We start from the raw sequence: 123,836 nt of genomic DNA on the forward strand, positions 1-123,836 counted from the left end.
AGCGCAATATTCAATCCATAAAGGCAATATTCAATCCATGAACCCAATATTCAATCCATAAACGCAATATTCAATCCATAAACGCATTATTCAATCCATAAACGCAATATTCAATCCATAATCGCAATATTCAATCCATAAACGCAATATTCAATCCATAAACGCAATATTCAATCCATAAACGCAATATTCAATCCATAATCGCAATATTCAATCCATAAACGCAATATTCAAACCATAAATGCAATATTCAATCCATAAACGCAATATTCAATCCATAAACGCAATATTCAATCCATAAATGCAATATTCAATCCATAAACGCAATATTCAATCCATAAACGCAATATTCAATCCATAAACGCAATATTCAATCCATAAACGCAATATTCAATCCATAAAGGCATTATTCAATCCATAAACGCAATATTCAATCCATAATCGCAATATTCAATCCATAAACGCAATATTCAATCCATAAACGCAATATTCAATCCATAATCGCAATATTCAATCCATAAACGCAATATTCAAACCATAAATGCAATATTCAATCCATAAACGCAATATTCAATCCATAAACGCAATATTCAATCCATAAATGCAATATTCAATCCATAAACGCAATATTCAATCCATAAACGCAATATTCAATCCATCAACGCAATATTCAATCCATCAACGCAATATTCAATCCACCAACGCAATATTCAATCCATCAACGCAATATTCAATCCATAAACGCAATATTCAATCCGTCAACGCAATATTCAATCTACAAACGCAATATTCAATCCATCAACGCAATATTCAATCCTTCAACGCAATATTCAATCCATAAACGCAATATTCAATCCATAAACGCAATATTCAATCCATAAACGCAATATTCAATCCGTCAACGCAATATTCAATCCGTCAACCAATATTCAATCCATAAACGCAATATTCAATCCGTCAACGCAATATTCAATCCATAAACGCAATATTCAATCCATAAACGCAATATTCAATCCGTCAACGCAATATTCAATCCGTCAACGCAATATTCAATCCATAAACGCAATATACAATCCGTCAACGCAATATTCAATACGTCAACGCAATATTTAATCCATAAACGCAATATTCAATCCATAAACGCAATATTCAATCCATAAACGCAATATTCAATCCATAAACGCAATATTCAATCCATATACGCAATATTCAATCCATAAACGCAATATTCAATCCATAAACGCAATATTCAATCCATAAACGCAATATTCAATCCATAAGCGCAATATTCAATCCATAAAGGCAATATTCAATCCATAAAGGCAATATTCAATCCATAAGCGCAATATTCAATCCATAAAGGCAATATTCAATCCATAAAGGCAATATTCAATCCATAAACGCAATATTCAATCCATAATCGCAATATTCAATGCATAAACGCAATATTCAATGCATAAACGCATTATTCAATCCATAATCGCAATATTCAATCCATAAACGCAATATCCAAACCATAAACGCAATATTCAATCCATAAACGCAATATTCAATCCATAAACGCAATATTCAATCCATAAACGCAATATTCAATCCATAAACGCAATATTCAATCCATAAACGCAATATTCAATCCGTCAACGCAATATTGAATCCGTCAACGCAATATTCAATCCATAAACGCAATATTCAATCCGTCAACGCAATATTCAATCCGTCAACGCAATATTCAATCCGTCAAGGCAATATTCAATCCGTCAAGGCAATATTCAATCCGTCAACGCAATATTCAATCCATCAACGCATTATTCAATCCGTCAACGCAATATTCAATCCATACACGCAATATTCAATCCGTCAACGCAATATGCAATCCATAATCGCAATATTCAATCCATAAACGCAATATTCAATCCATAAACGCAATATTCAATCCATAAACGCAATATTCAATCCATAAACGCAATATTCAATCCATAAGCGCAATATTCAATCCATAAAGGCAATATTCATCCATAAAGGCAATATTCAATCCATGAACGCAATATTCAATCCATAAACGCAATATTCAATACGTCAACGCAATATTCAATCCTTCAAGGCAATATTCAATCCGTCAACGCAATATTCAATCCATAAACGCAATATTCAATCCATAAACGCAATATTCAATCCATAAACGCAATATTCAATCCATAATCGCAATATTCAATCCATAAACGCAATATTCAATCCATAAACGCAATATTCAATCCGTTAACGCAATATTCAATCCGTCAACGCAATATTCAATCCGTCAACGCAATATTCAATCCGTCAACGCAATATTCAATCCATCAACGCAATATTCAATCCATAAACGCAATATTCAATCCATAAACGCATTATTTAATCCATAAAGGCAATATTCAATCCAGAATCGCATTATTCAATCCATCAACGCAATATTCAATCCATAAAGGCAATATTCAATCCATAAAGGCAATATTCAATCCATGAACGCAATATTCAATCCATAAACGCAATATTCAATCCATAAACGCATTATTCAATCCATCAATGCAATATTCAATCCATAATCGCAATATTCAATCCATAAACGCAATATTCAATCCATAAATGCAATATTCAATCCATCCATAAACGCAATATTCAATCCATAAACGCAATATTCAATCCATAAACGCAATATTCAATCCATAAACGCAATATTCAATCCATAAAGGCATTATTCAATCCATAAACGCAATATTCAATCCATAATCGCAATATTCAATCCATAAACGCAATATTCAATCCATAAACGCAATATTCAATCCATAATCGCAATATTCAATCCATAAACGCAATATTCAAACCATAAATGCAATATTCAATCCATAAACGCAATATTCAATCCATAAACGCAATATTCAATCCATAAATGCAATATTCAATCCATAAACGCAATATTCAATCCATAAACGCAATATTCAATCCATCAACGCAATATTCAATCCATCAACGCAATATTCAATCCACCAACGCAATATTCAATCCATCAACGCAATATTCAATCCATAAACGCAATATTCAATCCGTCAACGCAATATTCAATCTACAAACGCAATATTCAATCCATCAACGCAATATTCAATCCTTCAACGCAATATTCAATCCATAAACGCAATATTCAATCCATAAACGCAATATTCAATCCATAAACGCAATATTCAATCCGTCAACGCAATATTCAATCCGTCAAACCAATATTCAATCCATAAACGCAATATTCAATCCGTCAACGCAATATTCAATCCATAAACGCAATATTCAATCCATAAACGCAATATTCAATCCGTCAACGCAATATTCAATCCGTCAACGCAATATTCAATCCATAAACGCAATATACAATCCGTCAACGCAATATTCAATACGTCAACGCAATATTCAATCCATAAACGCAATATTCAATCCATAAACGCAATATTCAATCCATAAACGCAATATTCAATCCATAAACGCAATATTCAATCCATATACGCAATATTCAATCCATAAACGCAATATTCAATCCATAAACGCAATATTCAATCCATAAGCGCAATATTCAATCCATAAAGGCAATATTCAATCCATAAAGGCAATATTCAATCCATAAGCGCAATATTCAATCCATAAAGGCAATATTCAATCCATAAAGGCAATATTCAATCCATAAACGCAATATTCAATCCATAATCGCAATATTCAATGCATAAACGCAATATTCAATGCATAAACGCATTATTCAATCCATAATCGCAATATTCAATCCATAAACGCAATATCCAAACCATAAACGCAATATTCAATCCATAAACGCAATATTCAATCCATAAACGCAATATTCAATCTATAAACGCAATATTCAATCCATAAACGCAATATTCAATCCATAAACGCAATATTCAATCCGTCAACGCAATATTGAATCCATAACGCAATATTCAATCCATAAACGCAATATTCAATCCGTCAACGCAATATTCAATCCGTCAACGCAATATTCAATCCGTCAAGGCAATATTCAATCCGTCAAGGCAATATTCAATCCGTCAACGCAATATTCAATCCATCAACGCATTATTCAATCCGTCAACGCAATATTCAATCCATACACGCAATATTCAATCCGTCAACGCAATATTCAATCCATAATCGCAATATTCAATCCATAAACGCAATATTCAATCCATAAACGCAATATTCAATCCATAAACGCAATATTCAATCCATAAACGCAATATTCAATCCATAAGCGCAATATTCAATCCATAAAGGCAATATTCATCCATAAAGGCAATATTCAATCCATGAACGCAATATTCAATCCATAAACGCAATATTCAATACGTCAACGCAATATTCAATCCTTCAAGGCAATATTCAATCCGTCAACGCAATATTCAATCCATAAACGCAATATTCAATCCATAAACGCAATATTCAATCCATAAACGCAATATTCAATCCATAATCGCAATATTCAATCCATAAACGCAATATTCAATCCATAAACGCAATATTCAATCCGTTAACGCAATATTCAATCCGTCAACGCAATATTCAATCCGTCAACGCAATATTCAATCCGTCAACGCAATATTCAATCCATCAACGCAATATTCAATCCATAAACGCAATATTCAATCCATAAACGCATTATTTAATCCATAAAGGCAATATTCAATCCAGAATCGCATTATTCAATCCATCAACGCAATATTCAATCCATAAAGCAATATTCAATCCATAAAGGCAATATTCAATCCATGAACGCAATATTCAATCCATAAACGCAATATTCAATCCATAAACGCATTATTCAATCCATCAATGCAATATTCAATCCATAATCGCAATATTCAATCCATAAACGCAATATTCAATCCATCAACGCAATATTCAATCCATCAACGCAATATTCAATCCATAAACGCAATATTCAATCCATAAAGGCATTATTCAATCCATAAAGGCAATATTCAATCCATAATCGCAATATTCAATCCATAAACGCAATATTCAATCCATAAACGCAATATTCAATCCATAATCGCAATATTCAATCCATAAACGCAATATTCAAACCATAAACGCAATATTCAATCAATAAACGCAATATTCAATCCATAAACGCAATATTCAATCCATAAACGCAATATTCAATCCGTAAACGCAATATTCAATCCGTCAACGCAATATTCAATCCGTCAACGCAATATTCAATCCGTCAACGCAATATTCAATCCGTCAACGCAATATTCAATCTATAAACGCAATATTCAATCCATCAACGCAATATTCAATCCGTCAACGCAATATTGAATCCGTCAACGCAATAAACAATCCGTCAACGCAATATTCAATCCGTCAACGCAATATTCAATCCGTCAACGCAATATTCAATTCATAATCGCAATATTCAATCCATAAACGCAATATTCAATCCATAAACGCAATATTCAATCCGTTAACGCAATATTCAATCCGTCAACGCAATATTCAATCCGTCAACGCAATATTCAATCCGTCAACGCAATATTCAATCCATCAACGCAATATTCAATCCATCAACGCAATATTCAATCCATAAAGGCAATATTCAATCCATAAACGCAATATTCAATCCATAAACGCAATATTCAATCCATAAAGGCAATATTCAATCCATAATCGCAATATTCAATCCATAAACGCAATATTCAATCCATAAAGGCAATATTCAATCCATAATCGCAATATTCAATCCATAAACGCAATATTCAATCCATAAAGGCAATATTCAATCCATAAACGCAATATTCAATCTATAAACGCAATATTCAATCCATAAACGCAATATTCAATCCATAATCGCAATATTCAATCCATAAACGCAATATTCAAACCATAAACGCAATATTCAATCCATAAACGCAATATTCAATCCATAAACGCAATATTCAATCCATAAACGCAATATTCAATCCATAAACGCAATATTCAATCCATAAACGCAATATTCAATCCATAATCGCAATATTCAATCCATAAACGCAATATTCAAACCATAAACGCAATATTCAATCCATTAACGCAATATTCAATCCATAAACGCAATATTCAATCCATAAATGCAATATTCAATCCATAAACGCAATATTCAATCATAAACGCAATATTCAATCCATAAACGCAATATTCAATCCATAATCGCAATATTCAATCCATAAACGCAATATTCAAACCATGAACGCAATATTCAATCCATAAACGCAATATTCAATCCATAAACGCAATATTCAATCCATAAACGCAATATTCAATCCATAATCGCAATATTCAATCCATAAACGCAATATTCAAACCATAAATGCAATATTCAATCCATAAACGCAATATTCAATCCATAAACGCAATATTCAATCCATAAATGCAATATTCAATCCATAAACGCAATATTCAATCCATAAACGCAATATTCAATCCATCAACGCAATATTCAATCCATCAACGCAATATTCAATCCACCAACGCAATATTCAATCCATCAACGCAATATTCAATCCATAAACGCAATATTCAATCCATAAACGCAATATTCAATCCATAAACGCAATATTCAATCCATATCAACGCAATATTCAATCCTTCAACGCAATATTCAATCCATAAACGCAATATTCAATCCATAAACGCAATATTCAATCCATAAACGCAATATTCAATCCGTCAACGCAATATTCAATCCGTCAACGCAATATTCAATCCATAAACGCAATATTCAATCCGTCAACGCAATATTCAATCCATAAACGCAATATTCAATCCATAAACGCAATATTCAATCCGTCAACGCAATATTCAATCCGTCAACGCAATATTCAATCCATAAACGCAATATTCAATCCGTAAACGCAATATTCAATCCATATTCAATCCATAAACGCAATATTCAATCCATAAACGCAATATTCAATCCATAAACGCAATATTCAATCCATATACGCAATATTCAATCCATAAACGCAATATTCAATCCATAAACGCAATATTCAATCCATAAGCGCAATATTCAATCCATAAAGGCAATATTCAATCCATAAAGGCAATATTCAATCCATATAAGCGCAATATTCAATCCATAAAGGCAATATTCAATCCATAAAGGCAATATTCAATCCATAAACGCAATATTCAATCCATAATCGCAATATTCAATGCATAAACGCAATATTCAATGCATAAACGCATTCTTCAATCCATAATCGCAATATTCAGTCCATAAACGCAATATCCAAACCATAAACGCAATATTCAATCCATAAACGCAATATTCAATCCATAAACGCAATATTCAATCTATAAACGCAATATTCAATCCATAAACGCAATATTCAATCCATAAACGCAATATTCAATCCGTCAACGCAATATTGAATCCGTCAACGCAATATTCAATCCATAAACGCAATATTCAATCCGTCAACGCAATATTCAATCCGTCAACGCAATATTCAATCCGTCAAGGAAATATTCAATCCGTCAAGGCAATTTTCAATCCGTCAACGCAATATTCAATCCATCAACGCATTATTCAATCCGTCAACGCAATATTCAATCCATAATACACGCAATATTCAATCCGTCAACGCAATATTCAATCCATAATCGCAATATTCAATCAATAAACGCAATATTCAATCCATAAACGCAATATTCAATCCATAAACGCAATATTCAATCCATAAACGCAATATTCAATCCATAAGCGCAATATTCAATCCATAAAGGCAATATTCATCCATAAAGGCAATATTCAATCCATGAACGCAATATTCAATCCATAAACGCAATATTCAATACGTCAACGCAATATTCAATCCTTCAAGGCAATATTCAATCCGTCAACGCAATATTCAATCCATAAACGCAATATTCAATCCATAAACGCAATATTCAATCCATAAACGCAATATTCAATCCATAATCGCAATATTCAATCCATAAACGCAATATTCAAACCATAAACGCAATATTCAATCCATTAACGCAATATTCAATCCATAAACGCAATATTCAATCCATAAAGGCAATATTCAATCCATAATCGCAATATTCAATCCATAAACGCAATATTCAATCCATAAAGGCAATATTCAATCCATAAACGCAATATTCAATCCATAAAGGCAATATTCAATCCATAATCGCAATATTCAATCCATAAACGCAATATTCAATCCATAAAGGCAATATTCAATCCATAAACGCAATATTCAATCTATAAACGCAATATTCAATCCATAAACGCAATATTCAATCCATAATCGCAATATTCAATCCATAAACGCAATATTCAAACCATAAACGCAATATTCAATCCATAAACGCAATATTCAATCCATAAACGCAATATTCAATCCATAAACGCAATATTCAATCCATAAACGCAATATTCAATCCATAAACTCAATATTCAATCCATAATCGCAATATTCAATCCATAAACGCAATATTCAAACCATAAACGCAATATTCAATCCATTAACGCAATATTCAATCCATAAACGCAATATTCAATCCGTCAACGCAATATTCAATCCGTCAACGCAATATTCAATCCATCAACGCAATATTCAATAAACGCAATATACAATCCGTAAATATTCAATCCGTCAACGCAATATTCAATCCATAAACGCAATATTCAATCCATAAACGCAATATTCAATCCATAAACGCAATATTCAATCCATATACGCAATATTCAATCCATAAACGCAATATTCAATCCATAAACGCAATATTCAATCCATAAGCGCAATATTCAATCCATAAAGGCAATATTCAATCCATAAAGGCAATATTCAATCCATAAGCGCAATATTCAATCCATAAAGGCAATATTCAATCCATAAAGGCAATATTCAATCCATAAACGCAATATTCAATCCATAATCGCAATATTCAATGCATAAACGCAATATTCAATGCATAAACGCATTATTCAATCCATAATCGCAATATTCAATCCATAAACGCAATATCCAAACCATAAACGCAATATTCAATCCATAAACGCAATATTCAATCCATAAACGCAATATTCAATCTATAAACGCAATATTCAATCCATAAACGCAATATTCAATCCATAAACGCAATATTCAATCCGTCAACGCAATATTCCGTCAACGCAATATTCAATCCATCAACGCAATATTCAATCCGTCAACGCAATATTCAATCCGTCAACGCAATATTCAATCCATCAACGCAATATTCAATCCATCAACGCAATATTCAATCCGTCAACGCAATATTCAATCCATCAACGCATTATTCAATCCGTCAACGCAATATTCAATCCATACACGCAATATTCAATCCGTCAACGCAATATTCAATCCATAATCGCAATATTCAATCAATAAACGCAATATTCAATCCATAAACGCAATATTCAATCCATAAACGCAATATTCAATCCATAAACGCAATATTCAATCCATAAGCGCAATATTCAATCCATAAAGGCAATATTCATCCATAAAGGCAATATTCAATCCATGAACGCAATATTCAATCCATAAACGCAATATTCAATACGTCAACGCAATATTCAATCCTTCAAGGCAATATTCAATCCGTCAACGCAATATTCAATCCATAAACGCAATATTCAATCCATAAACGCAATATTCAATCCATAAACGCAATATTCAATCCATAATCGCAATATTCAATCCATAAACGCAATATTCAATCCATAAACGCAATATTCAATCCGTTAACGCAATATTCAATCCGTCAACGCAATATTCAATCCGTCAACGCAATATTCAATCCGTCAACGCAATATTCAATCCATCAACGCAATATTCAATCCATAAACGCAATATTCAATCCATAAACGCATTATTTAATCCATAAAGGCAATATTCAATCCATAATCGCAATATTCAATCCATCAACGCAATATTCAATCCATAAAGGCAATATTCAATCCATAAAGGCAATATTCAATCCATGAACGCAATATTCAATCCATAAACGCAATATTCAATCCATAAACGCATTATTCAATCCATCAATGCAATATTCAATCCATAATCGCAATATTCAATCCATAAACGCAATATTCAATCCATCAACGCAATATTCAATCCATCAACGCAATATTCAATCCATAAACGCAATATTCAATCCATAAAGGCATTATTCAATCCATAAAGGCAATATTCAATCCATCAACGCAATATTCAATCCATAAACGCAATATTCAATCCATAAACGCAATATTCAATCCATAATCGCAATATTCAATCCATAAACGCAATATTCAAACCATAAACGCAATATTCAATCCATAAACGCAATATTCAATCCATAAACGCAATATTCAATCCATAAACGCAATATTCAATCAGTAAACGCAATATTCAATCCGTCAACGCAATATTCAATCCGTCAACGCAATATTCAATCCGTCAACGCAATATTCAATCCGTCAACGCAATATTCAATCTATAAACGCAATATTCAATCCATCAACGCAATATTCAATCCGTCAACGCAATATTGAATCCGTCAACGCAATATTCAATCCGTCAACGCAATATTCAATCCGTCAACGCAATATTCAATCCGTCAACGCAATATTCAATTCATAATCGCAATATTCAATCCATAAACGCAATATTCAATCCATAAACGCAATATTCAATCCGTTAACGCAATATTCAATCCGTCAACGCAATATTCAATCCGTCAACGCAATATTCAATCCGTCAACGCAATATTCAATCCATCAACGCAATATTCAATCCATCAACGCAATATTCAATCCATAAAGGCAATATTCAATCCATAAACGCAATATTCAATCCATAAACGCAATATTCAATCCATAAAGGCAATATTCAATCCATAATCGCAATATTCAATCCATAAACGCAATATTCAATCCATAAACGCAATATTCAATCCATAAAGGCAATATTCAATCCATAATCGCAATATTCAATCCATAAACGCAATATTCAATCCATAAAGGCAATATTCAATCCATAAACGCAATATTCAATCTATAAACGCAATATTCAATCCATAAACGCAATATTCAATCCATAATCGCAATATTCAATCCATAAACGCAATATTCAAACCATAAACGCAATATTCAATCCATAAACGCAATATTCAATCCATAAACGCAATATTCAATCCATAAACGCAATATTCAATCCATAAACGCAATATTCAATCCATAAACGCAATATTCAATCCATAATCGCAATATTCAATCCATAAACGCAATATTCAAACCATAAACGCAATATTCAATCCATAAACGCAATATTCAATCCATAAACGCAATATTCAATCCATAAATGCAATATTCAATCCATAAACGCAATATTCAATCTATAAACGCAATATTCAATCCATAAACGCAATATTCAATCCATAATCGCAATATTCAATCCATAAACGCAATATTCAAACCATGAACGCAATATTCAATCCATAAACGCAATATTCAATCCATAAACGCAATATTCAATCCATAAACGCAATATTCAATCCATAATCGCAATATTCAATCCATAAACGCAATATTCAAACCATAAACCATAAACGCAATATTCAATCCATAAACGCAATATTCAATCCATAAACGCAATATTCAATCCATCAACGCAATATTCAATCCAACGCAATATTCAACGCAATATTCAATCCGTCAACGCAATATTCAATCCGTCAACGCAATATTCAATCCGTCAACGCAATATTCAATCCGTCAACGCAATATTCAATCCGTCAACGCAATATTCAATCCATCAACGCATTATTCAATCCGTCAACGCAATATTCAATCCATAAACGCAATATTCAATCCGTCAACGCAATATTCAATCCATAATCGCAATATTCAATCCATAAACGCAATATTCAATCCATAAACGCAATATTCAATCCATAAACGCAATATTCAATCCATAAACGCAATATTCAATCCATAAGCGCAATATTCAATCCATAAAGGCAATATTCATCCATAAAGGCAATATTCAATCCATGAACGCAATATTCAATCCATAAACGCAATATTCAATCCGTCAACGCAATATTCAATCCTTCAAGGCAATATTCAATCCGTCAACGCAATATTCAATCCATAAACGCAATATTCAATCCATAAACGCAATATTCAATCCATAAACGCAATATTCAATCCATAATCGCAATATTCAATCCATAAGCGCAATATTCAATCCATAAAGGCAATATTCAATCCATAAAGGCAATATTCAATCCATGAACGCAATATTCAATCCATAAACGCAATATTCAATCCATAAACGAATTATTCAATCCATCAACGCAATATTCAATCCATAATCGCAATATTCAATCCATAAACGCAATATTCAATCCATCAACGCAATAAACAATCCATCAAGGCAATATTCAATCCATAAACGCAATATTCAATCCATAAAGGCATTATTCAATCCATAAAGGCAATATTCAATCCATAATCGCAATATTCAATCCATAAACGCAATATTCAATCCATAAACGCAATATTCAATCCATAATCGCAATATTCAATCCATAAACGCAATATTCAAACCATAAACGCAATATTCAATCCATAAACGCAATATTCAATCCATAAACGCAATATTCAATCCATAAACGCAATATTCAATCCATATACGCAATATTCAATCCATAAACGCAATATTCAATCCATAAACGCAATATTCAATCCATAAGCGCAATATTCAATCCATAAAGGCAATATTCAATCCATAAAGGCAATATTCAATCCATGAACGCAATATTCAATACATAAACGCAATATTCAATCCGTAAACGCAATATTCAATCCGTCAACGCAATATTCAATCCGTCAACGCAATATTCAATCCGTCAACGCAATATTCAATCTATAAACGCAATATTCAATCCATCAACGCAATATTCAATCCGTCAACGCAATATTCAATCCGTCAACGCAATATTCAATCCGTCAACGCAATATTCAATCCGTCAACGCAATATTCAATCCGTCAACGCAATATTCAATTCATAATCGCAATATTCAATCCATCCATAAACGCAATATCCAATCCATAAACGCAATATTCAATCCGTTAACGCAATATTCAATCCGTCAACGCAATATTCAATCCGTCAACGCAATATTCAATCCGTCAACGCAATATTCAATCCATCAACGCAATATTCAATCCATCAACGCAATATTCAATCCATAAAGGCAATATTCATCCATAAAGGCAATATTCAATCCATAAACGCAATATTCAATCCATAAACGCAATATTCAATCCGTCAACGCAATATTCAATCCTTCAAGGCAATATTCAATCCGTCAACGCAATATTCAATCCATAAACGCAATATTCAATCCATAAACGCAATATTCAATCCATAAACGCAATATTCAATCCATAATCGCAATATTCAATCCATAAACGCAATATTCAATCCGTCAACGCAATATTCAATCCGTCAACGCAATATTCAATCCGTCAACGCAATATTCAATCCGTCAACGCAATATTCAATCCGTCAACGCAATATTCAATCCGTCAACGCAATATTCAATCCATCAACGCATATTCAATCCGTCAACGCAATATTCAATCCATAAACGCAATATTCAATCCGTCAACGCAATATTCAATCCATAATCGCAATATTCAATCCATAAACGCAATATTCAATCCATAAACGCAATATTCAATCCATAAACGCAATATTCAATCCATAAACGCAATATTCAATCCATAAGCGCAATATTCAATCCATAAAGGCAATATTCATCCATAAAGGCAATATTCAATCCATGAACGCAATATTCAATCCATAAACGCAATATTCAATCCGTCAACGCAATATTCAATCCTTCAAGGCAATATTCAATCCGTCAACGCAATATTCAATCCATAAACGCAATATTCAATCCATAAACGCAATATTCAATCCATAAACGCAATATTCAATCCATAATCGCAATATTCAATCCATAAGCGCAATATTCAATCCATAAAGGCAATATTCAATCCATAAAGGCAATATTCAATCCATGAACACAATATTCAATCCATAAACGCAATATTCAATCCATAAACGAATTATTCAATCCATCAACGCAATATTCAATCCATAATCGCAATATTCAATCCATAAACGCAATATTCAATCCATCAACGCAATAAACAATCCATCAAGGCAATATTCAATCCATAAACGCAATATTCAATCCATAAAGGCATTATTCAATCCATAAAGGCAATATTCAATCCATAATCGCAATATTCAATCCATAAACGCAATATTCAATCCATAATCGCAATATTCAATCCATAAACGCAATATTCAAACCATAAACGCAATATTCAATCCATAAACGCAATATTCAATCCATAAACGCAATATTCAATCCATAAACGCAATATTCAATCCATAAACGCAATATTCAATCCATAAGCGCAATATTCAATCCATAAAGGCAATATTCAATCCATAAAGGCAATATTCAATCCATGAACGCAATATTCAATACATAAACGCAATATTCAATCCGTAAACGCAATATTCAATCCGTCAACGCAATATTCAATCCGTCAACGCAATATTCAATCCGTCAACGCAATATTCAATCTATAAACGCAATATTCAATCCATCAACGCATTATTCAATCCGTCAACGCAATATTCAATCCATCAACGCAATATTCAATCCGTCAACGCAATATTCAATCCATAATCGCAATATTCAATCCATAAACGCAATATTCAATCCATAAACGCAATATTCAATCCATAAACGCAATATTCAATCCATAAACGCAATATTCAATCCATAAGCGCAATATTCAATCCATAAAGGCAATATTCATCCATAAAGGCAATATTCAATCCATGAACGCAATATTCAATCCATAAACGCAATATTCAATCCGTCAACGCAATATTCAATCCTTCAAGGCAATATTCAATCCGTCAACGCAATATTCAATCCATAAACGCAATATTCAATCCATAAACGCAATATTCAATCCATAAACGCAATATTCAATCCATAATCGCAATATTCAATCCATAAACGCAATATTCAATCCATAAACGCAATATTCAATCCGTTAACGCAATATTCAATCCGTCAACGCAATATTCAATCCGTCAACGCAATATTCAATCCGTCAACGCAATATTCAATCCATCAACGCAATATTCAATCCATCAACGCAATATTCAATCCATAAAGGCAATATTCATCCATAAAGGCAATATTCAATCCATAAACGCAATATTCAATCCATAAACGCAATATTCAATCCGTCAACGCAATATTCAATCCTTCAAGGCAATATTCAATCCGTCAACGCAATATTCAATCCATAAACGCAATATTCAATCCATAAACGCAATATTCAATCCATAAACGCAATATTCAATCCATAATCGCAATATTCAATCCATAAACGCAATATTCAATCCGTCAACGCAATATTCAATCCGTCAACGCAATATTCAATCCGTCAACGCAATATTCAATCCGTCAACGCAATATTCAATCCGTCAACGCAATATTCAATCCGTCAACGCAATATTCAATCCATCAACGCATTATTCAATCCGTCAACGCAATATTCAATCCATAAACGCAATATTCAATCCGTCAACGCAATATTCAATCCATAATCGCAATATTCAATCCATAAACGCAATATTCAATCCATAAACGCAATATTCAATCCATAAACGCAATATTCAATCCATAAACGCAATATTCAATCCATAAGCGCAATATTCAATCCATAAAGGCAATATTCATCCATAAAGGCAATATTCAATCCATGAACGCAATATTCAATCCATAAACGCAATATTCAATCCGTCAACGCAATATTCAATCCTTCAAGGCAATATTCAATCCGTCAACGCAATATTCAATCCATAAACGCAATATTCAATCCATAAACGCAATATTCAATCCATAAACGCAATATTCAATCCATAATCGCAATATTCAATCCATAAACGCAATATTCAATCCATAAAGGCAATATTCAATCCATATTAAAGGCAATATTCAATCCATGAACACAATATTCAATCCATAAACGCAATATTCAATCCATAAACGAATTATTCAATCCATCAACGCAATATTCAATCCATAATCGCAATATTCAATCCATAAACGCAATATTCAATCCATCAACGCAATAAACAATCCATCAAGGCAATATTCAATCCATAAACGCAATATTCAATCCATAAAGGCATTATTCAATCCATAAAGGCAATATTCAATCCATAATCGCAATATTCAATCCATAAACGCAATATTCAATCCATAATCGCAATATTCAATCCATAAACGCAATATTCAAACCATAAACGCAATATTCAATCCATAAACGCAATATTCAATCCATAAACGCAATATTCAATCCATAAACGCAATATTCAATCCATAAACGCAATATTCAATCCATAAGCGCAATATTCAATCCATAAAGGCAATATTCAATCCATAAAGGCAATATTCAATCCATGAACGCAATATTCAATACATAAACGCAATATTCAATCCGTAAACGCAATATTCAATCCGTCAACGCAATATTCAATCCGTCAACGCAATATTCAATCCGTCAACGCAATATTCAATCTATAAACGCAATATTCAATCCATCAACGCAATATTCAATCCGTCAACGCAATATTCAATCCATAAACGCAATATTCAATCCGTCAACGCAATATTCAATCCATAATCGCAATATTCAATCCATAAACGCAATATTCAATCCATAAACGCAATATTCAATCCATAAACGCAATATTCAATCCATAAACGCAATATTCAATCCATAAGCGCAATATTCAATCCATAAAGGCAATATTCATCCATAAAGGCAATATTCAATCCATGAACGCAATATTCAATCCATAAACGCAATATTCAATCCGTCAACGCAATATTCAATCCTTCAAGGCAATATTCAATCCGTCAACGCAATATTCAATCCATAAACGCAATATTCAATCCATAAACGCAATATTCAATCCATAAACGCAATATTCAATCCATAATCGCAATATTCAATCCATAAACGCAATATTCAATCCATAAACGCAATATTCAATCCGTTAACGCAATATTCAATCCGTCAACGCAATATTCAATCCGTCAACGCAATATTCAATCCGTCAACGCAATATTCAATCCATAAACGCAATATTCAATCCATAAACGCAATATTCAATCTATAAACGCATTATTTAATCCATAAAGGCAATATTCAATCCATAATCGCAATATTCAAACCATAAACGCAATATTCAATCCATAAACGCAATATTCAATCCATAATCGCAATATTCAATCCATAAACGCAATATTCAAACCATAAACGCAATATTCAATCCATAAACGCAATATTCAATCCATAAACGCAATATTCAATCCATAAATGCAATATTCAATCCATAAACGCAATATTCAATCCATAAACGCAATATTCAATCCATCAACGCAATATTCAATCCATCAACGCAATATTCAATCCATCAACGCAATATTCAATCCATCAACGCAATATTCAATCCATCAACGCAATATTCAATCCGTCAACGCAATATTCAATCTATAAACGCAATATTCAATCCGTCAACGCAATATTCAATCCGTAAACGCAATATTCAATCCATAATCGCAATATTCAATCCATAAACGCAATATTCAATCCATAAACGCAATATTCAATCCGCGCAATATTCAATCCGTCAACGCAATATTCAATCCGTCAACGCAATATTCAATCCGTCAACGCAATATTCAATCCATAAACGCAATATTCAATCCATAAACGCAATATTCAATCTATAAACGCATTATTTAATCCATAAAGGCAATATTCAATCCATAATCGCAATATTCAATCCATAAACGCAATATTCAATCCATAAACGCAATATTCAATCCATAATCGCAATATTCAATCCATAAACGCAATATTCAAACCATAAACGCAATATTCAATCCATAAACGCAATATTCAATCCATAAACGCAATATTCAATCCATAAATGCAATATTCAATCCATAAACGCAATATTCAATCCATAAACGCAATATTCAATCCATCAACGCAATATTCAATCCATCAACGCAATATTCAATCCATCAACGCAATATTCAATCCGTCAACGCAATATTCAATCTATAAATGCAATATTCAATCCGTCAACGCAATATTCAATCCGTAAACGCAATATTCAATCCATCAACGCAATATTCAATCCATCAACGCAATATTCAATCCATCAACACAATATTCAATCCATAACGCAATATTCAATCCATAAACGCAATATTCAATCCGTCAACGCAATATTCAATCCATAAGCGCAATATTCAATCCATAAAGGCAATATTCAATCCATAAAGGCAATATTCAATCCCTGAACGCAATATTCAATCCATAAACGCAATATTCAATCCATAAACGCATTATTCAATCCATAAACGCAATATTCAATCCATAATCGCAATATTCAATCCATAAACGCAATATTCAATCCATCAACGCAATATTCAATCCATCAACGCAATATATAATCCATAAACGCAATATTCAATCCATAAAGGCATTATTCAATCCATAAAGGCAATATTCAATCCATAATCGCAATATTCAATCCATAAACGCAATATTCAATCCATAAACGCAATATTCAATCCATAATCGCAATATTCAATCCATAAACGCAATATTCAAACCATAAACGCAATATTCAATCCATAAACGCAATATTCAATCCATAAACGCAATATTCAATCCATAAATGCAATATTCAATCCATAAACGCAATATTCAATCCATAAACGCAATATTCAATCCATCAACGCAATATTCAATACATCAACGCAATATTCAATCCATCAACGCAATATTCAATCCATCAACGCAATATTCAATCCATCAACGCAATATTCAATCCGTCAACGCAATATTCAATCTATAAATGCAATATTCAATCCGTCAACGCAATATTCAATCCGTAAACGCAATCCGCAACTATAGGCCTATATCAATCCTTCCATCTATCTCCAAACTCCTTGAAAAAATTGTCTATGCACGGATCTTTAACTTCATTGAGCATCATAACATTCTAACTCCCCATCAGTTTGGCATTTTAGGCCTAAGAGATCCACATACATGGCTATTAACGAACTTTATTGTAAAATAACGGACAACCTGGACAACAAACTTCACACAATTGGCATATTCCTAGATCTTAGCAAGGCCTTTGACACCATAAACCATGACATTCTTCTTGACAAACTCAATAAATATGGTATCAGAGGTCTTGCTAATGATTGGGTTAAGAGCTACCTATCTGGAAGACAACAACAGGTTTCCTTTAATAATGCCCTTTCTACTCCTGCAGATATCAATTGCGGAGTTCCTCAAGGATCGATTCTAGGACCGTTATTATTTCTTTTATATATTAATGATCTCCCACTTTGTTCTATAGAACCCCACTTTATTTTGTTTGCCGATGACACGAATATCCTTTTCTCACATCAAAACCCTAAGACACTAGAAATAATAGTTAATAATGAACTTAATCATATTTCAAATTGGTTTAAACTAAATAAATTATCATTAAACATTAAAAAACTAATTATATTATTTTCAAAAATAAACATAATAACAAACCTGATATTGAAATTGATATTAAAATTAATAATACACCCATCCAAAAAGTTCAGACCACCAAATTCCTTGGAATACTCATTGATCATAATTTGTCATGGACCTCTCACACTAAACATGTTTCTAAAATTATTTCTAAATACAATGGAGTTATTAGAAAGGTCAGACCCTTCTTGCCTCAAGAGTCTCTTCTAACTCTGTACAATTCCCTTGTATTGCCATATTTGTCATATGGTGCAATGATTTGGGCTGATCCCAATAATTCCAATATTGAACCACTCTTTCGATTGCAGAAAAGGGTAATTCGCACCTGTACTAATTCTATTTGGCTAGCCCACACAGACCCACTCTTCGCATCCTTAAAAACCCTTAAAATTCATGATATTTATAAAATCCAACTTTCTTCATTTATGTTTCAATTTCACCATGACCTTTTACCTACTGACCTCATTGAAAACAATTTTTTAAAGTTCAAACACTGTCCCACCATTATGACACTAGACACGCTCACGACCCATTTATTGAACCGTCCAATACTGTTCTGGCAAGCAATACATCCTGTTCACAAGGTCCGTTGGTTTGGAACAGTCTTACTTCAAACATAAAAAATCCCGTTCTTTAGCCTCATTTAAATATTGTTTAAAAAAACCCTCATCGGTTGTTATAGCCATGCTACTACCCCGTAACGTGTGCTCCTAATCATTCAGCTGTCCCTATTCTGATCCTATTATAGTTACGCTCAATTATCCCTATTCCTTCTTCTTTCTTCTTTCTTCTTCTTCCCTTCTTTGCTTTCTATAATCTAGTCGGATAACTTGTATTGTATTGTTCTGTTTTGTCCCCTATACCGTCACCAGTTTATACACATGATAAATTATATTTGATTAATTATTGAGGTCCCTGCAGCTCCACGCTATGCGTTTAGCAGGGTCCTCGTCAGTCAATATTATTTTAGCCACACTAATTATTATAATTATAAGATAAATTATCTGATTTGTAAATTGCCTATATCCACATATAAACATATTATTATATATTGTATATTAACGTCATGAACAGTAATATTATATATTACATAGATTATGTATTCAAGTTATATTAACCATCACTAATTATTATCAATATATCTTTTTGTTAATATTATTGCAATTTACTCTTATTATTAATTGTTATTATATTTATTAAACTATATCTATTGTACTCAATGTTATTATTATATATGCTATGCTATGTATGATATTGATTGATAAAATAAATTTGAACTTTGAACTTTGAACTATATTCAATCCATCAACGCAATATTCAATCCATCAACGCAATATTCAATCCATCAACACAATATTCAATCCATAACCCCAATATTCAATCCATAACGCAATATTCAATCCATAAACGCAATATTCAATCCGTCAACGCAATATTCAATCCATAAGCGCAATATTCAATCCATAAAGGCAATATTCAATCCATAAAGGCAATATTCAATCCATAAAGGCAATATTCAATCCATGAACGCAATATTCAATCCATAAACGCAATATTCAATCCATAAACGCATTATTCAATCCATAAACGCAATATTCAATCCATAATCGCAATATTCAATCCATAAACGCAATATTCAATCCATCAACGCAATATTCAATCCATAAACGCAATATTCAATCCATAAACGCAATATTCAATCCATAAAGGCATTATTCAATCCATAAACGCAATATTCAATCCATAATCGCAATATTCAATCCATAAACGCAATATTCAAACCATAAATGCAATATTCAATCCATAAACGCAATATTCAATCCATAAACGCAATATTCAATCCATAAATGCAATATTCAATCCATAAACGCAATATTCAATCCATAAACGCAATATTCAATCCATCAACGCAATATTCAATCCATCAACGCAATATTCAATCCACCAACGCAATATTCAATCCATCAACGCAATATTCAATCCATAAACGCAATATTCAATCCGTCAACGCAATATTCAATCTACAAACGCAATATTCAATCCATCAACGCAATATTCAATCCATCAACGCAATATTCAATCCATAAACGCAATATTCAATCCATAAACGCAATATTCAATCCATAAACGCAATATTCAATCCGTCAACGCAATATTCAATCCGTCAACGCAATATTCAATCCATAAACGCAATATTCAATCCGTCAACGCAATATTCAATACGTCAACGCAATATTCAATCCATAAACGCAATATTCAATCCGTCAACGCAATATTCAATCCATAAACGCAATATTCAATCCATAAACGCAATATTCAATCCATAAACGCAATATTCAATCCATATACGCAATATTCAATCCATAAACGCAATATTCAATCCATAAACGCAATATTCAATCCATAAGCGCAATATTCAATCCATAAAGGCAATATTCAATCCATAAAGGCAATATTCAATCCATGAACGCAATATTCAATACATAAACGCAATATTCAATCCGTAAACGCAATATTGAATCCGTCAACGCAATATTCAATCCGTCAACGCAATATTCAATCCGTCAACGCAATATTCAATCCATAAACGCAATATTCAATCCATCAACGCAATATTCAATCCGTCAACGCAATATTGAATCCGTCAACGCAATATTCAATCCGTCAACGCAATATTCAATCCGTCAACACAATATTCAATCCATAAAGGCAATATTCAATTCATAATCGCAATATTCAATCCATAAACGCAATATTCAATCCATATTCAATCCGTTAACGCAATATTCAATCCGTCAACGCAATATTCAATCCGTCAACGCAATATTCAATCCGTCAACGCAATATTCAATCCATAAACGCAATATTCAATCCATAATACGCAATATTCAATCCATAAACGCAATATTCAATCCATAAACGCAATATTCAATCCATAAGCGCAATATTCAATCCATAAAGGCAATATTCAATCCATAAAGGCAATATTCAATCCATGAACGCAATATTCAATACATAAACGCAATATTCAATCCGTAAACGCAATATTGAATCCGTCAACGCAATATTCAATCCGTCAACGCAATATTCAATCCGTCAACGCAATATTCAATCTATAAACGCAATATTCAATCCATCAACGCAATATTCAATCCGTCAACGCAATATTGAATCCGTCAACGCAATATTCAATCCGTCAACGCAATATTCAATCCGTCAACACAATATTCAATCCGTCAACGCAATATTCAATTCATAATCGCAATATTCAATCCATAAACGCAATATTCAATCCATAAACGCAATATTCAATCCGTTAACGCAATATTCAATCCGTCAACGCAATATTCAATCCGTCAACGCAATATTCAATCCGTCAACGCAATATTCAATCCATCAACGCAATATTCAATCCATCAACGCAATATTCAATCCATAAACGCAATATTCAATCCATAATCGCAATATTCAATCCATAAACGCAATATTCAATCCATAAACGCAATATTCAATCCATAAACGCAATATTCAATCCATAAACGCAATATTCAATCCATAAGCGCAATATTCAATCCATAAAGGCAATATTCATCCATAAAGGCAATATTCAATCCATGAACGCAATATTCAATCCATAAACGCAATATTCAATCCGTCAACGCAATATTCAATCCTTCAAGGCAATATGCAATCCGTCAACGCAATATTCAATCCATAAACGCAATATTCAATCCATAAACGCAATATTCAATCCATAAACGCAATATTCAATCCATAATCGCAATATTCAATCCATAAACGCAATATTCAATCCATAAACGCAATATTCAATCCGTTAACGCAATATTCAATCCGTCAACGCAATATTCAATCCGTCAACGCAATATTCAATCCGTCAACGCAATATTCAATCCATCAACGCAATATTCAATCCATAAACGCAATATTCAATCCATAAACGCATTATTTAATCCATAAAGGCAATATTCAATCCATAATCGCAATATTCAATCCATAAACGCAATATTCAATCCATAAACGCAATATTCAATCCATAATCGCAATATTCAATCCATAAACGCAATATTCAAACCATACGCAATATTCAATCCATAAACGCAATATTCAATCCATAAACGCAATATTCAATCCATAAATGCAATATTCAATCCATAAACGCAATATTCAATCCATATCCGCAATATTCAATCCATCAACGCAATATTCAATCCATCAACGCAATATTCAATCCATCAACGCAATATTCAATCCATCAACGCAATATTCAATCCGTCAACGCAATATTCAATCTATAAATGCAATATTCAATCCGTCAACGCAATATTCAATCCGTAAACGCAATATTCAATCCATCAACGCAATATTCAATCCATCAACGCAATATTCAATCCATCAACGCAATATTCAATCCATCAACACAATATTCAATCCATAACGCAATATTCAATCCATAAACGCAATATTCAATCCGTCAACGCAATATTCAATCCATAAGCGCAATATTCAATCCATAAAGGCAATATTCAATCCATAAAGGCAATATTCAATCCATGAACGCAATATTCAATCTATAAACGCAATATTCAATCCATAAACGCAATATTCAATCCGTCAACGCAATATTCAATCCATAAACGCAATATTCAATCCATAAACGCAATATTCAATCCGTCAACGCAATATTCAATCCGTCAACGCAATATTCAATCCATAAACGCAATATACAATCCGTCAACGCAATATTCAATACGTCAACGCAATATTCAATCCATAAACGCAATATTCAATCCATAAACGCAATATTCAATCCATAAACGCAATATTCAATCCATAAACGCAATATTCAATCCATAATCGCAATATTCAATCCATAAACGCAATATTCAATCCATAAACGCAATATCCAAACCATAAACGCAATATTCAATCCATAAACGCAATATTCAATCCATAAACGCAATATTCAATCTATAAACGCAATATTCAATCCATAAACGCAATATTCAATCCATAAACGCAATATTCAATCCATAAACGCAATATTCAATCCATAAACGCAATATTCAATCCATAATCGCAATATTCAATCCATAAGCGCAATATTCAATCCATAAAGGCAATATTCAATCCATAAAGGCAATATTCAATCCATGAACGCAATATTCAATCCATAAACGCAATATTCAATCCATAAACGAATTATTCAATCCATCAACGCAATATTCAATCCATAATCGCAATATTCAATCCATAAACGCAATATTCAATCCATCAACGCAATATTCAATCCATAAACGCAATATTCAATCCATAAACGCAATATTCAATCCATAATCGCAATATTCAATCCATAAACGCAATATTCAAACCTTAAACGCAATATTCAATCCATAAACGCAATATTCAATCCATAAACGCAATATTCAATCCATAAACGCAATATTCAATCCATAAATGCAATATTCAATCCATAAACGCAATATTCAATCCATGCGACCACGCTTTGCAATTTAGTATTTTTATTTACCTCTTCGGAATTAAACTTGCACAAAGTTAAAATAAGTGCAATTTTCAAAGGCTTGTATTTTTTTTTGCCCAAAGTAGATTTTAGTAGATTTTTGTTATACAATACTACAATATATTCTACACCCACTGGTACAAAAATCGTCGACTGAGGAATTTAAATTCTACCTAAATTGCTTTCACTCCCTGACTATACGTACACGGCGTGCGGGACACACACACACACGCCAGAGGGTCGTACCATATTACAACCGCCGGCGTGACATGCATTGGCGCTAGTTGTAAATTCCGATTTTCTTTGCTTTACCTCACTTGTTCGGCTCAAAATTAAAAGTGGACATATCTGACAGTAAATGCTAATATTTTATTGAAAATTAATACTAATCTATTTTTAAAGAAATATTAGCATTTACTGTCAGATATGTCCCCTTTTAATTGTGGAACTGACCGTCCCCTTTGAGCATGGTATTGACAGGGCCCATCAGTTGAAGCTCAATAAGTATGCGCCTCTTATTTCTGATATTCAGGAAAATGATTTTGATGTTACTTACATTCCTGTTGAAGTTGGCTCGAGAGGTTTCATTTCGCAAGATAATGCTGACAGGCTCAAATCATTCACGTCTTTAGTTCACTCCCCGATTTGTTTCAAGGAATTCCGCGACAAGGTTTCCAAATTGTCCATCATTGCCTCTTTTGTCATTTACCATGCCAAAGACGAAAGGTCTTGGGACCAGTGCAATTTGCTCAGTGCATAATGTGATAAATAATGAAATCTTATATCTTTTTATGTCTTTTAATATTGCTATTTCTACAGCCTGTCTCAAAAATAATTGTGCAAGTGAAAAGCGCCCTCTCTGGCAATTAGAAAATACCGTTGTGAAATAATGCTTACATCAACGTCAAGGGTGTAGTCTTAGCTCTCAGGTGCCGTTGTTCTGTTCAATCTGCTTGTTTTAATCTCGAGATATGTTTAGTTAAAGACGAAAGGGTTAAATCACAATTGTGCCACTTTTACTATGGAAGAGGGCTATACATGTAACAGTGATAGCATCAAGTTTATCAAGAGTTCCTTCATGAAATCAAAAGAATACACAATACACAATACAAAGAGTTTTTTACTGTTTTTACTGTTTTATCATGATGCAGGAATGATGATTCTCTTTTTCCACTTGAAAGAGATTAAAAGATAAATAAATATTTCACATTCTGTTGTAAAAATGGATTTCACATTCTGCTGTTTTACATGTGCATGTCAATGATTTTATCATGGTAAATACTGTTCTCTTAGTCACCAGTGGCGGATTTAAGCTGTCAGCAAGTCAGCAAGTGCTGACAAGGCCCCCTTGTTATTTTGGCCAAAGGGCCCCCCTGCTTTTTTTTTGTTGCTTTTTTTAATTGTTTTCTACAAGGTTCAAAGGTGCGGTTGGTAGAATAGTACTGAAAAGGTTATATATATGCCCGTGCATGCAAGAGGACATTCTATTTATGCCAGTAGGCCTATTTATGATTCTTAAAAGTTTCATTTTGCCCGTTTTGGACCCAGCAAGAGGTCAAGATCAAGGGCCCCAGGGGCCAAATTTAATATTCGGGAATACAATTTCTCACAATACAAGTAGGTCATCTAGTATGGGCCCAGGGCCCCCAATGTTAGATGTTAGATATAAGGGTATCATCAAAGCTGGCTCTAAAACTACAAAGGACCCCGTATGTGGACGGCGGCCTAAAGGTCTTTCCTCTTAATTTGGCCAATTTTGGCCCAGCAGATATCCAAGATCAAGAGTTCCCGGGGGCCCAAATGTCAATACAAAGGACCATTCGTTTCTCAATTACTATTTATGGGTACATGAGAGCTCCAAATGTCAACTATTAATGGCCCACTTGGCCCTTTGTTTTAAGTTTAACATTTGCGGCCCTCTGCCCCAGGGCCTAAATGTTTAAAAAAAGTAATTTAAAGCAAAATATAACAGTTCATGGTTCTGAGTTGGTACACCCAGCACTTGGGCAGTGTATACCTTTCATGGGTACATGAGCCCCATAATGTCAAATATTATGGGCTACAGGACCCAGATGGGCCCAGGGCCCCCAAAATTGCCCTGTGCATCTTCCTTTTTAGACCTAAACACCATGTTTTGGGCCAAAATAGGGTAAAATTTTGCCCGCGCAAAGCGCACTGGCCCTGTATAGCAAAATTCACCTTCATTTTGGGCTAAAACAGACTAAGGTGCATAGGCGTAGATCCGGTGGGGTATATTGGGGATGGGGGATAAATCCGCTTGTGCACCATGTTTTAACAGTTTAGTACCATAAAATTGTTTTCTCGCCAAAATGTCCTGGATTTCAGAATTTTTCCAACCCCATCCCCCTAATGTCAAAATTCACGCGTACATGTACTAACGTATTAGCTTCCTATTCCCTGAGGTCAGATTTATTATGATATTAAAACTGATTCTGGACCTTAATCTGGGATTTTGCTTGCTTGACTATCAAGCAAAAACAGAAAAGGAAATATACCTTGTTCTTTAGTACCTACCGTTTAAACTCTCACAAATCTTATAAACCCCGATTTGGGTATAGAATATTGTGAATTTGGAAATTTTCGCGCGCTTCGCGAAAAATTTACCAAATGTACATCAACTTTTACTTCAAATAGTATGAAAATAAATGTATTATTTGCGCACTACGCGCACATATCTCATAACATTGCGCCGAACTAATGCTCACTGTCCATTTTTTCTTGCCCTCCTCCCGACGAAAAAAAAATCAGGAACGCTCCGAGTCAACTCTTTACTATTGGGCCCCCGGGATATTTTGCTGACACGGCCCTTTTCCTTAAATCCGCCTCTGTTAGTCACTTAAGACATGTTAAAGACAAGCAAATATTGCGCACTTATACATGTTATAGGTTAATGAACGCATATTACTTGTTGGGAGAGATATTAGATAAAATAGTGCTGATGTTGATGCGTATAATGCGTGCGCCCCGAAAGGGGGAGTACATTAGACGCATCAACATCAGCTATCATTGATTTACAGCTCTCTTCCCTAGTAAAAATGGCACAATTGTGATTTTACCCTTTCGTTGTTAAATAAACATATCTCGAAATTGGAACAAGCAAATTGAACAGAACAAACGGCATTTGAGAGCTAAGACTGCGCACGTGACATTGATGTAAACAACAGTAATTTTGTAATTGCCAAAGAGGGCGCTTTTCACTTGCACAATTTTTTTGAGACAGGTTGTAGTGCTTATATGTTGTTATACTGTATTTGTCCGCCCTGCATGATCTTTTATACGATCTGTCCTGGGCTTATTGTATTCCTTTATTGTTCAATGGTTTTATATGTATTTTGATAATAAAGTGATTTGATCTCTCTGGCTTTAAGGGAAATTGACAAGAATTAAGGGAAATTGAGGGGAATGGGGGAAATTAAGGGCAATTTTGGGAAAATGAGGGGAAATTGGGAACATTGAGGAAGTTAAGGGAAATTGAAGAGAATTAAGGGAAATTGAGGGAAATTGAGGTGAATTAAGGGAAATTGACAAGAATTAAGGGAAATGAGGGGGTTTAACACTTTTGATGTCAAGGCGCTTTTTTCCTGAAAATCGTGTGGCCATCAAAAGTGTCCGAAATCGGTTTCCGAACACTTGCGATGTCAAGACGCTTTTTTTCCGAAAATTGTTTGGACATCAAAAGTGTCCGAAATCGGTTTCGAACACTTTTGATGTCAAGACGCTCTTTTCCCGAAAATCGTGTGGACATCAAAAGTGTCCGAAATCGGTTTTCGAACACTTTTGATGTCAAGACGCTTTTTTCCCGAAAATCGTTTGGACATCAAAAGTGTCCAAAATCGGTTTCCGAACACTTTCGATGTCAAGACGCATTTTTCCGAAAATTGTTTGGACATCAAAGTGTCCAAAATCGATTTCGAACACTTTCGATGTCAAGACGCTTTTTCCCCGAATATTGTTTGGACATCAAAAGTGTCCGAAATCGGTTTCCGAACACTTTTGATGTCAAGATGCTTTTTTCCCGAAAATCGTTTGGACATCAAAAGTGTCCGAAATTGGTTTCCGAACACAATTTATCAAATTTTGATTTTTTTTTTTTTTTTTGTGGATGGTTTTCATACCTAGTTTTTGAAAATCAATAAGAAAAACTTTTTTACTGAAACAATAATTAGTTACGGTGTACGTAAATTTTTGGGTCAAAATCACGCCGTTTGATCATTTTCTCCAAAAGTAACCAGTTTTACATAAATCTGACGTCACCGTTGGATTTGTCAGGTCATTTCCATTCTAAATATGTATACTTTAATATACTTTAGTTCAACAATTTGGAAGTTACAAGACCAAAACGTTTTTCATAATTCCATGGTTCAGACCAACCTTAAACGCGGCAGTGTATTTAAAACTGCATGAAAATGCCACATTGAAAATGCACTTCAAAAATGTAAATCAAAATATTTTTTCATCATATTTGGCTATGAGCTCATTAATTATTCATGAGCTAATTTGCATAAAGTTTACATAATTAATTATTAATTGTTTTACTAAAAGCTTAAAGTCAAAGCTTGCCAATGGTCCCCGGGTAGGTAAAGTCTTATTCAGATTTCATTTGACAGCTTAACCATCGCGTATACGTGCGCGACGTCAAGCGTGTGCATTGGACCTTGTGCAAATAATACGCGCTGGACGGCTAGCAGTACGCTTAATTTGTAAAAGGGAATCTGAATAAGACTTTAGGCCTACATTACCCAACCGATATTCCCGGGCCGATATTGCAACGCGTGTATTTCAATGGGACGATTATTTAGGGCGCACACCTTCTAATTCACTCCGCGCGCGATGTAATGTAGATGAGTTCCGGTAAAAACGAAATCTTTTTTGAGGTATTTTGGGCCTTTCTGTGGACTTGTAAGGAAAAGGAGAAGCATGTTATAGCTTAAATAAAAGTTTCAGACCTATACACGAACTTCGATCCCAAAAAAGTTGCATAATCCAATTTTTGAAAAAAGTAGGCCCTCGGATTGAGAAAATGACCAGAAACGGGTTTTCAGGGTAAAAACGGGTCGAAAATGGTCATGGTGCTGTTTGAACGCCCATATCTTGAAATCTAATCGGAAGACTACCGGTACATTGAAACATATATTAAATTTTCATCGATTTGCAATCGATTGGTGGTATATTTATGTTCAATTTGTTGCCGAAAAGCGGTTCTTACATTAAGCAGACTGGCAGACTGGCTGATTGGCAGACTGGCAGACTGGATTGAAATTTGGCAAAAGTCATAGAACTTAAAGTGAAACAAAAGGATGTCAAAGTCATTTGGAGTTCATTATTGCAGATTAATGAAAATTGGCGGGAACAAAAATGTCAAGTGTAATAAAAAATTGTGCATGGCCATGGAAATAGGTATGACATACAGGGTGTATCAAAATGATTGGTACCGGGCTATGTGACATTTTCAAAAATATATCAAAAATATATAATTGCTAATTAATATTGTTTTTGTACTATAAATGGAATGGGGCATATGTTAACTTGTTGATCTATTAATCTGAAGTTGATAGGTTGATGCATCTGGGAGCTATTGTCATTTAAACGAAGATCGACGTAATCATGGTTTGACTTACACAACACAAGATGAATAGGTTTACTGCTTGAACCATTTATTGCATACATACTCTTCAATATCTCGCCTCAGTATACATAACATAAAATTGCTTTACACATGCTTTTAGAAAGATAATTCATGAAGTCCCTGCCTTACGACTCTGGCAGTGTGAGGTGAAGCCCTATCTTGAAAGAACTTTTAACACCTGGAATGGGTCCATTCTGTAACTGCCCATATCAAATTTTGAAGCATTGCAAGTTATAGCATGTTTGCATGGGATACGCCTTGCTCTTAGAAACTGTCTCCTAAATCTTCTCTGCACTTCTCCATAGCTTATGAATGCACACTGAAGTGTGGAATACTATGGAGCCATTCCAATAACTTTTACCATGCAGGTCTATACTAACCTACACTGTCTACAGTCTATAGCCATTCTAACACACCATCTACTTAGTAATCTCAATAATACAATTTAAATTACCGCCCTGGATGGTGTTGATACACAAACTTCTTTCACCCCACCTAAATTATTCAAGTCAATAATATTACTCTCAAGCAATAAATATTGATTATAACATTTAAAGTTGAGCACTCTCTGAAGAAACTTTAGTTCATTACTTTGGATTATAACATTTATATATATTATGAATGAAGAAATAGGCAAGGAAAATATTAAACATTTCTATGATTTTCAACATATCATCCTCACAAGGTATTTGCAGTAAAATAGAGCTTTGAAAATGGTGCGTTACTGATCCAGCGTTACGATGAAAAGTGATTAAACACCTACTTTCCTTTAGAATCATGTAACATCTGAATAGAATGTGCTATCTTTATTATCTAAAATTCTTAGAGAAGATAAAACTACTATAATTACAAATATTTAAACAATTTACCCCAAACTGGTACAAAAATAGTAAAATAATTCGGCAAAAAATGAGAAGTCTTCGGTACCAATCATTTTGATACACCCTGTACATTGTACCATTAGTTGTTTGTAGTTTCATTCTATAACCCATGCCTTGCTATAACACCCACAAAAATTAAACTGTTTGGACTGAAATTCCCTGTTTTATATAATAAATGTCCTGATTAAGATGCCTATAATTGGTCAGCATACCAAATGTTATAACCATCAATAACCAACAGAAACCCTTCATGAATGAATCCTCTAGAGCTCTGTAGGCCTACTACTTGAATGAATCCATTGTGGTATTATGAGATTGTTACCATTCTGCATAAATTTTATTTCTAGAGTTTCTAAGTGACGAGTTATAATTATGCAGAGTCCATATTGGAGTTCGAGTATGTGGTGTTGGTGGTGTTTTATGGCATGGGTGTTACATTTTGTTAGTCATGGTGGTGGTGGAAGTTGAGGTGGTTTAATATGTGGGGGTGTGTGCGTATAATGTGTTCAGTGTGTTTGATGCAGGTATGCGTACCTTCAAAATCGGCACAATGCATATATCCGCGTCGGTACTTTGTACTTCAGAGTAGACTGACTGTACATTCTGTGCTGGGAACTTCCATTTTATTTGTTGTTATATTTTCTATTAATACATTTTGTTGATTTATTAATAGTTGGTTTATAAATCACTAGAGCTATATAGGCCTACATCCGTATGCATATTAAAGCTCATATGCCCGTATGCACAACAGCAACATAGTCTGAACCTATATGACCTTTGACCTCTGTTTGATGACCTTTGACCTTGGATGACATTAATTAATTAATTTTACATACATGCATACATAACATTAGCCAAATTATAGTAAGATTCTGTACTTTTTCATTGCTATAAATTTACTAGTTTTCCACATGCTAATCATAATACATGTATCATGATTAGTAGGGACCTATGTGTATGCCATGTAATAGGAGCCTACCATAAACTGGTGTACAATTATGCTAATATAGGGAGTGCTTGCTTTGCCATGTAATCTCATGAATCCGAACATGTGTTCTATGATATGACCATCCATTTTCTTTGCTTGGTTACTACAACTAAGCATTACATCACCCCTTTTCTATAAGACTATAAAATAAAGTCAAGGACTCACATATCCACCTTTTTCCGGTGATATTGTGTTAGACCTCATTTGGCACTTATTTATATTTTATTTGACACTTATTTTGGCACTTTACACATTTTAGTGTGTTTGTTCTGAATGACCCCCTTTTGGCAATCTTGTATCCAATTTATTGCCCCCTTTTTTCCTCACTGGGGGTAACACTCCTCACAAGACCCAGGTAAATATTCATATTTCGGTGACAACAAACCTCGGGAAACATGAAGGTCAAAGGTCAGGTCAAAAGGTCATTAAAGGGTTACATGCCTTGCGATTGTCTGCGCTCTGTGAGCGCAAATTATCTCTAGTCAATTTAATTCTTGAACAAAATACCCCTCTTGTATTGAGCAATATAATTGGTTGACCCACAGGCCAATAGATCATCCTCTAGTGATCCTATTATGATACTTAGTAGCCATTATAATGTCGTTTGGGTAAGCTGTGTTTGAAAGATTTAGTGTGGTCAGACATGGTGGTGGCCTAGATTTATAATAGGATGAAGAGTGGTTGTCAAATCTGGAAATTGTGCCAATGCATATTAGCATTGGGATATTATGGTAGGCCTGCAAAATTTAAGTAGTAAACTTAAACTCACCATACTCAAACCATGGAGGTATATAAATAAATGGAGAATGATCGCCAGAATTCTAATCTCTTAAGCGGAGATTATCCGATTACCTCTATTCAATGAGTCACCAAACTTGAATGACTAGCCACTTCAGCCAAGCTATTGATCTCCACGATGGTTATGAAATTTCCTCATAGGAATTGACCCTACATTGACCCGTACCGGAAGGCTTGTAAAAGAGACTGTATAATGACGTCAGCTAGTCAATTAGCTGTTCAAAGTCGCCAGTTTTGATAGCTTATAGTTTCAATGTATGATTGTGCGAAAACCCGATGAAATTTGGATGTTCTGTTCTCAAGTTATGAAACTGTTTTCAACACTAGTTGTGCCGTAACTTGACAAATATACTTAGTTTTCATGTTCATATATTAAGCTTTTAAGGGGGTCTGAGGGAGTTCAAATATAGTGCAAATGAAAGCAAAACGTTTTTACCTTCCGATTGTGAAAAAATTATGTTGGGCCAATTTGGGCCAATTGAGTTAAGAGCGAGTAAAATTTACCGGAAGTACTTCGAATTCAGCTAAAATCTTTTCATCATCATTAAACTTCTCATTTTATAATAAATAATTATCAGTATTTAGGCCTAAATGATTATTAATATAATTAATTAGGGGCCATCATTTTCTTTGGAGGGGGGTTCCAAATAGGCCTATACCGGGGGGTCATAACTTTTTGGAAAGAAAAATAGGGGGTCATAGCCTAATTTAATTTTTCAAGAATCATGACCAAAATGTAGGGGGTCACAATATGACCACAGATATAGGCATACAGATAGGGTGTTTATTTTATTCAAAAAGACTGATTTCAATGCAATTTTTTGGCGAAAATGACATTTTGATATTAAATTTTCTGAAACATGAGCACTTTCCAATAAACATTATAAGTAACTGCATTTAGCACCCCAATGAAATAAATGACCAGTGAAACAGACTTAACAATGTAATCAGCTTAACATAATCAATATCCCCTGAAATTGCCTATTCAACAATATTAATTGGTCATAACCAACGTAGTACAAAAGATGCTTGGCTAGATCATTCTCCATTTATTTATATACCTCCATGCTCAAACTCATTGATTTTGGGTAGCATAGTAAATGGTAATTCTTTTCTCCCTTTTGGGAAAAGGTTTTATAATGAGGTGGGTGGGCCCATAGCCATCTAGTGAACCATAAAACTAAGTGGTCTCCACTATAAATCTCAAATTCAAATATTTTGTAAAACTAGGTGATTAGACTGGCTTTTGAGCATCATTTAATTTATGAAAAACAGAATGAATTCAAAAATTTTGTTTTTGCTTTGGCATCAAGTTTGGGGGTTGTTCCTATATGCATCACATCATTCACTTGCCCGATATTAAACTCTGCCAGTCTGCCAGTCAGCCAGTCTGCCAGTCTGCTTAATGTAAGAACCGGGCAAAGAAGAGACGTGTTTTCACGTGTATTTCAATGGGACGCGCTATTGGTGGTGTGCGCCCTTTTGGGAGCACACCACTAAATCAATGCACCATTTGTGCAACCCTACTGAGTTCCGGTAAAATACAGAAAGTTTTTGAGGTATAATGGGCTGCTCTTTGGACTAATAATCGGAAAAGAGTACCGAATTATAGCTTAAATAAAAGTGTAAAGCCTGTGCATGAATTTGAATCACTAAAAAAAGTTGCATTTTTATAATTATCGAGAAAATAGGTCCGCGTATTAAAAAAATGGCCAGAAACGGGTTTACAGTCATGAGAGCATGTCAAAAACAGTGAGGGCGCTGTTTAGCGGCTCCTACCGGGAAAACGAGACGGAAGACTACCCATACATTGAAACATATGTTAAACTTTCATCGATTTGCAATCGACTGGTTATCCTTAAATTTCTCAGAAAGCGCCGAAAAGGCCTCAAAACGAGCAAACAAAACTGGTGTTTTTACACGCATTTCAATGGGACGATTATTTAGTGGTGTGCGCCCTTTTGGAGAAGACAAGCTGTAAATAGTTTACCGGAAAATTTATAGGAAAATGGTGAGTACGCAACGTGAATTTTCTTTGTTTTTATCACATTAAAACCATGAATAAATGACATAATTGTACTGTATCATAATCGTAGTGTAGTAAAGATCACCCTGAAATGTTAGGGATGTTTGCCCCAAGTTATGGTGAGTAAAAGAAAGGATGGAGTTTCCATTAAGACAGACAGACAGACAGGTCAATAATAAACAGTTTTAATCTTACTTTTGGGTCAGTCCATGTCGAAACAGATTGAGTGTACACCCACCCTCTTGGATTTTGCTCTCCTTTGGCTCAGGGGTACCTTTCATGGATCCCTAGGTGAGGTCACAAGAAAAAATTCAAATTCCATTTCGTTTGCGAATGGCGGGCAATCAAAGTTTGGCGACCTCGACCAAAATTGTGAATTTAAGGGGTCCAAATGACAAAGTGCTCTCTTTGAGGGGCACTTTCTTCTTAATTGAATCAGTTGTGATCCTCTTTTTGAATGTGGTCACTCACTGGCTGTGTCTGAAATACCTAATGCCAAAAAGATAGATTTGAATTTCGTTGGGATTTCAGAGGGGGTCAAAATCAGCACTTCGTACTGTTCAATCAAATTATCTTGATTTTGAAGGACCCATGATAATGTCACAGTGCACTTATAGGTCCTAATTATGTTCAGAATGGATTAACCATATGCCAATGTCTATGAGCAATTCAAAAAGAGAAATTTCTAGACCCCTACAGAATTTTAGGCCACCCCTAAAGTGGTTCAGCCACAAATGGCACTTAAAGTCGGCAAATTTTGACCCCTAATAACTTTAGGTGTACACCAGATATGAATTTCTAGTCTTTTGCATCTGAAAGAATGTAGTTTAATGTTACTAGGAACATAAGATTTGTTTTGTATTTTTTGTGTTTTAGTATTAAGTTGGCGCTTTCAAAAATAGTCATTTTTGCCTAACATACCATGCATACAGGATACGGTACAAAATGCCAATTTTAGTATGATATTTTTTATATTTTTGATCACTTTATAGCCATTTGTATTATTTATCCTGATATTTCAAGTTGCTCTTGAGTCAAGTAATAAGAAAAACTACTTTCTAATCCTCTGTATGGATTTTTAAGGGGTCAAAATGTACTTCCTGGCAACGATGCACATGCAAAGTACAGGTTATGGGGGTCAAATTTTCAGAATGCTCCCAATTATGTCAAGTTATATATCAAATTACTCGTATGGTCATGAGGATTCCAAAAATGTATAGTTTGTTATGTGTCAGACCTTTCAGGAGGGCGCTATGACGAAAAAATGTTCATAGGTCAACGACCTTTTGAAAGTATCAAAACACAAAAATACAAAACAAATCTTATGTTCCTAGTAACATTAGACTACATTCTTTCAGATGCAAAAGACTAGAAATTCATATCTGGTGTACACCTAAAGTTATTAGGTGTCAAAATTTGCCAATTTTAAGCGCCATTTGTGGCTGAACCACTTTAGGGGGGCCTAAAATTCTGTAGGGGGTCTAGAAAGTTCTCTTTTTTTGAATTGCTCATAGACATTGGCACATGGTTAATCCATTCTGAACATAATTAGGACCTATAAGTGCACTGTGACATTATCATGGGTCCTTCAAAATCAAAGATAATTTGATTGAACAGTATGAAGTGCTGATTTTGACCCCTCTGAAATCCCAACGAAATTCAAATCAATCTTTTGGGCATTAGGCATTTCAGACACAGCCAGTGAGTGAACACATTCAAAAAGAGGGTCACAACTGATTTAATTAAGAAGAAAATGCCTCTCAAAGAGAGCGCTTTGTCATTTGGACACCTTAAATTCCCAATTTTGGTCAAGGTCGCCAAACTTAGATGGCCCGCCATTCGAAACGAAATTGAATTTGAATTTTTTTGTGACCTCACCTAGGGGTCCATGAAAGGTACCCCTGAGCCAAAGGAGAGCATAATCCAAGAGGGTGGGTGTACACTCAGTCTGTTTTGACATGGACTGACCCTTTTTACGAATGCCAGCTATAGCATGCTAGGTGAATTCAAATTTGCCGTCAAACTACATCATTTTATATATCAAATTAAAGCCCTTGAGTAAAGAAAGCCAAAACTGAAAACCTTTTTGTCATAGCACTTTCCGTAGCAAAGTTACATCTTGTCAAAGATTGACTTTCATCAAAAAGATTCTGCTAGCAAAATAAGCCCTTTCGCAATTTGAGAACAGAGTGCACAAGCTTTCTCCAACTGTTGCGATCTTGGGCAATAAGCGAAACAATTTTGTTTGGCTGCAGCATCCCTTCAGTATCTCCCAGGAGGTGCTGTACTGTCCACGGCCATCCCGGTTTCCTCTTCCCATGTGGAATATAAAGGGCATATTCTTTCACAGGCTCTTCATCTTCAAGACGCAGTATATAGCCGAGAAATTTGAGTTGATGAATCTTGACTCTGGCAACCAGTGGAGTGGTGCACAGTGACATCGCCCCGATATCTTCATAGTAGAAATCGCCATGGTAGGTTGAATCCACAGCCACACATGGCTATTTTATTCGGACCTGATGAGATGCATATATTATTATTAGCGAAGTGACCTGACTAAGGCTATGACAATAGGCGGGTAATTGATTTCTCGCTGTGTGAGCAAGCTTGTATACGACATTGCGGTCAATGGTTAATATACTGTCTCCACTTGAGTGAGTGCCGCTATAGCCTGCTGCGCGCTGTAGTCCATAGGCCTACAGGACCAACCCCGGGGACCAACGCAATATAAAATTGAGAGTTTTGGTCAAATTTTGAGTTCAAAGCGCACGGCCAATTTTCAAAGCGCCGCTAACGACTATAATATCTGTTCAACACGTATTTTCAAGTGTATGAGACCACATCTGGTTTCTTGAGAAAAATTCATTTACGGAAATATTCATCATTTTCTAACCCACTATCCGAAGATTTTCGTCTGATATCAAAATCGTGCATAGCAATTCACGTGTATCGATCCCGTGTATTCATTTTAATGTCTCTGCTACACCAAATAATTATTAGCCAGGCGATGTCGGTGTGTGGTGTTGGTCAGATACAATGTCAACTAGACTTAGCTGTGGCCTAACCCACGAACACAGCCGTGTTGTGACCCCTAATGACCTTTGACCCCAAAATATATGAAAACGCCCATAGACATTGGCTAATGTCAATGCATGGGTGCACTTTGCTATGTTACTTGTGGCAGAAGGGGCATTTTGAAGGTTTTTGTCTCAGACCGAAGTGACCCCTTAATGACATTAAACACAAAAAAAAAAAATACCACATATGAATTGGGTAACCACAATTCATGTGTGAACATACTCGATACTGTCCTATGTTTTTCTTATCAAATAACATTTTTGAAGGTATTTCGTTTTATACGGAAGTGACCCCTTAATGACCTTTGACCTCAAACAAAAAATACCACATATACATTATGTTAACATAATTCATATGTGCACATACCGTCACTCTCCTATGTTTTTCTTAGCTAACAACATTTTTTGAAGGAATTTGTTTTTTTTACCGGAAGTGACCCCTTAATGACCTTTGACTTCAAATCTGTGTATGATTTATAGACACTGGGTAATAACAATGCATGTGTGCAAGTAGCGTTTCTGTCCTGCGAAATTTGTGGGAGAAGTAGCATTTTGAGTTGAAATCACGTTTTTGACCTCTGTGACCCCTACGTGACCTTTGACCCCACGAGTTTCATGTGACATGTAGGGGCACGGTCAGTGATGGTTCTGACCAAGTCAGGTCAAAATCGTTGTAAGCATGTCAGTGCTAGAGCAAATGTAATGGTCGACAGAAGAAGAAGAAAGAAGAACTAGACTTAGCTGTGGTCTAAGACCACAAACACAGTCGTGTTGTGACCCCTTAATGACCTTTGACCCCAAAAATCTACGAAAACCCCACAGGCATTGCCTTATGTCAATGCATGTGTGCACATAGTATCACTATGCCATGTTAGTTGTGACAGAAGGGACATTTTGAATGTTTTTTGTCTTGGACCGGAAGTGATCCCTTAATGACCTTTGACCCCAAATAAAAAAATATCACATATACATTAGGTAAACATAATTCATGTGTGCATATACCGTCACTCTCCTATGTTTTTCTTAGCTAATAAAATTTTTTGAAGGAATTTGGTTTTATACCGAAGTGACCCCTAATGACCTTTGACCTCAAATCTGTGTATGATTCATAGACACTGTGTAATAGCAATACATGTGCGCAAGTTGCATCACCGTCCCCACGTAATTTGTGGGAGAAGTAGCATTTTGAAGGTATTTCGTTTTATACCGAAGTGACCCCTTAATGACCTTTGACCCCAAATAAAAAATACCACATATACATTATGTTAACGTTATTCATTTGTGCACATACTGTCACTCTCCTATGTTTTTCTTAGCTAATAAAATTTTTTGAAGGAATTTGGTTTTATATCGGAAGTGACCCCTTAATGACCTTTGACCTCAAATCTGTGTATGATTTATAGACACTGGGTGATAACAATGCATGTGTGCAAGTGGCGTTAGTGTCCTGTGAAATTTGTGGGAGAAGTAGCATTTTGAGTTGAAATCACGTTTTTGACCTCTGTGACCTCTACGTGACCTTTGACCCCACAAGTTTCATGTTACATGTAGGGGCACGGTCAATGATCATTGTGACCAAGTTAGGTCAAAATCGATGTAAGCATGTGAGTGCTAGAGCAAATATAATGGTCGACAGAAGAAGATGAAGAAGAAGAAAGAAAGAAAGAAAGAACCTGTAAAAAAAAAGACACAGCCGTGACTAACGTCACGGCTGTGTAATACCTGCATCAGCACAGCCCATGAATAGCTGATGGATTTTCCCTTGTTGATTAATAGTACGGACATTATAAGTAGATATTACAAGAGGTTTGAAGGTATAGGTATCCCAGGCAAACCTTAGTTAACACATTTACTAGTCAGCGAAATTCGCCGAGACCGGGGCCCAAACACAATGCATATTTACATAGAAATTTGAAATTTTTTTGAGAATAGGCTGCTGAAGGAAACCTACATAAATATGTTTTCTATACTTCACCTGACCCAAATATATGATTTTTTATGGTGATAATCAAGTCGCACATGGAATTTTAGAGGATTTTGATAGCAGTTCCATTAAAAAAGCTGCTATCGCCATGAGACGTAAGATCTAGAAACACCCCTAAATGCCGCTTTTGGGGAATTTTGCTAGCAGAATCTTTTTGATGAAAGTCAATCTTTGACAAGATGTAACTTTGTTACGGAAAGTGCTATGACAAAAATGTTTTCAGTTTTGGCTTTCTTTACTCAAGGGCTTTAATTTGATATGTAAAATGATGCAGTTTGATGGCAAATTTGAATTCACCTAGCATACCTAGAAGGTAGACAGGCGACAATAATCAGGGCCAACAGTTCGTGATGGTGTGCCACGTTCCCGCTGATCCGTCATGGAGTCAACAGTAGACTGCCGCTCATCTACCCTCAGAATTTTTGGAAATTTGCTTATAGTTTTCATTGAGTTGCAGGGAATTATTTTAGTCCAGTCCCAGCAGCTTTACGGGTGATCAGCCCTGTTTCAGCTTATTTCTGGACACACAGCAGCCGAGATCTACCAATATGCAGTAGTTCGCCTCTGATCTGGAACATGTTGGCCAGTGTTGGAAGGTTGACCAATGATGACATGTTCAACACCAGCCTATTGACCGTTGGGAAGTAAATCTTCCTCTTTCGCTCTTAGGCCCATGATGAAAATACAGAGCCATTGAGATAGGCTTGAAGGCTTCTCCAATATGAAGAGAATCACTATGTCCTTGTCCCCTTAGAATACTCAAGAAAACAAAGATGGAGCTTGATGTTCATGGCAAGAGACCTTAGAACTAAACTAGCCCTACCAGAAAAACAGCACCCGATCTCATACCTGCCAACATTGTAAAAATAAAAATCTGTACAGGGTGGGCGCGACCGAGCGCCTGCTGAAGCACACACACTCACCCGTAAAAGGCGCATACTTGCCAACCTTTGGAACTAAGGTCTGTGTCTAATTAGAGTAAAGCTAGAATCGAAACAAAACTTTGGAAAAAAGAAGTTATAGACCCTAAATTACTTGTTATTCAAGGGTTTTTTTAATCAATTTTTTTTTTCTAAAAAAAAAAAAAATTAAGTTTTTGGCAACTTTAGAGAACCACTGGACCTATTCTGAAGTGCTACAAATGTAAGATCATTCACAGGTAATTTGAAAAAAATTTGAAAAAAAGATTACGAAAAAATTACAGTTTGTTATCGTAAACCATTAATAACTAACTGTTTACCTCTTCATGTATCACATACATGTATTATAGATGCATTGGTTTCCATGCATTTATAATACATGTATGTGCTACATGAAGAGGTAAAAAATGGTTAATGGTTTGCATATATTAAAAATAACAAACTGTAATTTGTTCGTAATTTGTTCTAATTTTTGTTACAATTTGTCTCCTTTGACAAAATTATTGTTTATAACTTTGGCATGCCAGCAGGCTGGGTAGAAATTGGGGAGGTGAGAAATTACACTTGATTAATTGTATTTCAGATCTTGATGCAATTTCATAAATATGTGTGTTTACCATTTATGTATTTTAATACTTGTGTTCTCACAAGTTTTCCAATATAATAATTATCTACCTTAACCGTAAATGTGAACTGCAGATGTTAAATGTTACTACTGAACTTTTGTTAAAGAAAGTTTTTGATTTGTGAACTTTTGCAGATGGAATGCTGTATTATTTCTCAACGTATAGAGCATATTTATTTATTTCCTACCAGTGGACAATCCTATATGTGGACTTTTATCCATTTCTGGAGTGACTTTCACTGACGTTTTATCTATTTGTTACTGTTCTATGTTATTAGCATGTCGATCTTACATGCTACAACTGAATTTACAACTGATTACCTCCATATTTTTCTACACTTTCTTCATGTATGATGACTTTATCTCAATGGATAATTTTCCAGCATGGACAGTTTATAATATATCTCAAGAGACTTTATGAATTATATTAATTTCATAACCATCTGTCTTGAACATATTTACTATTTTTGTACCATTCATATAGATTAGAGGGTATTTGGTGAAAGATTTATCACTAAAAATATGTAATAGGAGGGGTCATGTGAGATAGTAAATATCATGCATAAAGTGAATAATTAGAATGTTTACAGGGGTACTACACCCATGTGGTAAATTTGTAACTATTTTTGCATTTTTCTCAAAAAATAATTACACACTGGTAACAAAAGTTATGTATATTATTGGGGCAAGGAATCCAATTACTACACTGAAATTTCAGTGACTCAAGACAACCGGTTCAGTATATATTATAGGAAACGAGGTACACTTGTTGATGATCCTGTTGCTTTTGGAACATCCTAGTGGTACCTTATTTCTGATCATAAATAACAAACCGCTTGTCTTGGGTCACTGAAATCCCAGTGTAGTAATTGGATTCCTTGCTATAATATACATAACTTTTGTTACCACTGTGTTATTTAATATTAGTTTTTGAGAAAAATGCAAAAATAGACACAAATTTATCGAGGGGTGTAGTACCCCCTTAAAGAGAAAGTTAAAGGTTTAACCCTTGTACAGAGTTAAAATCCTGGTGGGAGTAAGTGGAACTTCTAAAGCAGATGAAATTCCTAGATGACCACAGTTTGATAGATCTATAAGTAATGGTCACTTTCTTATCCTGTTTTCCTACTAAAATTATTATAAACCCATTTCAATGTGGTTTAACCAAGGAAATTACATGTCAACATATTATTAATTAGTTATTCTACCTTGGTCAAACCATCCCTTTCCAAGAACTCAGATCATAAAATAAATAAATAAATGTAGATATTTATATAGCGCTTTATGCCATAAACAGCCTCAAAGCGCTTTACATTTATTCCGCCGTTATTAGAATATGTCGGAACCACGTTTGCTGCCTACAAATGGCGCAGGGTTCATCAGCACAACGACTGTGACTACCCCTAACAGCTTCCCATTGCACCTGGGTGGGGTGAGGCAAGCGTGACAAAGCGCCTTGTCCAAGGGCGCAACACGGTGGCGGGACGGGGACTCGAACCCACGCACGTCAAGCAAGCTCTCAGATTATGAGTCCAAGGCCGTAACCACTGAGCCACCGTGCCCTACGGCACGGTCATCTCTAGGGACCCCACCCACTCTGTTGGTGATCTAGATCCTACTCGTCCTGAGATTGGTCTTATGTTAATATATATCTAAACCTACTTGGAGGCTGGTGATTGGTTAAGAATAGTTTGGTACAATCACACTTGGAAGCTTCCAATTGGACAATAGATTAATAGGCCTACTATGTAATGTCTTTTCTATGTATATGTATATGGAAAGAATGATGTGATTTCATTTAGTTAGACTCCTGATACTGAACAGAAGAAGTAATAGTCAAGCTCCGCTTCTAGATAGCGATATATCTTATTGTATTGACACTATATAACTACTATAATAAACCAGGAGAAATACAAAAGGTGTGAAGTTTGGATATGTGTTAAATGTGTAACTAACCACGCTACCCTACCAACCAACTTCCCAACATTCAGCATTCTATATTTCCTTAAAATTATCACATTTTTGTCACCAAAATACTATGAAAATGATTCAACAAGCTATGCAGAAATTATGTGCGATGAATCATACAGATTTGACAAAATTTTACATAACTGTAGACAGTATTGGAATATCTTGATGATTTTTAGGCATTTTGAAGGGCAACATAAGTATAATAAGAAATCAAATATTGCGCCCTCGTCGCTACCTCCATAGTAATCGAAAGTCGTAAAAGTAAATCCGATAACAATAGAGGGTATTGATTTTTATTTAAACTTTTGATCCAAACACAAGGAATTAATTCCTACCTTGGAATTTTCAGATGGTACTCCATCTTTCATCAGGTCAAAGGTCAATTAATTCCTACCTCGGAATTTTCAGATGGTACTCCATCTTTCATCAGGTCAACCTTCGACCTGATGAAAGATGGAGTACCATCTGAAAATTCCGAGGTAGGAATTAATTCCTTGTGTTTGGATCAAAAGTTTAAATCAAAATCATGATTTATACCAACACAGATGAACTTTCATGAACAATAGAGGGTATTCATTACTTCATCATTTATGTGGTTGCTCATGCATAAAATTCCTCCACATAGGCTGTTTAGCGTAATCGGGAAGTGACCTCTTGAAATGATATCACACTGATCAGAGTAATCTTTATGTTATTACAGCGAGGCCCACATACAATATTCAACACAAAGTGAACGATGTTATAACTTGGAGGGCTAACAACCGCCAAATTCGACTGACGTGTGTACAACGTGGGATGCTATGAGGAAATTGTTCATGCATGTGTGTTAATGGTTCGGATAGCGGTTACTTAGCAACTCTTGTTCCGCTTGGGTTTATTGAATACACTCTATATAAAGTCATCAATATGTCGTTTCCATATTCGGCTGAACTATTGGGTTCAGCTATTAATTTTTGGATGCGGTATGCAGCTGGTTGGGATGGTTATGGCATGGGTCGTTAAAACCACTAACCGCGAAATGAGGATTTCGAACTAGTTTGCCCCGCAGGGCTTCAAAGAACCACAAACCGCAAAATATGGATATCCAACTAGTTTGCCCCGCAGGGCTACAAAGAACTGCTAACCGCGAAATATGGATATCCAACTAGTTTGCCCTCGGAGCTTAAAAAACCACTCACCGCTGAAATATGGATATCCAACTAGTTTGCCCCACAGGGCTACAAATAACCATTAACCGCGAAATATGGATATCCAACTAGTTCGCCTCGCATGGCTTCAAAGAAGCACAGAAAAGATTTTTTAAACTTTGGCCCCTTTTTACGTTTTGAAACGTTTTTTTGGTAGATATCAATTTCAGTCATTATTAGGCAACGCAAAAACTTTGAAGAATGTCTCTCATGTACAAAAGAATAGGAAACTGAACAAAGCCAAGTGCTTTGAAATTTTCTTTTTACCCTCTGAAATGGCCTTTCCTGTGGTGCTAAATGTGCAGAAACCATCTGGCTTCGGGAGGTTCGCTACCTCAACCCCCACCAGGGGCCCTTAAGCTCCGCTCAATACGCTTCGCAAATTCAGGATTTTCTTGGGTCAGCCTGTGAAATTTCTGCGCTCAGGATCAAAAAATTGTGACATGTGCAAACGGGGGAAAAGATTTTTGGCAGGCAGAGGGGGTGGGGGAAAGCAATCTTTGGGGGATGAGGGGTGCAAGCAATTTTGGGCGAGCTGTTTGGAAATTTTACCCAGGGGGCTCATAATTATTGCACAGCCCCTAAGTAAGTGATAAAAATCTTAATCATATTTGTAAACTAGTTTATTTAAAAAAAAAAATTCAATTTGTTCCACTGCAGGTCACTGATTAAGTACAGCGTCCATGACCCAATCATCTTCATCCATACCAGTACTAGGACCAGTAATTGGAAGAAGCATTCCTCACATTGTGTACACCTGCCTGATACATTGTGAACACTATGAGTTTATTTGGTAAGAAAGGTAAGTGTGTTTCTCATGTGATATTTGTTAATCTGTTTATTGGTTACGGTCACTACTCCCTATTTCAGAAAAATACAGCACTAATTTTTTGGGATTAAAAAATATTCAGTTTTCCCAAATGAAACACAGCTCAATCCTAATCATTAATTTAGTCCTAACTGGAGATAAAAGAAAAAGTTCACTATTTTTCTAATTTCTTAATAAAAGAGCCAAAAACATGCATTTTCGGCATATTTCTGACAATCGAATCACAAAAATCAAAGACTTGGAACAAGTCTAAGCATTCAAAATCTTGAGTATATGCCAAATTTTGCTCTAATTTTCATTTTTTATGCCTCCACCGCGAGGCATACTGTTTTTGCAATGTCCGAGCTTCCGTCCGTCCGTCCGTCCGGATGCTGTATCTCGGGCATGGATGGGCGGATTGACTTCATATTTTCAGGATAGGTGGGTCATGGTCAAAAACTCTGGCTACTTTTTTTTGGGTGGAGTTCAAGGTCATATACTGAGGTCAAAGGTCATTTGAGGTCAAATCCGAGCTTCCGTCCGTCCGTCCGGATGCTGTATCTCGAGCATGGATGGGCGGATTGACTTCAGATTTTCAGGATAGGTGGGTCATGGTCAAAAACTCTGGCTACTTTTTTTTGTGTGGGGTTCAAGGTTATATACCGAGATCAAAGGCCATTTGAGGTCAAATTACTAAAAACTGTTGTATGGGCATAAAACTTGGTGGGTACAGTCAACATTTAGAGATAGGCATGAGAAAAATCTCATTTTTCACCAAAAATCACATTTTTCACAAAAATCTCATTTTTTACCAAAAATCACATTTTTTACCAAAAATCACATTTTTCACCAAAAATCACATTTTCACCAAAAAACAGATTCTCAAAGCATAATAATGACAAAATTGAATGGATCCTTTACAAGACGATACACAAAGATATTGGTCTGCGCTGTGAGTTTAAAGATATCGTGCTCGGCTATCGCCTCAAGCATCGATATCTTTTAAAACTCACAGCTCGACCAATATCTTTGTGTATCATGCTCAATCCATCCAATTTTATATCATACTTGGTCACAAACACCACTGACCATGTCCCCACATGTTACATGACATTGAACTCCATTTGACCTTTGACCTGCTCACAATGGCTAAAATGCGATTTTTACTATAAAATGTATCTTCTTCCACAAATAACATGTGATGGTGACATGCTTAGGTCATGTGACTTGACTTTGGTCGGTGTCTATAGGGTGTTCACAGATAAGGGGTCAAATGTCATTAAGGGGGTCATTTCCGGTCTGAAAGCTAAAAATATTCAAAAAATCACTGTTTTTACAAATTACATAGCAGAGTGTTGCCATCAGCACACATGCATTGCTACCAACCAGGGTCTTTAAGGTGTCTACAGTTTTGGGGTCAAAGGTCATTAAGGGGTCGTTTCCGGTCAAAAACCAAAAGTCATCAAATATTTTTATTTTTTTTATCTCAAAACGTGAGTGACATAAACTTCATATATGCATTAGTGTTACCCGATGTATGCACGGTATTTTTATTTTTTTGGTCAAGGTCATTTAGACGTCATTTCCGGTTTTAAGCTAAATAACTTCAAGAATTTTTACCCCCAGATGAAATGAGGCACATTTTACTCAAAAGTTTTGCTGGCATATCTGTCAGGAGTATCTCCATTTATTTGTAAACCAGAATTGGATTTAACTTCAGCTTATCCAATAAAATACGGACCCAAAGGGTACCGTTATAATACATCAAACTTGGCTTAACTTTTCAAGTGAAAACTTCTCCAGAGAAGTTTACATACATTTATTGAGTCAATCCTTTAATATAAATTCCTTAGAAAAGTGCATATACATTAATCCTACTTTCCTGAAGCCGGAAACATTCAGGAAAGTAATCTGGATATTTGACATATTTCGTTCAACTTCTCATGCACTATTTCTCAAATTTATTAGTTACGAATTATTACTATCTGTAAACACTTATACAATTACCTATGGTGATCCAATTATTTTCATATAATTGGATTCAACATTAAATTTGTGGCCCTGTCCCTTTTTTACCGCCACAATTTTTGACCTGGATAGTCTTTACTTTCCCCGTAAATACAGAGTCTGTTCCCATCTACATGTACACACAGTGTTGGCTCACCCGTAAGATACGGGGCCCTCCCGGGAATTTCCCGAGCCAATTCCTAAATTACTCACCCGTAAGATACGGGGCCCTCCCGGTAATTTCCCGAGCTCATGCCTACACTACTTACCCGTAAGGTACGGAGCCTCTCCGGAACAAAGCGTGGCCCAACTTCTCACAAAGAAGTTAACCCAACTTAATTCCTTGTATAAGATACGGACCCTCAAGGGAATTTTCCCGGGCCCTTTTGCACACACACAAAGTGTGGCCCAATCTTATCTTATCATAGAGAAGTTAACCAAAATTAATTCCTTGTAAGATGCATAAATGAAATGCAATGAAGAATGAATGAATGAATGAATGAAAATGAATGAATTTAATACGGGGCCAACTTCTCAGAGAGAAGTTAACCCAAGTTAATTCCTTGTACAATACATTTTAAATGCATGAAAGAAATGAATGAATGAAAATGAATGAATGAATATGGGGCCCTCCATGGTATTACCCCAAGCCCTTTTGCACACACGCATTCGTGGCCCCACTTCTTGTCTCGCAAAGAAGTTAACCCAAATTCCTCGTAAGCTAAGGGGCCCTCCAGGGAATTTCCTCGGCCCCTTTGCACACATGCAAGTGTGGCCCAACTTCTCTTTTCGCATAAGTTAACCCAAATTAATTCCTCATAAGATACGGGGCCCTCCGGGGAATTTGTGTGGCCCAACTCCTCTTCTTGCAGAGAAGTTAACCCAAATTAATTTCATGTAAGATACGGGGCCCTCCAGGGTATTCTCAAGCCCTTTCCACACTCGCCAAGTGTGGCCCAACTTTTTAAAGAAGTTAACAGCAATGTATTAACCGGCAAGCTACAGAACCCTTTTTAAAGGGATTTCCTGAACACCTAGATCTGTATACCCAAATGTGGCCTAACAACCTCTCCAAGAGAAGTTAAAATGTGCACTTATTGAATCCTCTCCCTTGGTCAGCTTAACTGCCCTCTTCCTGGTAATTTGCCCATGCCCAGAAGCTACCATTAAAACGCAGACTGCAATACCCTTTAGGTCTATGTACCTCTATATCCCGTACGATATGGATGCCTTCCCAGCCAACTAATGCTCCCAAGTGACTGTCCACAAAGGTATTGAATACTGGGATATGACCTAAATTTTAGGTGTGGTGGGTGGGAAAATTTTCTTCACATTGGAGATCCAACCTTCTCCTTCCATGACAGATAAAAATGTGCCTAATCCCTGAACCACTGGCAGTGTCAGAAGGTTATTAACCACTTCCCATTGGCTACTTCACACAATAGACCTTAAACCCCATTGGTCCTTATATAAAGCCATTACTACGCAACCAATCAATAAATCAATCATATTGATTTGTCCAAGCACAAGCTATGGACCAGGGTTAGACTCTTTCACAGGAGGTAAATTTGTTTATTGTATAGATACAATAAACTAAGCATAGTAGATTTTTTAAATTTAAACTATAACAATGCATTTTCTCGGTGTAGATGAGGTTTTCTTTATATCGGGGTCAAAGGTCATTAAGGGGGTCAAAATGTCAAATTTGCCAAATTTTTTTTTAAATTACGGAAAAGTGGCTATATCTCAGCCTATGGAAGACGGATTAAGCCCCTATATGCTACAGTGATGCACCATTAATGGTGGGGGAAGTCTATAATAGCCTCGGCCCAAATGGTCAAAGTTTAAGGTCAAAGTTCATTTCGGGCCATCTTGTCTGCCATGTCGCGGCATGGCTGGTGGTCTAGTTTCTTCTTTCTTCTTTCTGTCAACCATTACATTTGCTCTAGCACTCACATGCTTACATCGATTTTGACCTAACTTGGTCACAATGATCATTGACCGTGCCCCTACATGTCACATGAAACCTGTGGGGTCAAATGTCACGCAGGGGTCATGGGGTCAAAAACGTGATTTCAACTCTTTTTTAGTTTTAGGCCTATTTGATTGATTCGCTGACGTGACTGCAGTGAATCATGATTGATTGTTTTTCACTTTATATAATTAGTTTGTAGGCCTGCTATGTCTGTCTTGTTGAATATTCTTCCCAAATTCGATTTGCAAATAATTGCTTTTTGATATTGTTGTTGATGTTATTGTTGTACCCTATTAGGCCTACATTGTAATCTGGGGAATAGCAGCATTGATTTATTTCATCAAAGATATCAAGGCTATAAATTCCAAATCAACACATTTTCCAGGGCGTAGCTTGACGAAGTGCCCCCAATCAATTAAAAAAATTATAAAATCCTTATGAAAATTGCCGAAAACGGCTTGTGCCCCCCGGCATCCGGCCCGGCATGCCGCTCCTCATGACACCCCCGACTCACGAGCTCCGGGCACGAGCTAAGCCAAGTTTCATAGCCTTTTCATGTCTTGACCGTGGATCGATATTCTATTGTAAGTAGGCCTACGTCCCGATGCGCTTGTTCATTTTCTGCATGGCTGTTTCTGTTATGAACTTACGCCCTCTGAAATCAAGCGCATGAAAAACTCTCGTTTAACCTTAAGGGTCACTTCCGGTATAAAACGAAATACGCTCAAATATTTTTATTAGCTAAGGAAAACATAGGACAGTAACGGTATGTTCACATATGAGTTGCAGTTACCCAATGTATATGTGGTATTTTTTTATTTGGGGTCAAAGGTCATTAAGGGGTCACTTCGAATAAAACGAAATACCTTTAAAATGCATCTTCTCCCACAAATAACGTGGGACAGTGACACCACTTGCACACATGCATTGCTATTACCCAGTGTCAATGTGGTGTACACAGATTTTGGGTCAAAGGTCATTAAGGGGTCACTTCAGGTATAAAACGAAATACCTTCAAAAATTGTATTAGCTAAGAAAAACATAGGAGAGTGATGGTATGTTCACACATGAATTGTCTTTAACTAATGTATATGCTATTTTTTATTTGGGGTCAAAGGTCATTAAGGGGTCATTTCCGGTATAAAACGAAATACCTTAAAAATGCATCTTCTCCCACAAATTACGCAGGACAGTGATGCCACGTACACACATGCATTGTTATTACCCAGTGTCTATGGTGTTGGTGCCAATTTAGGCTTTTAAGCATTTTGAGTGTGGCGCTACTTGAGCGATCTAAATTTAGCTCATTTCTGGAGTTAGCAGAAGTCGTGTAAACAATTCAGACAGACAAAATGGCGGAAAGTTACCCGTGGTAATTACAATTTGTTCTACATGTACCACTGAATGCCCTAAAATCACTAGAATCAGACTAAATAGATATCGTACAGTATTGTGAATAATCAACAAGTATTAAAGAGATATTAAAGTATTGGTTTGTAAGTGAAAACTGTGTTTGGTGCGTATGTTCAATGAATCCCAGGTACAATTTCTGCATAGTAGGGATCGATCTGTCTCAAATAGGCCAAGAGTTCGTTGGAAAGGGCAAAGTTTTGGTAAAGACCCTACATATGGGGTGTACACAGATCTGGGGTCAAAGGTCATTAAGAGGTCACTTCTGGTCTGACACGAAAAACCTTCAAAATGCCCCCTGCCACAAATAACATGGCAAAGTAATGCCACGTGCACGCATACATTGACATTAGCCAATGTCTATGGGGTTTTCATATATTTTGGGGTCAAAGGTCATTAAGGGGTCACAACAAGGCTGTGTTCGTGGTCTCAGACCACAGCTAAGTCTAGTTCCATTTGAATATCATATTTCCCCTGTGGCAGATATTTTCAAAATCTTCCACAGGAGAAGAGTGGATTTTAAATGGAATAGCCCTATAAATGCTATCCATGGTCGACCACTTACACCGCTAGCATACATATCAAAATGAAAATTTTTTCCCCCCGCCTCGAGGAAAATCATGGACAGGAGACACAATTTACACCCCTCATATCATAAGCCTTGATATCTTCTTTATAGAACCCATACCATTCCTCTTGTGTGTTAGCTCCCCTCCCATCCACCTTAAATTTGTGGATAATTATTTAAAATTGTTTTAATGCATTTTCTACTCTAAAGGAAATTGTTGAAGTATTATGTTAATAAGTGATATAACCAATGATAACTTAACTTTGATATTGCAGGTTCTGATGATAGTGAGGCAGCAAGACAGCTGGCTATTAAGCAGTCACTCAACAGGGAACTCTCATCTGGGATAAAGAAGGTGAGAAAAGGTGGCATTGATAGACATTGAAAGCCATCAGCTGGCTTGATTGACAAGTCAGGTGGAGTGAGTAGCATGGTGGTTGTTTATAATAATATAAATTTAAGTCATGAACTACTCTGGTGTCCCAAAATCAAAAAAAAAAAAATTGACCCAATTTGTTTTGGGAAAAGTAACAAAAAAATTCTTGAGTAAAAAGAATTTTTTTATTCATTTTTACAAAGTAGATATAAATATCTAGGACCGGTTTCATTTTTTTAAATTTTGATCAATTTCGTCAAAAAATATTTAAAATTTTGGCAAAAATCATGCTTTTTTATTATTTTTGAGCAAAATTGAGCATTTTTGTGACCATTTTTGGTGAAAATGTCTCAAAATTGATGCTGTAATCTGTTAAACTTTGATGATGAAAAGTTTCAACTTACAATTCATGCTACTTTTAGTTGGAGCTGTGTAGCCTTCAGCTTGCATCCACCAGCCTTTAAAGGGTGACAACTCTCTAGTCCAAAGGTTCCCTAGTCCAAAGGTTCCCTAGTCCAAAGGTTCGCTAGTCCGAACACTTAATTTACCATTTGCTAGTCCGAATTCTGAAAAGGTTCCCTAGTCCCAATATCGGGTTCTCTAGTCCGAGGGTTTGCTAGTTCGAATAATAAATAAGGTTCTCTAGTCCGAATATAGAATAAGGCTCGCTAACCCTAACCCTAATCCTTATTCTATATTCGGACTAGAGAATCTTCGGATTAGCGAACTTAATTTGGTTTTCGGACTAGCGACCCTTCGGACCATAGATCCTTCGGACTAGCGACCCTTTTGGACTAGAGAGAAGTCACGCATCAAAGCATAATGTCCGATTATTAGTCCATGATTATTAGTCCATGATCACTTGACCGCTGGTGGAACTGCAGTCACATGATTTTATGAGCTTGTTGTTAACCTACACCACATTTCGCCATACTGCATTATAGAAACGCTTGCTGTAACGCTTGCTGTTAGAATAAGAAAAATTTTAATTGTAATTATTGCACAGGTCACGGCGACCCTGTGACCTTTCCGGAAAAAGCCGAGTGGCAGGTTTTTCAAATAAATATTTTCTGTGTAAAAACTGTACCATCAGATAGGTAATGGAATATATGAATATTAACTGTACATCTATCACAACAATTTTTGATAACAACTTGCGTCACAATTGATCTAGTATAGGAGGTAGAGAATTTATTTCAATCTTATATACACCATTTTTTTTTTTTTTTCAAGTGAAAATTAATTCTGTAAAAACTAATTTTTTTATGTAATTTTCACATTAGACACGACAGAAAATTACCGTTTATTGTTATGATAATCTAATCTTTCGATTTCGTAAATAAAATTAGGGGTCTAATGTGGATTTAGGATGCAAACTGGAACAATCCAATGCCTTGTCAAAAGCATTTGCTTCAAAATGGAGTTCAGATGCACTTCGTAACACAACTTCCGCCACTGCGGGAACCCACATGCACAGCAGAGCATGTGGCCGATATCAAAATCGATTTTATGTATTGTGTATGTAGGCCTATTCATAGGACCCTTGTATTAATTGTCTCTATGCGCTTGAGAATTCAACAATATAAATAATGGTAGCTTTATTATAATACACATTAATGTTTTAAGGAGATAAAATTCCAAAATATGATGTAGTAATGAAGTTGCGATTTATTAATATTATATGTTTAAATTTTCACGATGACACTATCAAGTCCTTCATGGTCGAGCGGTCTAAGGCGCTGGTCATATGGTATATGTGATAGCGGCGCAGTGCAGCGTGGGTTCGAGCCCCGCCTCTGCCTAATTAAATTTCCTTCTAAGTTTTTTTTTAATTTCATATTATGTTAGGGAAATGTGGCTGGGAGAATGTATGTATGGCGAAGAGTGGTGTGTTGTCAACCCTTAGTTTGGAGCTTTTACAAATACCCAAGTTAGGTTCTACAAAGATGAAAATATTATAACTGTTACGTAATATAGTAATATATTTGCTCGTAACTATACATTTCCATTCCATGTTATACTTCCATTCAGTTACAAAGAGACCATATCTCCTCGGACTCAGCAATTCGAAGGTAGGCTTGATTGAATAATAAAACCTATACACCCTCAATGGAAGACATGACCTTGATCTCCCACACAGGGAATGTATATATCAAATGGAGCTCCCCATTCAGGTAACTCCATTTGAAATTTACACTCCCTGTGGGAAAGATTAAGGTCATGAATGTCTTCCATAGGGGATGTATGGATTGTAACTGGCATAACCTGATTATGAGTTAACTTACTATATATCTTTTACATATTTTATGCACAGTGTTTGAATAAATAGCTTAATTCTGTTATACAAGTGCACAAGCTGTCACACATTTCCTTCTTTGTGAGTCTTAACCTTAGGCCAAAAAAAAGAAGTGTTTGTTTGCCGAGACACGACCGACCCAAAAAATCGAAAAACATCAATCACTTTTTTTCTTCTTTTTTTTAGCAAATAACAATGACACTTGAAAGTTAATATTCCTGGCAATCACAGCTTTCATTTATCCCATTTAGCCCTCCCGCCAACAATATTTTACCATCAATCAACATCAATATAGAGAACCAAGCATGACAAGTATGGTTTTGGGATTTTGTACTCCAGCCCATCAGCCCTGCAACAAGCATGCATTTATACTGAATTTTAATACTGAATCTTTATCAAGATTTTGTTGCAAAAGAGATTAAACTGTGCCCTATGGTAAAGTTGAAATACATTCATACAATCCTATATCAAAGCAGCCAATCAAAAAAGCGGTTAGAAAAGTACGCTGAGTGCATCGATTGTGTATAATGTGCACTCCGCGTACTACATGCAGTGCTTTCGCATATGTTCGCGTTGTGTAAGATTGATTCGTTTTTCAGGCTAGTTGATGCATTTATATTTGGTTCTATTTTCCAACAATTTTAGTGATAATTTTTTATAAACACAGCAAAAATCATGTGTTTTTTTTTTTTTTTTATGAAATAGGTTAATGAACGCATCTCCCAACAAGTAATACATGTTCATTAACCTATAATGAAAGTTTGACACAAGTACAAAATGTAAGGCTGAATTTTGTATATTTTCCCTTACCCCAGTAGCTGCAACACATGTACAGATATTTAAAAAAAAAAAAAAAGGAAATCAACCTACCGACCCACTCCTTGCTACCCCATGTCTGGGCAAACAAACACTTTTTTTTTGGCCTTACATACATGTACATACATTTATAATATTCTGTAGCGCTGCTACTTTTAGAATGGAGTGCTCAAAAACAAAAAACAAAGCAAAAAGAAGAATATGAAAAAAAATTAAAGGCTACATAATCTTAAGGCAAATATGACTTCAGAACCCTCTTGAAAATACCCACTGATTGTGATTCTGTGGTAGCAATTGGCAATCTATTCTTGGTGCGAGGCGCAACAATGAAGAAGGTCCTGCATTCAGCTGTCATAAGGTTTTGATTGTATTGTGCTCAGTCATAGGAGGGTGGTATCAGGGGCAGAACGCAGGCCAGCACACACAGGGCAGTGCAGGGAAACACAATCAGACAGGTACCCAGGAACACTCTTGGTGATAAGGCATTTAAAATACAGTGACTAAAACTTTGAAACCTTTCTGAATCTCTTGTAATTGTTGCAGCGGTGACACAGCAAACAGGATATGCAATGTTTTGGAAGCCATTTTCCTTCATGAACTTAAAGATTCTTACGCCAGCAAAGTAAGTCATTTTATTCATCATTCTGCATCTATAGCTGAAGAATTATGCTTTAAATGCTCCCCATATATTAAATGAGCTGCAGTGTGTCCCAGTGATAGCCTTAGATTTAGTGAAATAACATGTTGTTTTGAATTGCTGTATTGTTGCAAACCTCCTTTGTCTGGACACACAGATTGGGCTGTTCCATTCAAAATCTACACTACCCCTGTGGAAGATTTTGGAAATATTCTCCACAGGGGGCGTATGAATTTCAAATGGATTTAACACATCAGCAACTCTATTTGTAACTCACCCTCCCTCTGTGGAAGATTCAGGTTGAATCTTCCTAAGAGGGTGTATGAAATACAAATGGAGCTGCACTAATGTGTTCATTCCATTTGAAACTCATACTCCCCTGTGAAAGATATTTCCCAAATCTTCCGCAGGGGTAGTGTGGATTTGAAATGGAACAGCCCATTGTGCTTAGAAGAGCTGTTTGTGTTTTAAGTTTAAATAATGCATTATATTGCAAGTTTTAACTGTATTAAAAATACTATATTTGTGGGGTAGCACCAAAGTTATAGTATTGGGCTATTCCATTTAAAATCCACACTACCCCTGTGGAAGATTTTGGAAATATCTGCCACAGGGGTATAAATTATAAATTCGAAATGAAATAAACACATTAGCAGTTCCATTTAAATTTCATACACCCTCTGAGAAAGATTCAACCTGAATCTTCAAATGGAGCTGCTAATGTGTTAATTTCATTTGAAATTCATACTCCCTCTGTGAAAGATATTTGCAAAATCTTCCACAGGGGTAGTGTGGATTTTAAATGGAACAGCCCATTGGTGTAATATCACACTTGAAGGATTTAGCTTCAAAATTGGAAACTTTCAAAGCTACAGGTAAAAGTTTCCAAATATATATCATTTGTTACAAATCATTTAAGTTCATTGCATTCTGTGAAAGTGGTATTATTTTTCAAAGCTCATCATGGTATGATTATTATCATATGTTAACCTGGGAATAATGCTATCATTTATCCATTTTTCAAAATGGATTTTTTAAAGTGAAACTTGAATAAATCAAAACTCATGACTATTTTCATAACTTTGCTTTGTGCTTTTCTGGTAAAGAGGAAACACAATACACGACAAGACGATGTGATTGAGGATATTTATCCTTGCTTTGTAAGTTCAGAAACAAAACACTACAATTGTTTGCCTTTATCCCATGAGAACTACCTATTGGTTTAAAAAAATGTCATTATCAATTGGACCAATCAGCAACATTGTAAGAATAATTTCATCACCCAGCAAAATTGGGGTGAATTGTTTGCAAAGCTACATTCTGATTGGTGATTAAAATGAAGATATCAAGTAATTGACCAATCAGAGGCAATGTTAGATCAGCAGGTAGTGCTCATGACCTTATACTCATTGTGAAAATCAGTCTAGCAGTCAATGAACATAGAGGTCATGAACTTGGGTGTTGACCATCTAGCTTGATGCATGTTTTGGACTCTGCAGATTGTGCATAAAATCTAAAATAATTAAATTGCTTATTGCTGCTAATAGTTTACTGAATGGAAAGTATGATGAGCTGAATTCAGCTGTGACGGTTTATGTTACAGATCATGTACGGCATTGCACATCTTACCAATAAAGTTTTTGTTTTTGTATTTTTTAACAGCTTTCGTTCAGATATCGATGCATTTTTGTCAGTTTTACCTTTTTTTTAATCATTGTTTCATGTACTTGTTGCCTTGAAGACATTTAATGTGTTTTATTTCATATTGATAAATATTATTATAACATCTTTTATAATTGTATTATTTTAATTTGTTTGAATGCTTCCAAAATGCTTGCTCATTTCACCTTTGTTTTGACATGAAATACATTGTCAATGCAAAAGCAAACCTCAGAATCCTTTGCAAAGAAATCCGTACACCTTCTGTGGAAGTTATAATCTCAATCTCCCACATAGGGAGTGTGAATTTCAAATGGGGTTACCTGAATGGGTGATGCCATTTGAAAGCTACACCCCCTGTGTGGGAGATGAAGGTCATGTCTTAATTCCATAGGGGGCACCCAAATAGCCAATCACAGCTGATGTCAGCTGCAACTTCTGAGAGTGTCTCTACAGCTCAGTGCCAGAAGTAGGTTAGTGCAATAGCTGCCATGTGTAGCTGCCATGTGTAGCTGCCATGTGTAGATGAGTTCAGTATACTGTGTGTAAATCAACGCACTGAAGGGTATAATTGTTCTATTGTGTCCGATTTGAGCGCTGACATATTGGAAAATGTTGCCAATCAATATTCATGAAGTGTACATTCAACGTCCAGGTATCGAAATTGGGTGACTTGTTTTTGGCAGGTGTGAAATATATCTGACTGGGTGTTTTAATTACGTAACGCATTAAGGTTTTGGCATCGTAAAATGGCTGCCTAGTGTTGTTATATGCTTAGATTCTATAATAATAATTATTATTTTCTTTATTCATTCCTTTCTCTGCACTTATTCTTTCTTATGCACGCCTTAAGCAGTGACATAGATTTCTTTTTTGACATGGAGGGTACAAATGCTTGCGAAAATTTTAGCATAGGCCTATTGAAACTTAACTGGTGAAATATGGGACAAAAGTGGAATAAATTCGTGCAAAAAAATGCCATTATGTGGCTAAAATGGCCAAATATGAGGTTAATTTCGACAGAAACCAATACACAGGCGTCAATATTGGGGTGGGGGTGATTATATTGACCATCCCCCTGGCAAAATATTGGGGGATTTATCCCCCAACCACCCCCGATCTACACCTATGTAATTTAGAGCCCTGTGACTCCAACGCTCTCCTTTTCCTCTCTCTCTTCCTTTCTTTTTTTCTTCCTCCCTCCCCTACAATCTCGATCACCCATCCGCTTCTCTTTTCACCTCTCGATCCCTCCTTCACTACCTCAATTGGCCCTGGCTTTTAAATGGATATTTGTGATATTAAGAAATCCATTTGATTTTATTGAACAGGCCTATAACCATGATAACAATATAATAGCTGCGAAGTAGTTAATTGTAGAAAGTGGCACAGATACCTGGCAGCAATGACACATTGTTACGGGTAATCGATCAGCAACTCTATAGAATTTATTTAAATGAGGCGACTAAATTAAGATGGGTGGTAAATAACTCTATATCGATGGTAAAGTGTGCTTTTGTGTTTATGCGACAACTCAAGCACACCCTTGGGTGCTATTATAACAAAAGGTACCTCTCGTTGGTGCAGGAGCTCTCATGTGACTTTCATTATTGACAGTAGCCTGCCTTGCTTACTTGCTTGCTTATATCGATTTGTCTAGTCGGACTCCGCTGATGGCTCTCCACACAACTCTGTTCTGCATGCAGTCCTAATGTCTTGTCTCTCTAGTCCTGTATCCTCTGTTACATGTAGTTGCTTTTAATGTAGTCCTTCCGTGGTTGTCCTCTTGTTCTTTTACCATGCGTAGGCTGCCACAGCAAAACTCTGGAAGCTGCCTCTGTTTCACTTCTGGCAGTGTCCAGCAAATCTCATCCTTTTTATTTTCAGCCTTTCGGAGATTGGGGAAAGATTGCCGTACAGCTCCTTATTGGTGGTGTGCGACTGCCAGGTAACATTAAGTGCTTTTCTCAGTAGTCTTGTGTAACAGCCATCAAGCGCCTTCCTAAACTTTGATGTAATTGTCCAGGTTTCTGCGCCATACATCAGCACCGATTCGGCTGTGGTGGTGAAAAGCTTGGTTTTAAGATTTCTAGGCAGGCTGCTCTTCCATATCTTGTTCATGCTGTTGCATGCCCTCCATGCCTGGGCTTTCCTGATGTTAAAATCCTTTTCACTGCTGCCAATCCAAGCCCCAAGGTATTTGAAATCGTCGACTACTTCAAGCTCGCTTCCATCAAGTGTTCGGATTGGGGATGCATCCATATTGCAAACCATTGCCTTGGTTTTCTTGGCGTTCATGCTGAGACCGACTGTTAGTGCTGCAGTCTCAACAAGATGTAGTAGCTCTTCGGCATCTTTGAGACTGTCGGCCAATAGTGCTATGTCGTCAGCTAAGTCGAGGTCTGTAATTGTTTGCGGGCCTATCCTCCGACTTTTCCTTGTTTGTAGTGTGAGCCCTAGACGATCTTCATTCCCATGTAGTGCTTTCCTGAGAGCATAGTCTAGGACTATTACAAATAGAAATGGCGCAAGTGTGTCCCCCTGCAGTACTCCAGCCTGAATTATGAAGTCGTCAGTGATTCCATCTGGTGTGGTAACATGGGCAACAGTGTTCTCATAGGTGTTTCCAATAGCCGCCACAAGTTTCTCTGGTACTCCATATGCTCTTAGAATGTCTAGCATTTTCCTTCGATGGATGGTGTCAAATACCTTTTTAAAATCAATGAAGACCAGTGCTGCTTGGAGATTGTTGTTGTTTATCTCTTCAATAATTCTTCTCAATGCCAGTATTTGTGACACTCGACCTTCCAGGGCGGAAGCCATATTGGTTCATTCGTAGTACAGGATCCAGGAAGGGACGAATTCTGTTGAGTAGTAGTCTGTTGTAGGTCTTTGCCACTATGGATGATAAACAGATGCCTCTATAATTCCTTCCCTCTCTGAGATCACCGCTTTTTATGCCTCCACCGCGAGGCATACTGTTTTTGCAATGTCCGTGCTCCCGTCCTTCTGTCCGGAGGCTATATCTCAGGCATGGATGGGCGGATTAAATTCAGATTTTCAGGATAGGTGGGTCATGGTCAAAAACTCGAGCTACTTTTTTTTTTGGGTGAGGTTCAAGGTCATCTACTGAGGTAAAAGGTCATTAAGAGGTCAAGGGGGCACATTTTCCTTATTTACCTCTTTTCTCGGAGACTAGGGGTCGCACATTCCTCAAACTTGGTGGGTGGGTGCATCTTGACCCCAGACAGAACAAGTTTGTATTGGTTAGTGGGTCAAGGTCTCCTGAGGTCATGCAGGGGTCATTTGAGGTCAAATTAGCAAAAATAATCATATGGCCATGAAACGTGGTAGGTACAGTCAACATTTAGAGCCAAATTTTTGAAGGGCATTTTGGGGTCATCTGGGGTCACCCAGGGGTCATCTGAGGTCAAATTAGTAAAAACTGTCGTATGGGTATGAAACTTGGTGGGTACAGTCAACATTTAGAGCCTAATTTTTTGAAGGTCATTTTGGGGTCATCCAGGGTCACCCAGGGGTCATCTGAGGTCAAATTAGTAAAAATTGTCATATGGTCATGAAATTTGATGGGTACAGTTAATATTCAGAGCCAATTTTTTGAAAGGTCATTTCAGGGTCATCTGTTGTCATCCAGGGGTCATCTGAGGTCAAATTAGTAAAAACTGTCATATGGGCATGAAACTTGGTGGGTACAGTCAACATTTAGAGCCAAATTTTTGGAAGGTCATTTTGAGGTCACCAGGGGTCATCTGAGGTCAAATTAGTAAAAACTATCCTATGGGCATGAAACTTGGTGGGTACAGTCAACATTTAGAGCCAAATTTTTGGAAGGTCATTTTGGGGTCACCAGGGGTCATCTGAGGTCAAATTAGTAAAAACTACTATATGGGCATGAAACTTGGTGGGCACAGTCAACATTTAGAGCCAAATTTTTGGGCGGTCATTTTGGGGTCATCCGGGGGGGTCACTCCCATTGTGGCCTGTACACCATCCGCGATAATGAAAACGCTTAAAAAGGGTAGTTTTTTCGTGGGTAGGCACGATACGCGCATAACGTGTTTAGGGTGTCAAAACATGAAATATTGGAAAAAAGGGTAGCAAAATTGCAATTGCTAATACGCTGAAATGAAATTTAGGGTATGAAATTTGATGCAAGGAAGAAAATCCGTGTTTAGGGTATCGCTTTTAGCCAAGGGTTAAATCCTTGTTTAGGGTGCTTTTCAAAAGTTAATTATCGCGGATGGTGTACAGGCCACAATGGGAGTGACCCCGGTCATCCAGGGTCACCCAGGAGTCATTGGAAGGTTGTTTTGGGGTCATCCAGGTGTTGTCTAAGGTCAAATTCAGTCTCCTCTTTTAGGCCACATCACATCCTTTGGTGGAGGCATCACAGTCGATGCTGTGCGTCAAAAACCGTGACATCCGAGAACCGCGGTCCATCTAGTTGGAATTGGGATGAGATTAAGAATTGACCACTGCTCGGGTTTCCTACCATGCAGTAATGCCTCATTACAGAAAGAGAGTATGATGTCATCAAGGTTGCATCTCTTATAAACTTCTGGTGTGATTTCATCATCACCTGCACTTTTTCCTTCATTGATGACCTTCTTTGCTGCCTCGTACTCTTCCTGATCGAAAGCATCTGTTCGCATGTCAAATTCCCGATGCACCTGCTCTATCGGCTCATCCTCATTGGTAATGACTGGTGGATTCCCAAGTAGCTGCTGGAAATGGGAAAATCAAGAATGCAGTCTCTCACTCTCTGTGTCCCCTTTGATCTGACCTTTTTTGGCAGTTCTCCTTCCACTGATCTCATTTATCAGATCCCATGCAGCTTTGTGCTGGCAATTCTGATCTGCTTTCTCTACCTGGCTGATCTTTTGTTCCAGGATTTCTTGATTAATTTTGTCATATGTCTCTTTTAGGTGATTCTTCCTTGCTTGTAGTTTGGATCTTGATACACTAGTACATTCGTGGGTATCCTTCACATATGCTTCATGCACTTCATTCCGGGCACTCTCTGTTCTGGAATCAGTCCAGATTGTCCCCTTATGGTGTTTGGGAGCCTTTGGTATCAGTTCTTCCGTAACCTCCCTGTTTGCCTGTATGAAACATTGATATCTGGATGTAGCATCTTCATCGCCCTCACTTTCATGTTGCAGAGCACTGAATCTATTCCGTACTTTAACAGCATACAGGTCTTGTAGTTGTGTGTCTTGTGCCAAAACCTTCCAGTTGTACCTGATCTTTCGTGGTGGTGTCTTGCCATTCGATCTCAAGCTGAGACGTACTTTTGCTGTAACAACACAGTGATCTGATCCAATACTTGCGAAGGAGTTGTAGGTGCAACAATTCAGAATGCTATTCCTCCACTTCCTGCGTACAAGGATGTAGTGTAGTTGTGCCTTAAAACCAGATGGTAGAGTACATGTCCATAATCTGGATTTTTTCTTACAGAAGCTCACATTTGTTATTTCCAGTTCATTTTCTATTGCCAGTGTGTGCAGCAATTCTCCATTTCTGTTGGTGGAATCATGGTAGGGGAATTTGTAGTGCTCTTTGCCAACTCTTGCATTGAAGTCGCCCATTACCATAAGAAAGTTGTGAGCTGGAACTTAATTGTTTGATGGACTTGTCCAGTAGCATATAGTGCTCTTCTGACTCTTTCTCATCAGACACATTAGTTGGGCAATATGTGACAATGATGGTGGTCTTGGGACATCCTCCAAAGGTAGCACATATTATCCTTGGTGTTATGCATATGCAGGAGAGAAGAGTCTTCCTTGCCTTGGCACTCATTAGAATCCCAACACCTCCAATAGGGTGGGCCAAAAAACACTTTTTTTCTCGGATCGACTTGGAACTCTCGGAGAATTTTACTGGGGTACATACTAGTATTGTGCTGAAATATCAGTAATATCGACATGTTTCGCCCAGGCAGTAGATTTTCACAAAATCCCTACTTTTTGCTATTTCTTACTGTATAACTCTATATAGAGAAATCAGTAGAAACAATATGGGAAAAGTAGGCATTCAGATACCATCCTAACCAATATTAAACACTTTCGGTAGTTTGTTTGGACCCTCTAGAACATCACCAAATAGGAAGCCATCTCCAATTGGTTACCATTATTTTTGCTAAAGACACGCATGTAAGTCAAATATAAAATTATTTGAGTTGCTATATTAAGGGGTAGGGGTAGCACTATGGAGAATTTCCCCAGTTCTACTAGGTCAAATTTCCCAAATGTGGTATTGTTGCATAGATATGAACTGCAGGATTGCCAAAAATAAATGCTATATGATTTTCGGTTATCCATGTTTTGACCAGAGGTCAAAAGGTCACACAGCCTTGAAAATTACTACAAATCAGGCGTCACATGACCCTTTAACCCCTGGACATGTCAGAGCTGCTCTAAATTCATATCTCATGTATTGTTTGTACTTTTCCTGTTCATATCTACCCAACAAGACCAAGATTGTGAAATTTGACTCAGTAGAACTGGGGAAATGCTCCATAATGCTACCCCTACCCCTTAATTTGGCAACTCAAATATCATCAATATTTAACTAAATACAGGTCTCTAGCAAAAAATAATGGTAACGAATTGGAGACTGCTTGCTATTTGGTGATGTTCTGGAGGGTCTAAACAAACTACCAAAATATTTTAATATTGGCTATGATGTCATCTCAATGCCTACGTTTCCCAGGTTGTTTCTACTGATTTCTCTATATAGAGTTATACAGTAAGAAATGGTGAATAAGTAGGATTTTGTGAAAATCTACTGCCTGGGCTAAACATGTCTCGATCTTACTGATATTTTAGCACAATAGTAGTATGTACCCTAGTAAAATTCTCCGAGAGTTCCAAGTCGATCCGAGAAAAAAGGTGTTTTTTGGTCCAACCGCTATGCCTGCTCTATTCCTCCATGCTGATGATGATACTAGTTGATATCCATCAAAGAGGTCATGATGTCTGATTGGTTCATCAGGGTGGACTATTTTATGCTCCTGTAATCCAATGATGTCTTGGTTGTGACGCTTAGCTAAGCCACTTAGTTCCTCTTGAAGGTACATACTTCTTAGTGTTCTTGTATTTAAGGTTGATTTAAAGCCATATTATAACATTTGCTGTTGAGGACGCCCTCACTGATTTTTTAAAATTCATTTTTTTACACAATTATATTGTACTTTATTAAACCAATATACCCTGCAAAAATCAAGACTCTAGGTGCTGTAGTTTTGTCAAAATCCGATATTTTGAATAAAGCGCCGGAACCGCGCCTTATTATTACGATGGAATTATTAGTTGAACGCATACACGATGTTCATAACACACAGTGCGGACGGTGATCTACACAACAAAGGGTCGTACCACATAACATGACCGAAGGAGTGGTACGTATTGGTGACATGTGCGCTGGTAGTAAATTCCAATTTTCTTTGCTTTGAAGTAGTTGTTCGGCTCAAAAATAAAAGGGGATATATCTGACAGTAAAAACTAACATTTTATGTCAAAGAAATGCTAATCTATTTTGTATGATAATGTTATAATATTGCTTTAAACATTGATTGCTTGCATTTTAGTAGATTTTCTTTCCTTGTTCCTGCCTATTATAGCGTTAATGCGCTGTCAGGTCAGTAACCGATTTAATGGCGGAAGCTCTTTGTCCTGAACAAAAGGTACCTCTCGATGAATAGCTTGGCGGAAACTCTAATTGGCACAAAAGAACAATATGTGTTACGTAATCTATTTCCTCTCATTTCTATATCTAACCTCTTTGGTGTAAATTGCCAAATGTTCACAGGGCAGCAATTGTACTTGCCCAATTCTGACACTGAGCAGTCGAACTCTGCCGGCGGGTGAGTAGTAACAAGGTGTCTTTGCAAAGAATTTGGAGAATTATCAAATGTATTGTCAATTTATTTCTCCATGTAAGCGCATTCATTGAATTCCATTCCTCTCGTGTAAGATTTTGGAAATATCTTCTACAGTGGGAGTATAAATTTCAAATGGAATTAGCACATTAGCCAACTCTCTTTGAAACTCACTGTCCCTCTGTGGAAGATTCAGGTTGAATCTTTCTCAGAGGGTGTATGAAATTCAAGTGGACCTGCCTAATGTGCTCATTGCATTTGAAACTTGTACTCCCCCTGTGGCAGATATTTTAAAAATCTTACAGAGGGGGAGTGTGGATTTTTCATGGAATAGCCCATTATTTCATTGTGTTGTCTGTCTGTCTGCATGTATCACAGTTGTCATCGTGGTCTTCCTACCTGGCTCCCTCTGGAGCTGAGGAATCGTCCACCCTTACCGTACCGTCTGCTGTAAGTCTGTTACCATAGTGATAATAAATCAAAATGGCTGCATACTTGTCATAATAATTCAACACTTTATAGGTCATCTGAAGGTAAGACCTACTTATGATGGGGTGTGTGTGGGTGTGCAGTGGCGGTGCCAGGAAGTTTTTATTGGGGGACAAGGTGAATTTCAGAGGGTGACAAAATCAACAAATTTTGCTCAAAATTGCAGCAAAAAGTAGAAATTATTTGTTTTTATTGGGGAAACTGGGGTAAGGAAAATATTTGGGGTGAGCCCTGTAGTGCCACCAAGGGGTGTGGAGGGTTGCGTATGTGGGTGGAGGAGGGTGTGTACTCTCCCGACGAAATGTCTTTCCGCACCCCCTATAACCGCAGAAAATGTTAAATTGTAATGATACTACATTTGTACAAATGGAAAACGTATCAAACCTAACTGTCACTAAAATATAAACCCTCTAATCAATAATAGTCATAATATCCTGATTTTGTGGTAAATTACACAGTAAAATTCCATTGAAAAAAAGTGGCGCTGTTTAATGAGGCTAATTATGACATCAATACTCTCTTGCTATCAAAAAGTTATCATGATCGACTTGCAGTTATCCCCACTACACTGCTGGTCATCATCAACAATGTTTGATACAAACACTATTTGGGTTCGGTTGTTATTATTATCTTGGTGTTGGTTTTTTTCGGCCGTCCAGATTTCTGGCGCTTGTCCATTGAGCCATGAATCTCCTTTTTTCTCAAATTATATCGAACAGATCCCTTGTCAATAATCTTACAATTTCACGGTTAGATTTTCCTTCACTGTGATAGGCTTCTATCATTCCCTTCTGGTGATTGGTAATTTTGGCATTTTGAGCCTGATCTGATGTTAAAACTGAACAATTTTGGAAGTCGAAATTAAACTATAATGCGCTGCTAGATAGGAAATCCCTGTAGTGAGGCTGCATGATATTAACTGAATGGAAATTATAAATCTCTTTTGGTTTGTGGCAAATAACATAATCGCATAACAATTACTAATCCGTTGTAATTGGGAGATCCCTTTATTCCTATCACAATTCATAACCTTGATAATTTGTTTTGTATCACATGTTTTAAAAAAGAGTTCAAATACCCCGGGTGTCATCTGTTGTTTTGGTGGTCGTCAAAGACTGACGTCATTTATTTATTTATTTATTTCATTCTTATTTAACCCGGGTTAACCTTTCAATGCACTGACATTGTTCTCCCAAGGTGCCCAGGTCATAATTAGCTAATTAAGCACAGCGCCGCCACTTTTCCTATGGAGATTTTGTACAGGTTTTTCACGAGATCATAAGAAAGTTTGTTTATTGTTTTGATGTTGAAAAGTTGATTAAAACTGATTAAAGTATTATAGATGATATTGAAGTAAATAAATAGGTTTCAAGTTAGTATTATTTACTAAATATTCAACAATTGTTACTGCGGAAAGACATTTCGTCGGGAGAGTATGTGTGCATTTGTAAAAGGTGTGAAACCGGGATAAATTTATGTAAAGCTCGGATAAACTGGGGATACGCCTGCAAACAATGCTAGAGGGCGTTAATGCATTAGACACGTGGGGTGAGATATATTGCATAGTACTGAACCAGAGGAATACACACATCTGATTTCATATGTATGAATGTATGAAAGTATGGCTTTCTCCATTTATTTAGAAAATGTTGAAGGCTGACAATTGCATTCTGTCCCAATATCTTAATTCTTCTTATATGATTAGAATATTCCAATTCTTTAATATGCATGTATAAATATTTAATCTGCCTTTTTATCTTTGTATGTACAGAGTTTCTGGCCATTTGTTAGCAAGTTCACACATAAGGATGTTATGGCACAGATTAAGGAATTGCCCCTCATTAACAACGAAGTTGGCTACTGTCGGGTATGTGTTTATTTGCCATTATCAGCCTCAGGTGTAAGAATCGATATATATTCTCAGTTTGAGATAGTGGTAAATACTAAATAGTGGACAAATATAAAGAAAGTAATTAAAAAATATTGCTATTTTGATAATTTTGTTTCAAAAATGAGCCTTGGTATTTTTTGAAGTGGGGGTCAATTAAAGGCCACCATTATTGGCCACATATTGTTGGCCTTAACCTCAAAAAGTTTCAAAATGACATACCGTAAAACCTCGTCTACAAGCATATATAGCGTTTTTGATGAAAGCTCAATTAATATGAGACAAGTGTGAATATGACAATATAATAAATTGATCTTACAAGTATACTTGTTTGTATATGGTCGAATCCAACGAAAAGTGTACACGGCATGTCCAGGGCCATAACTTAAAAGTATTAATGATTGGCATTCGTTTTTGTATAGTGTTTATTCGCCTTGATCATACGCCGTGCCATATATAATAAGACCCCTTCTGTGAAAAACTTAGACACAGAGACCCCAAAACATGCTATTTTTACCAATTTTTTCAAAATATTTCTTTAAGTATTTTTAAAAACATCTAAATCATATAAAAGAAGTCATTGGATTGAATCTAAATTGATTTTCTGAAAGGTGTGTATTCAAAGATTGCCTGTTCAATTTTTCACATATTTGTACATAATTATGAATTTTTGTGATAATTTTTTGAGTGGTATTTTTTACATTACATGCACCTACTGAATACAATTTTTCATAGCACTAGATATATCTTTAAAAATGAAAATCACTAATAAATGCTTAATTGATACAAGCTCTGATATGTCCAATACTGAAATGCATTGCATTCGGACATCTTTATTAGTGTGTTTTAGCTGCCAGAAATTCTAAATGGCACAAAGGTAGGTTTGGTAAAAATTATGCATTACCTCCGAATACATGTTAAAAGCTGTGTCATTTCCACAAACTGAGAGAATAGTAAACAATAGTTAAGCAATAGGTGCAGGGTAATACACTCTTTATTTCTACCAAGTTTCAATAGCCTGCATTTAAATATTTCTGAGATGTCAACAATAAAAGCAAGTATTCGTAGGTAAATTTCGGTAACCGAATGTTACCTACGAATACAATTTGACATCATGACAGTATTGTGAAACACCGCCATTCATACCAATGCCCATATTAGTACATAACGAAGGCCTGTATGTTTGCTATCAAATCATATGTAAATGAAAGTAGCGAATTCATATACATGCCCACCATGCAAAACTGAATATGGCTTAATTGTTGAAAAATATGTACTGAATTATAGGTTAATACATGAGTATCACTTGTTGAGAGTGAAATTGTACACAATAATGCACGCGTACTGAGATGTTGATTCTTCTTCTTCTTGCGTATGTCAGGAAGAAACAAGATATAAAAGCCAAAACATAAATTTCATTAAATTTCAAGCCCAGTACGCATCAACCAGTCCCTGGTGGCTTCATCGACTTCAATCAGGCCGGAGATACCATTCGGTGGTCTATGGAGGTGACAGGATGAGATGATGTAGTCGGCTGTTTGTTCCTCACTACCGCACTTTCATAGCTGGGCTTTCCTTTAAGCCCCATTGGAACAGGTTGGCATTGAAGCGTCCAACTCCACTTCTCAGGCGGTTTAATTTTGTCCAAGCAGACCTGGGTAGATTGAAGCCTGGGATGGTGTCTGTTGGGTCTGTGACAAAGCGCTGGAGTGGTGAGGAAGACTGAAGCCATTGGTCTTTCCATGCCTTAGCTGTCCAGTCCTTGGCTGTCTGGTTAGGCTGTGTCGTCTTCATCAAGACTATTGCTTGCTGAGCAAGCGGCTTCCTGGATACCAATCTCCTGCTTTCCCCCTCACTGTTCCTAGCTCTTGACAGGGTGTCATGAAGGAGGTGTCCTGGTTCTTCAGTTCGGAGGGATAGCGCTACGGAGGCTGATTTCCTTCTGATGTCCGGCGGAGGATTCCTGCTAAAACCGGAAGCTGTTCGGTTGGAGTTGGTCGAACATCCTGACACAGTCGCATTGCTTCATTTAGACCAGTGTCTACCTGGTGGGTGTGGTGGCTCCTGCTCCATACTGGTGCACAGTATTCTGCTGGTGCGTATACCAAGGCCAGGGTTGATGTTCTGAGGGTCTTGGCGCTTGCTCCCCAGCTGGTGCCGGCTAGGTGCCGAATCAATGCGCATCTTGCTGTGACCTTGTCCCTTAGATTAACCAAGTGCTGCCGGTAGGTGAGGGCTCTGTCCAGTTTCACTCCTAGGTATGTGGGGCAAGCCTCGAAGTTCAGTCGCTTTGACTTGATGGTTACATTGAGTTCTCGGTTGGCTTCCCTGTTGTTGAGATGGAAGGCAGAGGAGACAGTCTTAGCAACACTCAGCTTGAGCCGCCATTGGTAGAGGTAAGTATCTAGGGTGTCCATATCTAGGCTGAGCGCTCTCTCAATTGTGTCCCAAGAGTTGCTCGACTTCAGGATTGCCAGGTCATCTGCGTATCCATACTTCTTAGCAATGGTATTGGGCAGGTCATGGATGTAGATGTTGAATAAGAGGGTGCTAGGGCGGAGCCCTGTGGCACACCGTTCCTCAGACTGCGTGGTCTACTAGCTTGGCCGTCGCTGATCTTAAGAATGAAGTTGCGGTTCGAGATTAGCTGCACGATGAAGGACACCATCCGTCTGTCTGGTATGAGCTTGAGGAGTTTGCATATCAGGCCTCTATGCCAAACGGTGTCGTATGCTGCTGTCAGATCTACAAATACAGCACCAGTCTTCTGGTTCCCTTCAAAGCTGTCTTCGATGTCTTGGGTGAGGAGGGTGACCTGGTCCACTGTTGATCTGCCCCAGCGAAAACCGGCTTGCTCGTGAGGAAGCTGTGGGTCTACAATCGGGTTGATACTGGCTATGGATCAGGCGCTCCAGTAGCTTGTAGGGGATGCAGAGAAGAGATTGGACGGTAGCTCTTAGGGTCATCCTTTGGCTTATTAGGTTTGGGCAGTGCGATGACAGTTGCCTTGCGCCAAATCTTTGGTATCTTGCATCGTTTCATACAGGATGACAGGAACTTGCATAGCCAGTTGGTTGCAGCAGAGCCAGCATGATGGAGGAATTCTGGGTGGATACTGTCTGGTCCAGGTGCCTTACCTGCTTTGAGTAGTTTCAAAGCATCTTCTACTTCCTGCATGGTGTAATCGCTGCAGAGATCGGAGGTGGATGGCATCTTCCAAAGATTGGACACTTCCTTCTTGACCCGCCTGGAGTGATCACGGTCAGGGTTGGTGAAGCGGCCGTTGTTCACAAGTGCGCTGGCGATGGCGTTCGCAGTTACTGGACACTTTCCGGCATTTGGTGTTGATCTGCCTGTCAGGCGGTTGACGGTTTGCCAGGCCCTTCTGCTTGAGTAGGTGAAGTCGATTGATTCCACAGTCTCGATCCAGCGTTCTTTGCGTTTCTCATCCAGTCTTGTGAGGAGAGTGGAAGCGCAGGAGTCAGATTCTTCCTTCGATGGAGCCGAGGTAAAGTCTTCATACAGAGCTTGGCACTCATCGTCCCAGCATGGGATGTAGCTCTTCTGGTATCCCCTTGGGATCGACAACTTGGCTGCATCTATGAGCAAGTTACAGTAGGCTGAGTATGTGGTGTTAATATCATCACTCTCTGGTGGTGGTAGTTTGGTAACACGCTGGTCGACCTCGGCAGAGAACTTGTCCCACTTTGCTTTCCGGAAGTTCCACCGCTTTACTGGTTTGCTAGCTGTTGGAGACACCAGAGCAGGTTGGGTTATCAGAGATGGTCGGTGCTGAGATCTTGGGAACTTGTCCAGGATTTTACGCACAGGGAGTTGGTTTCCTTGGCTGGGTTCAGCAAGAAGCTGTCAGGTTCCTTAGGATTGAACAAGAGGGTCAGGTTGTTGGTAGAAGCCCATTCCGCGAGGCAAGTCCCATCACTATTGCAGCGAGAGTAGCCCCAGTCAGTGTGCTGGCAGTTAAAGTCTCCTCGTGTACACATGGTGCTGGATAATAAGGTAGAGATGTGTTGGTCAGGCGTACTGGAGGTGGTTTGTACACATTGATGATGTTGATGCCAAGCACTTTCACTGCGATCCATTCAGTATCAGAGTCGGTGAGGACTGGGCCTCAAGAGACCAGTCATCTGTGTCTTGGCTGATGAAGGTTGCTAGTCCATGGTGTTTGCTTGGGATGTAGCCTGCCAGTGAGAAGTTAGGTAGAGTTAGCTTTTCATTGGTTTCACGGTGTGTTTCTTGGAGAAGGATCACAATGGCTTTGTTGTTGACTGCCAGCTGCTCAATGATGTTCATCTTGGCAGAGGTGAGGCCTTCTACGTTCAGTTGCAACGTCGTTACACGTAACCTTCGACAGCAGTAGCTGTCCGTCCTGAGAAGGACGCGAAGCAGGGCTCAGGGTCACGGCGCTGCTCCTGGGTAACACTGCGTTGACTAGCGATATGTCGCTTTCTTCCTTGACTCATTGTCGACGTTCGTTCTCGTTTTTAGCGAGTTAACAGGGGAGACCACGTGAAGGTCGCCGACTCCTCCCCCAGATGTTGATGCGTCTAATGCACGAGCCCCGAAGGGGGGAGTGCATTAGACGCATCAACATCTCAGTACAAGTGCATTATTTTGTACAATTTCTCAAGCAATAAGTGATACGCATTTATTAACCTATTTCATACACAAGAAAAAAATGCCGTGATTTTTGCTATTTTTATAACAAAATCGTCACTAAAAATGTTGACAAATACGAGCAAATATAAATGCATCAAGCCGCAAGAAAAATTAATCAATCTTACGCGATCTTGAACAGCGAAAGCACTTTAGCGTGTAATGCTGGAGTCTTGCGCCGACTCGTGAATTATACAATATTAATGCACTAAGCGTATTTTTCTAACGGATTTTCTGATTGACTATGTGGTTCTAAGAGTGTATGAAATAGACGACGGTCTGCTCATTTGAAAGAAAAATCAGATTTGAAGAAGATTAGAAGGGATAAATACTTGGATTTGTCAACTGTCATGTGTGTTTCATTTTAAACGTTTACCGACCTTCTGGTTTCTGAGTAATTGTGTTCAAATTGGTTTATTCAAGGTAACTTTTGGCGTTTTCACTAAGTTTACCTCACGAATACCATGGACAAAAACGACTTTTCTCATTGTCTCATGATCTAGACAACACAGTGGTGTACTCTAGTATAAAGCTAATTATAGTTGCCCTCAAACGAAAGGCCACAAGACGTAACTGACTCCAAGATGGACTTCACAAGTCTGCAATAACGGTTTTCAGCGATTTGTGTGCAATTAAGCAAATTAAAGTCACTTTAGTGCCTTTGTTATACCCGCATGCGAAGCATGGACGGGTATATTCTTATTCTGTGGTTTCTTCTCCTCCTTCTCCTTCTCCATCAAACACATCATTCTGTCAAGGCTAGCGCTTAAACTACAAAGGCCCTTGGGCCCATATGTGGTACACTTATGGGCCCTACCCCGTAGAAGTGCCCTGAGGTCAAAGGTCACGGGCCCCAGGGGCCTAAATGTAAAAATACATAGCACGCCGTTTCTCATCAAATCAAGCAGCCTCAGGGCCCTGAGTTGGTACACTGATAGCCCTAGGGGTACTCTATATTTACAAATATACAAGAGCTCCATATGTTATATATTATGGGCCCCAGGGGCCCAAATGTTAAAATATGGTGCAATAGATTGACAAGCCTAGCTCTAAAAGTACAAGATCACTAGGGCTCATATGTGGCATATGTATGGGCCCTAAGTTGTAGATGTGCCTTTTGCCCATTTTGGCCCCAGATGTACAAGGCTGGGGGCCCCAGGGCCCCAAATGTTAAAACAAAGGGCCGGCCGTTTCTCAGCAAATAAAGTAGCTACAGGGTTCAGATTTGGTACACAGATAGGTCTTTTAGTATTATATTGTCATATGTATATATAACCCCCATATGTCACATAATATGGGCCCCAGGGCCCCAAACGCTAAAACATAGGGCCGGCCGTTACTCAGTAAATAAAGCAGCTACAATGCCCAGCTTGAGTCTACTGAGAGACTTGAGAATCATACTTTAACATATGTACAATGTACATTGTACATGAGCCCCATAAGTCATATATATTGAGCCCCAGGGCCCCAAATGTTAAAACAAAGGGCCGGCCGTTTCTCATCATATAAAGCAGCTTTATGGCTCAGAGTTTGTACACAGATTTCACCTGAGAATTACATTGTTATATGTACATATGAGCCCCATATATCACATAATATTGGCCCCAGGGCCCCAAACGCTAAAACATAGGGCCGGCCGTTACTCAGTAAATAAAGTAGCTACAGTGGCCAGCTTGAGTCCACTGATAGCACTAGAGAATTATACTTCAACATAATTATGTACATGGGTCTCATAAGTCAAATATTATGGGCCCCAAATGTTAAAACAAAGGGTGGGCCGTTTCTCATCAAAGAAAGCAGCTTCCGGGCTCAGAATTTTTACACAGATAGCACCTGAGAATTATATTGTTACTAACACCCACACACCTGTCCACCCCACACACGTAGGACTAAACAGACAGATCGTATTATATCATAATTGGAAATACCAGCGTGAAGCGTTAAGGCTGTTCAAGTTAAATTACATACCTATTGGCTGTTCCATTTAATTTACATACTCCCTCTGAAATGGCCCCAAAAAAGGCTGTTCCATTTAATTTATATACTCTCTCTGAAATGGCTGTTCCATTTAATTTACATACTCCCTCTGGAATAGTTTCCCCCTGATCATATTGCATAGCCTCACTGTGAGTAAGAGAGACTGACAACAGCAACCTATGGAGAGTAAGAGACTTTTTACAATTTCTTTATTTTAAGTGCTACGACAGTGCAACCTACATTCAATAAAAGTTTGTGACTTGGACTTTTACTTTTTACACATTTTCTGCCCAATTGGGCGACTTTTTACAATTTCTTTATTTTAAGTCCTCAGCAAATAAGGACTGTAAGTTTGGGTACACCGATAACATGCGGGTATAGCCGTATTTGTGTACAAATATATAGCCTTCTAGTTTCTTACTTCAATCCTCTTTCAACCACTGTGAACTGACATTAAATATACATGATAGGGTCTCAAGTATCAATAAACGCACATAAAGAAAATAATACATTCAAAGTGCTTTATAAAATGAAGATTTGATTGCGATATCCACCAAAAGTCTAATTCTTACCTACAAATACTGAAATGTTACTTACGAATACAGCATAATACATGACATGTGTAATGAAGTGCCTACCAAAGGAAATTAATTGTCAAAAATTTTAAGCGGTAGCCCCGGACAATATTATTACCCATATGGTCATGTTTTTTATACTGGGACCCTAAAAAAGGTGGTGCTGTCACATTTTGCTAAATCATTTTGTCTACTTATTCCTATATTTTTGCTAAAATTCATCATGAACAAATGGTTTTGGTCTTATTTTGAAGATAAATTATTAATCTAATGAATTAATAACAAATACAATTAAACAAATGTATTAATTAATTACAACAGCTTAATTAAGTTAATTAGTCAGGGGTGGTGCCAGAAGTGGAGGAGCCGGAAGCGGAGGAGCTCTGTGTAATTCCAATGGGAAGTTGATGTTCATTAATAAAATTTATGCACTTTGTTTCCTAGGAGAAGTAAAAATGCATTTGCATAATGTTAATCTTATTTTTAACTTTCTATAACTATAATTGCCTAGTTAATCTTAATAAACATAGTAATTAAGAATTTAACAAGCTTTTAATTAATGCAGTGGAATGGGTGTCATACAATACAATGGGCTTTAATTTTGCATGCATGCATATGAAATAAATTTCAATATTGTTTTATCTTTGAAATATAAAATAAATCTTCTCAAAGGAGATTATTACAGTCAAAGGATTTATTCTGATGACATATTGATCTTTGGTTATTGTTAAATAGTTTATTGATGTAGGCTAAGTGTGCATGTATACGCCTCATGTACATGTACCTTTGTTACTAATTATTCACTGTATATTGATTTTTGGAACACCCTATATAGGAATTGGATATTTGAATTTGATATTATAGCAATTCTGTAAACTATTTTGAATATATTTTCCAAATTTAATGACACTTTGGGAAATTTTACATAAATTAAAAATTTTAATTTACAACTTTTTTCACACCCTGTATAACACAATGGGCTTACTAAATATAGTACAAACTATATATTTAATGAAAGGACTAACTGTGTACATTCCAAATATCAAGTTCATTTTTCAATTTAATATACTATGTAGAAATATTGGAGTGGTAAAGGAATTTAATTTTTCAGTATTTTTCAATGGAACCACCCTGTATATTTTTTGGTACACCCTGTATATCCACTCAAACTTTACAGATTTGCAATCATGACAATATATGCTTTCTAAAAATGTATACTTTTACTAGTTTGGGTGAAAACTTTTTGAAATATAATCAGAAATACAAAAAAGGAGTTGATTTTTGACCAATAGCAAGATGTGACACAATTGGGTCCCACCTCAAAAAACATGACCATATACGGATTCATTCAACAATTATTTATTATGTAAATTTGCTGTTTAACTACTTGTATATCAAAATGAAGTGTTCAAAATTTTGCTAAAAGCATCAAATACATTTTGATCTAAGGTAAAATCACTTATTCATTTGGACGTACCATCTGAAAGAGATCTAAAAACTACCATTTTATTCGTTCATTATCATATATAGCAAAATTTGAACCTCTAAACCATAGAAATTGTTAAATCGCTCATGTTACCTACGAATACCCGGGTCTCTTCACCTATCATTTTATAAAGCATTAGGTGTATGCGTGTAATTCCTAATATTCCTGAAAACAGATATCCCACTTGTTCTAATACAATATGTAAATTTATACTCATTTGATAAATAAAATACAGAAACTGACCTAAACTTCATTTTCAAAAATAAACTAGCATAAATTGACTAAGATCATATTGATCAAGCGTTATAAAATTAAAACAAATATTTTCTGGTTGAGCTTGCATTTTCCTGACACCCCGTGGTCTACATTACGAAAAAAAGTGTTAATGGGAATATTCCATTTGTTTTAGGTTGATTGCGATAGTGAAAGCATCCTAGTGGTATTCGTAGGTAACATTGGGTTTTGATGTCACATTTACTATCACACGTCCTGGATTTATTTTTCAAGATTAGTGATGGCACTTTTGGTTCCTATAAGGCCAACATGCCATCAATCAATGGGCAAAAGGAAAAAATTGTGGAGACATTTTTATTTTGGACTTTTATTTTTGGCCCGTGGACACTGTTGGTTGGATTCAACCATATGCTTGGATCTGTAATTTATTTGCTCAAACTCCATAATGGCGACTGGATTAATTAAGCGTTCATCAGGTTATTCCTTCATGTAATTTTACACGAAATTAGGGTTAGGGTTAGGGTTAGAGTTAGGGTTAGTTTAGGGTTAGGATTAGGGTTAGGATTAGGGTTAGGGTTAGGATTAGGGTTATGATTAGGATTAGGCTTAGGGTTAGGGTAAGGATTAGGGTTAGAGTTAGGATTAGATTACACGAAATAATTACATGAAGGATCGACCGTTCATCAGAAGCACTCGATATGCTTGTAGACGAGGTATTACGGTATATCACATTTTGTGTTTGAAGTCTTTATTTAGGAGTTATTTTTTTACTAAACTGTTGTTTATGCCCGAGGGGCTGCTTGCGCCTGAGGGCATAAACAACTATTTAATTAGGAAAATATATGAATGAACCCGTTCATACATACCAGAACATTTTGTGATTCTCATTTCATCAAAATAATAACAAAAATTACAAGTAACATTATTAAAATACATTATTTTCCTTCATTTTCCCTACCCTGCGATCGCACATCCGGGCCACTGGGCATTAACATTGTTTATACCCGGCTCTCGACCAATCACGTACGCTGATGTATGAATTGTTGTTTAAGGTCAGCAACTATTTTAAACTGTTGTGATTTGGTAGTTCACAGCATCTTGCGAATGGTAGTGAGCGTTTGCAAAAATTGCATTGATCATTTCATAGCGAGCGTGTAGAAGAATTCAAATATCACAGATATACTTTTGTAGGTCATGTGGTTCTTGAATTATGTTGTAAAGAGAGCTAAAACAACAACACTTTTGTTAAACATACATAACTCATTAATAACAATAAATTAAGCACGTTTTCAAAGTATATGATTTGTAGAATGAACTTTTGCAAAGCATCTAAGTGTTATTTTTCAATAATATATTGATATAAAGAAAATCGACCAACAATGGACCAACAATACATTGTGTACCCTTTTAAAAGCATGCACAGATAAACCAGGTCCGTTTGCGAAAAAAGTTACGAAAAAGTACCAAAAAAAAGGGGGTTTTTTTGTAAAAAAATTTGACAATAAAAAGAAATGATGCAATCTTGTTCAATCATACAGTGACTTTATGAGTTATCATGCGATACATTCACTTGCTCAAATCTATTTCTGTTTACACCGTTGTAGGCGTGGATTAGAATGGGTCTTAATGACTACTTGATGGATAGCTATGTAGATGCCATGTTAAGTGATGCAAAGACCATCAAGACCTATTACAAGCGTTCATCTTTCCTGAGAGACTCTGAACAGCCTCACATCATGAAGAACTACCTTCAAGGTTAGTAGGGGTGTGTGTGTAGGGGGGGTGTTTATATGTGTAAAGTGGTGAGACAGAGCCTGGGACATCAGTCATATACAAAGACACACACATGTTTCTTGTTAAAATGCAACTTTATAAATAGGTAACTTTCTTTTGTAGGTGCAATTAACATAAACCATTAGTCACTGTGTAAGTGATGGTTTGACTTCCAGGGGGGCAGAAGGAATAGACCAGAGGGTATCATCCATGAACAAAGATTCACATTAATTCTGTCATTATCAGGATGTATGCAACATGAATAGGGTATATATGGAAATCTGTGAAAAGGTGTATACTTTGCTCAATAAATCATACGCACTAAGGGTCCATAAGGAATTCCATGTGCCATTCTTGTTTAAGGATACAATTTCAGATCAATGCTTATACCTGTTTTTATGGTGATTTTTGAAAATGCATGGTTAACATTGTGACTTGATATCCATAAATAATGTAAATATGTTAGCACCAAACATCACATTATAAAAAACTAAATTATATGAATTGCACGCTGATGTCTGCATGGTTGTGCATTTATTTAACTTTCTATATCTGCAAACATTTGTTTCAGGTCTGGGAATTTTGCCTTCCAATTATCTTTCAATTCATCTGTGTTGAATATATGGGGTGCAGCACCCATGATAGCATCAGGGTCCTGGGCACCACCAAGGGACAGCCCAGTGAGTGAACCAAGCACACCTAGAGCACTAGGTAAGACTGTCTGTCATAATAATATACATACCCCCTGCATCTTGTGTGCAGCACCCATGATAGCATCAGGGTCCTGGGCACCACCAAGGGACAGCCCAGTGAGTGAACCAAGCACACCTAGAGCACTAGGTAAGACTGTCTGTCATAATAATATACATACCCCCTGCATCTTGTGTGCAGCACCCATGATAGCATCAGGGTCCTGGGCACCACCAAGGGACAGCCCAGTGAGTGAACCAAGCACACCTAGAGCACTAGGTAAGAATGTCTGTCATAATAATATACGTATACCCCCTGCATCTTGTGTGCAGCACCCATGATAGCATCAGGGTCCTGGGCACCACCAAGGGACAGCCCAGTGAGTGAACCAAGCACACCTAGAGCACTAGGTAAGACTGTCTGTCATAATAATATACATACCCCTTGCATCTTGTGTGCAGCACCCATGATAGCATCAGGGTCCTGGGCACTACCAAGGGACAGCCCAGTGAGTGAACCAAGCACACCTAGAGCACTAGGTAAGACTGTCTGTCATAATAATATACATACCCCCTGCATCTTGTGTGCAGCACCCATGATAGCATCAGGGTCCTGGGCACCACCAAGGGACAGCCCAGTGAGTGAACCAAGCACACCTAGAGCACTAGGTAAGACTGTCTGTCATAATAATATACATACCCCTTGCATCTTGTGTGCAGCACCCATGATAGCATCAGGGTCCTGGGCACCACCAAGGGACAGCCCAGTGAGTGAACCAAGCACACCTAGAGCACTAGGTAAGACTGTCTGTCATAATAATATACATACCCCTTGCATCTTGTGTGCAGCACCCATGATAGCATCAGGGTCCTGGGCACTACCAAGGGACAGCCCAGTGAGTGAACCAAGCACACCTAGAGCACTAGGTAAGAATGTCTGTCATAATAATATACGTATACCCCCTGCATCTTGTGTGCAGCACCCATGATAGCATCAGGGTCCTGGGCACCACCAAGGGACAGCCCAGTGAGTGAACCAAGCACACCTAGAGCACTAGGTAAGAATGTCTGTCATAATAATATACGTATACCCCCTGCATCTTGTGTGCAGCACCCATGATAGCATCAGGGTCCTGGGCACCACCAAGGGACAGCCCAGTGAGTGAACCAAGCACACCTAGAGCACTAGGTAAGACTGTCTGTCATAATAATATACATACCCCTTGCATCTTGTGTGCAGCACCCATGATAGCATCAGGGTCCTGGGCACTACCAAGGACAGCCCAGTGAGTGAACCAAGCACACCTAGAGCACTAGGTAAGAATGTCTGTCATAATAATATACATACCCCTTGCATCTTGTGTGCAGCACCCATGATAGCATCAGGGTCCTGGGCACCACCAAGGGACAGCCCAGTGAGTGAACCAAGCACACCTAGAGCACTAGGTAAGACTGTCTGTCATAATAATATACATACCCCTTGCATCTTGTGTGCAGCACCCATGATAGCATCAGGGTCCTGGGCACCACCAAGGACAGCCCAGTGAGTGAACCAAGCACACCTAGAGCACTAGGTAAGACTGTCTGTCATAATAATATACATACCCCCTGCATCTTGTGTGCAGCACCCATGATAGCATCAGGGTCCTGGGCACCACCAAGGGACAGCCCAGTGAGTGAACCAAGCACACCTAGAGCACTAGGTAAGACTGTCTGTCATAATAATATACATACCCCCTGCATCTTGTGTGCAGCACCCATGATAGCATCAGGGTCCTGGGCACCACCAAGGACAGCCCAGTGAGTGAACCAAGCACACCTAGAGCACTAGGTAAGAATGTCTGTCATAATAATATACGTATACCCCCTGCATCTTGTGTGCAGCACCCATGATAGCATCAGGGTCCTGGGCACCACCAAGGGACAGCCCAGTGAGTGAACCAAGCACACCTAGAGCACTAGGTAAGACTGTCTGTCATAATAATATACATACCCCCTGCATCTTGTGTGCAGCACCCATGATAGCATCAGGGTCCTGGGCACCACCAAGGGACAGCCCAGTGAGTGAACCAAGCACACCTAGAGCACTAGGTAAGAATGTCTGTCATAATAATATACGTATACCCCTGCATCTTGTGTGCAGCACCCATGATAACATCAGGGTCCTGGGCACCACCAAGGGACAGCCCAGTGAGTGAACCAAGCACACCTAGAGCACTAGGTAAGAATGTATGTCATAATATTATACACACCCCCTGCATCTTGTGTGCAGCACCCATGATAGCATCAGGGTCCTGGGCACCACCAAGGGACAGCCCAGTGAGTGAACCAAGCACACCTAGAGCACTACAATCAACGAAAAAAGTCTTGAAACGCTTGCGTGTAAATAACGGAAAACTGTCACCCCTCTCCCCGTGCAATGTTGAGAAATACCAAAGTCTTCAGCGGTTTCCCAATGTGTTCCAACATTGATTGATGGGGAGAGGGAAGGGTAAATCATTGTTGTAGATGTCATGCTTGTTCCCAGGCAAAATATACGTCATTTCCATGATCATATGAAACTCTGCACGGAATTTCGACAGAGTGTACCAAGCGTTCCAAGGACTTTTTTCAGTAGATTGTCTCTGCCGAATGCAAAATATTTCATCTAAATTTCGTTTTTGTCTCATAACTCAAAAATGGAATGTCGTATGAGCTTCTCATTGCACACGATTTGAGAGTGGATTATATGCTTTGGAATCATAACAAAATTGTTGATAAAGAAATTGGTTTCCTTAGGAAGTGGTCACTGGAATCACCCCCTATGCTAAAATACACACATTTCGCAATTATAGCTCTAAACTGCTCTAAAATGTCGTTTTGTCCCATAACTCAAAAACAGAATGTTGTATGATCTTCATATTTCACAGGATTTGGAGGTAGACCATGTACTTAGGAATCATAATACAATTGTTGATAAAGAAATTGGTTGGTTCAGGGAGTGGACACTGAAACACCCCATACCCTAACATACACGCATTTAATGAAATTTTTATGCTATATCTCAAAACCGAGAAATCGTATCGCGGCTCTAAGGTGCATGATTCCGAGTTGTTTAATTTATTTTTGAAATTAATATTTAAAGTTCACCTTCATAGCACTTGTCAGATAGGTGAACGAACGTTACAAAACAGAAAAATGAGTTTTAAAGGTGAACCTCATTGAAAATAAAGTTATATATCAATGGAAAGCTTATGATGTCAGGATACTAAAAATTATTTTTTCCGATTTTTTTGATGGCCAATAAAGCTGAATAATTAAAAAATTATTGAATTTTTGGTCTTTTTAAAGGCGCCAAAAAGCACCCAAATCAATCGCCTATGACCTTGAGAATGCTCGTGGCGTAAGCTCAGGGTTACAGATCACGTGATCCTACTCGGAAACATGTAAACAAGACTTGCTTCCTGTACTTTGCAAGCTGCCCGGCAAGTCTGATTTTCACAATAAAGCTTGAAATTAGAGGAATCTTCAAGTTGCTGGTTCCTTCTATATATATTAGAAATAATAGAATTATCATCAACACATAAATTTTTCCGTAAATTTTTGACAAAATCAGTCATAACTGCCTGGGTATAACTGGGTAATTGAGTTTGAATTTTGCGCTGGGATCAATCCCATGCGCAAATGCTTGCTGCTACCGTTCATGTCATGGACTGAATAAACATGATCGAATAACAAATTAAATACTTGTTTGTGACATTCCCTATTCTTGATTCATTTAAAATATCTGATTAAAAAAAATATCGTCTTGCAGTAATCAAAAAAATAATAAAAATTCGCCGATTTCATCAAATCCAGCCCATATAAAGGTTTTCATATTTAGCGCATTGCGTAATACATTCTTTCCACAGAATCGCGATTGAAAGAAACAGATACTCGGGCAGATACTTTATTATAAAATAAATACAATTTAGGCTTAGTAGACCGTTATTTGATGGAATTCTGAAATCTGAATAAAATTAAAATATTGTCACTTGTGTCACGATTCTTTAATGATAGTACAATCAGTGTATGGTACTGAAAAAGTGAAACATTCATGTTTTATGGATTACCGAACACGATGCGTAAATAGCTGCTGAAGTGCAGGGACGGATATGCACAAACACAGCGACTCGCTTGGGCTTCGTCCTCTGGTAGCACTTAGCGCTGCATGGGGTGTTTCAGCAGATTTGATCAATCGTTCCCTTATATTTGGAACATTTACAGGAATAAATTTTGCTGATGAAGTAGCAATAAGTTGGAAATATCAGAATGTGAATATCAAATCGGTCATTTTGTCTGCAAGTACACAGTCGCGGATACTGAACACTCGGCGTAGTGAGACTCAGTCAGTCACTGAGCTCATCCCGTATGTATCAATATACGAGTTCGCCTATCATACATGACCGGCCATGACCGGTTGTAAAGCTAAGAAATAATTAAAAAATCCTGTACATGTACCTTATTCTATTCCTTCATTTTCTCATTGTGATAAGTTCATCTCAACTTGGTGCGACGATCTGAACTGGTAGCACTAGCAGTTATTTTTGTAATCTGTTTTCATTCCGGCTCTTGGCTAATCTTCGTGCTTTACTGCAATATTCCCTATGCACATCGTGGATGGCTTGGCCTATCCCAAATCACCCCGGCCAGCACTTTCCCCATTTCTAAATCCACACACTTTATTCAGGAACTTCATTCTTGATTTGATCATGATATTTCCTTCATGTTATTCTTATTTTAGATATTTTTCATGTAAAGTAAGTTGACAATGACTGAATTCGTGCATTGGCCCTATGCATGCCACAGTAATACACGGACATTGTGTTTACAATCAAACCGGAAGTAACTGTGTGTCCCTGGGCTGGCGTCATCAACGAAAGCGCCCAATTTGAACGATTTAGTTTTATAATTTAGGGGGTGCCAATATCCAATCTTTGCATGGAGATTATGTCTAGCCTGGTACGCTATGCAAATAAAAATATTCTTTTCTGCTTCCTGACATCATACGCTTTCCATTGATATATAACTTTATTTTCAATGAGGTTCACCTTTAATTAAATATTAAAACCGCATGTACGTTAAGATTGTAAGGAAGTCAATAATAAACTACGACTATCTTCAGTAGATAGCATTAACTTGTTTTGACATGATGTAACAACTATCTTCAGCAGATTTGTGCTTCACATTTTTGTGTATGGGGGTGTGTATAATGTGGGGGTGTGTGCGTGCGAGGTGTTGGGCGTGGGATGTATGTGAGGTAGGGCGGAGGGAGTTTGTAGGACTATTATAAGATCACATTTAAATCGGAAAGTATTTCATTTGGGGCTTTTGGGAAAGAAAGAAAGAAATAATTTAATTAATTAATCAAACATAGAGAAAGAAAGGAAGAAAGAAAGACAGAAAAAATAAATCAAAATGTATACTTCATGTATTTATAATAAACAAATATTTTCACCGGGTTCACCGTCGAAATAATAAATGAAACAGAAAAAGTAATACCGCCTGGGAATCGAACCCAGGACCTCATGTTTACAAGACCTATGCCTTAACCACTCGGCCACGTGAGCTTCGTGATTAAGCTGCTTGCAATTTGAACATATAAGCGGTCACTTCAACCTTTTTCCACGTTCATGTTTTTATTTATGTCAAATGTCTTTCGTGCATTCATTCATTCATTCATTCATTCATTCATTCATTCATTCATTCATTCATTTTTCTTTCCTTCTTTCTTTCTTTTTTCTTTCTTTCCTTTTTTCTTTCTTTCGTTCTTTCTTTCTTTCTTTCTTTCTTTCTTTCTTTCTTTATTTTTAATACAAAGAAAGAAAAAAAGAAGCATTGAAAATAATGAATGCATAATTTAGCGATGATTCACGCAATTAAAACACGAATAGTCAAAGGGTGTAAAGTGTAAACCCATAATGGTAATCTGTAATGGTAAACTGCTGCATTGAATAGCGTGCATACTGAGCAGTTTGCCCTGCATTGATATTAATATATACGTATAGATATTTATTTCAATTCAAAATGGCAAACTGTTAACAAATGTCATAAATGCGATCAATTTGTCATTCCTTTTGTATTCAAACATTCTCAATTGGTGTAGCCAAGGTAAACGAACGTCAGGCTCCATGAGATATGGCCTAAAAACCATAAAATGTGGATTTTGGACCATTTTGTCATTATGGTAAACTGATCCACTTTGCCATTTGCACTATGCAGCTTTACACTTTCCCGATACCTGACTACTATAAAAGACCAAAACTGATTACCTCGATTGCGAAATGGCAGCGTGGCGCAACGGCTTAGTCCTTCGACTGGTAATCTTTTGACTATTCATTGATGCGAATGGTTCGAGTCCCTGTGGTGGTCGAATTTTTTTCTTTAAGTGTATTCAATTGTTGTTTTCTTTTTCTTTTTTTCTCACCGCAAAAGCGTATCTTATTATAAATAATATTCAGAAATGAGTTGTTTCAAATTGTTACATCACAATCTTTCTGATTAGTTCGGATAAGCCTATACTCGGCAAGCGCAAGTTTTACAAAAAACATTTACATGTTGGATTATATTATAAAGGGTACAGAACGTTTTAATAAAATTCAAAAACATTTTGGAAAACATGCTGCAAAACATTGTAATATTTTTTAAAACTATATTTGTAGTGTTTTTGAATTATGAGACAAACACGAGATTTTAGTCATAATTACTGAAATGTGTGTAATTTAGCATAGGAGGTGTTTTCAGTGACCATTCCTAAATAATCCAACATCTTTATCAACAATTTTATTGTGATTCAAAGGGATATTATATACTCCCAAATCGTGTGCAATATGACGATCATACAACATTTTGTTTTTAAGTTATGGGACAAAAATGACATTTTAGAGCAGTTTAGAGCCATAATTACGAAACGTGTGTTGTTTAGCATAGGGGTGGTTTCAGTGACCACTCCCTAAATAAACCAATTTCTTTATTAACAATTTTGTTATGATTTCAAAGCATATAATCCACTCTCAAATCGTGTGCAATATGAAGCTCATACGACATTCCGTTTTTGAGTTATGACACAAAAAACGAAATTTAGATGAAATATTTTGCATTCGGTAGAGACAATCAACGAAAAAAGTCTTGAAACGCTTGCGTGTAAATAACGGAAAACTGTCACCCCCTCTCCCCGTGCAATGTTGAGAAATACCAAAGTCTTCAGCGGTTTCCCAATGTGTTCCAACATTGATTGATGGGGAGAGGGAAGGGTAAATCATTGTTGTAGATGTCATGCTTGTTCCCAGGCAAAATATACGTCATTTCCATGATCATATGAAATTCTGCACGGAATTTCGACAGAGTGTACCAAGCGTTCCAAGGACTTTTTTCGTAGATTGTAGGTAAGACTGTCTGTCATAATAATATACATACCCCCTGCATCTTGTGTGCAGCACCCATGATAGCATCAGGGTCCTGGGCACCACCAAGGGACAGCCCAGTGAGTGAACCAAGCACACCTAGAGCACTAGGTAAGAATGTCTGTCATAATAATATACATACCCCCTGCATCTTGTGTGCAGCACCCATGATAGCATCAGGGTCCTGGGCACCACCAAGGGACAGCCCAGTGAGTGAACCAAGCACACCTAGAGCACTAGGTAAGACTGTCTGTCATAATAATATACATACCCCTTGCATCTTGTGTGCAGCACCCATGATAGCATCGAGGTCCTGGAAGAGGTTCATTTTGATAGTTCAATGTTCAATTTGTAGCTAAGTTCGACAAAAACATATCAATGTACAAAGTACTCACATTTTATGGAGACTCGAAATTTCGAAACCTACTTGTCTGGTTTCCTAGTCATGAGTGATGACTTGATCCAGCAACACTGGTGGTGTTTCTAGAAGATGAAGTGTTCCTAGAATTGGTCTAAAAAGTTTTGTTTTACCTCTTTTGTTCAGCTCAAATTTAAAAGGGGACACATCGTACAGTGACAACTAACATTTTATGGAAATGTTACCACATTGCTTTGAACACACATAATAGAATACTCCATGATACATATAATTAGGAGTTCATTCTATGTCCAATCGAGTATTAAAGGCCCATTCAATGATCGTAAAAATCATCCAAATTCAGATTTTGGTACTTTTGTCATTGTCATTGATGTACTAACATAGCCTGCTAGTGGTTCAGCCAAAAGCTAATTAAAGACAAAAAGACTCTGTAATTTCTCTTCTTGAGTAGGAAATTTTCCTTGATTTTTCCCCAATTTTTTCATTTCAAAAATACCTAATGACAATTTTGACTTATCCTTCATTTTTACTTAGGTAATTTATAAACAATTTAAATTTTTTTACACCTCCACTGAGATCAGTGAATGGGCCTTGAATCGAGTGCATGTATTTTTTTTTTATAAAGCAAACTTGTGACTCAAATATTCATTGCCACGGTGTGCTGGCCTTTACTATAAAATCTGTTCGACAAAAAAAAAAAACCTGTTAACCTCTCCAGTGTGTGCAGCTAGGCTTTCTTAAACTCATGTTATTTATCTTGTTTTGTTTGTTTATTTTGTTTAGGTTTAACTGGTCTAGTTCATCAATATTCAGACCCAACCAGTACATACACAACACCAAGAACTAAGCAAGTTGACAGTCCATTAACAGACCCTGAACCCAATGTAGCAATTGATGGCAGTTTCCATGAATCTGAGATCAGCAGCAATCTTCTTCACAGTCCTTCTGATGATGATGGGTCTATTGTCATTCCAGTGGGTACATATAGTAAAAAGAACTCTCCTGTTAAAGAAAAGTCAAGATCTGACAATGTTGCAACAACTCATCAACAAGAACAACGCTTCCAAACCCAAACGAATCAGCAAGAAGAACACGACCAGAGATTGCCAGGTGGCTCAACCACTAGCGAGTCAAAGAAGAAGAAACCTAACCCTGATGATGAAGCTGAGGACAGTATTGAGTCACACATCACATCACTAGATAGTATTGAACACAATGTGGACACCATAGATAGTACTGCTTTCACTGATCAAATACCACCAAATCCATTTGAAGAAGAGATGCCACCAGCAAATCCTTTTGATGAAGCTGTGGGTGCAGATAAGCCTGAAGAGGCACAACACAGTGCAGGCCCAAATCCCTTTGATGAACACAGTTCAGGTCCAAATCCTTTGATGAACCAGCCAGTACTAATCCATTCAAAGCACCAACAAAAACCAATACTGCTGAAAGAACTGGACTCACAAATAAACAACCATCTCATAATGTTGGCACTTCAAGTGGTGATTTCTTTGGAAGTAATTTCTATGGAAGACCATCTGAGACTGTTGTGGAGGAAAAGGCCAGTAGAAGGCAAGAGGCAGAGGATGCAGACATTCCTGCATTTGCAATAAGTAAGCGTGAATCATCCGCTGTGCCGTCATTGGTGACTGCAGTGGAGAAATCAGATGACGAACAAAGAAGGTAATTAACTCCCTCCGCAGGTGTCGACTGCAGATGACAAGTTTCAATTTTTTTAATTCAAAAATTTCATAATTGTAAATTCCCAAGACCATATTTGGAATCAATATGAAAAATGCATTAAAATAAAGACAAACAAGTCTAATATTGGTTCAGTGTCCGTTGATATTTTTAGAAAATATCTTAAAACTTTTACGTGGAAGTCTGTGGTCTAACACAAAGAGCATTAAGGTGCCATTACTGTTAATTACTATCTGAGTTGTAATTGTTTTGTTTTGTCAAGGATAAGTCCTTTACATTTTTGTTTGTACCTTGGTTGATTCTGGTAAGGCCATAAAATAGTTGTATTACCCGTAATCTCCAAATCACTTGCCATGATGATATTAAAAAATCCAAGTTTATACTCACAACAGTGATTTATATGAATATATCAGACTTGTGCAGTATGAATTACAAACACATAAAACATTTTCTGGATTTTATATTAAAAATATGAAATTCAATTTTCTGATGTTTTGGTCGGAAAAAGGCAATACAACTTAAAAATGTATTCATAGTCATACATACAGTTCACAAAAGAATTAAGGTACCAGTTATGTTCACCCCTGTATATACAAAACAAAGACAACTATGTCAAAATTCAAACAAGTAGCCAATAGTACTCTTTAGGTCTGATTTGAGACTTCATTTGTTGAAATTGGTTGAGAATTCAAGAAACAATGATCTTAAAGGAAGGACAAAATCAAAACACTTTTTTGTTTCTAATAAATGAAAGCAATACGCTAGTTTGAATGTGATAATAAACAGAAAGCACGATGCTAGTTCTCATGTTCAAGAACACTGTGTGCATATCAACTGCAAATCAATACTGCAAATTGGTTTTTCATCATTGTGCCTTTATTTCTTGATTAATAGAGGTTATCCGTGTCCTATAAGCTGCATATCCTACCAGCGACTCCTATACCTTGTTTAGGACTTTCAAAAGAAGTACCTGCAGGTGCAACCATGAATATTTTCAAAATAGCCCGCCAAAGTCATGCAGGTAACTCCGAGGTCGTGCATTGAATTAGTTTGAATGAGGAATACTACGGGAACCAGCGCCTTTTGTTAGAAGTCACGCATGAGTAAAGTGGATAACCTCTATTTCAATGAATGAGGCCTTACAACTGAGCTAAAAGATGCAGCTTAGTTGGCATAGGGGACATGGATGGCATAGGGGACATGGTTGGCATAGGGGACATGGATGGCATAGGGGACATGGATGGCATAGGGGACATGGTTGGCATAGGGGACATGGATGGCATAGGGGACATGGATGGCATAGGGGACATGGTTGGCATAGGGGACATGGTTGGCATAGGGGACATGGTTGGCATAGGGGACATGGTTGGCATAGGGGACATGGTTGGCATAGGGACACCAAGCCAGCCTAACCAAAAAACCAATCAAATAATTGCAATTTGAATTTCAATTGAAATTATCATCTTAGGTTGGAAGACTTGAGAAACATGAAGACTTGATGGATAGTTTCCAAGGCAACAGTTTAGGGTACAGAAGAGGTTGGTCATCATCATTTGAACATCAGGCCAACACTCCTACCAGTCCAGAGGCATCATTACCAGGTGCAAATAAGACTGCCCTAGGTAAGATACAGTGTTATTTTCATGAGGTTGATTGCAACATGTCTGTGATATCAGAGCAGGGGCAGATCCAGATGTTTGAAAGGATGTTGATTTGGAGAATTGGGCTACTCCATTTAAAATCCACACTACTGCTGTGGAAGATTTGGGAAATATCAATGAATTTCAAATGGAATGAACACATTAGGTAATTAGTTGGTACATATGATCGACCATCTGTGCTTGGTCGATCCTTATTATTTATGAAATCAATTAAATAACTAATTGTTAATTCTGCTAACATATGAATCTTTGCTTGTATTAACATATATATATGTGTATTAAAATATAAATTTAGCATTAATTCTGACTGATTAGTTGTTAGTTCATTAATAACAAGCATCGAAGCAGCATTAACGGTCGATCCAAAGATGGAACAAATTTGTTTCTGGTGTCCTGGGCAGCTCTATTTGAAACTCACCATCCCTCTATGGAAGATTCAGGTTGAATCTTTCTCAGAGTGTATATGAATGAAATTCAAATTGAGCTGTCTAATGTGTTCATTCCATTTGAAATTGATACTCCCATGTGGAAGATATTTCCAAATCTTTCACAGTGGTAGTGTGGATTTGAAATGGAATAGCCCATTCAGAGAGAGTGTGCTTTAGGCATAACCAAAAGCAACGGCTCAACAAACGGCTAGAGTAGACCTTCATCAGGTACGAAAAAGAGGGAAAAACAAACAATTGAAACAAAAATGTAAATAAACAAATGCTGGATTCGTATTTAGATATTGCATCATTTCTCCACCTTGCAGCCTTTTGCAGGTTTCTTCAAGAAGATTTTTCATCTTAAACCCTGAAAGTTTAAAGAAGAATTCACATACCATGCCAAAAGAATAGTAACTTCTATACTATGTCTCATCTTATGTTATATGTTTAGAGGTAGACTTTATAGTGGCAGACTCGAATCGCCAGTGTACGGACAAATCGCCCTTCTATGCATATGTATACGCCCCACAGGATTAGGTTAGCGCACACAATTTGAAAATGCCACTACGACGTCCAATATGGCGTTACTCTCAACTTGAGACAAAACATACTATATATACCAACTACTTATCATCATCATCATCATCATCGTCATCGTCATCGTCATAGACATCGTCATCGTCATCGTCATCATCATCATCATCATCATCATCACTTATAATAATGCTATATAATTATAAATATTTGTTATTAACTATCATCAGCAAGCTACAAGTCTCTTCTTGAAGATTACGCAGCTCAAGGAACTACAGGAGCTTTACCAGAAACAAATTGGGAAGATTTAATTGGACAAACACCAAGTGAAGAACAGCAGACGCCAGTGGCAGCCATGCCCAAGGACAAGGTATGTGTATTTTTTTTTACATAAATGACAAAGAAATGCTAAATTTGTTAACAAATTTCTAAGAAGATGAGAAACATAGCATGTATTCACTCTGTAATCAGCCAGTGGGTATTCAAGTTTCTTTGGGTAGAGAGTTGTCGCTACGAATTTGAAAGTGGATCCATCCATATTCTAATCTTCCAGAAATTAACCAAAAGTCCAAAGTATTGGCCAAATTTAATACAAATTGCCAGAGATTTTACAACCTTTCCCAAAATGTTTGGTGAATTTTGATGAGGTAAAATAGGGCTTTTTTGAGAACGAACTTGAGAACATTAGAAAAAATGACCCATCCATATAGCAAATTATATTGGCCTAGCAAAAGGGATCATTGATATACCAAATAGCTGAAAATGCTAGCCATTTGTTTGTGGCTCATCCCTGTATGGACCCACCCTGGGGTTATGATGGGATTAATAAGCAGTAGTAAAACTGAGACAGCAGGAAAAACTCAATAAAGAGTTATCATACCAGGGGTGCATTTTACTAATGCTGACGATTCAATGTTAGTGCATCCTTCAAGATTTTTTTTCAGATTTCAGACTAAAAAAACCAGTTGGGCTATATTCGGATGATTACAGTATAAACATATTTGAAGAGCTTATTTCCAAATCGTTTTAAGTCCACAACCCCATGTGTCTCATTTACTTGTGGGATACAATCTCAATTCTCGCATTTCGCAAACTATGCGCCCCCATTCGGTTTAAATGCGACAGTCGTCATAGCGTGTTAAATTAGGGGAAATTGGTCGACAAGCCAGACCCGGAAGTAGATATCACCACGTAATTTCGCATTCAGTTGTCACAAATACAACACGGGAACATACGCCATTGTTGGTTTAAAATGTTATTATGATGTTACATGCGAATGCACACTAAAACCAGGCCTGATTATTCCCCGATTTAAATCGGTTTTCCGATTTTTTCTACTAAAAAAAAAAAAATTAAATTTTTTTTTTTTTTTACATTTCCGGAAGTGGATGATGATATTTCATCATAAAAAGAGCAAGAAAATTGTTGTTAGTGGGGAAATTAAGAAAGTGTTAATTATAAACTTTTTAGGGGTTGCATGCATTAAAAATGAAAAACAATTTTAGAAAAACCCACACAATTATATGCCTCAGAAACCCAATTTTTGCCCTCTGATATGGCTAAAACCCAGGAGCTTGACCCCACCGGGCCCTTAAGCGGACCCTGGACCCCCACCGTGAGGCGATACTACGGTCGCTCCGCTCCCTCCGTTCGCCAACTTAAACAAAAACAGATTTTTTTTTTAGGACCACAATCAGGCCTGACTAAAACAGCAATTTACAATAATAGTAGATCCATATACTATCTATTGATGACACAGCATCCTTTGTGGAGCTGTTTTCAACATCTTTATTATCACACATCCAATGGCAGCTAGAACGGCGATGTCGACCCTGGAAGGAAAAAATTGGACTGCCAAGAGCAATCACTGGCGGCGCATCATATTGTGAAAGGCGAGAATTACTTTGACAAGTTTGACATTAGCAACAGTGAGTTGTACCATCAACAAGCTATTTACCATAACAATGCTGCATAACAATATGCAGACTATTGTTCTCATTTATTATTATTATTTATTTTATTATTATTATTTATTCTTTCTTTATTAAGGGTAATACTGCTTCAGTGACAAGCACTGCTTTTCAAGCAGGCCCTCATTTGGGAAACAAAGGTCACACAGTATTGTTACTGTGCATCCATCCACTGTTTGCTTTGTAATGGTGCGTCCAACTGAAATTATAATACCTATAGCATCACAACTCATTGCAATATCGCACAGGGATACATGGGTTTGTGGACTTAACACGGTTTGGAAATAAGCTCTTCATTTGTTAAATGTATTTTGTTTTGCCAGTATCTTATAAACACATCAAAAGAAATAAGTCCCCCTCTGAACATGTCATCATAACATTGTAAGGTTTCGTTTTGTACCAATAAAACTAACTTTGAAATAATTATATGACTGTTTACTAAGTGCTGTGTGAAAATGAGAGATTTCCATGACCTCAGGGCTGAATGAGCCTAAATTGAAGGCAAAAACTGCCCTTTTCAAAAGTCACAAAGTAGGCCTATGCTTGTCACAAAAGTTGATTCATGGCTTGTTACTAATGTAAAACCCAGTTTAAAATCCTCACCAAGTGAACATTTACTGTAATGTGTATCGATTCTTGATCATTCAGCCATGCAAATCCCTTGGTGCAGAGTTCAGCACATGCAGTGAGTTGTAAGATGGCCAGTTCCATTCCTGGTCCCAATACGCCTTGCAGTTAACAAGCATAGGCCTACTTTGTGACTTTTGGAAAGGGCAGTTTTTGTCTTCAATTTGGGTTCATTCAGCCATGAAGTCATGGACATCTTTCATTTTCACAAAACACTTAGTAAACAACTCATTTTTATTTCTAAGTAATAAATTTATTGGTACAAAGTTTTACTTTACGATGTTATGACGAAATTTTCAGAGGGGGACTTATTTCTTTTGATGTGTTTACATGAAAGATGTACTTATAGTACTCAAGACTACTCTAAAATGGTCAGGCTAGATTGTGCTATTCCACTTGAAATCCTTACATCCCTAATAGGAGACATGACCTTAATCTTCCACACAGGGAGTGTGAATTTCAAGTGGGATGACCTGAATGGGTAGCTCCATTTGAAATATACACTCCCTATGTGGAAGATTAAGGTAGTATCTTGTATAGGGGGGTGTATGGATTTGCTTATGAATTAAGAGCAAAATAGTGTACATCTGGGTGATTATGCCATGCACCTAACAAAACTTGGTTTATCCTTTGTTTAAAAATACACATAATTGGAGGAATAGGTTACTGAGGGATTATTTGCTGTATTCTGCTAACCGCCTAGTCTTTTATTAATCATCTTACACAAATGATACACCTAAATTCTAAAATGTGTGCCGGGGGGACTTGGTACAAATGACCATATAGGGACATGCCGCAAACATGGGTAGCATTTTCAACCTCTTGGTATATCAATGACTCCTTTTTCTAGGCCAATTATGGTATGGGTCCTTTTTGTTTTTTTCTCATTAAAAAAAACACCCCAATTTTGCCTCAATCATTCGGCCGAAAATTTAGACTTTTGGATATCGATAGGTTCTAAATTCTTGAAAAGTTGGTGTAGATGGGTCCACTTTTAAATTTTCAGCGACACCCCTACTAAAACCAAACTTGAGTACCCCCCACTACCACCAATTGCATGCATAATGCTCAAGCTTAAATATACCAATTATTGTTTGGTTTTGGGCCTTTGACGATATGTGACATGATCAAGGGGAATGAGTCACATGCTGACCCTGGTCGAAAATGAGTTTTAAATATTTCTAAAGAGGACATTTAGAGCTTTCAGAAACTGAAAACCCCATGTGGATACAACTTTTCTTTGCGAAGTTACGTCTATTTACCAATCGCTGAAAACGATATAAAACAAAAGAATTTTGACCTTTTCTTTGCCAATATCTCAAAATCAATATTAGCGACATCAGTGCTGTACGGTGCAAAACCTGATTGAGGAGCCAATAGCTCCTAACTTTATAAATTTAGGCGCCCAAATTTTGCTCCCAGGTAAAAAATCTGAGGTGCCAACTGAACATCCACGTGCCAACTGAACATCCACGTGCACCGGGCATGTGCGTTGAATGTTCATAGCTGATGTACTCAATCTACATATTCCCATTGAACGCTACATACTTCATGTACACAGCATGTACAGTGTAGGCCTATATGTTTTCCAGGAAGTCTCCATTGAAACATTATAAATGCATATATTCATAGCATACATTCATACTCTTGAATGCTACATTACATACATTTTTTTTCATTTGCTGGTGATTAAAAGCTTCAATAGTTGGTCGCCATTGGCGCCAGGGATTAATATTTAGTCGCCATCAGAAAAAATCTAGTCGCCAATGCGCCTAAAATGGTCGCACCGTACAGCACTGAGCGACATCCAACTCATTTCCCTTGATCATGTCACATATATGCTGGAAGTACACTATTTTGATCTCATGAATGTGTTATATTGCAGCCAACTTCAGCTTTGTAATACTCTTTGATTTTGATGTGCAAAGTTTCCAATCCATGCTTTCATTTGTTTCCTAATTTCCTTCATTGGGTATTTTATTAATACTACCTCCATGTTTTTACAGATTTATTAATTCATTTTGAGAATACATGTTTAAGTTACCTTCAATTTGTATCCCGATTTTGACTATTGTGCTATTCAGACTGCTATTTAAAATCCACTCTGACCCCTGTAAAAGATTTTGGAAATATCTTTGACAGGGGAATATGCATTTCAAATGGAATGAGCACATTAGGCAGCTCAAGTTGAATTTCATACACCCTCTAAGAAAGATTCAATCTTCCACAGAGTCAGGGTGGGTTTCAAATGGAGCTGCCTACTGTGTTAATTCCATTTGAAGTGCATATTTCCCCAGGTGAAAGATATTTCCAAATGTTCCACAGGGGTAGTGTGGATTGTAAATAGAATAGCCCATTGGTGATGACTTAAGAGATCTGGAATGAGCGTTTATTAACGTTTCGACATTATTTTTGTGGGACATGAGAGCACCTCAGACCTATCGAATTGCATTCTGAATACTGAAGCATGTCTTTCTGATATCAAATAATTTTCATTTTTTTAAATCACAATATAATACAAATTTTATGACAAATTATAAAAATTTGATATTTTTCAAATTTTTGATGATATAACAGTCCTCGAGTAAATTATATAAATCTAATGATATATTCTTAAAGTGTATGTAGCAGGGAGGAAAAGCAGGCGGTCAATTGAAAATTTTGACCTTTCATATTGAAGATATGGATTTTTTTCCCAAAAAGACCTAATTTTTTTGTGTGTTTTGGGAAAAAAAATCCATATCTTCAATACAAAAGGTCAAAATTTTCAATTGATCGTCGGCTTTTTTATCCCACCTACATACACTTTAAGTATAAATCATCAGATTTATAAAGTTTACTTCAAGTACTGTTAAATATCAAAAATATCAATTTTAATGATTTGCCATAAAATGTGTATTAAATTGCGAATTTCAAAAATCAAAATTATTTGATATCAGAATGACATTCTTCAGTATTCAGAATGCAATTCGATATGTCTGATGTGCTCTATCGTCCCAAAATAAATACTGTCCAAACGTTCATACCCCAGACCTTAATGTCAACTGCTAAACTAAAAACAAATTTATAAGTGTAATAAGATTTGAACTTTTGTGCAGAATATTGTTGACATTATCTGTTTGCAACTTTCTTGACCAATATTTGTGAATTACACAACCCAAGTTATTCAGGGTTTTCTGTATGCAAATGAAATAGAAAAGGATTTGATATCCACATTTGTCCGTATGTATTATGTAACACTACATAGGTGTGTTTAGATGGTAGCCTACTTTTGAAAGTACTTACTTTCAACCCAGAAATTTGCAAGTGTGTGTCCACATGGGACTTACTTGTAAGCCAACTCAGCCTTCACTGGTAAATTATGTACAATCATGAGAGGATTGGATCATCCATATTCATATAATGGTCAACATAAGGTCATGCTTACATGCGAGTTACTTGCCCTTACTTTTGAGAGTAGCTTGTTACATGTAAGATATCCTACATGTAAAATCGACAAAAGTAACTTGCATGTGGCCACTTGTAAGTGCGTTAATTTTACTTTCAAATGTAGTTACTGTTGTCTGTTCTTGCGACCGTCTGAACAAGCCTATAGCTATGCATTGCAATAACACAGGCCTCTTTTGGTCCTTGCATACAGCCAAGCAGACTCACATCCATAGGTGGTCTCTCTGACGTAGACATTACATTGGAGTATGAGGTCATTCCATTCAGTAGTTCACCAACATCTAAGTATGCTGACACTGTAAGTCAAGTTGGAATGCAATTCATCATGTATGTAATTAAGATGACACAAGTAAGATTCAAGTATAAGTAGCTAATGCAGAATACCATTAACACCTGTGCTGTCAGTAGTACCACATATACAAAAGTAGCTAGGGTTTAGAGGAGAGTGGGGCCGGGTGTTCACCATATTTTTTCTGATTAACCTAGCAATATTAATGTAAAGGTTAGGGAGGATCTGATTGGCTCATATCAAAGCTATATGTCTTGGTTACATACGACCACATTCTCAGGACTATTATAGGCTTTACAGGGCAAGTCCGCCCTCCACTCTGGGGTAAGTCCGCCTCAGGGCGATTCCAGGCGAATATGGGTGAATGTCCTTGATATGGCGAAAGGCGAATGTGCGTCGGTTTTTGGGCACATGTTTGTATTTTGTGTAGTACAAACTGAAAGTATTTATAACTGCATAAATCCCATACGTTCCAAATACATATTTTCATTAAAACCAGTTTTTATATTACATGTATATATATGCACGAATGGAAATACCCATCCGATCGTCTACCCAGGGTAAGGTTACCCAGGGTTCCCTTACCCTGGGTAGACAATGTGATAGGGACTTTGATATAGAGTTACGATGTATGTACATTTGTGTACACCATAGAGCTGTTCTTATAAATTTAATTCCCGTTAAATAAGGACATGTGTACAGTGTGCGCAGGCCTACATCTTCATTCAAGTTTGCACATAACAAACATGTCAACTAGAACATCAATGGGACTGGTGTCTGATTATTAAAAGAACATACAATATCATTATTGATGCATGCAGCATGACACGCCCGTTGGATGTATAAATGCGTACCGGGGTCAAAGCTAATGTTTGGTGGTGTTTGTGTAGGAAACCCCCGACCAGCATGACCAGTTCATGAGTATGACACAGCGTTCCCAGTGTTTACACAGCACGGAACGTCCGTAGCGTGATGGCCTTGGTACATGTTACGGTAGTCCAAGTTGGTATTTACAATTTAATATGTCCAGTTTTATTAATCCATAACCATGATAACACATGCAAGTTCAGAATGAAGATTAAGAAGAGTGTTTGGAATGTTAGAAAGATATAAGAAACTAAAAAGATAAAGGAAGAATAAAGTAAATAATATATACAAGTAGAAAGTATATCAACTTTCTATTACCCGGTTCTTGTATACATTTACTTTATTCTTCCTTTATCTTTAATATCGATAATGTATAATGTTCATATAGGCGTATATTTTTCATAGACATTACACGTTGTCAAGAAGTCATACGTCATATACCCTGTCTGTGTTCGCATGGTTAGTAATGATATATTCAGATTTGTACAAAGTAATATAGAGTCTACCCAGGGTAAGGTAACCCAGGGTAACCTTACCCTAGGTAGACGATCGGATGGGTATTTCCATTCGTGCGTATATATATATATCATAATACACTGTTATTATTGCAATAACAAATTATTGTTTTTGCAGTTCACTAAACATGTTGCTATATGTGACATAGCTATAATTATGAGAAGTTTGCTTGTTTGACTGACATGTAATTTGATCATCACCATTCCTTTATAGTTGTAGTGATAAGAATCATTCCCGCTCTCCCTACAGTACACGTATCACAAACATGCACACATTGATATCTTAAGTGTCGGGTGTGGCTGCATGCAACTTGTGTGTGTGTATGTTTGTGCATCAGACTGATAATTACTGTTTGTGATTTAATATCGCATCACATTGTACAAACCATCTTTCTTTCAAAATGCAAGACAACACAACAGTTCAGTTGTCAGGAAGCATGATAAGTTTGTTTGCATGAATTATATTAAGCAAGTCATCACACCTGCATGAAATATAAATTTTTGCATGAGATATTATTACTGGCTCATCTGACAACAGGCAAGTTTAATCCACTAAAGGGTGTTTTTTATGTTTCAGTGAGTATTAAATATATTGTGTCAAGTTCATCCCAGTCAGTGTTTTAGCAAGCTTTTAGGGGCCAAGGTAGCCAAAAATAACAAAAGGACTTTAATTATGCCCTAAACACCACAAGTTGCAATGTACTATCAGGTCCAAGTGTACAAAAAATGTGTAGTACTGCCTGTGCCTCTTTGACATGGCTGCTGTTTCCAATGAGCTGTTCAACATTATGACATACAGTAAACATTCGCCTAATGGTGCTAAGAGCTCCCTTGTCATAACTTGAATTTTAGACACAAACTAAAAGTGGCCTCCTATAAAAAAAAATCCCACCAGCAAATAAGGGCATGTATCCTTAATTCTAGTTTGGATTTTTAGAGCAGGGAGCTCTCCATTTGTACACAAACTTTACCCCATGGCAAAGGAGCCCAGGTGCGCCATTAGGTGAACATTTATGGTATATGATTAATTGGAAATACCAGTGCTGCCAAAGCTTCCTACAGTATGCACAGTGTGAAGCTCTACACCTCTATTACCCCAAAATAACGCATTACATTTCTTGAATGAAAATGGAGGTGGAGATTCCAAAATTTTCATCAACATTTACCGCAGCAGGCTCCATTGACATGCACTTGACTTATTGTCATGTATATTGTAAGCCAACTCATGATGTGTACAACCCAAATAGGTCTTGCTACGGTAAATAGTGATGGAGTATAAAGTGTAATGTTGGAATCTGTACCTTCCATGTATGGTTTTCATTTCAGAACTTTTCATCTCATCTCTCTATAACATCCTTATGTGCACATTGGTTACCTTAATTTTTGACATCTGTTCCTCACTTTGCTTGTGGGGTCATGTTCAAAAATGGGTACCTTATTTATTGTGTATACTGTATGTGTTTTGTGTCTGTTTCATGCATTTTTATTTAAGAGGGTGCTAATTGTAAGGGATCCTCTGCTATTTGTAAGTAATTAGGAGCTGTTAAAAATGTCATAGCATTATACATGTAGGCATAGGCATGCAGTAGCATAGACATTCTATTTAAGGAATGCTAATATTGTACACTGCTCAACACCTATGGTTCTTGAGATGTTTGACAAGATTAAAAAAAAAAAAAAAAACTCAAGTATTTTAAGACCAACATAAATTTCATAACTGGATATAGAGTTTCATGTTACTTTACATAATTATATTTTATTAAACAAACATCTCATTCAATTTCCTACAACTTCACAATTGTAAAAATTGTATATACCAAAAGATGTACACTAACAGTATATTTGGATTCTGTGACATATTCCTAGTAATGAGAAATATGCTGTCATAAAAACATCCATTGAACAGTGTATACATGGCCTGAATGAAGCTTATGTTTATTTGACAGAGAACGCAAGGATTACTCAATATTGTTACAATAATTGGACGGGAGAAAGGATTAGACTCACAGAACTATCAATGCAAAGGCTGTTCACGTCCAGTGGGTATAAGTAAGTAGTTCTTGCACATATGATAATTAATTGTACAGGGCTATTCCTATGGTAATCTAGTACCCCCTATGGAATAGATGAGTTTAATTTTCCACACAGGGAGTGTAATTTCAAATGAGCAAAGGCATATGCGAGTACAAAAATATTATTGGCGTCGCGCAAGCGTACAGTACAAGCGTAGGCCTAATGGTAAAAACGTGTGGTGCGAGAGAGTGGTGAGAGCGACACGCATAGCGACACACATAAGCGATACGCGAGCAAGCAGGCAGAGCGTATACAAATCCAGCGTGTTGAACATGTTTAATTTAAAAAACAATGCACGCAAAACGGAGAATACAAAAAGTATAATTATAAAAACAAAATGCGCAAACGCGAGTACAAAGAAAGTTGACGTCGCGCAAACGTGCGTTACAAGCGTAGGCCTAATGGTTGAAAGGGAGTAAAAGGGAGCGCTGAAGAAAATTATGATTAAGATTTAAAACTGTTGAAACTAGCATTGAGTCCATTGGGTTGAAGGGTGCCGAGTCTGAAGATTAATTTCTGTTCCATGTCTCTTCTGGCTTGGTCGTCACTGTGGCATTTGTAGACTCCGGAAATCTTGATGTGTGTGCAACACTTGTAAGCATAATATCATCCAGCGATAACATCGTGGGACCCAAAGAAGCAGTCAAAGTCACCGAACATAATATCATCCAGCGATAACATCGTGGGACCCAAAGAAGCAGTCAAAGTCACCGAAGCCTTCAACACCACATGTCATCTACGCTATTCAGTGTATAAAGTGCAACATCTTGTACATAGGCGAGACCAAACGACGCATGGCGGATCGATTTACAGAACACCTTAGATCAATCCTCCTCAGGCTACCAGGTTTGCCAGTAGCTCAACATTTCTCCGGCAGTGGACACAACACCACACACATCAAGATTTCCGGAGTCTACAAATGCCACGGTGACAACCAAGCCAGAAGAGACATGGAACAGAAATTAATCTTCAGACTCGGCACCCTTCAACCCAATGGACTCAATGCTAGTTTCAACAGTTTTAAATTTTAATCATATATATAGTTTGATCAGCTTTGTAATAGGCAGGAAATGTTAGGCTTTTACCACTACGCCGAAAAATAGACCCACATTAAGAGTGCTATTGTTGCCGCGGTCTTTATTTTGTGTGTTAAAGAAAGTAGACAAAGTATAGGACTTGAATTAATAATTTGTGATGCTTCTGGCAAGATGTCACAAGAGATTTCTCAAAATAAAATATTTTGATATTTGCTATTGTTGCCGCGGTCTTTATTTTGTGTGTTAAAGAAAGTAGACAAAGTATAGGACTTGAATTAATAATTTGTGATGCTTCTGGCAAGATGTCACAAGAGATTTCTCAAAATAAAATATTTTGATATTAAACTGCGATGTTATAAGGCCCGCCTTTTACGAGCTGATCAAAGTATAGCCAATAGTACACTACTGAGATTGTGTTTCAAATGGAGATTATATAGTAGCAGGTTGTATGAATAGAGGCACAGAGGGTGTGACTTAGTGATGGGCAGTGGTTGCAGGTTGTATGAATAGAGGCACAGAGGGTGTGACTTAGTGATGGGCAGTGGTTGCAGGTTGTATGAATAGAGGCACAGAGGGTGTGACTTAGTGATGGGCAGTGGTTGCAGGTTGTATGAATAGAGGCACAGAGGGTGTGACTTAGTGATGGGCAGTGGTTGCAGGTTGTATGAATAGAGGCACAGAGGGTGTGACTTAGTGATGGGCAGTGGTTGCAGGTTGTATGAATAGAGGCACAGAGGGTGTGACTTAGTGATGGGCAGTGGTTGCAGGTTGTATGAATAGAGGCACAGAGGGTGTGACTTAGTGATGGGCAGTGGTTGCAGGTTGTATGAATAGAGGCACAGAGGGTGTGACTTAGTGATGGGCAGTGGTTGCAGGTTGTATGAATAGAGGCACAGAGGGTGTGACTTAGTGATGGGCAGTGGTTGCAGGTTGTATGAATAGAGGCACAGAGGGTGTGACTTAGTGATGGGCAGTGGTTGCAAAGAGGGTGTGACTTAGTGATGGGCAGTGCATGGTTGCAAGTTTGCCATTGAAGAATCATGCTCTTAAGTGTCAATATATGTGACGTGATCTGATCCACGGGGGCCAAAGGTGGCTAATTTGAAATTGAGATAAAGGTAAAAATATGGAGTAAAAAACAATAAAATACATAAGAAAATTTACATCACAAAATATAGAACTCTAAAACAAAGTATCCTAGACCTTTGGTGTGTTCAGTATAGGATAGCCTAATGTATGTATAAGGTAATAATAATGGTAACTCAATTTTCAAAAATGCCTACATTGGCCACATGGAGCAGATTGTGTTACATAAGGACGCAAAACATCATAATCATAAAATAATTTATTTTATGTTGAGTGGGGGGAATTCAGTTTTTTTAGGAAAGTGCAGTCTCATGCCTGCCTAGCTAAAATGAGTCAAAAGTAAACCATTTATTGTTAGCACAATATATATTCTAATGCACATTTTTTTGGCTCTGGTATCAAACCTGATTGAAATACCAGCATGGAACTTCATAGGTGGGGGGGGTGTCAATGCCATTCAATCAAAGTGAAATCGGACCATCCTCCTTTTACTCTCTCCATGCAGGTATTGATTGCAGGTGACAAGTTTCAAATTTTTTTAATTCAAAAATTTTAGAATTGTAAATTTTCATGACCATATTTGGAATCAGCATGAAAATGTATTAAAATGAGTACAAACAAGCCTATATTAGTTCAGTGGTTCTTGAGATTTTGAGAAACTTTTCATGTTGAATGAAGCCTATATGGCTAGCATGCAGAACATTAAAATCAATGCTTTGTTACCATCCTGTACAAGGTTCTTAATCTTGATGATTGTATCTTGCAGTTTATGGCAAAGCTAATGTGTGCTGTTATGATGGTTGCTACTATTGCTATGAGTGTTACACAGATGATGAAGCAATTATACCAGCCAAGATACTCTATAGTTGGGATTTCAGAAAACACAAAGGTAACATTCAGTTAAAGGCCCATTCAGTAATTTGCAGATCCGGACAATCGTAAAAGGCATCAAAATTCAGATTTTGGCACCTAGGTAGATGTGCTAACGTAGCCTGCTAGTAGGAGTGGTTAGCCAAAAGCTGTGTATTAAAAACAAAATGAGACATTTTTTGCACTCTGCGCAAGTGCAATTGTCAATTATCCATGGAAACGCTCAAAAATCCGAGAATATACATGTAGCCTATAGTGTGCGGTGACCATCTCGACTTGTCAATTATTGGTGTGGGTGTCGCTTCTAAAAATAAATATAGTTTTATATTTTTTCATTTAGTTTGTTTTACTGGTGATTTGTAAACTTAAGTGGAAGAAAAGGAATTTATATACGAGTTATATAAAACAAATATTGAATATTTTTATTCCTTCAATGGAAATAATAGTTTCATTCGGTGAAATATGAACTGTCCCATCAACTCGGCAAAGCCTTTTTGAATGTAACACTAAGCAGTCTATATTTCCAGGTATATAAGAGACACAAAACTCGTTCAAGGTACCAAGGTACTAGTTTTGGCTATATTGACGAGGGTTATAGGCAGCGTTCGAAATTTTGGTTGTCCGGTTGCCCGGGACAACTAAAAAGGTTGCCGGACAACCAAAAATACTGATTCGGTTGTCCGCCGGACAACCATAAATCTAGCCAAAAGTCACATTTGTAGGCCTATGGACAACCAAAAACTTAGATGGACAACCAGAAATTGTAATCTGGTTGTCCGTGGGACAACCATTTATTTTTCCTAAATTCGAACACTGGTTATAGGGTTAAGTTTAGGGTCATGGTTTTATAGCTAGAAATCTTGCGAGTGTAAGAGACTGACTACACACTATCGCATTTACAATCCTATACTTTTACATTGGCAGAGCCTGAATAGTTCTGAAATATGAAATATTCTTACCATTGTACTCATAAACATTCAATATTTGTATAATATTGTTTTCAATTCACAAGTTGGCTGTATCGATTTGTTTCATCTTCATTGCATAGTTTGACTGTTGATATTCCAGGGTTTTTTTTCAGTGATTATATTCAATTTATTTGATCTTCATTTCATATTTCGTGTCTATTCAACAGTTTCCAAGCATACCAAGATATTTCTGCAGCAGATAGAAGCCATGCCTCTTATAGACATTGACCAATGTAACCCATCCTTGTACAAAGCCATTCCAGAACTCTCAGAGATCATGGTAAGTGCACAATGCTTTGTTAAAGGGGCATTTTGTCATTTACAGCTTCATCCCCCAGAACTCTCAGAGATCATGGTAAGTGCACAATGCTTTGTTAAAGGGGCATTTTGTCATCTACAGCCTCATTCCCCACTTTCCTCAAAGAAAGTGGAGCAGTGTATTTGAGTGTAATATACATTAATGTGTATTACTTGCAAACGCAAAATCAGAATCAACTGAAATTTTGGGAATAAGCTTTTTTTGTGGATATCTACTGAAAAATGTTAAAAAAGAGGATGTTAGGATCACAAAATACTCCTTTAAGGGATGGGGTGTGAATGTTTGGACAGTATTTATTGTGCAACATTAGAGCACATCAGACATATCGAATTGCATTCTGAATACGAAGAATGTCCTGATATCAAATAATTTTTGATTTTTTGAAATTTGCAATGTAATACACATTTTATGGCAAATGATTAAAAATTGATATTTTTGATATTTAACAATACTCTAAGTAAACTTTATAAATCTGATGATTTATACTTAGTGTATGTAGGTGGGATGAAAAGCCGGCAATCAATTGAAAATTTTGACCTTTCAGATTGAAGATATGGATTTTTTCCCAAAACACCAAAAAAAAAAATTAGGTCTTTGGGGAAAAAAATCCATATCTTCAATATGAAAGGTCAAAATTTTCAATTGATCATCGGCTTTTCCTCCCAACTACATACACTTTAAAATATATCATTAAATTTATCAAATTTACTTTGAGGCCTGTTATATATCAAAAATGTGAAAAATATCAAGTTTTAATAATTTGTCATAAAATTTGTATTATATCGTGAATTTCAAAAATGAAAATTATTTGATATCAGAAAGACATTCTTCGTATTCAGAATGCAATTCGATATGTCTGATGTGCTCTCATGTCCCACAAAAATACTGTCGAAACACTTAAAACGCTCATTCCAGATCCCTTAATTGAACACACATACATTTTTCCTGCCTGCACCAGCAATCATGGACCTTGTGTATTGCTATGTCAGTGGCAGGTAACATATCAAAAATACCTGTCCGTATCAATTTCAGATTAGTAAAACGTATGGCCATTTTTGTGTTTCAATGTTTGAAAATTACTGGGCACGCAGGCTATAGTGTCTTGTGTGTACAGCCCTGGTGTTAACAGTACACATAATGTTTACAACTTGGTGTCAGCTGATCATGTATATTTTGTGCTCAATTTGCTACCCTTTCTGATTTGTATGTTTCTTCCATCTCTGCATCAGGTTCTGCGTAGTCAATTGAAGTATCTGAAGGCTTATCTCTTTACATGTCAGCAGTCTGTAGCAGAGGAATTAAGAAAGAAGGTTTGGCCTAGGGAATATATGCTGGACCATATGCATCTCTATTCTACACAGGTAATATTGAAAAAAGACTAGAATAAATGCCATCACTGCAATATATGCTGGACCATATGCATCTCTATTCTACACAGGTAATATTGAGAAAAGACTAGGGAATATATGCTGGACCATATGCATCTCTATTCTACACAGGTAATATTGAGAAAAGACTAGGGAATATATGCTGGACCATATGCATCTCTATTCTACACAGGTAATATTGAGAAAAGACTAGGGAATATATGCTGGACCATATGCATCTCTATTCTACACAGGTAATATTGAGAAAAGACTAGGGAATATATGCTGGACCATATGCATCTCTATTCTACACAGGTAATATTGAGAAAAGACTAGAATAAATGCCATCACTGCAAAAGTGTTGGATTGCTGCGCCCAATAAGAACCATCCATATATTGATAATAATCCCTGATATCTGAAGATATCCAAGTTGCTGATAATAAAAAAAATATCAAAAAATCAGGAAAAAAGGACTGATATTGAGCAGTTGTCCTTAAGGAGAAAGGCTTTCCATGCCAGCAACAAATGAAAATTAACAAAAATGACAAGCTGCATATATGGATTATTATATATAGTATACACAGCATTTGTGATGTCACTAGTATTTTAATAGTTTTGTGATTATTTTTAATTCCAGGACTTGCTTCAAATTCAAGGTGGGAATCTGATGCAGTTGTTAAAGCGGGTCATTGTATTTGCAGCCAAGCATGTTCAACAGTGTGCTCTCTGTAGTCAGAAGGGATTCATATGTGAGATTTGTACCAGTGACAAAGTCATCTACCCATTTGATGTAGAGCTCACTGTGAGAGTAAGTGTGATACATGAATTAAATGAGCTATATTTCAGAATATTTCATGAAATCAGGTATACATACTGCAGATTATTTCATAATGTGCATAAAAGTTGGTGCTGTTTGCAAGAAGCGAACTTTTTCGTGAAAGGCGCTGTATAAATACCAACATTTATTTTATTATTTATTATAGCCCTGGGCTAGGATTTTTCCCCTATGTTCCCTATGGCTCGTAATTGTCTGTATTATTTTCAGAATTGTTTTGGCAAGTCACTGGCATCTCTGGTTATTGAATAGGCAGATGCTAGATAGAATAATCAATACAGAGAATGCATATATTATCATGGTATGTTTTGTTCTTATATTTCCAGTGTGAAACGTGTACCACAGTCTTCCACAAGGCCTGCAAGACAGAAGCGATACAGTGCCCAAAATGTGAGAGACGACGGTTACGCAAGGGACATCCGCAATTCCACGGGTCACAAGAGGAGGTGGATTTTGCCTCACCTTTTACATAAGGAATTGTAACTAAACATTGACTTTCTTGTTACATAAATTGCAATATCGTAAATAAGATAACCGTATAAATATTCTGTGAAGATTTATAATATATGTGACCAGATCTGGTCCAATCAGGCTAAAGTTGGCAATAATTTAACTGAGATATAGGCAAAAATGAGGAGTAAAATACAATAAAAACATAAGAAACTGGATGTATAAAAGGTTCCTAACTTTGCAACCATTGTATTCAATAGACCTGCAGATTCAATATCAGTAAGTGTAGGTACTGAACAAGTTAATGCTAGCAACTCAATTTTCAAAATTTTCAACTTTAGCCTGAGTTGATCCGATTGGTTCACCTATGAATGTAATCAATTTGTATGTATCTTCATTACGCGACTAAAAAACCCTGTTCTACGAGCCCGACCGATCCAGAATTTGTGTTTTGGAGACCTTTTTGTTTTTTAATTTTTCCAAAAATCATGAAATATCAGCCATTTTGGGCCAAAATTGATTAATTTTGACTGAAATTTGTTGAAAAAATTCAGAACATTTTTCAAAATATTTTTTAATTTAAGTTTGTGATGATATTTTAGGGTCATTTTAGTTACTTGAATAGTCTGTCCGCCCGTAAAACAGGATTTTTATTTTTTGTTGCCCTCATATTAATGTACTGTATTTGACCTAATTAGCACCATCTGTGCAAGTAATCGCCCCTGTCTTTTAACCCTTTGAGAACTACCTGCCAATTGGCCAAAAAGAAGTTTTCATTATCAATTGGACCAATCAGCAACATTGTTAGTATAATTTCACCAAGCAAAAAAAAAATGGGTTGAATTATTTGCAGAGCTCCATTCTGATTGGTGATTAAAGTGAAGGTATCATGTAATTGACCAATCAGAGGCAATGTTAGCAGGTAGTGCTCAGGGAGTTAAACAGGAAATCACATCAAATTGATTCATCTTGGCATTGAATGCAGTAGTTCTATCACTTGTTCTGGGGAAGTTATTTCTATTTTCCTGAATAAAAACATTGTTTGGCATTCCATTTAAAATCTACACTCCCCCTGTGGAAAATTTTGGAAATAGCTTCCACAGGAGAGTATGAATTTCAAATGGAATTAACACATTAGGCAGCTCCATTTTAATTTCATACTCCCGAGAAAGAATTCAACTTGAATCTCACTGAGGGAGGGTGAGTTTCATATGGAGCTGCTAATGTGTTCACTCTATTTGAAATTCATACTCCCCCTGTGGAAGATATTTCCAAATTCTACCACAGGGGTATTGTTGATTTCAAATGGAATAGCCCAATATTATCCAGATTGATTTTCGAAATATGGTACTTATTTAGCACCCTCTTTACAGTTTCTGCCAAAGAAGAACAGCAGTTTACATTTTGAGAGCGTGCAGTGTAAACACGCAAGTGGGGTTCTGATTGGCTGATTCAATCGTCTGACAATCATAACAACAAATGCAGTAATCTGATTGGCTGATTACCCGTCAAAACGTTGGTTGGCGCAAACAAAGATCTGCGTATATGTCGCTCATTAACAGGGCGCTTAAGGTCAATCTGAGCAAGGGACTGCTGTTCTTCTTGAAACCAAGTGTAGGTATCTAACTTCAGCGTCCGGGAACTAAATTGGTTGAATACGTACGCTAATATATGTGGCACTTGTGGTTATGAGCCTTGAGATCTTGAGTAATAGTTTGCCTGGAAAATTGTGCATTGTTCAGAATCACAGATGAGAAACTAGATGACACAGTTGTGTTTTACCAAACACAAATATCTATGCCCATGACCACACCTAATCCCCTTCCCCTATTCACAAACGAAAACTTGGTTAGCACCATATGAAAGCCCTTGTTTTAAGCTTTCATTTGATATACATGTAATGTTCATAACACATAATACCCTACCAATCCTTCACTCTCTCTTATACCCCACTAGACCATCACTCCCTCTAAAAACACCAGACTGGACCACACTCTCTCTAATACCCCATCAGACCCTCACTCTCTCTTATACTCCACCAGACACTCACTTGCTATAAAACACCACCAGGCTAGCCCATACTCTCTCTAACACCCCACCAAGCCTTCATTCTCTCTTATACTCCACCAGACACTCACTCTTTCTAAAACACCAGACTGGCCCACACTCTCTCTAATACCCTACCAAGCCTTCAATCTCTCTTATACCATATCAGACCATCACTCTCTCTAAAACACCACCAGACTGGACTACACTCTCTCTAATACCCCACCCCTTAACCAACCATACCCTTGTTCCTTCATGACAACCTTTTGAGGTGGCCTAATTGGGAACCAAAATCAAAATGCCTACAAATTCCCTTTTAAAGAAGTTTTTGTCAAGTGATCAGTTTCCCTGACGTACGATTCAGACCTTTATCATTGCAAAGACAGGTAGCTAACAAAATACTACCTATTGCGCTACACTGTGTTAATAGGTCGTACCTATTTTGCCTTTTAAAGCCTTTAGACTTTGACCTTTGGGGATGCAGCTAATATAGAATACATCTAGGGTCATTGACTACCCTACGAAATTCATGGGCCATCATTGTGCCAAGTATGAACCCTGAGGGCGCTATAGTTCTTGGGCTAGAGCTGTTTGAAATTGTACACATATTGCCCCCTGTAGCCCATGACCTTTGACCTCTGGTCGAGATTACCCTATGAAATTTTTAGGGGTCATGTGCCATGATTATACCAAGTATGAACCCTGAGGGCGCTGTAGTTCTTGAGCTAGAGATGCTTTAAATTTTACACATATTGTCCCCTGTAGCCCATGACCTTTGACCATCTAAGTTCATCAATCGCTGCAGGTTTCTTAATACGAGGACAAACGGCGAAATATGCAATTTGGTGGTTGGCGCTTTAACCATGAGGGAAGTGACGATTGCCTCCATGGCAGCTGATGATTCTTCGACACTCATTCCTCGAGACACGTCGTTGGTTCGTGCGTGAACAACAACATCAGTGAAAACAAGTTGTGATGTTGTCCAAGGAGTCAATTTCTTTGAATATATCTGAAATTGTTGCACCACTCAAACTTCTTACTCAGGCATTTGAGAAGTCCGAGTTCTTGATATTGGGTCCTTGGGTTCCACAGTTTGTTTTGTTTGGGTGGTCTGTATTTCTTTCATTAGCTTTTTTAGTTCACCGTTTTCTTTGGTAAGTGAAGTTTGAGTCTTCTTAAGCTCCGCATTTTCCCTTTGCAGCACATTCTGAATTGCTGATTGGATTGCAACTTGGAAACCGCGTGCTGAAGGGTGTTGACAGTCTGGTTAAGCTTTTTTAAGATGACATTAATGTTGCTTTAACATTCTGGGCATGTCCATTTGGTTGATTTTGCCGGCTGTTTTTTCAAACCAACACAACTTGTGTGGAAGTCTTTGCAACAAGCAATGCAGGTACACTTTGGTTGTGATGTTTCCGAGGCTAATGTTCCTTTGCAAGCGGAGCTTGAACACATTGTGGATGTTTCTGTATCGGAAATAACATCGCAAGTGGCCACACCAGCAGATTGTTTTGGAACAGTTTGTGTATGGTGTTATTGCTTTCTTTGTCTTTTTCGGTGAGGGATGCAACATATTTTGATAGGCCGTTGGGACTAGCTTGAACCATTTTGGTTGGGGCGATTGTTTTTGGTGGGTTTCGTTGCAGTTCACAACCATTGCATAACATCTAGTCACTTTGACGACTACTAACATCGTTTGATGTGGTGTGGCAGTCGTGACACGAACTGGCTTTTCCTTTAGTGGGCATCTTTGCGAGAACTGCTTGGTCTTCGCTTGACTAATTTGACATAAAATTGTTGATCATGCCTTTTCAGACAAGGATCTTGGGAGACGAGATGGTAGCACTTGAGTGTTCAAACTCACAAAGTCAAAAATCAATCACCAATCAATCACTTCAATAATCAATTAACTCACCGAGTCGTGAGAGTACTGTACAGTTTATGCTACATGTATATACATGTAACTTGAAGACACAATAAAAATTACAAGATATTTATGGCTGAATCAGATCAAAAAATGATGAAATCGCCAGTTCAAAAGTGTCTTTAGGTACTCACATGGGTAGTTGTGAAAAAACAAATCAACAATCAAAGAAAATCCTAGGAAATTCAATGTTATTGCAAGAGCGAAGTGTGATACGTGCCACCACTATCAATCAATCGTAATCTTAAGGTGGTTTTAAATGCAAATTAAAGATCTATGGATCGTTTTCATCTTTGGCACAGAATATAATATAATCAGATTGTAAATGATTGGAATTAACTGATTGGAATTAAGCGTATTAATTTGCTCCAGAGATAATTCCATTATCTATGTTTGCTCAGTAATTTTATTGATACTGAGAAATTTACAACTTAAGGTGGTTTAAAATGCAAATTAAAGATCTATGGATCGTTTTCATCTTTGGCACAGAAGAAGATTTTTTTTTTTAAATTTCAGCAGTGTTTTCACCACCCTACCTGCTCTGATTATTGCTCTCCAGGGACCGAGAAATTTCAGACCTGGATACTGCTCTCATATGGTTGAAATTGCACATGTCCAAATAAATTCGGAAATGGTGTCAAATCGTTCAAGAACATCACGAATGACCTCTGCTGATTTTCCCGTAAAAAGTTTGTAAGTAATGTGGAGTCTGTGGCCAAAAACAAAAATTTCACTTTGACCCCCAGGGTGAATTCCACTGGGATTTTTTTTACGGAAAAAAACAGGAAAAAACTTTCAATGTGATTGGTCAGAAGCCAATAGCGACTGCTTGGTTACCATAGCAGCGGTTTTATTACCTTCATAACATGGCCAGCATATCCCTACATAAGTGCAAACTCACTTGAGATTGTATCATGAAAGGTTTTGGAGATATTTGCAAAATTTTTGGAATTCATGATTTCCCTAAACCTTGCCTTTAACACCACCTTAACAATGACCTAACAAGTAGATGTTAATATGTTAAAAATACATCAAGTCTGGACATTAATTTCTTCCATGCTATATAGTCAATCACTTTTCCTCACATTTCTAAGTTTATATTTACAGTTTACAGGATCTGTGCAAGACCAATAAACCATTAAATGTTGTAGCATTAAATGTGTTAATTGAAAAACTAGAAAGGTGTTAATATGTTACAAAGACACAAAGTCTGGACTAGCATTAAATGTGTCAGTGCCAATGATATAAACAAAGTCTTGCTACAATAGTTCTGAATGTGCACTAATTTGGAGAATTTGAGACACTACTTGCTCATGGCTCATGCACAGAAGTAGGGGCCTATAGACAGCACAAGCCCAAATTGGTGCTTTATCTATTGACTTGCAATGTAAGACAAAGCAACACTGAAAAGCAAACATTGAAGGAACAAAGTTCAACATCTCTTTTACAAAATGCAACAGCATCGCCAGATCGAGGAGTTGATCAAACAGTGTTTGTAATCACTGATCAAGCAGTGTTTGTAATATGATCAGCATGACAAACAGTCTGCAAAGGAGACTATTCTCTGAAATTTTATACAAATTTTCGTAAAAAAATGCTCCAAAAATCACACTTCCGGTCCGAATTTTTCTAGCTAAATAAGTAACAATCATGCAAAGATCGCCCCTCAAATTACCAGCTCCATTACTCAAGCGATGTAGCAAGAGAAAGTAAAAAACTTAGAGTATATATTTAATCAACTTTTCATAAATAGGAGAAAAGAGGCGCAATGAGGGGCCTTTTTTTTTTGGGAGGGGACACCCTGTAGTAAGAAGAAGTATGCCCTTGCAAGGCTTTGTAAAGATAGATAAACAATCTTTACAGAACCTTCCAAGGACATATTTGTGTATTTACCTAGCTGAGCTAGGTCCTGTTTTTCTATCCGATTCTTCTTTCTTTACCAAATACTTTCAAAATGCTGCTGCTCCCGTAAATTACATAGTAGGCCATGATCCATGATAGAGTCAAACAACTCCGACTCAATCACATGTTCAATGTTTTCTATGCAATGGGTCCCACTTACTTTGATCAGTTTTCACTAAAACCACTGTCACTCACACTCACCGTACCAGATCTAGCTCACATAATTTCCATGTCCCCAGAGTCAGTGGCCTTGCTTCCAACTCCTTCTTTTATCAGGGTACCCTTGACTGGAATTCTTTACCTATTCACATCAGGTCTATCACCAATAAGAATTCCTTCAAATCCCATGTCAAAACCCATTTATCTTCAACCTCAATGAACCAGGAAATGGCTGACTATGTTTAACTTATTTCTCTTTTTTCCTCTTTTTTGTGGCTCTGTTTTCATCTCCCTTTTGCAGGCACCTTTTCATTTTGGACCCCATTGGAAATAAGTTGGCATATTTAGCCAACTTTATGGGTTATCCTGGCTCATTGACTTGGTTGTGTGTTTCTTGTGATGATGATTGATTGCATATTTGTTATTTTCTGTATTGTTGTCAATTTTGCCAAATAAATAATAAATAAATAAATAGGCCTACAATGTCATCACCACCATGAACCATAGGCTGGTGGTACAAATGTCGCATGAACAACTCTAGGTCAAAGGTCATAAAAGATCAACATCACTGGCTAAGGGCCGTGCTCTGTGAGCACAATGTCTAGTATGACTTCTATTTTCAATATTCTTATGTCATAGGTCAAAGTTAACTGAATTCATAATAGTCTTCAAATCGGAGTTAAATATATTCATGAAGTGGGACACTACATAAGGCAAGCTGTAAAGTACACTACAAGATTCCTATTGCGGTCACCTGACTGGTACACACTGACAGAGTACCTACATAGTACCAATGCTGTTACTGCACAGGATCTACCAGCAGTGGTACTGCACATGTACTCCCCTGTTACTGTACCTGTATTGCAGACGGCCCAATAGGAATATTGTAGTAGAGTGTGTTACACTGTATGAGAGTTGAACCCTGCCCATAGCAACCGTTTTTACTTTTTCTAAGGCCAGAGGCACTTTACATTGAAAAACTGGGAGGGAATGCCCGGGGCAAATGCTTGAACGAACCAGTGAAAGCACTACAATGAAAGCACTACAAAGGTTGAACGAACCAATGCAAACGTGTATCGGGTCACTAATAAAACCCACTTGATAACCCACAATTGTTGGTCATTTCTGAAGCTGAATTTATACTTGATCGCTTTTGCAGAAAAATGAATTGTATGCATGATCAGTGTACAAAATCGCTGCCATATTTGCATACTATTAGCATGCATGCGATTCGCTGTTTTGAAAAAGCGACTGGTACAGATGAGTTGACCTCAATATTTATCACCTAAGGCAAGGGACTGGTATATCGATATGCTTGAGCGAACTACAAACAACCACTACACTGTTGAGTAGCCTTTTTGTAATGTGGTGGTACTTTTAAAAACACTGGCCTTGAACAATATATGATGCACACACATACTGCCAGGCAAATTAAAAAATAACAATGAAATTGTGATGATGCGTGCGCATACTGCCATGCAATGATGTCAGAAGTCATCTATTCTGTCTGATTTCTTTATACATAAAATGGCAAGACCTGCATGGGTTGCATAGACTGCCCTCACACTGTTGAAATTCTGTGTCCTGTAGCGATTATATTTTCCATGATGGTACCTATTCTTTTGTGGTACTTGACATGTGAACTTGAAACAAATCTTGAATAAAGTACACTATTTGTGACTCCTCATACAACTGAGCCCGGATGTCGCCAGTGCCACTATTGAGATATGCTCCATCGAACTTAACAATAAACAATAGGAAAGAAAGGATTTATTGACTGTTTTATTGATTTTTCACTACTTAAATGTCAAGTACTATAGACATGATATACATCATTTTAAAGCTAATTTCAAGCAGAATATTTTGGTTGAATATCTCAAAAATGATGATTGGCGACATCCGGGCTCAGTTGTGGCGAGGAGTCACATTTATGCATAAATATTTGTTTGCTGTCTAAGTTTATTTGTCAATGTATGTTGATTGTTTTGTTCCCCGATTTGTATCTGATCCTGAAAACATGCATGAGAATATATCCTAAACATTCACCATTTGGCACTATGGGCTCCTATGACATAAGGACAATTTAATGCACACCCCAAGAGTGCCCTCCTGTAAAATTCCCACCAGTTCAAGGATGTAAATCTTCAGAAAGGAAATGGAACCTTCAATTCTTGTTTGGATTTCAGAGGAAGGAACTCTTTATTTGCACATGAAATGTGTCCCAAGGCAAAGGAGCCCAAGTGGGCCATTAAGCAAATCTTGACGGTATTTTAATAAAATAAAAAAAAAAAAAACAGGAAAATTCTAGATTGTCTGTATGGCTGGATTTTACCACAACCAAGTTTATTTACAATTTCATAGATCTATACAATATCATTTCTATCACTGCACTCATCAGCTACCTGTCTTACACACAATTAAAAATACAACAAAATGATATCAACCGTGTGCTTCTGCAAATTTCACAAAGATTTGTAAGGGAACAAACCACAAGTTGGATGATGTCGTATAAACGAAAGTCCATTCTTTAGGAGTCTGATCTCCTCCTCCCTGACTGACACATAAGTGTGAAATATTGAAAATTCAAACTTCCTCCACATACACTGTAAAAATCAGTGATGTGTGGCGCGTTTAGTAAACTAAATATGTGACATGTGACGTGTTTATAATCTGTACACAGTATTTAGCTGAGAAACGGAAGTGTTTAACTGGTAAACACATAAATGAATATTGATATGCTAAACATAGTGTTTAAAATAGGTGATGTGTGACGCATATTGAAACTAAACATGTGACATGTGACTGAGAATATGACGTGTTTAGACACTGAACAGTGTTTAACTGGTAAACACATAAATGAATATTGATATGCTAAACATAGTGTTTGAAATAGGTGACGTGTGACACGTTTAGAAACTAAACATGTGACATGTGACTGAGAATGTAACTGTTTAGAAACTGATCACAGTGTTTAGCTGAGAAACTAGCTGTGTTTAGCTGGGTGATCAGGCTGTTTATAGCTAAAAGGCGTGTTTACTACATCACTGGGAAAAATCTACACTGAAACTACATCTTTCAGAGGGTAGTTGTTCCAGTTGTAGCTCATAGGTGAACTACTTTGCTAGTGAAGGCTACTAGGTGAATTGCTGCTAAGGTAACTGTAAATAAATGTTTTACAAGGAGGCCCCTGAGTTGTTATGCCAGCTGATGCCAGACATCCATGTCCATGACCCCAGGTTGCGACGGTCTGTGAGATCCCATGACCTAGCAGTGGAAGTCCCAAGATCAAACCTTGTCAGCCATGAAAGATCATTTCTACCATCTTCAGCCCAATTATGGAATTCTCTACCTGCCCAAATTCCAGCCATTAGATCGAGGGCCAGCTTTAGCAGGGAGGTTAATCGCTTTCTGGGTGCATCCTCGTCAGCAGCTTCTAAATGATTTATTTGTCTCTGCTGTTAATGCCCAGTTATGCCATGTCGTAAAAAAAAAAAAAAAAATGTTCTGCAAGGCAAGACTTTTCATCAATAAGCTTAAAGAACAGCCTGATGAATTCCTTTTCAAATTTTGCTCTCACTTCATGGTCAGGTAATTTGAAAAAATAGTTTCAGAAATTAACAGGTTTAATATAACTGATTTCATTTATCCGGCCTGCAAAATGAGAAAATTTGGGGTCACCTGGCCTAAAGTTGATTTTGTGAATTAAATACATGTATTGCTTTTGCTTGAAATTGTGACTACCGTATTCTGATATTTTCATGAGCATGTTTTGTGGATATTTAATTATACATGTTAGCATATTTATGTCAGATAAATTGTAAGGATAGTGGCATAGTGTTCCTTATTTAATGACATTCATATTTGATGCATTGTACCAAATTTTTACCACTGTTTTATGGTAGAAATTCTGAAAACAAATGTGTTAAAACATGGAAATGGTTGAAGGAAGTAAAGTGTTTTCTGAAATTTGGTTAATTATTAAAATGACAAAGAAACAACAATTGTTGCACTATAGGCAGTGCATTATTGACATGATCATATTTTACGAAAAATGGTGTAGGAATGAAAATTCATCATGTTTTGGTTGAAATCACATTAAACATGTCACATGTTCAAGATTAGGTATGCGATTGAAAAACACATTGTCCTGAACATGTCATGTGTTGAACAGCATGTTTTGGAACCAAACACTATAGTGTCCAGGTCAACTAAACTTTATATTGTTTAGTTTCTAAATATGGTGATGACTGCGGTAGAAAATAAATACTGTGACACGTTTCATAAATGTTACAAAAAGGTGTTTAGAATCTAAACGCTAGAATTTTGCAGTGTATGCCCTTCAGATATTTAAAATATTGATTCAATTACAAATCTTTTTGAAGCAACAACTTTAGAGTGTATATAAAATATTGAGGGTTTAACCAGAATGCCGCAACTCACAAAAAATCTTTTGTGAATTGAGGCTTCTGGCTCTCAACCCTCGATATATTATTACAAAAAGATCCACTTTAACCGATTTTTAAGTAGTTATTTTACAAACCTCATCAAGACTTTCAGACCCTTCACCCTAACAAACAGACTTCCATTATGAACATCATCGAACTTTGGTTTGTTGTCTAATGTACAAATAAACATCTCAAAAAAGTAACTAACCCCACTAAAATAATGGCCATTATTCAAAAACAGGCGCTTGTATTACAAATCTGTAAAATGCGTTGAAGCAAAATTTATTTCTGCACATTTTGACACCTCATTTGTAGCAATTGACTAAATATTGACGTCACAGTGTACATTTAAATCAATGTAACCCAAGATTTGGAAGTTGCAGTAAATTCTATCAATCTGTATTCAGTATAATGGAAGGAAATCTGCGTAATGATATCCTAGTGTTTTTGTGTTGTTTTTAAAGTGCAACTTTCTGCAACCTCACTACATTAAATTGACCGGTGTTTTATTGTTTTCTTAACTATCGTATCAAATGAGATGTCAAAATGTGCAAAAATAAATTTTGCTTCCAACACATTTTACAGATTTATAATACAATAGCCCATTTTTGAATTATGGCCATTATTTAATTACTTTTTTTGAGATGTTTAGTAACTGTCTATGAGTGTAATGGTTGAAAACATGTCCTAAAAAAGACAAGTTGTTTGAAGGAAGGTAACATCAAACATCTATGTCAAACATAACTGTCTATGAGTGTAATGGTTGAAAACACGTCCTAAAAAAGACAAGTTGTTTGAAGGAAGGTAACATCAAACATAATTTAATACTGATGGTAAAAATTACAATTACTGTATAACCAACAAACATTAGTGACCAACTGTAACAAAGGTTTTGCATTAAATCATATAAGACTGCCTGAAACTATCACTATTACTATCACAAAATGGCAAACTGTGTCACGGTAAAGTATTGATAATTTTCAAAGTTTTGATTTTGCTTATACACCAAAATGCATCATTTTGCTTGTACACAATAATGGAATAGGTTACAATTTCATAAGTTGAAGACTTAAAATCCTGCTATGTCATAAAGCAAAAAAAAAATTATTTGGTTGCCCTCCCAAGACAAAAATGGGTCGGTAGGTTGATCCTTTTTTTTTTAATGGGCTCTTCCTCCATTTTCCCTACAGTTTGAAAATTGTGCATTTTTGAACTGAATTTACATGGTAACACTTCTGAAGTTCTTGTTTTAAATCAAATATGCACTTAATAAATAAAACGAGTGAAAAACAAATATAATCTGTCTTTGATAATGATTCTGTCCAAATTTAAGGTTTCTTCTAAAAAAGTGATTGGAAAAAGAAAAAACACTGCCCAAGGTTTCTAATTTTTTGGAACGGTCTCTGAGGGTAACCAAACATTTTGGGGGGCCTAATGCATGCACACATCAAAGACAACTTGCTACATATCACATGGTCTGGAGATCACTATACCATGATTTCAATCAGGCAGGGGAAACTAAAACATACCAAATGGAAAGATAATCACATAAGACAACATTTCATCATTATTTAAAAAATATCAGGAAACAGAGTCCCTATTTCAATAATCAGTTAGTACTATGATTGATAGCTAAAAAGCCTTACTTTGTTAAAAACATACATAATTTGGCAAACTTCCTATTTGAAAGTTTAAAAGTCCCATTCAGTGATCCCTTTGGGGCTTAGCAGCATATCGACCTGTGGCGCGCTTTGAGGAATCTGAGTATTCAGAAAGCGTGGATAAATGCTGTTTTATTATCGTTATTATAATGACAAAGGTACCAAAATCCGAATTTTGATCATTTTTTAGGATTGTCCGGATGAGCAAATCACTGAATGGTCCTTTAAGGGAAGGGGTATGAACGTTTGGACAGTATTTATTGTGGGACATTAGAGCACATCAGACATATCGAATCACATTCTGAATATGAAGAATGTCTTTCTGATATCAAATAATTTTGATTTTTTGAAATTTCGCAATGTAATACACATTTTATGGCAAATGATTAAAAATTGATATTTTTTGATATTTAACAGTACTCAAAGTAAACTTTATAAATCTGATGATTTATACTTAAAGTGTATGTAGGTGGGATGAAAAGCCCGACGATCAATTGAAAATTTTGACCTTTACAGTATTGAAGATATGGATTTTTTCCCCAAAACACCACAAAAAATAGGTCTTTTTGGAAAAAAATCCATATCTTCGATATGAAAGGTCAAAATTTTCAATTGATCGTCGGCTTTTCCTCCCAGCTACATACACTTTAAGACTATATCATTAAATTTATAAAATTTACTTCGAGGACTGTTATATCTCCAAAATGTGAAAAATATCAAATTTTAATAATTTGTCATAAAATTTGTATTATATCGTGAATTTCATAAAATGAAAATTATTTGATATCAGAAAGACATTCTTCGTATTCAGAATGCAATTGATATGTCTGATGTGCTCTCATGTCCCACAAAAATGCTGTCCAAACGCTCATTCCAGATCCCTTAAGGTATTACACGATATACAATGGCCAGTATATTCAATAGGACATTCCATTTAAAATCCACACCCCCCTTGTGGAAATATCTTCCCCAAGGGAGTTTGAATTTCAAATGGAATTAACATATCAACAGTTCCACTTGAAACTCACTTTCCCTCAGTGGAAGATTCAGGTTGAATCTTTCTCAGAGGGTGTACGAAATTCAGACGGAGCTGCCTAATCTGTTCATTCCATTTGAAATTCATATTCTCCCTGTGGCAGATATTCCAAATTCTTCCACAGGGGAGTGTAGATTTAATATGGAACAGCCCAGTAGATGATTCAACTTTTAAAGCAATTACCTTAAATTTGGGTTTACGGCATTATTTGGTCAAATCAAGGGCGTCCAAATCCAAAGATTGATTGATTATTAATTGTTGGAAATCCTCAAGTTTTTGAATTGCATGACTAATCTTACAATAAACCATCCCTTAGACATTGCAAGAATGGCTGCTATGCCTGTATCTAAAACCAGAGTTTAGAATCTTGATCCGTGTGGCTAATAATGAATAGCAATGCATTGTATATGTGATACGATCAAGCTAAATGAGCCTGATGTCAATCAAAATCATCCAATCGGGCTAAAATTGAGTTACGACAATCACCAACTTATCCTATTACCCAATGCAATCACAAGTTTTGAATTAAATCAAATACTGGAACTAACTAATATTTTTGCAACTTGCTATGTTGCGTCTGAAACCATCAGACTTCATCAGGCAACTGACCCGCTGGGCTAGTCATGTGACACTTTGAGACGGCTAGGGATCGTCTTGATGGCCCGGTCCCATGCGTGAGATAAGTTGTGTCTCAGTCCCCCTTTCTTGTTAAGTGACGGCTGCTCTACTCTCTCCCAGATGGCTTCCTTGATGCCTCTCCTATGCCATTGTTCCTCCTTATCGAGAATTACTGCGTCCTTGGTGACAATATTATGACCAGTGTCTTTAAGGTGAAGGTACACGGCGGAGTTCTGGGCCTCGTGTGTACTGGGCCTCCTACATGTTTGTTGATTGAGTCTAGCTTTTCAAAGCTTGTTTTGTTTTGCCAACATAGGCAGCAGAACAATCAGCGTCACCCCACACTAATCCATACACTAAGTTTGAGCGTTCTGCTTTAGATTGTTTGTCCTTTACTTGAACAAGCTTGCCACGTAGGGTGTTACTTATTTGGTTTAAATGATGAGGAAATCCCAAAAGCTTTGAGGTGTTTATTTACATGTTCTGACAGTCCAGCTATATATGGGATTGTGACGCGAGCTTTGTTGGGTTGACCATCAGACTGTTTTTGGTCTTTTCTGCTCTTGTTGGCTTTCAGAAAAGCCCAGTTCGGATAACCGCAGTTCTTCAGCGATTCTTTGATGTGGTCTTTCTCCTCTGGGATAAGTTCGTTCTCACTTCGTTCTCTAGCCGTCTCAAAGTGTTACATGACCAGGCCAGCGGGTCAGTTGCCTGATGAAGTCTGATGGTTTCAGCAAGTTGCAAAAAATGTAAGTTCCAGTATTTGATTTAAGGCCGTGTGTCCTGAACTCGCCACCCTTAGCGTTACATGACAAATATTATGAATTTTTACACCAACCGGGTTTCTAATTAGATTATCTCGACAATCATCAACCTTAAACGAGCAAAAGTATACATTTTTGGAAACCTGAAGGCATAAGCAATTCAAATATATACATTTCAACTCATTATACAGGGTGACCTGCAAGTTATAAAGGGTGGAATAAAAAAGATTTTGATAAAAAATGGGACACTCAATGCATTGCTTATTACCAACTTACAGTAATAAACTGGAAGTAAACAACATTCATTTGGTTAGAGGATATGGAGAGCCAACTGACTTTGGAAGAAACCAAAATCACAGCTGTTTGGTAGTCTAGGAATATAGGGTGTCCCAAAGTATGTTAGATTTTTTTACAATTCAACATATTTTGAACCTAAACATTTTCCCCCTAACCCATACAGAAAAAATATATCCATATTTAGATTCCTCGTCAAATTTCCCTTCAGAAAATCTATACTTTGACTATGATAGGATAAGTAATTAAAATTTTACAGTAACTTTTAGATTTTGAAGACATCTGCATTACTTACTACAGTGTTTAATATGACAACGGGTAGTTTTGTATGGAAAAGTTTGTATTTTCTAGACTAAACCAATCATAAATTATTAAAAACAATTCGTAGAATTGTTTAGCTGTAAGGCCATGAGTGTTTTAGATGCTAAATAGAATCCACATACAATTTACAGCCTTTACAGAAGCAGATTACGCACTAAAAATACCAATC

General features: G+C 36.8%; 1 protein-coding gene across 1 annotated transcript; it reads left to right on the forward strand.

Moving 5' to 3' along the window:
• Positions 1 to 35,301: 35,301 nt before the first annotated feature.
• On the forward strand, positions 35,302 to 108,874 carry LOC140160440 (uncharacterized). The gene is given in 29 exon segments (XM_072183676.1): positions 35,302 to 35,636; positions 46,076 to 46,217; positions 52,459 to 52,538; positions 54,591 to 54,631; positions 56,215 to 56,293; positions 68,128 to 68,223; positions 78,795 to 78,949; positions 79,535 to 79,803; positions 79,986 to 80,063; positions 80,244 to 80,321; positions 80,373 to 80,450; positions 80,633 to 80,710; positions 80,764 to 80,841; positions 81,021 to 81,098; positions 81,278 to 81,355; positions 81,537 to 81,614; positions 81,796 to 81,873; positions 87,107 to 87,313; positions 88,236 to 89,058; positions 90,311 to 90,536; positions 90,622 to 90,775; positions 92,007 to 92,146; positions 98,014 to 98,118; positions 101,438 to 101,540; positions 104,454 to 104,576; positions 105,693 to 105,805; positions 107,074 to 107,205; positions 107,850 to 108,020; positions 108,374 to 108,874. Coding segments are annotated over 28 exon segments (3,888 nt in total). The 5' UTR covers positions 35,302 to 35,636; positions 46,076 to 46,195; the 3' UTR covers positions 108,521 to 108,874.
• Positions 108,875 to 123,836: the final 14,962 nt, after the last annotated feature.

Source organism: Amphiura filiformis, chromosome 9 (genome assembly GCF_039555335.1).
Source record: "Amphiura filiformis chromosome 9, Afil_fr2py, whole genome shotgun sequence".
Taxonomy (NCBI): domain Eukaryota; kingdom Metazoa; phylum Echinodermata; class Ophiuroidea; order Amphilepidida; family Amphiuridae; genus Amphiura; species Amphiura filiformis.